Source organism: Cherax quadricarinatus, chromosome 85, assembly GCF_038502225.1.
Source record: "Cherax quadricarinatus isolate ZL_2023a chromosome 85, ASM3850222v1, whole genome shotgun sequence".
Lineage (NCBI taxonomy): Eukaryota > Metazoa > Arthropoda > Malacostraca > Decapoda > Parastacidae > Cherax > Cherax quadricarinatus.
The window spans coordinates 8,224,912-8,329,741 of record NC_091376.1 but is presented as its reverse complement, the minus strand read 5'-3'; the positions used below and the strand labels follow the sequence as shown (position 1 = coordinate 8,329,741).

At 42.8% G+C, this 104,830-nt stretch overlaps 2 protein-coding genes and 1 long non-coding RNA gene across 5 annotated transcripts in view; 2 read left to right on the top strand and 1 right to left on the bottom strand.

The window, feature by feature from the left end:
• The first annotated feature begins 12,422 nt into the window (after positions 1-12,422).
• On the top strand, positions 12,423-77,631 carry LOC128703158 (uncharacterized). Its single transcript, XM_070103326.1, has 5 exons — positions 12,423-12,618; positions 25,400-25,633; positions 29,353-29,448; positions 73,181-73,320; positions 75,897-77,631. Exons 1-5 carry the CDS (start codon positions 12,424-12,426, stop codon positions 76,738-76,740), a joined length of 1,509 nt encoding a protein of 502 aa, XP_069959427.1. The 5' UTR covers position 12,423; the 3' UTR covers positions 76,741-77,631.
• Positions 25,931-50,777, bottom strand: LOC138855211 (uncharacterized). The gene is made up of 2 exons (XR_011394401.1): positions 50,279-50,777; positions 25,931-27,978 (listed from the first exon to the last, which is right to left on the bottom strand). It is a non-coding gene; the product is annotated as an uncharacterized lncRNA (long non-coding RNA).
• An 18,655-nt stretch (positions 77,632-96,286) lies between the features above and the next one.
• LOC128703159 (neurotrophin 1) overlaps positions 96,287-104,830 on the top strand; it is a 43,404-nt gene continuing 34,860 nt past the window's right edge. For 2 of the 3 annotated variants that reach the window (XM_070103325.1, XM_070103323.1), the window contains exon 1: positions 96,287-96,438. In XM_070103325.1, coding sequence (XP_069959426.1) covers positions 96,436-96,438 — 3 coding nt within the window. In that variant the 5' untranslated portion in view covers positions 96,287-96,435. Of the gene's footprint in view, positions 96,439-103,064; positions 103,170-104,830 lie in introns of all 3 variants that reach the window. The other variant, XM_070103324.1, reaches the window with a different exon arrangement.

Sequence of the window (104,830 nt, the reverse complement as noted above, 5' to 3'; positions counted from 1 at the left end):
AAACACAGTTACATAAATGATCATACATAGCAGCATGTGTAGATTACTTAGGATAACCCAAAAAAAGTCAACCAACGTCAAAGACCTGGGAGTGATTATGTCGGAGGATCTCACCTTCAAGGACCATAACATTGTATCAATCGCATCTGCTAGAAAAATGACAGGATGGATAATGAGAACCTTCAAAACTAGGGAGGCCAAGCCCATGATGACACTCTTCATGTAACTTGTTCTATCTAGGCTGGAATATTGCTGCACTCTAACAGCACCTTTCAAGGCAGGTGAAATTGCCGACCTAGAAAATGTACAGAGAACTTTCACGGCGCGCATAACGGAGATAAAACACCTCAATTACTGGGAGCGCTTGAGGTTTCTAAACCTGTATTCCCTGGAACGCAGGAGGGAGAGATACATGATTATATACACCTGGAAAATCCTAGAGGGACTAGTACCGAACTTGCACACGAAAATCACTCACTACGAAAGCAAAAGACTTGGCAGACGATGCACCATCCCCCCAATGAAAAGCAGGGGTGTCACTAGCACGTTAAGAGACCATACAATAAGTGTCAGGGGCCCGAGACTGTTCAACTGCCTCCCAGCACACATAAGGGGGATTACCAACAGACCCCTGGCAGTCTTCAAGCTGGCACTGGACAAGCACCTAAAGTCAGTTCCTGATCAGCCGGGCTGTGGCTCGTACGTTAGTTTGCGTGCAGCCAGCAGCAACAGCCTGGTTGATCAGGCGCTGATCCACCAGGAGGCCTGGTCACAGACCGGGCCGCGGGGGGGTTGATCCCCGAAACTCTCTCCAGGTAAACTCCAGGTAAAGTGACTTATTTTCATTGGAGTCCTTGTGATAACTATTAATTATATTTAAAAGTTAAAACAGGCAAGTATCTTAACTATGTGAAAAGTACATACCAATCCTGTGGGTGGTAGTCAAAAGATTACAGAGGTATATAATGGGTACAGGGACTGGGCCCTAAAGGTTAGACAGCTGAACAAGTTACAGAGATACTTACATTAAATATAATACCAGACCACTGAACATGTACGTTAGATGTACAAGAAATCACTTTCCTCTCTTTCTGTAACCATAGTTATACCTAGGATAACCCCAAAAAGTCAAAATTACTTATTTCCATTGGGGTCCCAGATATTTCACTGTAGACACTGAAGTGATGGAATAAATAGTTGCTGATTGAATTCGTAGCCTCAATGAAAAATATAGTTTGATCAACGGATCTCAGCATGATATTATGAACCGGTATTCTTGGCTTGAAACATTGCTAACCTTCACCAAGGCAGAAGACAAATCAGTCATGATTATAACCTTAATAATAAAAACAAGCTAAGGTCTGAGTTGCAGGACTGAAAATGGTTCATGATAATTTATCAGCCATCTTAGATATGCATAGTACATCATTTTTTTTATAGTTGTATCATCTGTGCCATACTGCAGCTTTCCTTCAGTTAGTTTAATATATTATGCCTCAAAACCCTGTCAGTGTATGCCAAATTTCTGATAGAACCCTAACTCCACTAGACTTTGAAAAAGCCATTGATAACATGCCCATGTACTCAGTCCCAGGCCCAGACTCGTGTAACTGTGTTCATTAAGACAACCCAGGGTGATGGGGGCCACCTCTGATTAAATATTCGACCCCTTTATTAGTCGACCGATTACGCTCATTTTTCGTGCACTATTAGACGCTTATATCGACCATCTTGTGATGAAATTTCAGAAAGATCGGCCAAAAAGCAAATGAAATATGTAAAATTTACTAAAAATTACATTTGGCAGCGGACCTGTACGAAGTGGTACTTGGAAAAGTGGTTTAGGCTCTTGCTGCTGATACAGCGAGATTCCAGTCACTAAAAACAGTGGATATAGTCCCACTCCATAAAGACGACAGCAAATTAGTAGCTAAAAACTATGAATATCAAAATGGTATACAATACTGACTAGTTGATGTGTAAGACACATGGCAACATTTAGGCATCGTTATTCCGAAACGTTTCGCCTATATAGTAGGCTTCTTCAGTCGAGTACAGAAAGTAGGCAGGAGCAGTAAAGATGTGAAGACGATGCCATCACTCTATCACGCCTGAAGATGTAGATTTGGGGTTATCAGTCCCTCAGCCTGGAGAACAGTTTTGTTGCATAGTCTTACTAACAGCCTCCCACCAGCCATAAGAGGAATTACCAATAGACCTCTGTCTTCAAGGAGCTGGACACATACCTAAAGTAATAATAATAATAAAAATAATAATAATAATAATAATAATAAGAAGAAGAAGAAGAAGAAGAAGAAGAAGAAGAAGAAGAAGAAGAAGAAGAAGAAGAAGAAGAAGAAGAAGAAGAAGAAGAAGAAGAAGAAGAAGAAGAAGAACAACAACAACAACAACAACAACAACAACAACAACAACAACAACAACAACAACAACAACAACAACAACAACAACAACAACAACAACAACAACAACGAGCAGAAGTAGAATCATTTTATTTTTTAATTAACACATCGGCCGTCTCCCACCAAGGCAGGGTGGCCTGAAAAAGAAAAACTTTCATCATCATTCACTCCATCACTGTCTTGCCAGAGGGATGCTTTACACTACAGTTATAAAACTGCAACATTAACACCCGTCCTTCAGAGTGCAGGCACTGTACTTCCCATCTCCAGGATTCAAGTCCGTCCTGCCGGTTTCCCTGAACCCCTTCATAAATGTTACTTTGCTTACACTCCAACAGCACGTCAAGTATTAAAAATCATTTGTCTCCATTCACTCCTATCAAATACGCTCACACTTGCTTGCTGGAAGTCCAAGCCCCTCGCACACAAAACCTTCTTTACCCCCTCCCTCCAACCAGAGGCGTCGCTAGAGATGGTGTCACCCGGGGCGGCATCTCTGGTGTCACCCGGGGCGGCATCTCTGGTGTCACCCGGGGCGGCATCTCTGGTGTCACCCGGGGCGGCATCTCTGGTGTCACCCCCATGAAATTCAAAGGCGGGTGGATGGGGGGTAAACTCCAGTTACGTCACTACTACATGACCAGTTACGTCACTACTACATGACCAGTTACGTCACTACTACATGACCAGTTACGTCACTACTACATGACCAGTTACGTCACTACTACATGACCAGTTACGTCACTACTACATGACCAGTTACGTCACTACTACCTGGAGTTTACCTGGAGAGAGTTCCGGGGGTCAACGCCCCCGCGGCCCGGTCTGTGACCAGGCCTCCTGGTGGATCAGAGCCTGATCAACCAGGCTGTTACTGCTGGCTGCACGCAAACCAATGTACGAGCCACAGCCCGGCTGATCAGGAACCGACTTTAGGTGCTTGTCCAGTGCCAGCTTGAAGACTGCCAGGGGTCTGTTGGTAATCCCCTTTATGTATTCTGGGAGGCAGTTGAACAGTCTCGGGCCCCTGACACTTATTGTATGGTCTCTTAACGTGCTAGTGACACCCCTGCTTTTCATTGGGGGGATGTTGCATCGTCTGCCAAGTCTTTTGCTTTCGTAGTGAGTGATTTTCGTGTGCAAGTTCGGTACTAGTCCCTCTAGGATTTTCCAGGTGTATATAATCATGTATCTCTCCCGCCTGCGTTCCAGGGAATACAGTTTTAGGAACCTCAAGCACTCCCAGTAATTGAGGTGTTTTATCTCCGTTATGCGCGCCGTGAAGGTTCTCTGTACATTTTCTAGGTCGGCAATTTCACCTGCCTTGAAAGGTGCTGTTAGTGTGCAGCAATATTCCAGCCTAGATAGAACAAGTGACCTGAAGAGTGTCATCATGGGCTTGGCCTCCCTAGTTTTGAAGGTTCTCATTATCCATCCTGTCATTTTTCTAGCAGATGCGATCGATACAATGTTATGGTCCTTGAAGGTGAGATCCTCCGACATGATCACTCCCAGGTCTTTGACGTTGGCGTTTCGCTCTATTTTGTGGCCAGAATTTGTTTTGTACTCTGATGAAGATTTAATTTCCTCGTGTTTACCATATCTGAGTAATTGAAATTTCTCATCGTTGAACTTCATATTGTTTTCTGCAGCCCACTGAAAGATTTAGTTGATGTCCGCCTGGAGCCTTGCAGTGTCTGCAATGGAAGACACTGTCATGCAGATTCGGGTGTCATCTGCAAAGGAAGACACGGTGCTGTGGCTGACATCCTTGTCTATGTCAGATATGAGGATGAGGAACAAGATGGGAGCGAGTACTGTGCCTTGTGGAACAGAGCTTTTCACCGTGCCTGCCTCGGACTTTACTCTGTTGACTACTACTCTCTGTGTTCTGTTAGTGAGGAAATTATAGATCCATCGACTGACTTTTCCTGTTATTCCTTTAGCACGCATTTTGTGCGCTATTACGCCATGGTCACACTTGTCGAAGGCTTTTGCAAAGTCTGTATATATTACATCTGCATTCTTCTTGTCTTCTAGTGCATTTAGGACCTTGTCGTAGTGATCCAATAGTTGAGACAGACAGGAGCGACCTGTTTTAAACCCATGTTGCCCTGGGTTGTGTAACTGATGGGTTTCTAGATGGGTGGTGATCTTGCTTCTTAGGACCCTTTCAAAGATTTTTATGATATGGGATGTTAGTGCTATTGGAGTGGGGCTATGTCTGTTGTTTTTAGTAACTGTGGGACGACCCCCGTGTCCATGCTCCCTCTCCATAGGATGGTAAAGGCTCATGATAGGGGCTTCTTGCAGTTCTTGATGAACACAGAGTTCCATGAGTCTGGCCCTGGGGCAGAGTGCATGGGCATGTCATTTATCGCCTGTTCGAAGTCATTTGGCGTCAGGATAACATCAGATAGGCTTGTGTTAACCAAATTCTGTGGCTCTCTCATAAAAAATTCATTTTGATCTTCGACTCTCAGTCTGGTTAGTTACGTCACTACTACATGACCAGTTACGTCACTACTACATGACCAGTTACGTCACTACTACATGACCAGTTACGTCACTACTACATGACCAGTTACAATAAAGTTGGTAGAATTACCGACAATATGTAAAGTAAAAGGACACAAGTGCAACTAATGTGACATTTATTGTAGCAACGTTTCGCTCTCCAGGAGCTTTATCAAGCCATTACAAACAATACATGGACACAGAGGGTATATAAAGGCTCAGAGTGAGGTGAATACTAGTGAGGTACCATTTCGATGTTCACTAGTGGTAGTAGTAGTAGTAGTAGTGGTAGTGACAAAAGCAATTAATTCGTACATGAGTAAAAGGATATAAAAGCTATTACCCAAGTAATAGCTTTTACTTTACATGACCAGTTACGTCACTACTACATGACCAGTTACGTCACTACTACATGACCAGTTACGTCACTACTACATGACCAGTTACGTCACTACTACATGACCAGTTACGTCACTACTACATGACCAGCGACAAATGTTTAACAATGAAAACAATTAAGGACCATAAACTGAACAGGAGAATACTTCTCGACTTTATTAATGATAAAATAAATAAACGTAATAATATTGAGTAAACAAACTCAAATACCACTTTGAGTACAACCAACTGATCCCACATTTGTTCATCTTAAACAATGCCAAAACAAAAAAAAAAAAAAAAACTTGAAAAATAAAGAAAAACATTGCAATATCAGAGAAACAGTAGTTCCGATTTGACCTTACCTGGAGGTTACCTGGAGGTTATTCCGGGGATCAACGCCCCCGTGGCCCGGTCCATGACCAGGCCTCCAGATGGATCAGGGTCTGATCAACCAGGCTGTTACTGCTGGCCGCACTCAGTCCAACGTACGAGCCACAGCCCGGCTGATCCGGCACTGACTTTAGGTATCTGTCCAGCTCTCTCTTGAAGGCAGCCAGGGGTTTATTGGCAATTCCCCTAATGCTTGATGGGAGGCTGTTGAACAGTCTTGGGCTCCAGACACTTATGGTGTTTTCTCTTAGTGTACCAATGGTGCCCCTACTTTTTATTGGGGGCATTTTGCATCGCCTGCCCAGTCTTTTACTTTCGTAGGGAGTGATTTCTGTGTGCAGATTTGGAACCATTCCTTCCAAGATTTTCCAAGTGTAGATTATGATATATCTCTCCCTCCTGCGTTCCAACGAGTACAAGTCAAGTGCTTCCAAGCGTTCCCAGTAGTTAAGGTGCTTGACAGAACTTATACGTGCAGTAAAGGTTCTCTGTACACTCTCTAGATCTGCGATTTCACCTGCTTTGAATGGAGATGTTAATGTACAGCAGTATTCCAGCCTAGAGAGAACAAGTGATTTGAAAAGGATCATCATGGGCTTGGCATCTCTCGTTTTGAAAGTTCTCATTATCCATCCTATCATTTTCTTTGCACGTGTGATCGTGGCACTGTTGTGATCCTTGAAAGTGAGATCCTCAGACATTACTACTCCCAGGTCCCTTACATTATTTTTCCGCTCTATTGTATGGCCGGAGTCAGTAGTATACTCTGTTCTAGTTATTATCTCATCCAGTTTTCCATAACGGAATAGTTGGAATTTGTCCCCATTGAACATCATATTGTTTACCGTTGCCCACTGGAAAACTTTGTTTATATCTTCTTGGAGGTTAACCGCGTCCTCAGCAGATGACAGCCTCATGCAGATCCTAGTATCATCCGCAAAGGATGATACGGTGCTGTTTATGTCTGATATGAGGATAAGGAATAAGATGGGGGCGAGTACTGTGCCTTGTGGAACAGAGCTCTTCACTATGGCAGCCTCCGATTTAACTCTGTTGACCACTACTCTTTGTGTTCGATTTGTTAGGAAGTTGAAGATCCATCTCCCCACTTTCCCAGTTATTCCTTTAGCACGTATTTTATGGGCTATTACGCCATGATCGCATTTGTCAAATGTTTTTGCAAAGTCTGTGTATATTACATCAGCATTCTGATTTTCTTCCAGTGCATCCAAGGCCATGTCATAGTGATCCAGCAGTTGTGAGAGGCAGGAGCGACCTGCCCTGAACCCATGTTGCCCTGGATTGTGCAGATTTTGGGAATCCAGGTGATTTGCAATCCTGCTTCTTAGCACTCTTTCAAAGATTTTTATGATGTGGGACGTCAGAGCTATTGGTCTATAGTTCTTAGCTAATGCTTTGCTGCCACCTTTATGGAGTGGGGCTATATCCGTTGTTTTAAGTGACTGTGGCTAAAGCTCCCGCTTCACACACGGAGGGCCCGGGTTCGATTCCCGGCGGGTGGAAACATTCGACACGTTTCCTTACACCTGTTGTCCTGTTCATAGTAGGTACTTGTTAGTCGACTGCACATCGAGATTAAGGACCCCAATGGAAATAAGTTCAGTTCGATGACGCACTGACTTTCTTATCCTGGGTGGCTATGGGGTTAAAAATCCGAACGAGTGTACTTAGGGCACGCGAGTCTTGCAGGAAAACAGAGTTCCACGAGTCTGGGCGCATAGGCACCTTGTCAATGGCTTTTTCGAAATCTATCGGAGTTAGGGTAATGTCGGAAATCTGGCATACATTTATGGAGTTTTGAGGCTCATTCATGAAGAAATCATTTGGGTCGTCGATCCTCAGACCGATTAGTGGTTCACTAAACACAGAGTCGTACTGGGATTTCAATATTTCACTCATTTCCTTGTTGTCATCTGTGTAAGTCCCATCCTGTCTGAGTAAGGGCCCGATACTAGATGTTGTATTTGCCTTGTTTTTGGCATATGAAAAGAAATATTTTGAATTTCTTTCAATTTCACTAATAGCTTTAAGCTCCTCCTGCCTCTCCTGGTTCCTGTAAGAGTCATTTAGCTTAAGTTCGATAGTTTCCACTTCCCTGGTCAGCGCCTCCTTTCGTGTATCAGATATTCTAGCACTCATGAGGAGCTCAGTGACTCTTCGTCGTCTTCTGTAGAGGGAGCGTCTTTTTCTCTCCAGTTTACTCCTGCTCTTCTTCTTTCTTAGGGGAATATGCCTAGAACATGCTTCGGCTACCAGGAAGTTGATCCTTTCAAGGCACTGGTTTGGATCCATGTCATTTAAGACATCTTCCCAACATGTTTCGTTTAGGACATGGTTTACCTGGTCCCAGTTGATGTTCTTGTTGTTGAAGTTGTATTTTGTGAAGACATCTTCACAGGTACATGCATTCTGCTGTTCAGGACCCCTATGCATGTACGTCTGGACTTCGATTAGGTTGTGATCGAAATTAGTTGTTTTTTATATTCTTATGTCTCTTATCAGGTCCTCATTATTTGTGAAGATAAGGTCAAGTGTGTTTTCTAGTCGTGTTGGCTCCACTATCTGCTGGCTTAAGGTGTGTTTTTCGCAGAGACTTAGTAGCTCATGTGTGTGTGACCTTTCATCTGCGCTACCTCCGGGGATTGTTTCAGCTATAACATTATTTGCTACATTCTTCCATTTTGTATGCCTTAGGTTGAAATCACCAAGCAGTAAGATGCTTGGGGATGGAGCTGGAAGGTTTTCCAAACAGTAATCAATTTTCAGTAGCTGTTCCTTGAACTGTTGTGAGGTTGCATCTGACTAGGTTTTGGTTCTCGATCTTTATTGATAGAACTTCAACTACCTCATTTGTGGTGTTCAGCAACTCCGTGCAGGTAACATCTCAGTGAATCTGATCTTACATTTCCTTGCCTTCAGTTATGCAAAATCATCTATCACATCATCAGAATCAATGATTTTCCCTATATAGGCTTATTTGTACTTTGTTAATACATAATAGGTTATATAGAAATGAAGGATTCTTCTCTTATGTTAGGGCAGCACTGTGTTGGGCCTTAGTGTCACCTTCTTTATTTATTTATTTATTTATTTATTTATTTATTTATTTATTAATTTGAACATGATACAGAGTAGTACAAATGAGAGCAGTTAAGTGCAACATGCCAAAGTCACTTGTATGCAGAGCATTATGGGCAGGCTTAAAATTAACTTAAGATTAACTAAGCAATGATATATTCAGTGGTACAAACATTATTGTAAACAGATAACAATTAAGTACAAATGAGTATTACAGAGACAGGTCACATGGTCATTTACTGTGTTGCTGAACATTCAGTAGAATGGAATATTCTGTTAGGTAATGTAATTAAAAAATAACAAAGTTTGATTGGGTATCAGGTTAAACATTTATGAGATACAATAATGAGAAACATTTATGAGATACAATTTTTAAGCTACAGTTATTCAGTATTTATTTGGTTGTGGATGAGTAAGTGATTTTTGAGCAGAGACTTGAATTTATAAACAGAAAGTGTTTCTTTTATATTCACAGGTAATGAATTCCAGACTTTAGGGCCTTTTATGTGCATTGAGTTTTTGCATAGCGTGAGATGGACACGAGGAACATCAAAGAGTGATCTGTGCCTTGTGTTATGGTCATGTGTTCTGTTGAGGTTGGCAAGGAGATGTTTGAGGGGAGGGTTTATATCAGAGTTAAGTGTTCTATGTATGTAATAGGTGCAGTAATAAGTATGAATGTTTTGTATGGTGAATAGGTTTAGTGTATTGAATATTGGTGGAGTGTGCTGCCTGTAGTGAGAATTTGTTATCATTCTGACTGCAGCCTTTTGTTGGGTAATTAGTGGTCTGAGATGGTTAATTGTTGTTGAGTCCCATGCACAAATTCCATAGGTGAGATAGGGGTAAATAAGTGAGTGATATAGGGCCAGGAGGGCTGACTGTGGAACATAGTACCGTATCTTCGATAGTATGCCTACAGTCTTGGAAATTTTTTTAGAAATTTGTTGTATATGTGTATGAAATTTGAGTCTATTATCAAGGTGGATTCCTAAGAATTTTCCCTCTGTTAGCTTTGTGATAGGTGATCCGTTTATCATTATGTTAAGAGGTACATCTGTAGCTCTGTTACCAAACTGAATGAAGTAGGTTTTGTCAATGTTTAGTGTAAGTTTGTTAGTCCTCATCCAGGTAGATATTTTCTGTAATTCGGTATTTACAGTATTGGCTAGCGTGACTGGGCTCGGGTGAGAGTAGACGTATGTAGTGTCATCTGCAAATAGTGTGGATTTGAGTAGTTGAGTAGAGGCTCTATGGTGTCACCCCCCTAAATGATGTCACCCGGGGCGGCCCCCCCCCCTTACGACGCCTCTGCCTCCAACCTTTCCTAGGCCGACCCCTACCCCGCCTTCCCTCCACTACAGATTAATAATCCTTGTACAACTATGTATCATGTCCAAATAAACTATATAATTCATCCCTCTCCCTCTTGCTACCCAGTACCCTGCATCCTTCCCTGCCCGGCGGCGCTGTATGACCCTTGTAGGTTTAGCGCTTCTTTTTTATAATATACTGTACTCCAGGTATCTCTCTCTCTCTCTCTCTCTCTCTCTCTCTCTCTCTCTCTCTCTCTGTTTTTCACTTAATGATATCCCAGGATCAACGACCCAGACTTTTCTTCACCTATTGTTATTCCTTCGTATCATTATCGTCTTTCAGACATTTTTTAATGTATTCTTTTCTGAGTTTCTTTAGTCTCCCATTTTCTGTGTTCGGTGATCAAGATAGAATAATATCATTATTTACTACCAGTACAAGTACAAGGTATACAGACCATAGCTGACATCACTGACATACTATTATACAGAAAGCCCCTTGTTACGCTGAGCATTTCCCGAAGTGGAATAGTCTGGCAAGTGATGTATTGGAGGCAGGAACCATACATAGTTTTAAGACGAGGTATGATAAAGCTCATGGAGCAGGGTGAGAGAGGACCTAGTAGCGATCAGTGAAGAGGCGGGGCCAGGAGCTGAGTCTCGACCCCTGCAACCACAAATAGGTGAATACACATTCCCCTGAATTAATCTACCTGGACTTCCTACTCTTTTTTGGAACACTGCAAACTTCTGGTGATGTGTTGATTGTAAAACTAAAGACCTAGAGCTATCATTCAACTCCCTCTGTAGTTATTTTGCATCTTGCATCGCTTGTTCGCGATTACTGCAAAGTAACAAACGTGTAAATTTCCTAAAATAACCCAAAACAGTCAAAGTGACTTATTTCCACAGGGATCCCTGACACTTGTCACACTAATTTCATTCTTCATTTGCCCCTTTCAATCGTTTTATTTATTCATGGTTCTTTTTTATGAGGAAAATTGATAAATTAAATGTAGAGAGGAAGGGTGGGTGTCCACTGAGGTGAACGACATTCTTGGAGAGTCATCTATTGTGTCGTATATTTTTCACTTACTGTGATATTTTTCAAGGTTTTGCCGCCAATCCACATCCTCGTCTGCAAATCTAGCCGAAGTGTCTATAAATTCAGTTGCATCGCCTGTAAATTCAGCTGTCTCGTCTGTAAACCCAATTTCATCATCTATAAGTTTATCAGCGGCCTCGTTCGTCAAAAATATTACCCATGTGTGTGTGTGTGTATATATATATATACTCACCTAATTGTGGTTTCAGGGGTCGAGACTCAGCTCCTGGCCCCGCCTCTTCACTGATCGCTACTAGTGTGTGTGTTCTGGAGACAGTACTGATCTCAGGTCGCCTATTTTAAGTAACTTATTGATTTAATCAGGGGTGGAGGGATATGTTATAACCGAAGTGACACATGGTACATGTAACACGTGGAACAGGTGACACATGGTACATGTAACACGTGGAACAGGTGACACATGGTACATGTAACACGTGGAACAGGTGACACATGGTACATGTAACACGTGGAACAGGTGACACATGGTATAGAGACACATTGTTTAAGTAGCGTGGGTGATTCCCTAGGTAGGCGACAGGTGATCAATGTGTATACTGTAGTTAGTCCTGGTTTAGCGTGGTAGCCTCTTACTTCACCCTAGTTCCAGAACTAAACAGGTATGAATTTCACAGTGGAGGCTCGATCCTCCGTCCGGAAATCGCAGTGGAGGCAGCATATCATTCTATTATAAACTCTGGCATAGGACTGAAGCATCATCTCATCTCTGGCCACCCGCCAGAATACCTTCAGAAGAGGCGAGTATACTCAGTATACTCTCTGGCTCCTTCCTTATATCTCCCGCCTCTCGCAGGTATTTACAAGTGTTAGTATATTCGCAAGTCTGTAACTTTCGCCAACATACGTAAGAAATTATGTTTATCAGGTTGTGCTGAGTTGGTGGAATGTTCTTGGTAAATGTGAGAGCTAGAAGAATGTTGCTGTGATGCCTAAATATTTTCTTCCTTGATGTTGGAAAGGTCTCTCCAACCACGTAGTAGTAATAGTAGTAGTAGTAGTACAATAGTAGTAGTATAGTAGTGGTAGTACTGTAATAGTAGAAGTAATATGTTGGTGTTATCAATGGTATGGTTAGTTAGGTTTATGTGCACGTAAATGACTTAAATAAGACAATTGTAAAAAACTGTAAATATGTGTACTGAACCTGAATAAAAGCTAATGTAGTTATTTCAGGATGACGGAAGATGGGCGGCCGTTAGATGGGCGGCCGTTAGATGGGCGGCGATCGACAGGTGGGCGGCGGGTGTCAAGTGGGAGTCAGTGGCAGTGCCACCTGGCTACACCTGGGGAGCGTCTGGCATACCTGAGGCACTCTGGACACCTGTCTGACCTGACTATCACCTTCCCGGGCCACCATGACATCATACAGGTCAAAATTTTCTTGATGTTGGTGTATAGAGCCACTGAGCAGCGTACACCGTATTGAGCTCAGGTGGACATGACACAAAACTGAACTGTTTACCTTGTTGCTCTCAAACTTGTGGAAACCGCGACTAAAGACAGTTTAACTGTTTTTATTACTTGCTCTAAGTAGCCTGAGATCTGAATGTAGCAAGGAACCCAGTGGAAATGAGTCACTTTCACTTTATTTTGAGTTATCCTGGGTACCTGGAGTTTACCTGGAGAGAGTTCCGGGGGTCAACGCCCCCGCGGCCCGGTCTGAGACCAGGCCTCCTGGTGGATCAGAGCCTGATCAACCAGGCTGTTGCTGCTGGCTGCACGCAAACCAACATACGAGCCACAGCCCGGCTGATCCGGAACTGACTTTAGGTGCTTGTCCAGTGCCAGCTTGAAGACTGCCAGGGGTCTGTTGGTAATCCCCCTTATGTGTGCTGGGAGGCAGTTGAACAGTCTCGGGCCCCTGACACTTATTGTATGGTCTCTTAACGTGCTAGTGACACCCCTGCTTTTCATTGGGGGGATGGTGCATCGTCTGCCAAGTCTTTTGCTTTCGTAGTGGGTGATTTTCGTGTGCAAGTTCGGTACTAGTCCCTCTAGGATTTTCCAGGTGTATATAATCATGTATCTCTCCCTCCTGCGTTCCAGGGAATACAGGTTTAGGAACCTCAAGCGCTCCCAATAATTGAGGTGTTTTATCTCCGTTATCCGCGCCGTGAAAGTTCTCTGTACATTTTCTAGGTCGGCAATTTCACCTGCCTTGAAAGGTGCTGTTAGTGTGCAGCAATATTCCAGCCTAGATAGAACAAGTGACCTGAAGAGTGTCATCATGGGCTTGGCCTCCCTAGTTTTGAAGGTTCTCATTATCCATCCTGTCATTTTTCTAGCAGATGCGATTGATACAATGTTATGGTCCTTGAAGGTGAGATCCTCCGACATGATCACTCCCAGGTCTTTGACGTTGGTGTTTCGCTCTATTTTGTGGCCAGAATTTGTTTTGTACTCTGATGAAGATTTAATTTCCTCATGTTTACCATATCTGAGTAATTGAAATTTCTCATCGTTGAACTTCATATTGTTTTCTGCAGCCCACTGAAAGATTTGGTTGATGTCTGCCTGGAGCTTTGCAGTGTCTGCAATGGAAGACACTGTCATGCAGATTCGGGTGTCATCTGCAAAGGAAGACACGGTGCTGTGGCTGACATCCTTGTCTATGTCGGATATAAGGATGAGGAACAAGATGGGAGCGAGTACTGTGCCTTGTGGAACAGAGCTTTTCACCGTAGCTGCCTCGGACTTTACTCTGTTGACGACTACTCTCTGTGTTCTGTTAGTGAGGAAATTATAGATCCATCGACCGACTTTTCCTGTTATTCCTTTAGCACGCATTTTGTGCGCTATTACGCCATGGTCACACTTGTCGAAGGCTTTTGCAAAGTCTGTATATATTACATCTGCATTCTTTTTGTCTTCTAGTGCATTTAGGACCTTGTCGTAGTGGTCCAATAGTTGAGACAGACAGGAGCGACCTGTTCTAAACCCATGTTGCCCTGGGTTGTGTAACTGATGGGTTTCTAGATGGGTGGTGATCTTGCTTCTTAGGACCCTTTCAAAGATTTTTATGATATGGGATGTTAGTGCTATTGGTCTGTAGTTCTTTGCTGTTGCTTTACTGCCCCCTTTGTGGAGTGGGGCTATGTCTGTTGTTTTTAGTAACTGTGGGACGACCCCCGTGTCCATGCTCCCTCTCCATAGGATGGAAAAGGCTCGTGATAGGGGCTTCTTGCAGTTCTTGATGAACACAGAGTTCCATGAGTCTGGCCCTGGGGCAGAGTGCATGGGCATGTCATTTATCGCCTGTTCGAAGTCATTTGGCGTCAGGATAACATCGGATAGGCTTGTGTTAATCAAATTTTGTGGCTCTCTCATAAAAAATTCATTTTGATCTTCGACTCTCAGTCTGGTTAGCGGCTTGCTAAAAACTGAGTCATATTGGGACTTGAGTAGCTCACTCATTTCCTTGTTGTCATCTGTGTAGGACCCATCTTGTTTAAGTAGGGGCCCAATACTGGACGTTGTTCTCGATTTTGATTTGGCATAGGAGAAGAAATACTTTGGGTTTCTTTCGATTTCATTTATGGCTTTTAGTTCTTCCCGCGATTCCTGACTCCTAAAGGATTCTTTTAGCTTAAGTTCGATGCTTGCTATTTCTCTGACCAGTGTCTCCCTACGCATTTCAGATATATTGACCTCTTTTAGCCGCTCTGTTATTCTTTTCCGTCGCCTGTAAAGGGAGCGCCTGTCTCTTTCTGTTTTACATCTACTCCTCCTTTTTCTTAGAGGAATAAGCCTTGTGCATACATCGAGTGCTACCGAGTTAATCTGTTCTAGGCATAAGTTGGGGTCTGTGTTGCTTAGTATATCTTCCCAGCTTATATCGGTTAGGACTTGGTTTACTTGGTCCCACTTTATGTTTTTGTTATTGAAGTTGAATTTGGTGAATGCTCCCTCGTGACTAATCTCCTTATGTCGGTCTGGGGCTCCGCGCATACATGACTGAACCTCAATTATGTTGTGATCTGAGTATATTGTTTTTGATATGGTGATATTTCTTATCAGATCATCATTGTTAGTGAAGATGAGGTCTAGTGTATTCTCCAGTCTAGTAGGCTCTATTATTTGCTGGTTTAAATTGAATTTTGTGCAGAGATTTAAAAGCTCGCGTGAGTGTGAGTTTTCATCAGAGCTGCCTCCTGGTGTTATTACTGGAACAATATTATTTGCTATATTCCTCCATTTTAGGTGCCTTAAGTTGAAATCCCCCAGGAGCAAGATATTGGGTGCAGGAGCTGGGAGATTTTCCAGACAGTGGTCAATTTTTAACAGCTGTTCCTGGAATTGCTGGGATGTTGCATCCGGAGGCTTGTAGACTATCACAATGACTAGGTTTTGGTTCTCGACCTTTACTGCTAAAACTTCCACTACATCATTTGAGGCATTTAGCAGTTCTGTGCAAACAAGTGACTCTGCAATGTACAGGCCAACCCCCCCCTTTTGCCTGTTCACTCTGTCACATTTGTATAGGTTGTAACCTGGGATCCATATTTCGTTGTCCAAGTGATCCTTTATGTGGGTCTCAGTGAAAGCCGCGAACATTGCCTTTGCCTCTGCAAGCAGTCCACGGATGAAAGGTATTTTGTTGTTTGTTGCTGGCTTTAGACCCTGTATATTTGCAAAGAAGAATGTTATCGGACTGGTGGTATTGTTGGTACTGGGGGGGGATTTTTTTTCCGGCATTAGTATCTGTATCTGTTGGTTTGGAGTGGAGGCCATCGACTGTGGTTCCACTCCAGGAATGACTGGATTTGGTGTACGATTTCTGCCATTTCCTGCCAGTTTTTTTTCCTTCCTGGCACTAAAAAACCTCTCCCTCTTGAGTGGCTGTGGCTACCCAGGTTTTCCCATGGCCTGGATGTTTTGTATCTTTTTGTCCCCTTTAGATGGTATGCCTGGCAATTTAAGTTATAGCACAGTCTTTCCTGTACTGAAGAGGTACACAGTTCAGGGTGAAAAAGCTTACAGGAAGGGAGTTTGCATTTTCCTGTTGTCATATGGGCATGGCATTTCCTAGGGTGGTCATAGTTGCACGTCCCATCTGTTTTTCCAGATTTCCCATGCCAGCAGATACCGAGTGCATAGTATGTGCACAGGCTTGGTTTCCGTTTGCCTTGGGTTTCTGTGACTGTATTCCCTGTTGGTGCATGTTTCCCTGTCTTACTTCTATCCTCCCTAGCACCAACAATGGAGCTCCCACCATTTGTTTTTGGTAATATATCCTCACTATTGCTAGTGGAGTCCTCTTGTTTGCTATTTCCTGCGGTATTTCTAGTTTGCAATATTGGTTTTATCTTATCTTTGACTACACTTGTTTCCCTACTATGGCTCCTGTCCCCTATGAGGTCATTCATATGTATTCCTTCCTGCGTATAATTCCCGACTACCTGGACAAAATCTCCAGCTTCACCATTACTGTCTCCCAGGACAGCATCTCCAGCTTCCCCTTTACTGTCTCCCAGGACAGCATCTCCAGCTTCACCATTACTGTCTCCCAGGACAGCACCTCCAGCTTCACCATTACTGTCTCCCAGGACAGCACCTCCAGCTTCCCCATTACTGTCTCCCAGGACAGCACTATCAGCCCCCCATTTACTGACTACCAGGACATCATCTCCAGCCTTACAGTTTCTGACTACATGGCCAGTATCAAGGGCAGTACCATTCAGCCCGGACTTTTTATGTTCCCATCTGTTGTAGAAAGCTTCCAGGTTTTCTATGAAAGCAGCTTTGATGTTGACCTCTTTTAATACCCTTGTGATTTTAGTCCACAGATTTATCTCATTTGGGCATACCCAAAAACACTTCCCTGTTTTAATACTGCTTGTAGCTAGTTCTTGGATATCTGCACAAGGGGCGTGACACCAATTTCCACAGAAATGACAATTTATGCATGTGGAAGCCCGTTTGTTTGACTGACCACAGACTACACACAGCTTCATAATGATTTGAATGGTTGATTTACTGCAATTCTACTAGCAACCTCTTGAATATTCTATTAATAACCTGCTAGGTGCACAACGAAACCGTTTGAAACCAGTCCAGGGTTCGGACCAGTCAAGGGTTCGGACCATTCAAGGGTTCGGACCAGTCAAGGGTTCGGACCAGTCTATCTGATCTGATCAGTGGGTCACTTATTTAAACCATACTGGTCGGTGATTTGAGCTAACACATGAAGGATCTACTGGAAATTATCTACCCGAGTAATATGTGCATTTATGCATTTATGTAACTGTATTTATGTGTACCTGTGCCTGGATAAACTTAATTACTTAGCATGCTGGTGACTGAAGCTACGAACAGATATACACAAATTATTAAGGAATTAAATTTAAGTTATTGTGGATTTTCTCTGTAAGCTTTTTCACCCTGAACTGTGTACCTCTTCAGTACAGGAAAGACTGTGCTATAACTTAAATTGCCAGGCATACCATCTAAAGGGGACAAAAAGATACAAAACATCCAGGCCATGGGAAAACCTGGGTAGCCACAGCCACTCAAGAGGGAGAGGTTTTTTAGTGCCAGGAAGGAAAAAAAACTGGCAGGAAATGGCAGAAATCGTACACCAAATCCAGTCATTCCTGGAGTGGAACCACAGTCGATGGCCTCCACTCCAAACCAACAGATACAGATACTAATGCCGGAAAAAAAATCCCCCCCCAGTACCAACAATACCACCAGTCCGATAACATTCTTCTTTGCAAATATACAGGGTCTAAAGCCAGCAACAAACAACAAAATACCTTTCATCCGTGGACTGCTTGCAGAGGCAAAGGCAATGTTCGCGGCTTTCACTGAGACCCACATAAAGGATCACTTGGACAACGAAATATGGATCCCAGGTTACAACCTATACAGATGTGACAGAGTGAACAGGCAAAAGGGGGGGGTTGGCCTGTACATTGCAGAGTCACTTGTTTGCACAGAACTGCTAAATGCCTCAAATGATGTAGTGGAAGTTTTAGCAGTAAAGGTCGAGAACCAAAACCTAGTCATTGTGATAGTCTACAAGCCTCCGGATGCAACATCCCAGCAATTCCAGGAACAGCTGTTAAAAATTGACCACTGTCTGGAAAATCTCCCAGCTCCTGCACCCAATATCTTGCTCCTGGGGGATTTCAACTTAAGGCACCTAAAATGGAGGAATATAGCAAATAATATTGTTGCAGTAATAACACCAGGAGGCAGCTCTGATGAAAACTCACACTCACGCGAGCTTTTAAATCTCTGCACAAAATTCAATTTAAACCAGCAAATAATAGAGCCTACTAGACTGGAGAATACACTAGACCTCATCTTCACTAACAATGATGATCTGATAAGAAATATCACCATATCAAAAACAATATACTCAGATCACAACATAATTGAGGTTCAGTCATGTATGCGCGGAGCCCCAGACCGACATAAGGAGATTAGTCACGAGGGAGCATTCACCAAATTCAACTTCAATAACAAAAACATAAAGTGGGACCAAGTAAACCAAGTCCTAACCGATATAAGCTGGGAAGATATACTAAGCAACACAGACCCCAACTTATGCCTAGAACAGATTAACTCGGTAGCACTCGATGTATGCACAAGGCTTATTCCTCTAAGAAAAAGGAGGAGTAGATGTAAAACAGAAAGAGACAGGCGCTCCCTTTACAGGCGACGGAAAAGAATAACAGAGCGGCTAAAAGAGGTCAATATATCTGAAATGCGTAGGGAGACACTGGTCAGAGAAATAGCAAGCATCGAACTTAAGCTAAAAGAATCCTTTAGGAGTCAGGAATCGCGGGAAGAACTAAAAGCCATAAATGAAATCGAAAGAAACCCAAAGTATTTCTTCTCCTATGCCAAATCAAAATCGAGAACAACGTCCAGTATTGGGCCCCTACTTAAACAAGATGGGTCCTACACAGATGACAACAAGGAAATGAGTGAGCTACTCAAGTCCCAATATGACTCAGTTTTTAGCAAGCCGCTAACCAGACTGAGAGTCGAAGATCAAAATGAATTTTTTATGAGAGAGCCACAAAATTTGATTAACACAAGCCTATCCGATGTTATCCTGACGCCAAATGACTTCGAACAGGCGATAAATGACATGCCCATGCACTCTGCCCCAGGGCCAGACTCATGGAACTCTGTGTTCATCAAGAACTGCAAGAAGCCCCTATCACGAGCCTTTTCCATCCTATGGAGAGGGAGCATGGACACGGGGGGTCGTCCCACAGTTACTAAAAACAACAGACATAGCCCCACTCCACAAAGGGGGCAGTAAAGCAACAGCAAAGAACTACAGACCAATAGCACTAACATCCCATATCATAAAAATCTTTGAAAGGGTCCTAAGAAGCAAGATCACCACGCATCTAGAAACCCATCAGTTACACAACCCAGGGCAACATGGGTTTAGAACAGGTCGCTCCTGTCTGTCTCAACTATTGGACCACTACGACAAGGTCCTAAATGCACTAGAAGACAAAAAGAATGCAGATGTAATATATACAGACTTTGCAAAAGCCTTCGACAAGTGTGACCATGGCGTAATAGCGCACAAAATGCGTGCTAAAGGAATAACAGGAAAAGTCGGTCGATGGATCTATAATTTCCTCACTAACAGAACACAGAGAGTAGTCGTCAACAGAGTAAAGTCCGAGGCAGCTACGGTGAAAAGCTCTGTTCCACAAGGCACAGTACTCGCTCCCATCTTGTTCCTCATCCTTATATCCGACATAGACAAGGATGTCAGCCACAGCACCGTGTCTTCCTTTGCAGATGACACCCGAATCTGCATGACAGTGTCTTCCATTGCAGACACTGCAAAGCTCCAGGCAGACATCAACCAAATCTTTCAGTGGGCTGCAGAAAACAATATGAAGTTCAACGATGAGAAATTTCAATTACTCAGATATGGTAAACATGAGGAAATTAAATCTTCATCAGAATACAAAACAAATTCTGGCCACAAAATAGAGCGAAACACCAACGTCAAAGACCTGGGAGTGATCATGTCGGAGGATCTCACCTTCAAGGACCATAACATTGTATCAATCGCATCTGCTAGAAAAATGACAGGATGGATAATGAGAACCTTCAAAACTAGGGAGGCCAAGCCCATGATGACACTCTTCAGGTCACTTGTTCTATCTAGGCTGGAATATTGCTGCACACTAACAGCACCTTTCAAGGCAGGTGAAATTGCCGACCTAGAAAATGTACAGAGAACTTTCACGGCGCGGATAACGGAGATAAAACACCTCAATTATTGGGAGCGCTTGAGGTTCCTAAACCTGTATTCCCTGGAACGCAGGAGGGAGAGATACATGATTATATACACCTGGAAAATCCTAGAGGGACTAGTACCGAACTTGCACACGAAAATCACCCACTACGAAAGCAAAAGACTTGGCAGACGATGCACCATCCCCCCAATGAAAAGCAGGGGTGTCACTAGCACGTTAAGAGACCATACAATAAGTGTCAGGGGCCCGAGACTGTTCAACTGCCTCCCAGCACACATAAGGGGGATTACCAACAGACCCCTGGCAGTCTTCAAGCTGGCACTGGACAAGCACCTAAAGTCAGTTCCGGATCAGCCGGGCTGTGGCTCGTATGTTGGTTTGCGTGCAGCCAGCAGCAACAGCCTGTTTGATCAGGCTCTGATCCACCAGGAGGCCTGGTCTCAGACCGGGCCGCGGGGGCGTTGACCCCCGGAACTCTCTCCAGGTAAACTCCAGGAACCTGATAAGTTGATCATTTAGCTGAACTTGCATTAAATAAGAACAAAGGAGGAACAATGCAGTAGGCCTGTTGGCCCATATTGGGCGGGTCCTTTACAAATCCAACTCACTAACAGAATATTTGCCCAACCCACTTTCAGTGCTACCCTAACAATAAGCTCTGATAAATCCACTAACTCATATGTAAGTCCCACTCAAATCCAACCCTTCTCATTCATGTATTTATCCAACCTAAACTTGAAACTACCCAAGGTTTTAGCTTCAATAACCCAACAAGGTAGACTGTTCCACTCATCAACTACCCTATTTCCAAACCAATACTTTCCTATATCCTTTCTAAATCTAAATTTATCTAATTTAAATACATTATTGTGGGTTCTCTCTTACCTGGAGTTTACCTGGAGAGAGTTCCGGGGGTCAACGCCCCCGCGGCCCGGTCTGTGACCAGGCCTCCTGGTGGATCAGAGCCTGATCAACCAGGCTGTTACTGCTGGCTGCACGCAAACCAACGTACGAGCCTTAGAGGGAGATCCTTAAGACTTTATTTATATCCCCTTTATTAATACCTATCTTCCACTTATACACTTCGATCATGTCTCCCCTCATTCTTCGTCTAATAAGTGAATGTAACTTAAGAGTCTTCAATCTTTCTTCATAAGGAAGATTTCTAATGCTATGTATTAATTTTGTCATTATTCACTAAATGTTTTCTAATGAATTTATACCCATTCTATTATATGGAGACCAGAACTGAGTTGCGTAATCTAGCTGCATGTTTTCTCAAGTAGAAATTAAAAAAAAAACGTCAGGAAAAAGCCAGCAAATGGGTTTGAAGCAAGTAGAACACTCCAGATAAGAACTAGCAGATCCACTGTCCATTATAATGAAATGTGTCAGGTTAAACATATCTATAGAGAAAGTAACAAGGTCAGTAGATGGTAAGATGTTACTGCTAGACTAAGGCTAGAATATAAGTATCTCTGATAAATTAGACACATGTGCAACTCTTGGGTATCTTTGAGGAAACGTTTCGCCACACAGTGGCTTCATCAGTCCATACAAAGGAGAATCTTGAAGAACAGGAGGAGAATGAGGTAATCAGTCCCTCAACCTTGAGTCGATGTGGTCAGCCCATCAATCTTGAATAGAATACGGCATACGTGCGGAGAAGGAGCTTATAAACCGTAGACAGGAGAGGTGCAGCAGTCATAGGTGGTGTCACATTTGTTCAATGTGGAAGTAGGTCGTGCCCAAGAATTAGGCAAGCGAAGAATTCCCAAGCATTAAGACCTACTTCCACATTGAACAAATGTGACACCACCTATGACTGCTGCACCTCTCCTGCCTACGGTTTATAAGCTCCTTCTCCGCACGTATGCCGTATTCTATTCAAGATTGATGGACTGACCACATCGACTCAAGGTTGAGGGACTGATTACCTCATTCTCCTCCTGTTCTTCAAGATTCTCCTTTGTATGGACTGATGAAGCCACTGTGTGGCGAAACGTTTCCTCAATAAAGATACCCAAGAGTTGCACATGTGTCTAATTTATCAACATGTCGGTTCTCTGAACCATTCATCTACAATAAGTATCTGTGGCAGTACTGGTGTTACTGCTAAACTAAGGCTAGAATATAAGTATCTGTGGCAGTACTTGTGTTACTGCTAGAATATAAGTATCTGTGGCAGTACTGGTGTTACTGCTAAACTAAGGCTAGAATATAAGTATCTGTGGCAGTACTGGTGTTACTGCTAGAATATAAGTATCTGTGGCAGTACTGGTGTTACTGCTAGAATATAAGTATCTCTGGCAGTACTGGTGTTACTGCTAGAATATAAGTATCTCTGGCAGTACTGGTGTTACTGCTAGAATATAAGTATCTCTGGCAGTACTGGTGTTACTGCTAGAATATAAGTATCTGTGGCAGTACTGGTGTTACTGCTAGAATATAAGTATCTCTGGCAGTACTGGTGTTACTGCTAGAATATAAGTATCTCTGGCAGTACTGGTGTTACTGCTAGAATATAAGTATCTCTGGCAGTACTGGTGTTACTGCTAGAATATAAGTATCTCTGGCAGTACTGGTGTTACTGCTAGAATATAAGTATCTCTGGCAGTACTGGTGTTACTGCTAGAATATAAGTATCTCTGGCAGTACTGGTGTTACTGCTAGAATATAAGTATCTCTGGTGTTACAGTACTGGTGTTACTGCTAGAATATAAGTATCTGTGGCAGTACTGGTGTTACTGCTAGAATATAAGTATCTCTGGCAGTACTGGTGTTACTGCTAGAATATAAGTATCTCTGGCAGTACTGGTGTTACTGCTAGAATATAAGTATCTCTGGCAGTACTGGTGTTACTGCTAGAATATAAGTATCTCTGGCAGTACTGGTGTTACTGCTAGAATATAAGTATCTCTGGCAGTACTGGTGTTACTGCTAGAATATAAGTATCTCTGGCAGTACTGGTGTTACTGCTAGAATATAAGTATCTCTGGCAGTACTGGTGTTACTGCTAGAATATAAGTATCTCTGGCAATACTGGTGTTACTGCTAGAATATAAGTATCTCTGGCAGTACTGGTGTTACTGCTAGAATATAAGTATCTCTGGCAGTACTGGTGTTACTGCTAGAATATAAGTATCTCTGGCAGTACTGGTGTTACTGCTAGAATATAAGTATCTCTGGCAGTACTGGTGTTACTGCTAGAATATAAGTATCTCTGGCAATACTGGTGTTACTGCTAGAATATAAGTATCTCTGGCAGTACTGGTGTTACTGCTAGAATATAAGTATCTCTGGCAGTACTGGTGTTACTGCTAGAATATAAGTATCTCTGGCAGTACTGGTGTTACTGCTAGAATATAAGTATCTCTGGCAGTACTGGTGTTACTGCTAGAATATAAGTATCTCTGGCAATACTGGTGTTACTGCTAGAATATAAGTATCTCTGGCAGTACTGGTGTTACTGCTAGAATATAAGTATCTCTGGCAATACTGGTGTTACTGCTAGAATATAAGTATCTCTGGCAGTACGGTTTGTATGGAGATATCAGTGACATAAAATACAAAGTGTGTGGACAGAGACAGGGCCATACACTAGAGCATATATCTTAGTGACCAAATATCCAACCTTTGAGACATCTCCATAAAATTCTCACAGGATATGGCAAAACACTTCATTTTTAATTATAAGATATCTCAAATCATCAGACTGCAATTAAGTCTTGTATTAACATGATGAATGAATTGTGTTTTCAAGAGAATACAAATCCGGTGGCCCGGTGGCCTGGTGGCTAAAGCTCCCGCTTCACACACGGAGGGCCCGGGTTCGATTCCCGAGGGTGGAAACATTTCGACACGTTTCCTTACACCTGTTGTCCTGTTCACCTAGCAGCAAATAGGTACCTGGGTGTTAGTCGACTGGTGTGGGTCGCATCCTGGGGGACAAGATTAAGGACCCCAATGGAAATAAGTTAGACAGTCCTCGATGACGCACTGACTTTCTTGGGTTATCCTGGGTGGCTAACCCCCAGGGGTTCAAAATCCGAACGAAATCTTATCTTATCTTAATTATGTTGAATGTGTTAAGTGGTAACGAGCCACTTTTTCTTGAATTTGAATCAGCATATAGTATTGAGAAGTAATTATCGTATATGTAATAACTAAAATTTGTAATGATGTAGCCAGAAGTAAATTTATATAGGCATAGGCACACAAGTATAATTATCATACATACGGTAAATTACTAGAATAACCTAGAAAAGGCCTTTTTTTGTTATTAAAAGGCAGACAAAGTGACTTTTTTCCATTGTGTCTTGCCCGGTAGGGTTTGGTAAAGAGTTTAGTTTAGTATCAGTATTACGCACACTATACCCATGGTTTGGGAGATAGTCAAAAGATTAGAGGTACAAAATGGGTTCAGGAACAGCCGCTGAACAACTTACATGTTCATATCTGATCACAGTCGTAATCAACCATTGATTCAGATATGAATTAAGTCACACACACGCAATGCTTCACTTACAGTGAGCAAAGTCAGGGTATTTTTTCCAGAATGGTCTGTAATAAACCATTGTGGATAAAATAATTTGACATTTATTAAACTTTTCTTTGTGAATTGTCTCAGAATTCATTAATGTGATCGCATTCCAGTACATAATGACGCAGGTTGTGACAATAGTCCACCTGGCAAAGTTTACATTTAGTTTGGTTAGTTGGTTTTAGTTAGTCTCCCAAAGATACTGGTAACCCAGCCGGAGCCGGACGGTAGTGACATCCAAGAGTCTGCTTGGTAAAGACCCTTTGTAACCTCTGTAATCTAGCTTTTTTTTATTTCCGCTCACAGAATGAGCTAGCTGCTGAGGTAGCACAACTAATCCTGGTCTTGGTCTCCTGCTTGAGCAGGTCCATCGTTGGGTCCTGGCCATAAGTTCTCCAGTCTTCGAGGCCATGCTGTATGGTCCCCTGGCCGAGGGTGACCTGCTGCACCTTCCGGAAGACCCTCCTGAAGCCTTCAACTGGCTCCTAGATCATATATACCTCAACCACAGCCAGCTGCCGGGGGTTCAGCTGGCTCTCCAAGTATACCAGCTAGCTGCTAAGTACCAGATGGATCCTCTGTGCAAGCTGTGCTCCCAGGTGAGGTTCCCACATGCTTGAACCAACTCGTTCACATTGTCATGTAGGGGGGTAATGATTAGCGGAATATGGGGGTAAGTGGAGGGGGTCAGTAGTAGGTAGGTGACAGTCGTAGGCAGTAGGAGGGGTGAGTGCGGAGGTAGGTAAGTAATGACAGGTCAGTGGTGACCACCACGACACTCTCATTAACTCTACAATACTCACTAACATATGCCTCGCCCACTCTTCACTCATATATAAACATAATAAAATATAAGAAATAGGAATAGCAAATAACGGGGACAGTGAATATTACTATTTACTCAAACACAGTTTATTATTACGTCTTTGTACAATAATATATTTGGGAACAGAACATTATTGTGGTTTAGATAAATGGGATGGTACACATAAGCAGTGAGACAGGGAATACAATCAACTTGACGAAAATGAATATAACTTACAATATAGCACAGAGGACAGTTCACTACAGGAACTAAGCCACCGGTCCCAAGACCTACACAGCACGAGTACTGCGCCAAGCCAGTACTCTGCCCAATGCCTCCAACAGTCTCCTCCAGAGACTTCAGCAGCCTTCTCCCGAGCCCTGCACCCCAGCAGCAGCTCCGCTCGAATCTCATGATCATGCTCTTCCTTGGGCTTTTATGGTAGTCAAAGTACCCCCTCCCCAATGGTGTATGTACCACGTGTTGCGACCTGACGCCGAGCTCTGACGCTGTTAAGAACAAAAGACCTCAGACGTGGGCGTGGCTACAGACGTCTGCCAAGGCAAGGTGTGACCATATAATTGGTTAAATTAGGTCTCCCCAGAGACCTCACAAGCCCAGCTGGACTACATCACATCCCCCTTTCTCCCCTAATTTAAAATATCTGAGAACTAGGACAATTTGTCCTAGTTATTAGACTATTTTAATCCTAATCCCTTAAATCTATTACAATACAAAGACAAAATTATACATAATACAATTATATTTCCCTCAACCTCCTCAACTACCACAAGGTAGCATAATCAGTACACCTGGCAGTTGGTCAGCATAATAGTCGCTCTCTGGTGCAAAGCCTCTTTACCCGTCATTTCTCCTTAAACCTAAATATCGGGCTCCAGTGCCTTCCCTACTTCTACTAGAAATGCACTAGCCAATGCTAGTCACCCTCGCACGTTAACCATTGGGCCAAACCTCTCTAGGCTTCTATGGCGTGGAAAACTGCTCCAACGGGTTGCATTCTTTCAAGTAACTGCAACTGGACCACTTCACGACCACCAAGGTCGCATTTTCGGCACACTTCACATGCACACTACAACATCTGAAAATCGAGACAGGGCAGGCATCGCAGCTAAGACCCTCCATTATCCTATGCCACTACTAGGATTCACTGGCCTCATAAAACAAGGCGGCCATAATCACTGGACCGTTTTCAAGGTCACCTTATTCCACACAGGTAACACTAACACTTCTGGCAAGTCAAAGTAGGCTGGGGACATCTCACATTCTTAATTGTCTCTCATGGCTGGCAGGGCATCCCCGCATACCGGTCGTACAGGTCGACCAACAAGGCAGGATACACCTCCATTCCGCCCTTGAAAGCAGGCTGGTCCCAGCAGCTGGAGTCCATCTCCGCGGCTCACTTCCTTCCACATCTCGGAGAATGGCAGCTCCATCATAGTAGATTCTCCTGTCCTGGCACACCAGCCAGAATCCCTCACACACCACTGCAGCATCACCGCCATCTCCTCCTTTTGAGCTAGGCAGCATCGCAGCAAGGCCGTATCACAGCAGCACACAGCACGGCCACAGCATCTCAACATCACCGCACGACCGCAGCATCTCAACATCACAGCACGGCTGTATCACAGCAGCACACAGCACGGCCACAGCATCGCAGCATGGCTACAGCATCGCAGCACGGTCGTATCACAGCAGCACACAGCACGGCCACAGCATCGCAGCATGGCTACAGCATCGCAGCACGGGCACAGCATAGCAGCACGGCTACAGCATCTCAGCAGCCGACATCAGCAGTAGCAGGCTATGGTCAGTTTCTCGAGGTGAGGTGAGGTCACTTCAGGTCATCAACAGCAGGTGCGGTCACCCATCCCTGGCAACTGCGGGTAACTGGCGGTCCGTGGGTGATGGTCACAGAGGCTGGGTGACGCAGACAGACACCCACTACACTGGATGACAGACCAGGGCAGCAATACATCTACTGGGGCACATCAGCTGGGTGACTGGGCATATCAGCTGGGTGACTGGGCACATCAGGTGGACAGCAATTATAGGCAACTCTTCAATGGGTGACAGTTGTGGGTGAGTCTTCCAAGGTGGGCTGGGTGACTTCTCATTCCTCTGTAAATATTCAATTTCGGCCAGTAATTGCTTCCCCCAAAAGTCTCACCCAAATACTGATATTCTCCACCATTTATCTCTAACCAACAACCACTCCACCAAATATAATATTACAACCAAACAATTATTCAGACCCACCGTCTGAAAAAAAGGTCAGTTAAGGTCACTAGGATTATAATATCACACTGAAATTTACTTTAACTTTACACACACAAGAAAAAAAAATGGTAGCATAACATAAGTATAACCGAGCAGTCAAAAATAAGGCACATGGGACTGGTTCCTACTATAAAAATAAGAAGAACCACCACCGCTTAGACACCATGTCATGTAGGGGGGTAATGATTAGCGGAATATGGGGGTAAGTGGAGGGGGTCAGTAGTAGGTAGGTGACAGGCGTAGGCAGTAGGAGGGGTGAGTGCGGAGGTAGGTAAGTAATGACAGGTCAGTGGTGACCACCACGACACTCTCATTAACTCTACAATACTCACTAACATATGCCTCGCCCACTCTTCACTCATATATAAACATAATAAAATATAAGAAATAGGAATAGCAAATAACGGGGACAGTGAATATTACTATTCTACTCAAACACAGTTTATTATTACGTCTTTGTACAATAATATATTTGGGAACAGAACATTATTGTGGTTTAGATAAATGGGATGGTACACATAAGCAGTGAGACAGGGAATACAATCAACTTGACGAAAATGAATATAACTTACAATATAGCACAGAGGACAGTTCACTACAGGAACTAAGCCACCGGTCCCAAGACCTACACAGCACGAGTACTGCGCCAAGCCAGTACTCTGCCCAATGCCTCCAACAGTCTCCTCCAGAGACTTCAGCAGCCTTCTCCCGAGCCCTGCACCCCAGCAGCAGCTCCGCTCGAATCTCATGATCATGCTCTTCCTTGGGCTTTTATGGTAGTCAAAGTACCCCCTCCCCAATGGTGTATGTACCACGTGTTGCGACCTGACGCCGAGCTCTGACGCTGTTAAGAACAAAAGACCTCAGACGTGGGCGTGGCTACAGACGTCTGCCAAGGCAAGGTGTGACCATATAATTGGTTAAATTAGGTCTCCCCAGAGACCTCACAAGCCCAGCTGGACTACATCACAACATCAGTCATTTTCACTGCCCAAGTCATGATCATGTCACAATAGACACTCATGGAGTCAAGAGCATTAATGGGTAATATGGAAACTCACAATTAACATGTTAACTTTAAATACACGTATATTTGAGGACAAGGAGAAGGAGATACTGAAAACTGAACACCCACTAACTTTGCTTCTGTAGCTACAAACAGTTCTTGCTACGTCCATCCAGGGGACAGTCACTCATTTCTCTCCTGTCTTCCAGTATTTGGTTCAAGAAGTGACGGCGAGCACCTTCCCTGGTGTATATGAGACAGCACTGATGTTGGAAGATGATCAATTGCTGGCTAAGTGTGCACAGGTAAGTTGTTGCATTAGAGGGCCTATGACGGCTTGTGCCGTGTGAGGGTTTATAGAGCCACTGACAGCATGTGCCGTATGGAACCCAGGTCAGCATGACACACTACACACAAGGCTAGATTAAAGCTAGGCTATAAGTATCTTTGGCAGTACTGTTCGTATGGAGATGTCAATGATATAAAATGCAAAGCGTGTGGACAGAGATAGGGCCATATACTGGTGTGTGGACAGAGACAGAGTCATACACTGGTGTGTGGACAAAGACAGGGCCATATACTGGTTTGTCGACAGTGACAGGGCCATACACGTGTGTGGACAGAGACAAAGCAGTACAGTGGTGTGTCGACAGAGACAGGGTCATACACTGGTGTGCGGACAGAGACGGTCATACACTGGTGTGCGGACAGAGACGGTCATACACTGGTGTGTGGATAGAGACGGTCATACACTGGTGTGCGGACAGAGACGGTCATACACTGGTGTGTGGATAGAGACGGTCATACACTGGTGTGTGGATAGAGACGGTCATACACTGGTGTGTGGATAGAGACGGTCATACACTAGTGTGTGGATAGAGACGGTCATACACTGGTGTGTGGATAGAGACGGTCATACACTGGTGTGTGGATAGAGACGGTCATACACTGGTGTGTGGATACAGACGGTCATACACTGGTGTGTGGATAGAGACGGTCATACACTGGTGTGTGGATAGAGACGGTCATACACTGGTGTGTGGATACAGACGGTCATACACTGGTGCGTGGATAGAGACGGTCATACACTGGTGCGTGGATAGAGACGGTCATACACTGGTGTGTGGATAGAGACGGTCATACACTAGTGTGTGGATACAGACGGTCATACACTGAAAGCAGTACAGTGGTGTGTCGACAGAGACAGGGTCATACACTGGTGTGCGGACAGAGACGGTCATACACCGGTGTGTGGATAGAGACGGTCATACACTGGTGTGTGGATAGAGACGGCCATACACTAGTGTGTGGATACAGACGGTCATACACTGGTGTGTGGATAGAGACGGTCATATACTGGTGTGTGGATAGAGACGGTCATACACTGGTGTGTGGATAGAGACACGGTCATACACTGGTGTGTGGATAGGGACAGGGCCATACACTGGTGTGTGGATAGAGACGGTCATACACTGGTGTGTGGATAGAGAGACGGTCATACACTGGTGTGTGGATAGAGACACGGTCATACACTGGTGTGTGGACAGAGACACGGTCATACACTGGTGTGTGGACAGAGACACGGTCATACTCTGGTGTGTGGACAGAGACACGGTCATACTCTGGTGTGAGGACAGAGACACGGTCAGACACTGGTGTGTGGACAGAGACACGGTCATACGCTGGTGTGTGGATAGAGACACGGTCATACACTGGTGTGTGGACAGACACGGTCATACACTAGTGTGTGGACAGAGACACGGTCATACACTGGTGTGTGGACAGAGACACGGTCATACGCTGGTGTGTGGACAGAGACACGGTCATACACTGGTGTGTGGACAGAGACACGGTCATACACTAGTGTGTGGATAGAGACACGGTCATACACTGGTGTGTGGACAGAGACACGGTCATACACTGGTGTGTGGACAGAGACACGGTCATACGCTGGTGTGTGGACAGAGACACGGTCATACGCTGGTGTGTGGACAGAGACACGGTCATACGCTGGTGTGTGGACAGAGACACGGTCATACGCTGGTGTGTGGACAGAGACACGGTCATACGCTGGTGTGTGGACAGAGACACGGTCATACACTGGTGTGTGGACAGAGACACGGTCATACGCTGGTGTGTGGACAGAGACACGGTCATACGCTGGTGTGTGGACAGAGACACGGTCATACGCTGGTGTGTGGACAGAGACACGGTCATACGCTGGTGTGTGGACAGAGACACGGTCATACGCTGGTGTGTGGACAGAGACACGGTCATACGCTGGTGTGTGGACAGAGACACGGTCATACGCTGGTGTGTGGACAGAGACACGGTCATACACTGGTGTGTGGACAGAGACACGGTCATACGCTAGTGTGTGGATAGAGACACGGTCATACACTGGTGTGTGGACAGAGACACGGTCATACGCTGGTGTGTGGACAGAGACACGGTCATACACTGGAGCATTATATCTTAAAATGTCCAAACATCTACCTGGAGATCTAACAATATTCAGTAGGGTCGAACAACGACCCATTGTGATTTTTGTAATCATATTTTTTTTTTTTGCGCTACACGCACAGGATAAGTTGACGGTACACCATAAACTAGGTTCTCAGACGATACAACTAAACTCAGTTTACTTTATGTACGCCAGATCATCATCTGGAAAAGACCCGGGCAGGGACAAGACCGGCGAACCTACTCCCTGGAGTTTACCTGGAGAGGGTTTCGGGGGCCAACGCCCCCGCTGCTCGGTCTGAGACCAGGCCTCATGGCCTGGTACCCCATACCCATACTGGTTCTTAAAAGATTACAGAGGTATACATAATGGGTCCAGGGACTGGGCCGCAAAGTTTTGATAGCTGGACAAGTTACAATGGTATTAAATTGTTTACATGTTTATATCTGTTCACCGTTATAATAAGTTATACACACACAGGACTCTTCTGTTTGTGGTTGCATGGGTCGAGTCACAGCTCCTGCTGTTGCACTCTTATAATAATAATCTTTATATCTACAAGTACATGATACAACTTAACCAGTGAAACCAGGGAGTCCAGGTGTGCACAGGTGGTCTTGGTTTATATGACCTTATTGTGCACACCAGCCTGGTCATGGACCGGGCCGGGGGGGCGTTGACCCCCGAAATACCCTCCAGGTATGTAGATGAATGGATCAGAGAACAAGTTGATAAATTAGACACATGTGCAACACTTGGGTATCTTTAATGAGGAAATGTTTCGCCACACAGTGACTTCATCATCAGACCATGCAAAGGAGAATGATGACGAACAGGAGGAGTTTGAGGTAATCTGGGAATTCTTCACTTGCCTAACTCTTAGGCATGACCTATTTCCACATTCGTCAAATGTAATACCACCTCACCTGTCTACAGTATATAAGCCACTTCTTCTTTTCAAGATTGATGGACTAATTACATCGACCTAAGGCTGAGGGACTGATTACCTCAAACTCCTCTTGTTCTTAACCATTCTCCTTTGTATGGACTGATGAAACCACTGTGTGGCGAAACGTTTCCTCATTAAAGATACCCAAGTGAAACAAACCGTACCATGGGTGGGGTTTGAACCCGCGATCAGTCTCAAAACTCCAGACCGTCGTGTCATTACGATTTCGTGAGTCATGTGTCTAATTTATCACCCTCCAGGTATATCATAGCCATCCATGAGTGGCACTCAAAATATAACAGTGGCACATAATGGGTTGACTGATTACCTCATACTCCTCCTCTCCTTGCGCCTTCCTCTTTGTATTGGACTGATGAAGCCACTGTGTGGCGAAACGTTTCCTGAATAAAGATTCCCATATGCTGCATAAGTGTCTCAATCTTCAACTTGTCGGTTTTTCAAACCATTCATCACATAATGGGTTGTTGTTGTTGTTGGGGTTTACAGGGCCACTGACAACATACGCCGTACTGAACCCAACATAACGGGTCCGGGGACTCGGCCACAAAGTTTTGATAGCTAAACAAGTTACAGTGATAATAAACTATTTACATGTTTATATCTGGTTACAATCATAGTGAGTTATTTATGCAGACATGAATTAAAATGTACCTTATATGTGGTTTTGAATTACTATTTATATTTCCTTATATTTTAGAATGGTGTAGCGGAATTTACACAATTTTAAGTCTTTATAAGTTATTTACAAAGGCAAAGTCAGGGTATTTTTTCAGAATAGTTGGCAATATGCCACTGTAGATATACACAGGTGGTGTGCACAGGTGGTATGCAAAGGTGGTGTGCACAGGTGGTGTGCACAGGTGTTGTGCACAGATGGTGTGCACCGTAGTTGAATTGTAATTAGCAGATAATACAGTACTAAATTACTTTCAATTCCATAACCATAATTTTCAAAGAGGTGGAGGGATAAGCCAATGGAAGGCTTCTGTCAGATGACCAAAAGCTCCAACTAAGACCCGCGTCAGGAAACACTTGTCCTGTTTCCTGACAAACCTTACCTAACCTAACTAAAGTGCTATAGATGGCACAGTGGTTGTGCCTTTGACTCACAACGAAGAGAACTTGGGTTCGATTCTTGGACGAGTGGAGATGTTAAGCAAGTTTCCTTACACCTGTTGATCCTCTTCACCTAGGATACCACTCGACTGTTGTGGGTGGCATCCTGGGGAAGTGGACCTAAGGTGAAAATTTGTGTGGACTGCCTCCAAGTGAGTCGCCTACCCTGGCAAACTCTGTTGACACCGAGCTCTGAGGTGGGTACCTCAGCCTCACAAGTGGCTTATAGGACAGATTTTCACAAATGATTGATGTTGCAAGAAACTCGCCTGCATGCATGTATAAAGGACTAACTTACTTGGTGTTGCAGCATATATCCTGATCTTCAACTTCCCTAAGCTTAGCCTTAGCCCCTTTGGACTTCCCCTCAGAAACCACGTGCAACCGGGAGCCTTAATTCCTGCAATATTCAATCGTTATTAGTGTCCTGCCTGCACCTCAGAAATTCCTATATCCAAGAGGGTATGTATCCCCTAGTATAACTATGCAGACACGGACACTAGCTTCCAGACTGCCTTGAGACACTGGTACTTACTGGGCATACACTGCCTGTTGCGCACCGGGCCCACAGGTCAAACTCACTCACAATTCTCCCCAGACACTGGCCAGAAATCTACGAGATAAAGTGGAGGTCTTGTCTTACTGTATGGCCCTGACGGAGGTCATCTACAGTACATCGAGGTGCCTCTACAAGATTTCCCCAGGTCTCAAATGTGAAGACACGTGGGGGCGCCGTCTGCTGATCATGGCACATCTTGTCTAGTTGGTGTCTGTCTTAAGAAGAACGAGCTGGTCTCTCTTCCAGACCCTCGTCTCTTCGTTCAAACTAGGGCTGCCAGATTTCCCTAGCTAACTTATCCTAGTGTTTGCCTACATTATCGGCCTATTACTACCTATGTTAAGGTCTTAGGTCTACATTATTATTATCTACAGTTGCCTCAGTAAACCTAATATTAATATACTAACAGTAAAACTACCTACTCCTTCCCTGAAGGGTAAATCTATAAATAAATAAGTGCCTACCATCAATCGCCAACCCGGGGAGAGAAATGTGTTTATGTTCGGGGAGAACGCTTTTTGTTTGGGTGAGTTTAAGGGCCACCCAGCTCAGCAATTCCATTACGGCCATGCCGGATCTGTCCTGTGGAACTTTAGGGACCAAATAAATTTCCACATCCTCCCACCGGCGAAGGTAGGCGCTAAGTCTAAATCAAGTTCACCTTCCGTGAGCCCCCATGGTGGACCCTGGACACGAGTTCCGTATGGCCCCTCTCATCGAGCAGACTCCAGTCTAACTTCAACCGTCCAGTTTCCCCTGCGTGGACCTCTGGGGGTGTAAACTTGTTGGTTCCGGTTGTCTTAGCACCCTTAATTTTAACTTTAACGTCTTTCGTATGTCTAGCCATGAGTGAGCAGCTCCGTACTTTCCCACCCAGTGGCCCACATGCCTTGGCAGCCTTTCCTCCCACTGTTACGAGGTTCCCTAGATTTAATGGCAATCTATCTCCCTCTTTATGTACCCTGTAAAAGTGTTTTCCCAAGGTGGCCGAGTGTTCGTCACTACCTACCTGGTTCAGCTTCCCTGGCAGTTCATAGTGTATACTGGTATTCATTATCACTACTCCCCCAGCTATCATGGGGACAGCTTCTCCTCTATCTGGCGTGGCAGGGAATTCAGGTGGAATCCTGCCGCCTATGATGTATCCTACTGAGGATCTGTATAACCCGATTCCTTCCCTAAACGTCCGTCGTGTAGACAGGAAGTCATCTATACGATTGGCTCCCACCAGGATACCTACATTTCTGACTGTGTCAGTGGTAATTCCCTGGTCTGCCAGCTTCACGTCAAGGTCTTTCAATCGCTTAGCTGCTGCAGCAAGACCTCTCACTGTAATTGCCCTGGGTAATGTCTCTACCACCAAGGCTGTAATGTCTCTGCAATGTCCACCTAATTTGACTGTGACATCCACCACGTCATAAGATTTGGGTGGGGCCTGACTTATAGCCCCTCCCAACATCATACTAACTTTCCTTGTGGCCTTCAACTTTAATTTAGCCACCAACTTCTTTGTTATCAAGGATACTTGTGCTCCTGGGTCAAAGAATAATCAGGTTGTTTCTGACCTTTGCCCATTCACAACCTTTGCCATGACTGTAGGAAGGGCAGCACCTCCATGATTCTCACTCGGATTAGAGACTTCACTCCCACTAATCAGGCTGGCTACCATTTCAGGCTTGGACTCACTTTCTATCTCTACCTGAGAGATATCCCTACTAGCCTGGGGCTCCCTTAAATTATTGGGATATAGTGCAGTATGGTGCTTACCTTTGCAACAGACTCGACACTCACTGAGCTGGGTGCCACAGTCTCTCGCAAAGTGTTCCCCACAACACTTGAAGCAGAGTCTCAACTCCCTTAGTCTCTGTTGTCTACTGCTCAGTGTTATATACTCCGAGCAACTCGTGCTAGCATGTTTGCCTTCGCAGAACACGCATATTCTGGCATGAGTGCCTCTGAGGTTCTGCTTAGAGGTTCTTACCTTAGACACTTCTTTACCATAGTACAATCCAACGCTAGTCGTACGAGCTTTAGACTGATCTCTCGAGATCTTTGAGTGACTGTCTGGACTTTTATGTGGTGATGGTGGTGACTCTTCTCTCACACCTATACTCAAATGAGAAATGAGATCTCCCAACCCCTCAACAATTTGTTTTATCGTGAAGCTATTCGTCCGATATTTTAAGCGTAACTCATGCACTGTAGTGCTAGCCAGTTTCCTCTGAATCACCTGGCTAAGGACCCATTCTGAATCATCCTCATCATGCAAATCTCTGAAACTATTTGTCAAGCTCATAATTTCAATACGGAACTTCTCTAGGCTTTGACGGTCATGTCGGCAAGCCTCTAGATCCAACAACCGATAAAGTATGGCCACTTTTATCTCCTCAGTGTTGCCAAACATGTCTTCTAATTGGTCTTTGGCATGTTGGTAATTAGTGTCAGTGATCTGGTTGTGCCGGACCAGGTCTAAGGCTTTACCCTTGAGCTGCGACCGCAAATACTGCAACTTGACGGCATCTGACAAATCGTTCCTCTCATCTATCTGGGCTTTAAACTGATCCCAGAAAGCAATGTACTCTGTTAAGGTTCCATCGAACGTTGGTAAATTCAACTGGGGCAATCTGGGCAACACATTAACAGGCGTGCTGTTGTTCGTGTTCCTTGAAACATTTGCTCCCCCTGCTGTACCGGCCTTCAAAGTCTTTATTAACTGCCTGCAGAGTCTCATCTCTGCTTTACACTCTGCCCTTCGTTCGTCATAGTCTGTCCGTGCTACTTCGACTGCATATTCAGACTCACCTGTAGTATAGGCCTCTGTCTCATAAAGGATAAATGATCTCTCAAAGGCCTCCAGTCTTTGCTCCAAAGGTTTCAGGCAACTCTCTAGTTCCTCCCAGTCTACGTCCTGGTCTTGCCTGACCGTATGACATTCCTCACATGCTTTGCTCAGGCACCCCTTATAGGCTCCCATAGACCGCTTTAATTGACTTAGAGCTGGGACAGCTGGTACTACATCTTCACCTACCATAGTTGCGGTTTAGTTAAGATCACGGTACTAATTTGTACTTCAATTAAGCCCACCCCACAGCACGAACGGTATTACATGAGAATGATAATTTGTACTTCAATTAGCCCACCCCACAGCACGAACGGTATTAGGTGAGAATGAACGAGTCTCAAGGCTTCTCAACAAGCTTAACAATTCCCTTTATTATATTGACTCTACTATGAATAAAAAATGTACACTGTTAGCTCTCAAATCCCAATCGAAATGTGTATCAGTGTGAAAGCTTAACCTAGCAATTTCCTGTACAATGCCAGCAAATAATTACAGGACTTAACCTAGTCTCAGGTACAATTCACAAATCCCACATTAAGATGAATCAAAGACAATGAAAATCACACAATAAAAAGTGCAGTATACAAATTAAAATCACTTGGTTAGCACAAGTAAATTCAACAAATCAACTTGTGAAACAGTAAATGAATAATGTGTGTAAACAGCTTGACCTAGCTTACTCAGTCTAGCATGGATGGTTGGATAAGGTAAATCCTAACCTAACTAGTGTGCTAGCTTAATTTAACCTAGCTTTAGAACTCCCTGTAAATAATAACTAGGTTAAATCTGTCCTAGCTCCTATAACTGCTGTAAATATTGCACAAGCCTAGCCTAACTATGGCTACCTTGCAAATCCACTGTAATTAAATTCACAAGCTTCTCTAGCCTACCTGGCCTGCCTGTAAATTACTACAAATAACAACTTCTGCGAATAGTCAGCTTGGCCTAGCCTCTGTGTAACTCTGGGCCTAGGTGTGCTAACTTAACCTAACTCTGTTAAACTGGTTTCTAACTGTGGCCTAGCTATGATAGCTTAACCTAGCTATTCTACATCACGGTTTTGAAGGACCACTTTTTTGGGAAAATTTGTGTGGACTTGCCTAACCTGGCAAACTCTGTTGACACCGAGCTCTGAGGTGGGTTCCTGAGCCTCACAAGTGGCTTATAGGACAGATTTTCACAAATGATTGATGTTGCAAGAAACTCGCCTGCAGGCACGTATAAAGGACTAACTTACTTGGTGTTGCAGCATATATCCTGATCTTCAACTTCCCTAAGCTTAGCCTTAGCCCCTTTGGACTTCCCCTCAGAAACCACGTGCAACTGGGAGCCTTAATTCCTGCAATATTCAAACATTATTAGTGTCCTGCCTGCACCTCAGAAATTCCTATATCCAAGAGGGTATGTATCCCCTAGTATAACTATGCAGACACGGACACTAGCTTCCAGACTGCCTTGAGACACTGGTACTTACTGGGCATGCACTGCCTGTTGCACACTGGGCCCACAGATCAAACTCACTCACAATTCTCCCCAAACACTGGCCAGAAATCTACGAGATAAAGAGGAGGTCTTGTCTTACTGTATGGCCCTGACGGAGGTCATCTATGGTACATCGAGGTGCCTCTACCATATTTCTCCAGGTCTCAAATGTGAAGACACATGGGGGCGCCGTCTGCTGATCATGGCACGTCTTGTCCAGTTGGTGTCTGTCTTAAGAAGAACGAGCTGGTTTCTCTTCCAGACCCTCGTCTCTTCGTTCAAACTAGGGCTGCCAGATTTCCCTAGCTAACTTATCCTAGTGTTTGCCTACATTATCGCCCTATTACTACCTATGTTAAGGTCTTAGGTCTACATTATTATTATCTACAGTTGCCTTAGCAAACCTAATATTAATATACTAACAGTAAAACTACCTACTCCTTCCCTGAAGGGTAAATCTATAAATAAATAAGTGCCTACCATCAATCGCCAACCCGGGGAGAGAAATGTGTTTATGTTCGGGGAGAACGCTCTTTGTTTCGGTGAGTTTAAGGGCCACCCAGCTCAGCCATTCCATTACGGCCATGCCGGATCTGTCCTGTGGAACTTTAGGGACCAAATAAATTTCCACACAACTAGATCTCGGTTCTTGGGGAAAATACCAGGTTAGGATGTACAACCCAGAACCTCTGAGGTGCTTCAGGTACCACAGGTGCAACCATCTCAGCACCCAATGTCAGTTTAAGGAAAAATATGCGGCACTTGCAGCGGGTCTCACCCAACCAAGGACTGCTTGGATAAACTGCAGAAAGGTGAAGCTATGGAACCTAGATTTCCGAACTGTTTACCTGGAGTTTACCTGGAGAGAGTTTCGGGGGTCAACGCCCCCGCGGCCCGGTCTGTGACCAGGCCTCCTGGTGGATCAGCGCCTGATCAACCAGGCTGTTGCTGCTGGCTGCACGCAAACCAACGTACGAGCCACAGCCCGGCTGATCAGGAACTGACTTTAGGTGCTTGTCCAGTGCCAGCTTGAAGACTGCCAGGGGTCTGTTGGTAATCCCCCTTATGTGTGCTGGGAGGCAGTTGAACAGTCTTGGGCCCCTGACACTTATTGTATGGTCTCTTAACGTGCTAGTGACACCCCTGCTTTTCATTGGGGGGATGGTGCATCGTCTGCCAAGTCTTTTGCTTTCGTAGTGAGTGATTTTCGTGTGCAAGTTCGGTACTAGTCCCTCTAGGATTTTCCAGGTGTATATAATCATGTATCTCTCCCTCCTGCGTTCCAGGGAATACAGGTTTAGAAACCTCAAGCGCTCCCAGTAATTGAGGTGTTTTATCTCCATTATGCGCGCCGTGAAAGTTCTCTGTACATTTTCTAGGTCGGCAATTTCACCTGCCTTGAAAGGTGCTGTTAGAGTGCAGCAATATTCCAGCCTAGATAGAACAAGTGACCTGAAGAGTGTCATCATGGGCTTGGCCTCCCTAGTTTTGAAGGTTCTCATTATCCATCCTGTCATTTTTCTAGCAGATGCGATTGATACAATGTTATGGTCCTTGAAGGTGAGATCCTCCGACATAATCACTCCCAGGTCTTTGACGTTGGTGTTTCGCTCTATTTTGTGGCCAGAATTTGTTTTGTACTCTGATGAAGATTTAATTTCCCCATGTTTACCATATCTGAGTAATTGAAATTTCTCATCGTTGAACTTCATATTGTTTTCTGCAGCCCACTGAAAGATTTGGTTGATGTCCGTCTGGAGCCTTGCAGTGTCTGCAATGGAAGACACTGTCATGCAGATTCGGGTGTCATCTGCAAAGGAAGACACGGTGCTGTGGCTGACATCCTTGTCTATGTCGGATATGAGGATGAGGAACAAGATGGGAGCTAGTACTGTGCCTTGTGGAACAGAGCTTTTCACCGTAGCTGCCTCGGACTTTACTCTGTTGATGACTACTCTCTGTGTTCTGTTAGTGAGGAAATTATAGATCCATCGACCGACTTTTCCTGTTATTCCTTTAGCGCGCATTTTGTGCGCTATTACGCCATGGTCACACTTGTCGAAGGCTTTTGCAAAGTCTGTATATATTACATCTGCATTCTTTTTGTCTTCTAGTGCATTTAGGACCTTGTCGTAGTGATCCAGTAGCTGAGACAGACAGGAGCGACCTGTTCTAAACCCATGTTGCCCTGGGTTGTGTAACTGATGGGTTTCTAGATGGGTGGTGATCTTGCTTCTTAGGACCCTTTCAAAGATTTTTATGATATGGGATGTTAGTGCTATTGGTCTGTAGTTCTTTGCTGTTGCTTTACTGCCCCCTTTGTGGAGTGGGGCTATGTCTGTTGTTTTTAGTAACTGAGGGACGACCCCCGTGTCCATGCTCCCTCTCCATAGGATGGAAAAGGCTCGTGATAGGGGCTTCTTGCAGTTCTTGATGAACACAGAGTTCCATGAGTCTGGCCCTGGGGCAGAGTGCATGGGCATGTCATTTATCGCCTGTTCGAAGTCATTTGGCGTCAGGATAACATCGGATAGGCTTGTGTTAATCAAATTTTGTGGCTCTCTCATAAAAAATTCATTTTGATCTTCGACTCTCAGTCTGGTTAGCGGCTTGCTAAAAACTGAGTCATATTGGGACTTGAGTAGCTCACTCATTTCCTTGCTGTCATCTGTGTAGGACCCATCTTGTTTAAGTAGGGGCCCAATACTGGGCGTTGTTCTCGATTTTGATTTGGCATAGGAGAAGAAATACTTTGGGTTTCTTTCGATTTCATTTATAGCTTTTAGTTCTTCCCGCGATTCCTGACTCCTAAAGGATTCTTTTAGCTTAAGTTCGATGCTTGCTATTTCTCTGACCAGTGTCTCCCTGCGCATTTCAGATATATTGACCTCTTTTAGCCGCTCTGTTATTCTTTTCCGTCGCCTGTAAAGGGAGCGCCTGTCTCTTTCTATTTTACATCTACTCCTCCTTTTTCTTAGAGGAATAAGCCTTGTGCATACATCGAGTGCCACCGAGTTAATCTGTTCTAGGCATAAGTTGGGGTCTGTGTTGCTTAGTATATCTTCCCAGCTTATATCGGTTAGGACTTGGTTTACTTGGTCCCACTTTATGTTTTTGTTATTGAAGTTGAATTTGGTGAATGCTCCCTCGTGACTAGTCTCATTTTGTCGGTCTGGGGCTCCTCGCATACATGTCTGAACCTCAATTATGTTGTGATCTGAGTATATTGTTTTTGATATGGTGACATTTCTTATCAGATCATCATTGTTAGTGAATATGAGGTCTAGTGTATTCTCCAGTCTAGTAGGCTCTATTATTTGTGGCAAGAAGCATCATGTTGAAGATTGAGACATTTATGCAGCATATGGGAATCTTTATTCAGGAAACGTTTTGCCACACAGTGGCTTCATCAGTCCAATACAAAGAGGAAGGCGTAAGGAGAGGAGGAGTATGAGGTAATCAGTCCCTCAGCCTGGAGTCGATGTGTTCAGTCCATCAATCTTGTAGAATGTACAGCATAGGGCCGTAGACGTGGCTTATATACTGTAGTGAGGTGAGGTGAAGCAGGCGGAGGCGGGGTCATAGTGGTACCATCCACTAGTCGAAGTAGGTCTTCGTCCAAAGACTGCATAAATGTCTTAATCTTCAACTTGTCGGTTTTTCAAACCATTCATCACAAGAAGCATCATGCCTGGAATTTGCACTGCCCGGAGAGGCCCCGCCGTCTCAAGGCAGCAGGGAAAACTCTGGTTGTCCAGCCTCCAGCATTAAATAGAGCCCTCACCATTGAGCAACAGTCTCGTTCAGAGTAGCCTACAGTAACATGGAATTCAGTGCCACGTCCCCGGCCACAGCGACGAAAGAAGCCGAGGAAGCATCAACAACGGGGTCGTCCCCTTGCTCAGCCAGCTTACAATATTTCTGCTCAAGCTCCCACCCGACAACGGCAGCCAACGAGCCCCATGCTGCAAGAAAAAACTACAGACAATACATCAACCCTAGCACCATAACAGTCACCAGTGAGGAATACTGTAGTCAAAGAGAACAGACTAGGACATCCCATATTACCTCTTGAGCCGTCAAATGATGTCGACGATCAAGGGCTTTACCAGCATCAGATGCGACCTGATAGACATTACCTGGAGTTTACCTGGAGAGAGTTTCGGGGGTCAACGCCCCCGCGGCCCGGTCTGTGACCAGGCTTCCTGGTGGATCAGCGCCTGATCAACCAGGCTGTTGCTGCTGGCTGCACGCAAACCAACGTACGAGCCACAGCCCGGCTGATCAGGAACTGACTTTAGGTGCTTGTCCAGTGCCAGCTTGAAGACTGCCAGGGGTCTGTTGGTAATCCCCCTTATGTGTGCTGGGAGGCAGTTGAACAGTCTCGGGCCCCTGACACTTATTGTATGGTCTCTTAACGTGCTAGTGACACCCCTGCTTTTCATTGGGGGGATGGTGCATCGTCTGCCAAGTCTTTTGCTTTCGTAGTGAGTGATTTTCGTGTGCAAGTTCGGTACTAGTCCCTCTAGGATTTTCCAGGTGTATATAATCATGTATCTCTCCCTCCTGCGTTCCAGGGAATACAGGTTTAGAAACCTCAAGCGCTCCAAGTAATTGAGGTGTTTTATCTCCGTTATGCGCGCCGTGAAAGTTCTCTGTACATTTTCTAGGTCGGCAATTTCACCTGCCTTGAAAGGTGCTGTTAGAGTGCAGCAATATTCCAGCCTAGATAGAACAAGTGACCTGAAGAGTGTCATCATGGGCTTGGCCTCCCTAGTTTTGAAGGTTCTCATTATCCATCCTGTCATTTTTCTAGCAGATGCGATTGATACAATGTTATGGTCCTTGAAGGTGAGATCCTCCGACATAATCACTCCCAGGTCTTTGACGTTGGTGTTTCGCTCTATTTTGTGGCCAGAATTTGTTTTGTACTCTGATGAAGATTTAATTTCCTCATGTTTACCATATCTGAGTAATTGAAATTTCTCATCGTTGAACTTCATATTGTTTTCTGCAGCCCACTGAAAGATTTGGTTGATGTCCGCCTGGAGCCTTGCAGTGTCTGCAATGGAAGACACTGTCATGCAGATTCGGGTGTCATCCGCAAAGGAAGACACGGTGCTGTGGCTGACATCCTTGTCTATGTCGGATATGAGGATGAGGAACAAGATGGGAGCTAGTACTGTGCCTTGTGGAACAGAGCTTTTCACCGTAGCTGCCTCGGACTTTACTCTGTTGACGACTACTCTCTGTGTTCTGTTAGTGAGGAAATTATAGATCCATCGACCGACTTTTCCTGTTATTCCTTTAGCACGCATTTTGTGCGCTATTACGCCATGGTCACACTTGTCGAAGGCTTTTGCAAAGTCTGTATATATTACATCTGCATTCTTTTTGTCTTCTAGTGCATTTAGGACCTTGTCGTAGTGATCCAATAGTTGAGACAGACAAGAGCGACCTGTTCTAAACCCATGTTGCCCTGGGTTGTGTAACTGATGGGTTTCTAGATGGGTGGTGATCTTGCTTCTTAGGACCCTTTCAAAGATTTTTATGATATGGGATGTTAGTGCTATTGGTCTGTAGTTCTTTGCTGTTGCTTTACTGCCCCCTTTGTGGAGTGGGGCTATGTCTGTTGTTTTTAGTAACTGTGGGACGACCCCCGTGTCCATGCTCCCTCTCCATAGGATGGAAAAGGCTTCTTGCAGTTCTTGATGAACACAGAGTTCCATGAGTCTGGCCCTGGGGCAGAGTGCATGGGCATGTCATTTATCGCCTGTTCGAAGTCATTTGGCGTCAGGATAACATCGGATAGGCTTGTGTTCATCAAATTTTGTGGCTCTCTCATAAAAAATTCATTTTGATCTTCCACTCTCAGTCTGGTTAGCGGCTTGCTAAAAACTGAGTCATATTGGGACTTGAGTAGCTCACTCATTTCCTTGCTGTCATCTGTGTAGGACCCATCTTGTTTAAGTAGGGGCCCAATACTGGACGTTGTTCTCGATTTTGATTTGGCATAGGAGAAGAAATACTTTGGGTTTCTTTCGATTTCATTTATGGCTTTTAGTTCTTCCCGCGATTCCTGACTCCTAAAGGATTCTTTTAGCTTAAGTTCGATGCTTGCTATTTCTCTGACCAGTGTCTCCCTACGCATTTCAGATATATTGACCTCTTTTAGCCGCTCTGTTATTCTTTTCCGTCGCCTGTAGAGGGAGCGCCTGTCTCTTTCTGTTTTACATCTACTCCTCCTTTTTCTTAGAGGAATAAGCCTTGTGCATACATCGAGTGCCACCGAGTTAATCTGTTCTAGGCATAAGTTGGGGTCTGTGTTGCTTAGTATATCTTCCCAGCTTATATCGGTTAGGACTTGGTTTACTTGGTCCCACTTTATGTTTTTGTTATTGAAGTTGAATTTGGTGAATGCTCCCTCGTGACTAATCTCATTATGTCGGTCTGGGGCTCCGCGCATACATGACTGAACCTCAATTATGTTGTGATCTGAGTATATTGTTTTTGATATGGTAACATTTCTTATCAGATCATCATTGTTAGTGAAGATGAGGTCTAGTGTATTCTCCAGTCTAGTAGGCTCTATTATTTGCTGGTTTAAATTGAATTTTGTGCAGAGATTTAAAAGCTCGCGTGAGTGTGAGTTTTCATCAGAGCTGCCTCCTGGTGTTATTACTGCAACAATATTATTTGCTATATTCCTCCATTTTAGGTGCCTTAAGTTGAAATCCCCCAGGAGCAAGATGTTTGGTGCAGGAGCTGGAAGGTTTTCCAGACAGTGATCAATTTTAACAGCTGTTCCTGGAATTGCTGGGATGTTGCATCCGGAGGCTTGTAGACTACCACAATGACTAGGTTTTGGTTCTCGACCTTTACTGCTAAAACTTCCACTACATCATTTGAGGCATTTAGCAGTTCTGTGCAAACAAGTGACTCTGCAATGTACAGGCCAACCCCCCCCTTTTGCCTGTTCACTCTGTCACATCTGTATAGGTTGTAACCTGGGATCCATATTTCGTTGTCCAAGTGATCCTTTATGTGGGTCTCAGTGAAAGCCGCGAACATTGCCTTTGCCTCTGCAAGCAGTCCACGGATGAAAGGTATTTTGTTGTTTGTTGCTGGCTTTAGACCCTGTATATTTGCAAAGAAGAATGTTATCGGACTGGTGGTATTGTTGGTACTGGGGGGGGGGGATTTTTTTTCCGGCATTAGTATCTGTATCTGTTGGTTTGGAGTGGATGCCATCGACTGTGGTTCCACTCCAGGAATGACTGGATTTGGTGTACGATTTCTGCCATTTCCTGCCAGTTTTTTTTCCTTCCTGGCACTAAAAAACCTCTCCTTCTTGAGTGGCTGTGGCTACCCAGGTTTTCCCATGGCCTGGATGTTTTGTATCTTTTTGTCCCCTTTAGATGGTATGCCTGGCAATTTAAGTTATAGTACAGTCTTTCCTGTACTGAAGAGGTACACAGTTCAGGGTGAAAAAGCTTACAGGAAGGGAGTTTGCATTTTCCTGTTGTCATATGGGTTTTGCATTTTCTAGGGTGGTCATAGTTGCACGTCCCATCTGTTTTTCCAGATTTCCCATGCCAGCAGATACCAAGTGCATAGTATGTGCACAGGCTTGGTTTCCGTTTGCCTTGGGTTTCTGTGACTGTATTCCCTGTTGGTGCATGTTTCCCTGTCTTACTTCTATCCTCCCTAGCACCAACAATGGAGCTCCCACCAGTTGTTTTTGGTAATATATCCTCACTATTGCTAGTGGAGTCCTCTTGTTTGCTATTTCCTGCAGTATTTCTAGTTTTCAATATTGGTTTTATCTTATCTTTGACTACACTTGTTTCCCTACTATGGCTCCTGTCCCCTATGAGGTCATTTATATGTATTCCTTCCTGCATATAATTCCCGACTACCTGGACAAAATCTCCAGCTTCACCATTACTGTCTCCCAGGACAGCATCTCCAGCTTCTCCATTACTGTCTCCCAGGACAGCATCTCCAGCTTCACCATTACTGTCTCCCAGGACAGCACCTCCAGCTTCACCATTACTATCTCCCAGGACAGCACTATCAGCCCCCCATTTACTGACTACCAGGACATCATCTCCAGCCTTACAGTTTCTGACTACATGGCCAGTATCAAGGGCAGTACCATTCAGCCCAGACTTTTTATGTTCCCATCTGTTGTAGAAAGCTTCCAGGTTGTCTATGAAAGCAGCTTTGATGTTGACCTCTTTTAATACCCTTGTGATTTTAGTCCACAGATTTATCTCATTTGGGCATACCCAAAAACACTTCCCTGTTTTAATACTGCTTGTAGCTAGTTCTTGGATATCTGCACAAGGGGCGTGACACCAATTTCCACAAAAATGACAATTTATGCATGTGGAAGCCCGTTTGTTTGACTGACCACAGACTACACACAGCTTCATAATGATTTGAATGGTTGATTTACTGCAATTCTACTAGCAACCTCTTGAAAATTATATTAATAACCTGTTAGGTAGTGCACAACGACACCGTTTGAAACCAGTCCAGGGTTCGGGCCAGTCAAGGGTTCGGACCAGTCAAGGGTTCGGACCAGTCAAGGGTTCGGACCAGTCTATCTGATCTGATCAGTGGGTCACTTATTTAAAACATACTGGTCGGTGATTTGGGCTAACACATGAAGGATCTACTGGAAATTATCTACCCGAGTAATATGTGATATGATTGATACAAAAGTATAACTTGCGTGTTGAAGAGCCGGTGACTGCTGGCACTCCTACAATGACGAACGGTCGACCTCCACCCTTGTTTATCAATCGCTGTATCTAGCTTCTAGGGTTATTAAGCCAGGATTATTGACCCCGAAGGGTTAGTAAGCCAGGATTATTAATCCTGGAGGGTTAGTAAGCCAAGATTATTAATCCTGGAAGGTCAGTAAGCCAGGACTATTAACCCTGAAGGGTTAGTAAGCCAGGACTATTAACCCTGGAGGGTTAGTAAGCCAGGATTATTAACCCGGAGGGTTATTAAGCCAGGATTATTAACCCTGGAGGGTTAGTAAGCAAGGATTATTAACCCGGAGGGTTATTAAGCCAGGATTATTAACCCTGGAGGGTTAGCAAGCCAGGATTATTAACCCTGGAGGGTTAGTAAGCCAGGATTATTAACCCTGGAGGGTTAGTAAGCAAGGATTATTAACCCGGAGGGTTATTAAGCCAGGATTATTAACCCCGAAGGGTTAGTAAGCCAGGATTATTAATCCTGGAGGGTTAGTAAGCCAGGATTATTAACCCTGGAGAGTTAGTAAGCCAAGATTATTAATCCTGGAAGGTCAGTAAGCCAGGACTATTAACCCTGAAGGGTTAGTAAGCCAGGACTATTAACCCTGGAGGGTTAGTAAGCCAGGATTATTAACCCGGAGGGTTATTAAGCCAGGATTATTAACCCTGGAGGGTTAGTAAGCAAGGATTATTAACCCGGAGGGTTATTAAGCCAGGATTATTAACCCTGGAGGGTTAGCAAGCCAGGATTATTAACCCTGGAGGGTTAGTAAGCCAGGATTATTAACCCTGGAGGGTTAGTAAGCAAGGATTATTAACCCGGAGGGTTATTAAGCCAGGATTATTAACCCCGAAGGGTTAGTAAGCCAGGATTATTAATCCTGGAGGGTTAGTAAGCCAGGATTATTAACCCTGGAGAGTTAGTAAGCCAAGATTATTAATCCTGGAAGGTCAGTAAGCCAGGACTATTGACCCTGAAGGGTTAGTAAGCCAGGACTATTAACCCTGGAGGGTTAGTAAGCCAGGATTATTAACCTGGAGGGTTAGTAAGCAAGGATTATTAACCCGGAGGGTTAGTAAGCCAGGATAACCCAAGATTATTAACCCCTGCAGGCTAGTAACCCAAGACAACTAACCCTGAAAGTTAGTAAGCCAGGATGACCCAAGATTATCAACCCTGGAGGATTAATAAGCCAAGATAACCCAAGAAATTAACCTCAGAAGGTTAGTAATCCAGGCTAACGGAGGATAACTCAAAGTTATTAATCCAAGTGTGTTAGTAACCCAGGATAACCTAGGAAAGCCAGTGTAACTTGTCTTCTGTGGTCCTTAGGTGTTCTTCTCCAGGTTGCCATCCACACCGAATGACTAACACCCAGGTACCTACTTACTGCTAGGTGAACAGAAACAGCAGGTATAAGATGACTAACAACCAGGAACCTATTTACTGCTAGGTGACCAGGGACAGCAGGTGTAAGATGACTAACGCTCAAATACCTACTTACTGCTAGGTGAACAGGGACAGCAGGTGTAAGGTGACTAACACCCAGGTACCTGCTTGTTGCTAGGTGAACAGTGACAGAAGGTGAAAGGTGACTAACACTCAGGTACCTACTTACTGCTAGGTGAACAGGGACAGCAGGTGTAAGATGACTAACACCCAAGTACCTACTTACTGTTAGGTGAACAGGGATAGATGTAAGGTAACATGCCCAGCGTCTACACCATTCCCAGGATCGAACCTGGGACCTCCGGTTGTGTTGAAGGTTCAAATTGCAATTGAACCCAAGTAAAAATTTACTTCGATTAAAACGCTTTTTCGAAATTGCTAGGGACCCATCTTCAGTACCAAAATTAAAGAAAAAAAAACGGAAAAAATCCATGGAGTTTAGCCGAAGATTGTGATAGAATGTGTGGGGGGATGTGAAGTTTGATCCAAGGATAATGAGAGCAGATCAGATGACCTGGATGAAGAGTTGGAACTTAATTCTTATAGTCCTATCATCTAGGAAGTTACAGAGGGAGGTCGAAGTTGGAACATAGCTTAAACCTTAAGCCGTTGTGCCACACTGTGTCAAAGGCTTTCTCAACATCTTTGGCTACTAGGGCTGTCTTTTTCCCTTGGTATTTGTTTATGTGGATGTAGTTTAGAATTAAGTTGAGTGCATCTTGAGTGGAACGGTTTGATCTGAAGCCAAATTGGCCATTATATAAGAGAGAGTTTGTTTCAAGATGTCTACGTAGTCGTGAGTTTATGATTTTTTCATAGATCTTTCCCAGTACTTCGAGCAAGCTGATGGGGCGGTAGTTTTTTGGGTCAGAGTGGTCTTTGTTGGGTTTTGGGATGAGGATAGCAGTGGCTGCTTTGAAGAGAGTGGGGAAGTAGCCGGATGCAAGTGATGCATTGAGGAGGTTGGTGAAGGCTGAGATGATTGAGTCTGGGAGATGTTCTAGGATGATGTGGTTGATGCCGGAGGCTCCTGGGGCTTTTGGAGAAGGCGCTGAATGAGAGTTTTAATGTCATTGGCTGTGATGGGGTGTCCAGTTCCTGAGTGGCAGTGAGTCAAGTTGTATGTACCTGTCAGGTGCCGTTAGGTGTACGTGTTCAGTGTTCCATTGGTCTATTTGTTGTATATGTGGCAGAGTGTCTGATAGTGGAGGGTGTGGGTGGAAAATATTCTTCCATATATTCTTGAAGATGTTTGTTGCTGTTTGTGGGTCGGTGATGTTTCTGTTGTCGTGGGTGATGTGTTCGAATTTGTTGTTGTTGTTGTTACCTCGGATTCTATTAATGAAGTTCCAGAAAGTTTTGGGGTCTTTCATGCGTTGCTCATTTGCCTGGTGTATAAGCCCTGCCCCATGGGTGTTGTGGTCCTGCTCTAGGCTATGAAGTATGTTGTTCCTGAGGTATGTGAGGTCCTGTCTTACCTGGTTGAATCTGTGTGTGTTGAGGCGGAAGCGGTTCGAGTTCGAGTTCTAATGACCAGAGCTTTTTGGTAAGATGGGGAAGGAAGAAGGATGGGTAAGGATGGAAATATTGGAAAAGGGTTGGAAGGGGGGAGAGGTAGGATATAAAAGGTAAGTGGCCCAACCACTTTGGTGTAATTTAAAAAGTGTATTTGAATTGATAAGATATTCTTTAAGGGGTATAATACTAACCCATCAGAGTCACATAAATATAATAGGTATATAAGTACATGACTCTGAATTGGTTGTAGTTATACAAGTTGCAATTGCTTTTTTTTTTTTTTTTTTTTTTTTTTTTTTTTTTTTTTTTTTTTTTTTTTTTTTTTTTTCGCGATTGCACAACGGATATTTATACAACAAGAAAGGCAATATTTTCTGGCCAGTTTATGAGCCCGTGACAATAGCTTCTTAATGGTGGTGTCCAACAATAGTCAATAGCATAATTTTACATTAGAAAGTTATTTAAGATGTCTCCCTAATTGGGGGCGATGATTTTCACAGTATACATAGAAGGGTTCTGGTAGTATCCAATCTTCTTCATCAGGTAAGTCGCTCAATATCATGGGTCGAGGGTAATCATCTTTATGAATAAAACGACGAACCCTCTGTGGGAGAGTCATTCTTTGAGTCCTGTGAGGCGGAGTATTGATGGTGTAATCTGTGGTATTTATCACTTGTATAGGATGTTCTCTATCTGGCATGTATAGTTCTTGCATTGTATAAAGTTGTTTCTTTTTTAGGGTGTCAAGGCGTACATTTATGGCAGTGATATCTTGTTGTGTGTGTAAATCTGCCATTTTAACTCTGTCTCTCCTCCTGGTATCGGTAATAAAGCGAAGAGCTCTATTCTGGACCCGTTGTAACCGTAGCATGTTGGTCTTTGTTGTTAATGACATTGGGACACAAGGGTATTCAAGTATAGGTCTTATTATCATTTTATACAGATGTTTTTTGACATGTTGAGGGGCTTGATTGAATCGAAAGAGTCTGCTAAGACCGGCTTTGGCTGTGTTGATCTTTTTAGTTACATGAGATGTTGAGTGGAGCAGCCTGTCTATTTCATATCCCAAAATCTTGTTAGGGTTTCTAATGGCTACAGGTGTACCTCTGATGGAGATACCCCCTTTATCTTCGATGGTTGATGCAAAACATCCTATCGTGCTAACAAGGACCTTGTCAGGATTAGTCGTAATTCTCCATTTCTTCTCCCAATTAGATGTTCGACGAAGTTCAATATTCATTTTTTCTATGACTCTCTCATACTTGTATTTTCCTGTTACTGGAGTTGATGAGACGACATGAATAACATCATCTGCAAACTGTGTCACAATTGTGTCATTAAACTCTGGTTGAGGAAGGTCATTCACATAAATGTTAAACAGAAGTGGACTGAGACAAGAACCTTGTGGGACACCAGCCGTCGGTATAAAAGGTTCTGTCGACTTGCCATGAAAGGTGGGAATGATTTTTCTTTGAGTTAAGAAATTATAAATTACTCTGAGAAAAGTCCAGTTATGGTCTGGTAGGTCAATGAGTTTGTATATAAGGCCATCATGCCATAAGCTATCAAAAGCTTTATGAACATCTCTGGTGGCAATTAAGGCAAGATTGCCCTGCTGTTTTAGACTTGCTACAGTGTCAAAAATAACATTTATTGCATGATTGGTACCTCTATGTGTTCTAAAGCCAAATTGTTTTTCAGTAAACAAGTGATTAAACTCCATATAGTAATTCAATCTGTTGGAGATGACTTTCTCAAGAACTTTTCCAGTGACTTCAAGTAAAGATATAGGTCTATAGTTCCCAGGTTGGTGGATGTCTTTATTGGGCTTAGCAAGAAAGATCATTCTAGTAGTCTTAAAAACAACTGGAAAATGTCCTGAGGCCAAGATGGCATTAAAGATATTTACCAAGGACTGTTTGCAATTTCTAGGTAGGTACTTTATTTGTTTCATTGTTATTCCAGAGAGGCCAGGGGCTCTATTTCGCATTCTTCCAATAACCTGACTTATCTCTAGTAATGTAATAGGTCTAGTAAGCGGGTGGGTATCTTCAAGAGTTGAAGTATCGATGGTAGGTAGTGGTTGTAGATCATCCAAGTTCTCATCTCTCCATTCATTTACTAACTGATAATGATTATTGTTAAATTGACGACTGTTATTGTGGGAGAAAATTTTCTCCCATACATCACCCATCAAATTAGCCTGGTCCTGTGGATCGTCAAGTTTAATTTCAACATCTTCATCATCCTCATCAGTGAAGGTACGAACTAGGTAGTTAGGAGCCTTGTGCTTTGCCCCTAAAAGTTATCGGATCTTACTCCAAAATTTTGCTGGTTCACGTTTATATTGATTAGCTTGAAGAACTAGAAATTTCCATAAGTCCCGTTTGTGATGACTAATCATGTTAATTAATTCTTGCCTTAATCGGTGCAGTGTAGCTGCTGGTGGTTGTTGCGTTTGAAGATGCCTTCGACATTCTGCTTGATAATTTCTTAAATTGTCTCTAATTTCCCTAGTAGGTTTATATTGTTGGTATATCTTTGTGGAAGCTAATTGACAAGTTGCATTAGTAGCTTCAATTATTCGATTATGCAGGGACCTGATTGCATCATCAATTGCAGTGGAAGGTAGATTTTCCAGTGACAATTTCATCGTCACCCAGAAATGCCCTGAAGGGGTCAAATCCTAGGGTGTTAAGATTGGGTGTAGGAGGTACAGGTATTCTAAATGGAGAAGTTTGTAGTTGTATTATAACAGGGATATGGTCAGATCCTACGTTTCCACCAGGAGATATACGACAGTGAAAGATGTCACAGTCTCTGTTTGTCAGTACTATATCTGGTGTCCCTGGATGAGGTCCAATGTACGATTTAAAGAATGGGCCTTGAAATGACAAGTTTCTAGCTGTCATGATATTAAATAGTTGTTTACCTTTTAAGTCACCCAGTGGAATACCAGCTCCACAGTTGAAGAGGGCAGGGTGATGAGCATTAAAATCTCCCGCTAGAATTGTTGGAATATTTCTGCTTAATATCCTATGTAGAGGAATTGACTATATATATTGTTGTCTCGGGGGAAAATATCCAGTTACTATCACCAGTTGTCCATGAGACGTTGTTAGTTCTATTGCAAGAATGTTATCTTCATCAACATGAATATTTTTAAATGTATATCCTAATTTAACTAAGATGGCTACACCACTAAAGGGTCCTCTCGATTTCTCCACAGTAGAGTAACCACGTAATTTAATATGTTGATCAACTCTTGCAGCTGTCTCGTTCAAGAGTATAACATCGGGATTGTAATTATGTAGTTCAACCTCAAGGAGGTAACGGTTATTAAAGAAATGTTGAACATTAAGTTGGAAAATTGTAATCCCCATTATTTCTTTTTCTTCGCTCGTACACTGCGTTCTGAACGCCTGCAAGTAATGTCATGTGTTGTATCTACACTATCCCTGCTGGACTCGTCAAGGGGAGGAGGGAACTGCTGCGTAGTTGCTTGTGTATTAAAAATGCCATCATCTTCACTAGAGGCAGTAATATTAACAGACTCATTAGAATCGTTAGAGTCGTTAGAGTCATCATCATAAAACTGAGGAATGCTATTCTCAGTTTCAGGAAGCAGAGGCTCGTGAGAGTTAATGGGAGACTGTGTAGGCTCCAAGGGAATATTAGATAGGCAAGGTGAGTTACCTTGGGAAAGTTCCTGTTCAACAGGATCAGCTACAATAGCGGGAGAGTAGGCACCACTTTCTGGGGCATTGTTATGTTCAGGTGTTGACTTATTGGGTTGAGAGTTGACAACCTGGGTTTGCGAGGAGGACGATCCCTGGGCCAGGGATGACTTAGGCTTATTTTTAGATGTAGAGTATGGTACATACTTCTTGTTATGAGAAGGCTGGGTCATAATAGCCTTCACATTTTCAGGGATAGTGATGGGAGTGATCCCATTATCCATTAACAGATCATTTAAAACCTGAGAGCAGAGTTGCATGTCACCACCTGCTATGTCTTTGGCCAACAAGTACATTAGTTGTGCTCTCGTTATATCCCCGTCTGTGGATACCCGAGACATATGAGATGCGACTGAACCTTGTTGTTGTGTCTGTTGTAAGTGAGGGTTAGATTGGGGCGCTCCAAGAGGGGCAGAATTCCAAACATTGGAACCATTGGTAGAGACCTGAGGAGTCCCATTTGATCCAGGCAGAGCTGGGAAGGAAGCTTGGGACATGGTTGGCGGTGCCTGAGGAGTGGTCTTCTTAGAAGTGGATAGTTTCTTGGCGTCAAGAATTTTCTGCATTTCCTTTTTTCTTTCAGGACAAATAGCAGAAACAGCATGATGTTTTCCATTACAGAGGACACATTTAGGTGAATTTTTATTGGTACAATCACGATACGAATGTTGGCCAGAGCAAATGCTACAAATTTGCCCTTGTGTACTGCATTTGTTGTTGTTATGACCAAAGGCATAACACTTGAAACATTGTGTCACACTGACAAAGCGTTCCATAGAAATTTGGTCAGATGTACATCTGGTACTGAAACATTTGAAGCCATTTTGACACACAAGTTTGGCCTCCTCAGGTGTCTCGAGTATTAATTTTAAAGTTACCTTATTGTTGTTGGGATTCGAGAATTTATGTGCTTGTGGTAGCATATGAGGAGTCTTTTGTTTCTGACTGAGGGAGTAGGCAGTGGAGGTCGGTGATTAGTTGGTGGTGGAAGGTGGTGGTTTCTCACTGGCGGGAATTGGTGGAGGCTCGACAGCAGTGAGGCCTCTGATTGGTCCATGAAAGTGGTGGTGGCTTGAGGTGGAGGTGGTCACTCATTGGTGGATTCCGAAGTAGAGCAGGTGGCATCTGCAGGTAACATATCTTGCAAGTCATCTGGTGCCTCGAAGCTGACGATATTCGGAATTATATTCAAAATATCAGCTGAAGGAGGACTAGCTGGGAAGCTGAATGATGGCATATTGTTAAGGGCAAGAAGTTCATTTATAGATGTGTTGAAAGAACCCGGGTGTGCTGCATTTTGCATGTATGTATACATCATGCAGTAATAAAATTTTGTTGAGATATCGTCTGGTAGAGGAGAGGCGGTGGTTGGTGGAGGCTGCTGAGTGGCTTGTAAAATCTTGGTGGTTGTAGACTGAAGCTTGGCTATTGCAGCATAAGTAGGAAAGTTTCTTGTTGTCTTCTTTGAAAGGATCTCCTTACGAACAGGACATTTGGCTGCCAAAGTATGGTGGTCACTTACAATTGATGCAGGTGGGAGCAGAAGTAGTGGTGCAGGAACGAAGGTCGTGACCTTCAGACCCACAGGTGGAACAGATCTTGTTCTTCACATGACAGTCGGTAGTTGAATGATTGTAGGAGTAGCACGTCCAGCAAGGTGTTATATGGTTGAAGCGTTCTGGCTCAATTTGTCGAGGGTTGATGAAGTAGTAGATGGCCAGGCCATCAGACAGCGCTCTGGCTGCCATGTGGACATCAAGAAACGTGATCTTGAGCATCGAGGAAGCGTTGGGGATCTTCACAACAGAGTCAATCTTGGCCCAGGTGTTTAGGTCTTCAAGTGATGACTTAATGTCCTCGGTAGACATGGTTGTGATGAACTTATCAAAGCGTTTCATGAACACAGACCGTTTAGCCAGCATATAAGGTGAGGTGGAGATGGTAAAGCCACGGTCGTCTAAGGTCTTTATTGCAGGAGGTGTGAGTACCTTGTTAGCTTCCTCATCTTCAATAAAGGTGACAATGAAAGCTTCTCTCAGAGAAGTAATTCTCGAGAACTTGACTCGCAGACATGTGTTGAGAGAAGACGCAAGTTCTAGCATCGTGGCGTCGTTGATGACAGCAGTCTTGGGTTTAATCCTCACACGATGGGACATCGTGGAGATGGTAGAGGTTTCCCTCCCCAACGGGGATCGTTGGGAGACTGTTTGATGAGAGCAGGAGCGTCTGTGACCGGACAGTGATAACAAGGTGCACGGACGTAAATGATGCTTGAGAAAAATTCAAAACAATGTTCACTACCATCCTTGATAATATTGCACCAGTTAAAGAGGTTAGGACTAAACGGAGAACTGAACCCTGGATGACTACTGAGATATTAGATAATATGAATTCAGAGACTAGTTGCTAAAAAGATTTAAAGCAAACAGACAGGATATTGCAGCACTAAATGAATTCCGAAGGTGAAGAACAGAGTGCAGAGACTTATAAGAGGAGCAAAGGCAAGGCACTATTGCTCCAAAATTGAAGAGCATAAGCATAACCCCAGAAAGCTCTGGCAATAACTAAAACAGTTGGGGTATAGCCATAAGCCAGTAGATAGGTCTAACATAGTACTCACTATCGATAACGAGGTATGCCACGAAACATCTAAGGTGGCAAATTGTTTAAATTCCTACTTGACATATGTTGCATCAACACTAGTAAGTAAACTACCAGCTGCATCAAATACCTTTAACACAGACTCAGATAAGTTTCAAACATACTATACCAATAAAGTGGCAAACCCAAACAGTTGTCAACTAGTAAGTGTATCTCATGTCTTTATTCAAAAAGAACTAAGCAACAGGAGACAAATTGTTAAAATCAACAAAACGGAATCAGAACCCCTGCCGATAGCATGTGGAGTTCCCCAAGGTAGTATTCTGGGTCCCTTATCATTTCTATGCTATGTTAACGACATGCTTATCAGTGTCAAGTGCAAACACCTACTGTATGCAGATGACAGTGCTCTGTTAGTGTCAGGTAAAGACCCACAAGATATAGCTAATGTAATAACACTGAAACTGGAGTCCTGCAGCAAATGGTTAGTAGACAACAATCTATCATTACATCTCGGGAAAACTGAAGCCATTCTCTTTGGCACGAAACAAACTGAGAAACGTAAATAATTTTAATGCCCAGTGTAATGGGGAATCCATCACTTCAGTTTCCTCAGTAAAATATCTGGGAATCTCCTTTGACCCATGCATGTCAGGAGAACTGACAGGGAACAGTGTAGTAAAGAAAGCGAATGCCAGACTGAAGTTCCTGTATAGACAGGCACAGTGTCTACCTACTGAGGCTCGCAGGACACTATGTCTAGCCCTTATACAATGCCATATGGATTACGCTTGCTCTTCTTGGTACTCTGCCTTGACAAAAAAAACTGAAAGATAGACTGCAAATCACCCAGAACAAAATCGTAAGATTCATCCAAGAGAGCATGTAGGCCAGGATGAATTTTTTTTTTATATTTTATTTAAAACATTATAAATTACAAGGTGGTATAAAATATTAAATAACACCACAATACAGGATCTGAACAACATTACTAAGAATCATATCACACACACACACACACACACACACACACACACACACACACACAATAAAGACAGACGATATTAACAGGAAAAACTAAAACTTTGAAAACTGAAAAAGGAAGATTTTTGCAGAAGAAAAATTTTGAAAATCCAATACAAAATATGAATGTGTAACAAACACGCAAAATACACACACACCATACACTGACACACATTATACAAAATGATAAAATATCTGACACATACACACAAAACTGTTGGGGGGGAGCCGCCCCCCTCCATTAAAACCCATCTATAAATACATCCACATCATTCTCACACTTAATGATCACAGCAGTGATCAAACATTAATTTATGTAACTTTTAGATAGACATGCAACTGTGTATGAGATTTTACTTAAGAACAAACTCTGGTAATTATCCTAAAACATGACTCCATAACAAAAATAAACATTATACAAATTACATAATCATATAAATCATCAACTGCAAAATTTATACAGCATATGTATAATCTTGGAACCTTTTGATCATAGACGAATTACTCACAGCAGATTCCACAGAATGGTTAAGTCTATTAATATTAGGAGAAATTCAATTATTTTTAAAATAATGAATTTGTAACGTATCTCCTCAAAAACTTTATGCAGTAAAGAAGAAAAGTCACAACATACTCGTATTGAAATATTCATTATTACAAAATCACTGGACTCTTACTAAAGCTTGGCTAAATTGATACATTTCAGTGAATTTTGTTGGAAGTAATCTCTGAACATTCTCAAATGCTTAACTAATTATTATATCATTACAGCATTATATCATTATGTACCTCTGTAATCTTTTGACTACCGCCCACAGGATGGGTATTGGGTGCATAATAAACATATTAAACTAACTAAGCATTATATCTTATTAACCTTAACTAAGCAGTCTTCTGAAACTGGCCAAGCTTACTGAACTATCACACCGTACACCACACCTTTATTTATCAAAAGCATCACTCACGCCTCAAGAAGCCAGCTTCATTTTACCCCTTAAGCTTGCAATGCCCCCAAGTCCCTGACGCGGAAGCTACGATATCCCTCCGAAAAGGTTAAATGCCACCTGTTCCCAGTGATGTCCTTATTCCTCCGTTGTGTCCCATAAAATATCGCTGCCAGTGCCCTGATTCTCTTCCTTACTGACACATGTCTGTAAATCCATGACGTATACACAAAGTCTGTGATTAGATAACCCATTGCGTTCTGCACCGGCACCCCCACCCCCACTCCCCACATCTAAGCTTAACGCCCTTAAAACACTAATTCCACCTCCACCCACCATATGTAAAACTCTACTAAACCACTCCCTCACTGGTTCCAACCTCGCACAAAAAAATGCCAAATGAAAAACAGTGTCAATGTCCCCACACACACAACACTCCCCACCCTCCTGCACACGCCTATTTGCCAACACTTCTCCAGACGGCAATATATTGTGGAGAAATTTAAACATTACCTCCCTTACCACTGCCTTCAATCGTAACCCTTTTAAACGGCCCCATATATCACTCCACGCATACATCGGATATATACCTTCCACCTTAGCAACCACCTCCCTACCACCCACCTGAGCTAGTCGTCCTATCTTGACCCTGCGTGGGTCCCGCGCATAAATTAATAACCTCAACATTCCCTCACACATCTGGACATCTCTACACCTCATCCAACACTCCAAATCCCTTCGAACCCATGCCAAACCTGTGCCTGCAACCCTACCCTCCCTCAAATAACTGTGTTTAACATACATGCCCAACATCCTTTGACGCAACGCCATTAACCCCAGCCCTCCCCGGCATGCCGGAAGACACACAACATCTCTCGATAACCAGTCACATTCCGAACCCCAAATATATCGATATACACGCTTCAACAGACGCTTCTCATCGCACGTATTCAAGGGATATATACCTACCACATGCCACAGCTTACCATACAAAAGCACATTCACCACAATAGCACGCTGATGTAACGTCAGACCTCCTGTATGCAATCCCGCCAATCTACCCAGAACCCTATCCACAGCTTCTCTCGAATTCACCTCCCTCGCCTCCTGAAGATTTCCCATATGAACAACCCCACACACCTTAATTTGACACACCAGGGGCCAGCCTTCTTCCTGTCCTAGAGTCCCACCCACGCCATCCCCCACCCTCATAAGCCTAGACTTTTCCCTATTAACCGTCATCCCTGTTGCCCTTCCGAAATGCTCCACCAATTCACCCACCTTTCGTAAATCCTTTGACCTTCTAAATAGAACCGTGGTATCATCCACATAACCCACGATCCCTGGTTCCACAGCCACTTCATCTCTCTTCACTCCCTCCCTTACACTCCCTCGCACAGCCCTATAGAACGGATCCTGAATCAACGCAAAGAGAAGCTGTGACACAGGGCACCCTTGCCTCAAGCCCCTTTCCATCCTAACTAGTTTTCCTAGCCTACCATTTACCTGCACTCGTACCATGGCCTGTTCATACAACACCTTTGCCCAACTGACGATTTCCCTCCCAAACCCTTGCCACTGCATTAACTTCCACAGCGCCTCACGCTCCACACAGTCATATGCCGCATAACAATCCAATGCTAATACCCCACCTTTATTTCCCCCCACTTTCGTCTATAAACCTACGTATGATCCCTTGCCCAACACACATTGATCGCCCAGGCACACCATATTGACCCTCATCCAAAACTTTGTCAAGAACCCTTTTCATCCTATTCCCTAACATTTTAGCAAAGATCTTGTAATCACCACACATTAAAGATATCGATCGATAATCGTGTACGTAATCACAAGACTTCTTTTTCGGGACCATGACCACCACACCCGTACGTTGCTGTTCCCCCAATCTACCTTTGGTTTTCATAGCATTAAATAAAACCACTAAAAATTCACGCAAACATTCCCAGTTTTCCTTATAAAAGTCACAAGGAATACCATCAATCCCCGGCGATTTTCCCACACTCATACGCTCCACTGCCATTCTAATCTCCTCCTCGCTTATAGGTCAACTCAGATTCATCAGATCCTTATGCTCTAGATTACAACATACCCATTCGCCCATTTCCACTAGCACCTCATCATCAACCCCCACTCTTTTGCCATGCATCTCGTACCATGCATCCACGTAGCAACCCATACCCTCTGTTGACATGAGCACCTGCCCCTGACGATACCCCTCCATTTGCTCCTGGACACTCAAACTCATTATTTCCGTCAACCTGCGACGTTTTCCCTGCTCTCTCAAGACATATGCCGAAGGACAGTCACCCCATAAAACCTCATTGATTCCTTCAGCAATTCATGCCGCATCAAATTCACGATTTTGAATGTCCCTAATCAGTTGTTTTAAACCCTCAATCTCAACCACCAGATACTCACCCCCCCTCCCATATAGCATTCCTGCAGTTGACCTTCAAGGTAATGTAAAACACCATATTGATATCTCCGCTCTTCCTTTCCCCGCTTCTGATAAAAATCCCTCACCTTCCCCTTACCAACCGTATCCCACCACTCAAGGATGTCTACCCCCCCAACCATCTGCCCAGGACACAACCCTCATCACCCACCGACATCACCACAACACACGACAGACGACAACAAACATGGCCGCCGCTACAGTCCAAGATAACTCCTTCCCAGTATTTGATGTCAAGAAGATCACCGACCCAGAAATAGCTAAACTCCTTATGATTCAGAACCAAACGATCACCAAACTAACTCAGGAAATGCAGGAACTAAAGGCTAGCAATGCAGATTACCTCAACAAGATCACTGCTCTAGAACATAAACTAGACACTCTAGAACAACAAAGCAACACCCACACCCGGTCCCTAGACACCATCAACACTTTAAAAGACCAAGTCACCCTACTTACTACCAACATTACAGAGGAAAGATCAAGAGTGGACCAACAACTTGCCAATGTCATAACCAACTTCCAAGACCATAATGACCAACAGCAGCTATCTGACGCTGTTGTAGTTAACAGCAAACATCTCCCACCCACAGTCACCCAAGAGACCTGCATGGAGACCACCCTGCAGCTTATCAAGGACCACCTTCGCCTTAACATACGTAGTGATGAATTAAAGGATTGCAAACTGATGGGCTATCATGCAGGTAAAAAAACAGTGCTGTTAAAATTCCAAACTAGCTTACAAAGAAACAACCTACTAAAAACATCCATTTCTATGAAAACTGATGTTTACGTCAATGAGTGCCTTACCAAAACGAGACAAAACCTTCTTTATCGGCTAAGAAAACTGCGCTATGCCCAAAAAATCCACCAGTGCTTTGTGAGGGATGGAAAAATAGCAGTTAGGAAACAGCCCACTGGAAAGAGATACTTCATCTCCACAGAACATGACCTTAAAACATTCCTAAGTGAGGCTGGACTAACAGAATCAGAGTAAAGTGCAGATAATACCCATAGTCCACCGTTAGTGTTATATTGTCATAAATTTGTGCCCCCCTAAAATTCTAATACTCCAACTACTTTTAATTGTCATTGTTGTACTCAACGACCATTCTACCTCATAGTCTTAATTGTATTTAATATCTACAGAATCTATCTCCTTTTTTACAACTTACCACATCACTGTTCCATCTTATTTTTTTTATAAACTAACCATAACTTGTCTTCAATAATTCTACCTCACTTTAAAAAATACTCAATTGCCCAATTTTATTCTAAATCCCTATTATTGCCCAATTTTACTTTAAACTATATTGATCAAACTTATTGTAAACTTCTTTTATTGACCATTTTTATTCCATACTTTTTTAACCTAGTATTTTCAACTACAACTTTTATATTATTCTGTCTACCATCTTACTAGCATATTATAACCAAGTCATTGCCATTTTTATTTTTATCAATTCTTTTTTTTTATTATTATCTTGCTACCTTAATTTGTGTATTTTATCCTGTCAATTTAAATCTAATTATACTCTAATTCTTGTAAACATCTTATATAAGACCTTAGTGCAATTACAATTGAGAGTCTTGTTCCTTTATTATATTATTAGATTAATCACAGTTTTACTCTAGCTCATTCTAGCTCAATACATAGTCAATACCAAATTCACTACATTAGACCATAGTGCAATTACTAGTGAGAGACTGGTGCTATTTGTAATTTGTGTTTTTATATTATTAGACTAAACCTAGTTGTACTATAGCTCTTTCTAGCTCAATACATAGTCAATACCAAATTCACTATACTAGACCTTAGTGCAATTACTAGTGAGAGACTGGTGCTATTTGTAATTTGTATTTTTATATTATTAGACTAAAGTTGTTGTACTATAGCTCTTTCTAACTCAATACATAGTCAATACCAAATTCACTATATTAGACCATAGTGCAATTACTAGTGAGAGACTAGTGCTATTTTTAGTTTGTACTTTTATATTATTAGATTAAACCTATTGTACTTTAGCTCACTCTAGCTCAAAACATAGACTCCACAAAAGTCATTATTAGACCTTAGTGCAATTACAAGTGAGAGTCTTGTTCTATTTTTAATTTGTATTTTTATATTACTAGTTTATACCTAGTTGTACTTTAGTTCATTCCAGCACAACACACAGACAACATCAACTTCATTATGTGTAGTAGTGACTATACTCTACATGATCAAAATACTCTAGCTATATACTTGTCCAAACTTCCAACCACTACAGATATCAGTAGTAGAACTCAACACACAACTCAGGATATAAATAACCATAATTTTAAACCTAGAAGATGATTGATCACGTTGACCCTGATCTAAACCTCCATAATCTGACACCCAATCAAAACCTATTGGAAAGTAACTGCCTTTATTACACAGCAACACAAGCCAGCACTATCCTAAACAATGCTAAAAGTCTATCAGTACTTAACTACAACATCAGGTCCTTAAGCAAACACTATGATGACCTCCTAGCACTCCTTGAATCACTAAAGACACCCTTCTCCTGCATTATTCTTACTGAGACCTGGCTTAAGCAGGACACAATAGATATCTACCCTCTACCAGGATACACAGCAATTCACAACTGCAGAACAAACCAAGTTGGGGGTGGTATTGCAATCTATTACTCTAACCAATTATCTTGTCTTAGCACCACTTGCTTTAGTGATGAATATGGGGAATACATTTTTGCTAATTTTACTGTAAAAAACCTTAAGACGCCTATAACAATCGGTGCCATTTACCGGATACCTCACACAAACATCCCAAATTTCAGTGAGAAATTAAAGTCACTAATAACAAACAGACAAATGAATAAGCACCACCTTCTCTTAGCTGGAGACTTCAACATCAACCTTGGCTTACTAGATGATCAGCCTGTAACTGATTTCATCAACAATATGAACAACACACTTCTCATACCAACAATAACTAAACCAACCAGGCTCACTGAGACAAGTGCAACCATAATAGACCACATATGGACCAATATACTAGCCCCCCTTAAATCAGGGATAATCACAGATAGCACTACAGACCACTACCCTACCTTCCTCCTGACAAACATTAGTAAACCACCACTTGAATACAACAAAGTCTCATTTAGACTCCATGACGAGGCCTCAGTAAGGAAGTTCACAGCTGACCTAGAGACTGTTGATTGGCCTACAGAATTCTCCAAGGCCAATGGTATTGATGACTGGACAGACATCTTTCTTAACAAATTACTTAGACTATACAACATTGTCCTATAAAAACAAAACAGATCACAAACAAACGGCTTGGTTGCCCATGGCTAACCAGCACCATTCTGAAATCCATAGACAAGAAACACCAATATGAAAAGCAATATAGACAGGGCTTAATACACAAAGATACTCTTAAACACTATTCATCAGCTCTCACCAAAGTAATAAAAAAAGCCAAACAACTATACTACTCCAGTAGATTCACAGACACTAGAGGAGATATAAAAAAGACCTGGAAAACACTCTCTCAGATTCTAGGGACCCACAAACTGAGAAAAACCAAGAATATTGTCCTAACTAAACCTAATGAAACACCACTACATCCCACTGACACAGCTAACAAGATAAACGACTTCTTCTCAAACATAGGATCTAATCTCGCCAGTAAAATCCCACATACCAATGCCCATGCCGGGGACTACCTAGATGGTAATTTCCCTAATTCCTTCTATCTTGCACCAACTGAGCCCACGGAAGTCATTGGGATCATAAAGTCACTTAAAAATAACTCGGGGAATCTGTCTCATGTCCCACCATTACTGTACAAGCGAGCGGCCCATGTCCTTTCGCAGGCTATTTCATTACTTTTTAACAAGTCAATAGAGACTAGCACCTTCCCGAAACTACTCAAGATGGCAAGGGTTACACCAATACATAAAGGTGGTGACCCTACAGACTTAAACAACTATAGGCCAATATCTAACTTACCATTGCTATCCAAAATCTTTGAGAAACTCGTGTACAAGAGACTGTATTCATTTATAACGGCTCAAAACATACTCAACCCCTGCCAGTTTGGATTCAGGAAAAATAAAAGCACTAATGATGCAATCATAAAAATGATAGATCTGCTTTACACAGCATTGGAAAATAAGGAATATCCACTAGGAATTTTTATTGACCTAAGAAAAGCTTTTGACACAGTAAACCACCAAATCCTACTCCACAAACTTGACCACTACGGTATAAGAGGCCATGCGCTTGCTTATTTCAAATCTTACATTACTAATAGGTATCAGTACGTCACCATTAAAGACACAGCATCAGGAACACGGCCACTTGATACTGGAGTTCCGCAGGGAAGTGTCCTTGGTCCCCTGCTCTTCCTCATATACATCAATGACCTTCCAAACGTATCCCAACACCTGAAACCCATTCTCTTTGCTGATGACACGACTTATGTCATCTCTCACCCTAATCTTGCCACCCTCAACACCATTGTGAATGAGGAGCTGATTAAAATATCGACTTGGATGACAGCCAATAAACTTATACGCTTAACACTGACAAAACTTACTATATTATGTTTGGTAGCAGAGCAGGAGATGCACAAATTAACATTAAGATTGACAACACTCTAATTACCAGAAATAATGGGGGAAAATTCCTAGGCTTATACCTTGACAACAACCTGAATTTCAGCACCCATATCCAGCATATAGCCAAAAAAGTATCCAAAACGGTTGGGATCCTCTCCAAGATACGATACTACGTGCCGCAAAATGCCCTTCTCACACTATACCACTCACTTATTTATCCATACCTCACCTATGCTATTTGTGCTTGGGGATCAGCTGCAGCAACACACCTAAAGCCAATAATAACCCAACAAAAAGCTGCAGTAAGAATAATCACTAAATCCCATCCCTGGCAGCACACCCCCCCACTCTTCAAAGATCTAAACTTACTCCCAGTTCAGTACATCCACACTTACTACTGTGCAATCTATATCTACAGGGCCTTAAACTCTAATATCAACCTTGACCTAAAACGCTTTCTTGATAGTTGTGACAGAACCCACAGGCATAACACCAGACACAAACATCTCTACGACATTCCCCGTGTCCGACTAAACCTTTACAAAAATTCAATGTATGTCAAAGGCCCTAAAATCTGGAATACCCTACCTGAGAACTCTAGAACTGCAGACACATTCATCACCTTCAAAACTACCATTAGAAAACATCTTATCTCCCTGATACACCCCGTCAACTAACTACACGAATACCACCTGGTGGTTCACACTTACACTCGCTCACTCATTTGACCATAAACAGAAATATTAATCTCAGTCTTAAAATAATGAATCCTGTGATACTCCAATACAGAAACTATATACTGTGCCAAAACAAAAGCATTCACATTGCTAAACTCATAAACTAGTATTTAGTCACTTAGCCATAATACCAACTTACCTCATAATTTGTAATATTTTACAATTAAGAATAAAACTAAGTATGCCCGAAATGCCTAGCCATGCTAAGCGTTCTAGTGGTACACTCTGTAATTACAATTTTACTACATGTAAACCAAACAATAACCAAATTTCTGTAAACTCAGCATTGTAATCCTTGAACATTAAAATGGTATAAAATACCGACAGGTTGTTAGGTAAGACACATATGCAACAGTTAGGTATCTTTATTATGAAACGTTTCGCCTACACAGTAGGCTTCATCAGTCAAGTACAGAAAAGTTGATAGAAGCAGAAGATACTTGAAGACGATGTAATCAGTCCATCACCCTGATTACATCGTCTTCAAGTATCTTCTGCTTCTATCAACTTTTCTGTACTTGACTGAAGAAGCCTACTGTGTAGGCGAAACGTTTCATAATAAAGATACCTAACTGTTGCATATGTGTCTTACCTAACATTGTAATCCTTATAGAGAATAAACTTTGAAGTGCTCTCAAAAGATTCCCTCCCATCCCCTTTGTGCAATAACCCAACATTCAACTTCCAATAACCCCAGAAATGCTTTGGCAATCTCTCCCAATCCAAGTCTACCAGAACCCCTCTATGATCAGAGAAGCTCACATTCAATAAACAAAAGCTGCTTACCCTCACCCCCCAAGAAACCTAGATTCGATCCAGCCTCGCCGCATAATCACGCCTAATGAACGTATGCATGACCCCACCCACCTCCTCCCCTCCCACGTCCACTACATTCACACCTCGCAACAGATCCCCTAAATACACCGAGAAAAAAGCCCTTCCTCTAGGATCTACGTCCTTACGGGGAACAATACAGTTCCAATCACCTAGAATCGTTACGACTGGCAGCGATCTTAAATGGTAAACAAGGACATCCCTAAAGAACCTATTTTTGACACTCATGTCTCCTTCCGCAGGCCCGTACACCCCTATGAAACCCACTTGAACCCAACCCCATGCGCCATCCACCCAAACCACCCGCCCCTCCTCCCCCACCTCACATCTTTGCAGAGAAAACGGGCTAGCTTCTTTAATTAACAATGCCACACCACCTTTCAATCGTGCAGAACAACCCATGTACACATCGTATCCATCAATCATTAACTCTCCCAATGATTTATAATTGTGTTCTTGCAGGAACACGACGTCAGGTACATATCTCTTTAAAAATACCTTCAGACTCTTACATTTATCTACTGACTTCAACCCATTAATATTTAAAGTAATACACTTGAAGGATTTAATGGAGGCTTGCCTTTAGACACCTTAATACTCTTAGATCCTAGACGAGCACCCTCCTCTCCCCCACATGCTCAACACTCTTTGTTCCACCCGTACCCCTACGGGGCACATCGTACCATGCTTTTTTCCCAGACCTTTGCCCAGGAGTCAAAACGTCATCACTATCGGTTATCACAGCAGCTCTCTTGCGAGAGCTACGATCTGCAACCATATCCTCCTCTAGACTGGTATCCCTGTGGACGTCCACTACTACAACCTGCTCTGCTTCCACACCACACGCGACCTGCACATTGGGGCCTCCTGCCCTTGCCTCTACACCCTCGTTTTCCAGCCCAGCATGGGTCATCGCAGACGCTGAAACGTCCAGCAATTCATGCAGAGCCTCCTGAATGGATGCCTCCATCACATCCTGAGCAATTGCAGAATCCTCCTCACCCATCGCCGACACCAAGCCTACGTCCTCTCCAACTCCAGGTAGGGTCACAGATGTAGAAGACAACTCTGTCTCCCTCTCTACCTCCTCACTCCATGTCTCCCATGCCAGAGACTCACGCTGCGTTGCCATAGTGTATGCTTGCTGCTTCGTTGCATCATCAGTCCTTGCATCATCCGTTGATCTACCTCATCGCATAGGACATTGTGCTGCGATGTGGTCATATGTCCCACATAGTCGACACGTACGCCTCTGACCCGTGTACATAACGAAGACTTGAGTACGGAAGTCCTCCATCACCACGTACGATGGTATAGGGTTCTTTAGAGACATTTTAAGGGAAAAAGACCCTTCCGGCATACCAACAAGCGGTCCATCACGCCAACGTCCCAGTGTTGCCAAATGTATCGTACCATACTTGGTACGATACATTTGGCGACGTTCCTTAAATCACTCTCATCAGCTTCAAAAGAAACATTACGCACCTTGATCCAAGTGTAAAACCGTGATACATCATGGAGGTGGACAGTAAAACCAGGGTTAACCGGCTTAACCACATCCTGGTACCTGGCCACCATATTTTCATAGGTGCTGCTCTGCCGGAATTTGACGAAAAGCCTTGAACTACCGTTCAACGACACGCCATAGAGCTCCTCATTTGCGATCCCATACGTGTCCCTTAATATCGCCGTCAACAAAAGATGGGTGTTCTGACTATTGAGCGATCCCTTCACAAGTTCAAGACAAACAGTGTTGACACGTCTACGTCCACCTTCCGCCATTATGAAAGTACTGAGGAAAACTGCACAGAAAACCAGCGACTGCGACTGCGCAGCCTGTCCACACAGCCCGAGAGCGATGAGGACAATGTCAGGATGAATTACAACAGTTGGATATGCTGAATGTTGAAGACAGAGTAAAACAACTGAAGCTAAATCATGTTTATAAAATTGCTCACAAACAGTGTCCAGAATACAGCAACAAACAACAAAATACCTTTCATCCGTGGACTGCTTGCAGAGGCAAAGGCAATGTTCGCGGCTTTCACTGAGACCCACATAAAGGATCACTTGGACAACGAAATATGGATCCCAGGTTACAACCTATACAGATGTGACAGAGTGAACAGGCAAAAGGGGGGGGGGGGTTGGCCTGTACATTGCAGAGTCACTTGTTTGCACAGAACTGCTTAATGCCTCAAATGATGTAGTGGAAGTTTTAGCAGTAAAGGTCGAGAACCAAAACCTAGTCATTGTGGTAGTCTACAAGCCTCCGGATGCAACATCCCAGCAATTCCAGGAACAGCTGTTAAAAATTGACCACTGTCTGAAAAATCTTCCAGCTCCTGCACCCAACATCTTGCTCCTGGGGGATTTCAACTTAAGGCACCTAAAATGGAGGAATATAGCAAATAATATTGTTGCAGTAATAACACCAGGAGGCAGCTCTGATGAAAACTCACACTCACACGAGCTTTTAAATCTCTGCACAAAATTCAATTTAAACCAGCAAATAATAGAGCCTACTAGACTGGAGAATACACTAGACCTCATCTTCACTAACAATGATGATCTGATAAGAAATGTCACCATATCAAAAACAATATACTCAGATCACAACATAATTGAGGTTCAGACATGTATGCGTGGAGCCCCAGACCGACATAATGAGACTAGTCACGAGGGAGCATTCACCAAATTCAACTTCAATAACAAAAACAAAAGTGGGACCAAGTAAACCAAGTCCTAACCGATATAAGCTGGGAAGATATACTAAGCAACACAGACCCCAACTTATGCCTAGAACAGATTAACTCGGTGGCACTCGATGTATGCACAAGGCTTATTCCTCTAAGAAAAAGGAGGAGTAGATGTAAAATAGAAAGAGACAGGCGCTCCCTTTACAGGCGACGGAAAAGAATAACAGAGCGGCTAAAAGAGGTCAATATATCTGAAATGCGTAGGGAGACACTGGTCAGAGAAATAGCAAGCATCAAACTTAAGCTAAAAGAATCCTTTAGGAGTCAGGAATCGCGGGAAGAACTAAAAGCCATAAATGAAATCGAAAGAAACCCAAAGTATTTCTTCTCCTATGCCAAATCAAAATCGAGAACAACGTCCAGTATTGGGCCCCTACTTAAACAAGATGGGTCCTACACAGATGACAGCAAGGAAATGAGTGAGCTACTCAAGTCCCAATATGACTCAGTTTTTAGCAAGCCGCTAACCAGACTGAGAGTCGAAGATCAAAATGAATTTTTTTATGAGAGAGCCACAAAATTTGATTAACACAAGCCTATCCGATGTTATCCTGACGCCAAATGACTTCGAACAGGCGATAAATGACATGCCCATGCACTCTGCCCCAGGGCCAGACTCATGGAACTCTGTGTTCATCAAGAACTGCAAGAAGCCCCTATCACGAGCCTTTTCCATCCTATGGAGAGGGAGCATGGACACGGGGGTCGTCCCACAGTTACTAAAAACAACAGACATAGCCCCACTCCACAAAGGGGGCAGTAAAGCAACAGCAAAGAACTACAGACCAATAGCACTAACATCCCATATCATAAAAATCTTTGAAAGGGTCCTAAGAAGCAAGATCACCATCCATCTAGAAACCCATCAGTTACACAACCCAGGGCAACATGGGTTTAGAACAGGTCGCTCCTGTCTGTCTCAACTATTGGATCACTACGACAAGGTCCTAAATGCACTAGAAGACAAAAAGAATGCAGATGTAATATATACAGACTTTGCAAAAGCCTTCGACAAGTGTGACCATGGCGTAATAGCGCACAAAATGCGTGCTAAAGGAATAACAGGAAAAGTCGGTCGATGGATCTATAATTTCCTCACTAACAGAACACAGAGAGTAGTCGTCAACAGAGTAAAGTCCGAGGCAGCTACGGTGAAAAGCTCTGTTCCACAAGGCACAGTACTCGCTCCCATCTTGTTCCTCATCCTCATATCCGACATAGACAAGGATGTCAGCCACAGCACCGTGTCTTCCTTTGCAGATGACACCCGAATCTGCATGACAGTGTCTTCCATTGCAGACACTGCAAAGCTCCAGGCGGACATCAACCAAATCTTTCAGTGGGCTGCAGAAAACAATATGAAGTTCAACGATGAGAAATTTCAATTACTCAGATATGGTAAACATGAGGAAATCAAATCTTCATCAGAGTACAAAACAAATTCTGGCCACAAAATAGAGCGAAACGCCAACGTCAAAGACCTGGGAGTGATCATGTCGGAGGATCTCACCTTGAAGGACCATAACATTGTATCAATCGCATCTGCTAGAAAAATGACAGGATGGATAATGAGAACCTTCAAAACTAGGGAGGCCAAGCCCATGATGACACTCTTCAGGTCACTTGTTCTATCTAGGCTGGAATATTGCTGCACACTAACAGCACCTTGCAAGGCAGGTGAAATTGCCGACCTAGAAAATGTACAGAGAACTTTCACGGCGCGCATAACGGAGATAAAACACCTCAATTACTGGAAGCGCTTGAGGTTCCTAAACCTGTATTCCCTGGAACGCAGGAGGGAGAGATACATGATTATATACACCTGGAAAATCCTAGAGGGACTAGTACCGAACTTGCACACGAAAATCACTCACTACGAAAGCAAAAGACTTGGCAGACGATGCACCATCCCCCAATGAAAAGCAGGGGTGTCACTAGCACGTTAAGAGACCATACAATAAGTGTCAGGGGCCCGAGACTGTTCAACTGCCTCCCAGCATACATAAGGGGGATTACCAACAGACCCCTGGCAGTCTTCAAGCTGGCACTGGACAGGCACCTAAAGTCAGTTCCTGATCAGCCGGGCTGTGGCTCATACGCTGGTTTGCGTGCAGCCAGCAGCAACAGCCTGGTTGATCAGGCTCTGATCCACCAGGAGGCGTGGTCACAGACCGGGCCGCGGGGGCGTTGACCCCCGGAACTCTCTCCAGGTAAACTCCAGGTAAATTTTGTCAAGGTTGGGAACCAAAGCAATCATAGTACTAGGGGGAAAGAACACAACTTTGTAGTAGCCACAGTCAGTGGCCAGGCTTCAAACACCTTTTATTGTACAGCAATAAAGGAATGGAACAGACTGCCCGTACATGTCAAAGCCAGTCATAGCATGAACCAGTTCAAGAAGAGTGCCAAAAGGTGTCTGGTGAATGTAGCTACAGAAAGGGAGGGGAATTATTTTATTTTTTTAGCTAACACAAGTGTAATTTTACCTTATTCCTAGTAATGACCTTATTCTTTAATGACCCTCGTGTAGTAGATAGTCTTTTTAGTATGATAATAAGATGTTATCTCCATTATAGAATAATAATAAGATATCACCTTTATATTATAACAATAAGGTAAAAGGACCCCAATAGAAATAAGTCACTCTGTCTGACTTTTTTGGGTTATCCCAGGTTCTCTACACATATACTGCTATGTATGATAATCTATATAACTATTTGTGTATACCTGAATAAACTTACTTACTTAGGACGAAGTCTACAGAGCGAAATGTGTATGTGTGTATCTGTATCTGCGTATCACACCTGTCCATGTTCACCTAGCACTAAGTAGGTACTTGGGTGTTAGTGGACTGGTGTGGGTGGCATCCTGGGGACAAAACTAACCTAACTTACGGGAAATGCTCTGCATAACCAGGAACTTTCTGTATAGTACGTCATTGATGTCAGCTATGGTCTGTATAAGTTGTATCATGTACTTGTAGAAATAAATATTATTATTATTATTATTATTATTATTATTATTATTATTATTATTGTTATTATTATTTTTGTTATCCTTTTATTATTATTATTATTATTCATACGGGTTAGAGCTGTCATATAATTGTAATAAGAGTACTGATGGTGTGTGGCACAGATGGTGTGTGTGTCGTCTGATGCTGTGTTGTGCTGTGACAGTATACCAGGGATGGGACGTGCAGCATTCTCACAGCTGCTGCATCACCCTAACCTCTCTCCAGCCTCAGAGATCTCTCTCTTCCACGCTCTCACTGCCTGGTATGTACAGTAGTGGTAGTAGTTAGTGTAGTGGTATTAGTGGTGGTTGTAGTAACATTTTAGATCAAATATATTTAATTGGATTAGGCTAAATTAAATTGCCCTTGTTATAATAAGGTTAGGTAAGTTTTCTAAGGTTCTTTTGGTACAAAATTATTAATTTTTACATTAACATAAATGAAAAAAATATGTATCTTTAAACATATAAGAGAAAATTTAAGGACTTAATTTAAACGACTTCTTGCTAATTGACCAGTTTGACGTATTATATATATATATATATATATATATATATATATATATATATATATATATATATATATATATATATATATATATATATATATATATATATATATATATATATATATATATATATATATATATATATATATATATATATATATATATATATATATATATATATATATATATATATATATATATATATATATATATATATATATATATATATATATATATATATATATATATATATATATATATATATATATATATATATATATATATATATATATATATATATATATATATATATATATATATATATATATATATATATATATATATATATATATATATATGAGTTTGAAGAAAATAACTCATTGCCTTTTCTAGATGTTTTAATTATTAAGGGTAATAATGAATTCAAATTTAAAATTTACAGAAAACATACAAATAACTGTTCCTATGTCCACTATTATTCTTCCCATCAAGATAGAGTTAAACTGTCTGTTTTCTCATCAATGTTTTTGAGAGGTTTACGTATTTGTAGTCCTGAGTTCATAGATGAAGAAATATCCAAAATTTATGAAATAGGTAATGATCTGAAATACCCAAGAAATGTAATTGAAATACTTTTAACAATCCAAAAAGGGACAACCAGCCTTATTCAACTAAAAATATGTTGGTTCTCCCTTACCATGAAAACTTGGTTGATATGCCTTCTCTTCTTAAGACTTTTAATATTAAAGTTGTATTTAAAAATCTTGATACAGTAAAAAAACTTTTGATAAAGAATTTCCCCCAAAATGCTGATGGATGTGTCTATAAGATTCCTTGTAAAATTTGCGATAAAGTTTATTACGGTCAAACTGGTAAAAATCTCGAACTAAGATTAAAACAATAATAAATATAGCATTAGAACTGGACAAGATTTTAATGCTCTATTTATTCATGTAAGAGATTTTATCCATCCAATTGATTTTCAAAAAGTTGAGAAAGTAGTATCAAGCAAGTCCATGGTCGACAGGAATACAGTGGACCCCCGGTTAACGATATTTTTTCACTCCAGAAGTATGTTCAGGTGCCAGTACTGACCGAATTTTTTCCCATAAGGAATATTGTGAAGTAGATTAGTCAATTTCAGACCCCCAAACATACACGTACAAACGCACTTACATAAATACACTTACATAATTGGTCGCATTTGGAGGTGATCGTTAAGCGGGGGTCCACTTATAATTGAATCTTGTTTCATAAAAAGCAGTTTTGACAATAATATGAATATTTCCTTAGGTTTATGTAAATTAGATTCATTTATAATTAATCAAATTTGGGAATAATTTAATAATACACTGGACAAATAATAAATTTTAAAATTCTTAATTCTTGGGTAGAATAGTTTGTTTGTGGGTTGTGTGAAGGACCTGTCTAGTTGGGCCAGCAGGCCTGCTGCAATGTTCCCTTTCTTATGAGTCGCGTGTCAGGTGTTGCTTTGTTGTGGGATGTGATAGTGAGGTGTGGGATAGACCCTTTATATGCCTTCCTTTGATGCATTACTTTCATTGTTCCTTGATAATGTGAGTAGTCACGAAAACGCTAGGAATTTCCCTATTCTTTCACAGTGGTTGTTTTGCATATACATGTATATATATATATATATATATATATATATATATATATATATATATATATATATATATATATATATATATATATATAATGTCGTGCCGAATATGTAAAACTGGTCAATTAGCAAGAACTCATTCAAAATTAAGACCTTTCTAAAATTTTCTCTTGTACGTTTAAAGATATATTTTTTCATTAGTGATAATGTAAAAAAAATTTAATTTTGCACCAAAAGAAACTTAGAAAACTTACCTAACCTTATTATAACAAGAACAATTTATTTTAGCCTAACCCAACTAAATATATTTTAGATTTGTTTACAATAATTTAATACTAAACAAACACAGTGAAATATATTTTTTTCGTTAGGTTCAAAATGATTTTGGCGAAATTATTGCATACACAAATTTTCACTTGTCCTATATGGCAAGATGAGCGTTGCTATTTAAGCCAAGATCGCAAGTTCTGCCTATTCGGCACGACATATATATATATATATAAATATATATATATATATATATATATATATATATATATATATATATATATATATATATATATATATATATATATATATATATATATATATATCCTTATTCATATTTTCTACTACCAGTAAAAGTTTTTATTATTTTTACATGAAGTTGTGCCAATATATATTTCTTTTATTTATATGTAGTTGTCATTAACTTTTTTTTGAGCAGGGGTCGAGCGCAAGTATTGAAGCAGGGTAAAGCAGGAGGACTCCGAAGCCAGCATTTACTTGCAGCGTCACCCACTCCAGGGGAGCACCCTGCCACCTGTCTAAGTCATAAGGTGAAGCAGTTTCTTCCCCAGGTGAAGGTGGGAGAAGGAGAGTCACCAGGAAACCATTGCCATGGGAGTGAAGTACAAAACACAGGTTACCTGGAGTCATCTAACCCTCCCAGGACGCCACAACGTGGAATAGATGACTCCATTGTCAGGGTCCTTCGTAGAGTGGTGGATGAATTCCTACCTTGCGTCCGCTTCCTTACAATGACCACTGATGAGTATGTACAACACGTTCTTCCCTCTGCTATATTAACCAGCGAGGAGAGTGTAGCAATACTCATGAACATCAGAGATATACCAAATGTTCCCCTGCCAAGCTTTGTTACCTCTCTGAGTAAATACAAGAGGAAGAACAAATTAAATTCCGCTAGTTTGTTAATTTGCCAACACCACCACACCAGAAATGATCAAGAAATTCTCCGAGATTTCAAAGTTCCCAAAACAATACATCTGACCCAAGTTACAGCTCCTGGAGTTACTAGTTTAACAGAGACGTCAGTCAAAATCTTCTCTGGAAGCAAGACAGTTACAGTGGGACGCTGGCAAGGAATAGGTTGTAAATTTGATCCGGCGGTTGAGTTAGAAGTTGGTGTAAGTTATTCAGTAGTGGTAGAGGGAGCTTATGGCCCCTGTGTAGGGTGTGAGTGCCGTGTGCTGAGTGACGCTGATGATATGCACTGCAGTGGTAAAACATTGACTCTCACACCGGTCTTTCTAGAATACTGGGACACTTAGGTACCTATTTTGGTACTAGGTAAACAGGGACAGCAGGTGTCTTAAGGAAACACGTCCTAATATTTTTACCCGTACCGGGGATCGACCCCCGGACCTTAGTGTGTGAGCTAAGTGCTCTCCCAACCCAGCTACGGGACACCTTACAAAAGTAGCCTGATGATTCACGTTGGCTGTGAAGAAATGTCTTCTATGTTGCATGCTTGCAATTGATATAGGAAATATATAATCAGTATATTTATAATTTATTCCCTATATCCATATATGATTAAAAAAGGCGAAGGTGCTATAAAGAAACCGGAGTCGAGGGTTTTATGTGCCGACTCCACAGTCCTGTAATTAAAATATCGTGTAGCAGTTAGGTATCTTTATTGATGAAATGTTTCACATGCACAGTAGCGTTCTTCAGTCATATACAGAGGCAGCAGGTGTAGTAGTTAAACGAAGATGATGTAATTAGTCCCTCAGCCTGGAGAAGAGTTCAGCTTCATGGTCTGGAACGATATCGTTCCAGGCTGAGGGACTGACCACCTCAAATACTATTTCTCTAAGATTGATTGACTTTTTTGTGTTATCCCAGGTTCTCTACACATATGCTGCTATGTATGATAATTCTATGTAACTGTATTTGTGTATACCTGAATAAACTTACTTACTTACTTACTTACTTACTTACTTTATCTTCATTACTACACCTGTTGCTTCTGTATTTGACTGAAGAAGTCTACTGTGTAGGCGAAACGTTTCAACAATAAAGAGACCCAACTGTCTTAATCATTATATAGGCTAGCCGTTGCTGGATGCCAAGGTATAACAGCCTGGTTGATCAGGCCCTGATCCACCATGAGGCCTGGTCACAGACCGGGCCGTGGGGGTGTTGACTCCCGAAACCCTCTCCAGGTATACCCTCTCCAGGTATACCCTCTCCAGGTATACCCTCTCCAGGTATACCCTCTCCAGGTATACCCTCTCCAGGTATACCCTCTCCAGGTATACCCTCTCCAGGTATACCCTCTCCAGGTATACCCTCTCCAGGTATACCCTCTCCAGGTATACCCTCTCCAGGTATACCTTCTCCAGGTATACCCTCTCCAGGTATACCCTTTCCAGGTATACCCTCTCCAGGTATACCCTCTCCAGGTATACCCTCTCCAGGTATACCCTCTCCAGGTATACCCTTTCCAGGTATACCCTCTCCAGGTATACCCTCTCCAGGTATACCCTCTCCAGGTATACCCTTTCCAGGTATACCTTCTCCAGGTATACCCTCTCCAGGTATACCCTCTCCAGGTATACCCTCTCCAGGTATACCCTTTCCAGGTATACCTTCTCCAGGTATACCCTCTCCAGGTATACCCTCTCCAGGTATACCCTCTCCAGGTATACCCTCTCCAGGTATACCCTCTCCAGGTATACCTTCTCCAGGTATACCCTCTCCAGGTATACCCTTTCCAGGTATACCCTCTCCAGGTATACCCTCTCCAGGTATACCCTTTCCAGGTATACCCTCTGCAGGTATACCCTCTCCAGGTATACCCTCTCCAGGTATACCCTTTCCAGGTATACCTTCTCCAGGTATACCCTCTCCAGGTATACCCTCTCCAGGTATACCCTCTCCAGGTATACCCTTTCCAGGTATACCTTCTCCAGGTATACCCTCTCCAGGTATACCCTTTCCAGGTATACCCTCTCCAGGTATACCCTCTCCAGGTATACCCTCTCCAGGTATACCCTTTCCAGGTATACCCTCTCCAGGTATACCCTCTCCAGGTATACCCTCTCCAGGTATACCCTTTCCAGGTATACCCTCTCCAGGTATACCCTCTCCAGGTATACCCTCTCCAGGTATACCCTCTCCAGGTATACCCTCTCCAGGTATACCCTCTCCAGGTATGCCCTCTCCAGGTATACCCTCTCCAGGTATACCCTCTCCAGGTATACCCTCTCCAGGTATACCCTCTCCAGGTATACCCTCTCCAGGTATACCCTCTCCAGGTATACCCTCTCCAGGTATGCCCTCTCCAGGTATACCCTCTCCAGGTATACCCTCTCCAGGTATACCCTCTCCAGGTATACCCTCTCCAGGTATACCCTCTCCAGGTATGCCCTCTCCAGGTATGCCCTCTCCAGGTATGCCCTCTCCAGGTATGCCCTCTCCAGGTATACCCTCTCCAGGTATACCCTCTCCAGGTATACCCTCTCCAGGTATACCCTCTCCAGGTATACCCTCTCCAGGTATGCCCTCTCCAGGTATGCCCTCTCCAGGTATGCCCTCTCCAGGTATACCCTCTCCAGGTATACCCTCTCCAGGTATACCCTCTCCAGGTATACCCTCTCCAGGTATACCCTCTCCAGGTATGCCCTCTCCAGGTATGCCCTCTCCAGGTATGCCCTCTCCAGGTATACCCTCTCCAGGTATACCCTCTCCAGGTATACCCTCTCCAGGTATACCCTCTCCAGGTATACCCTCTCCAGGTATACCCTCTCCAGGTATACCCTCTCCAGGTATAACAGTCCGTTTCAGGGTCACAGAAGTGCAGGTCCGCCACTGCTGACACACACACTTTCTATCCTCAGATCACACTGAATTACTCCCTATTCCCCATTATATGACCCATATCCTTTGAGGATAAATATTGTACGTGCTAATACGAACGCTTTCCTCGTTGTAAGTATTTGTTGGTTCCAATAAATAGAGAGATGTTTATACATATGTATATTATGTACGTTGATCCACAGACTTGAAAACACTTAGTTGTCCCATCTTCTTCAGTGGAAGTTCCTAAATTGGCTCTTGATCCAAGGTACCTCGCGGCGCAGTGGTAGTACGTCGCCTAACACCTGCTGCCCATATTATCTAGCAGTAAATAAGTACCTGGGAGTTAGTCCCCTCTAAGTAGGATCCCTGACGCCGTTGATGTGCTCTTGATCCAAGAAATTGGATCTGAGATTCACTGTGGAACTTATTCCTTTCGTCCTCTTCCCCAGGATGCCACCCATAACATTCTGTTAGTATCTAGGTACCTACCTACTGCTAAATTAACTGGTACATCAATGGTAAGGAACACAACGTCTAGGGTTTAGCGATTTTCCTGAAATAGTTTACCTGGAAAGGGTTTCGGGGTCAACGCCCCCGAGGCTCGGTCTGTGACCAGGCCTCCTGGTGGATCAGAGCCTGATCAACCAGGCTGTTGCTGCTGGCTGCACGCAAACCAACGTACGAGCCACAGCCCGGCTGGTCAGGAACCGACTTTAGGTGCTTTTCCATTGCCAGCTTGAAGACTGCCAGGGGTCTGTTGGTAATCCCCCTTATGTGTGCTGGGAGGCAGTTGAACAGTCTCGGGCCCCTGACACTTATTGTATGGTCTCTTAACGTGCTAGTGACACCCCTGCTTTTCATTGGGGGGATGGTGCATCGTCTGCCAAGTCTTTTGCTTTCGTAGTGAGTGATTTTCGTGTGCAAGTTCGGTACTAGTCCCTCTAGGATTTTCCAGGTGTATATAATCATGTATCTCTCCCTCCTGCGTTCCAGGGAATACAGGTTTAGGAACCTCAAGCGCTCCCAGTAATTGAGGTGTTTTATCTCCGTTATGCGCGCCGTGAAGGTTCTCTGTACATTTTCTAGGTCAGCAATTTCACCTACCTTAAAAGGTGCTGTTAGTGTGCAGCAATATTCCAGCCTAGATAGAACAAGTGACCTGAAGAGTGTCATCATGGGCTTGGCCTCCCTAGTTTTGAAGGTTCTCATTATCCATCCTGTCATTTTTCTAGCAGCTGCGATTGATACAATGTTGTTAGAGTGTAGGTTGTTAGGAAGTTACTAGAGTGCAGGTTGTTAGGAAGTTACTAGAGTGCAGGTTGTTAGGAAGTTACTAGAGTGCAGGTTGTTAGGGAGTTACTAGAGTGCAGGTTGTTAGGAAGTTACTAGAGTGCAGGTTGTTAGGAAGTTACTAGAGTGCAGGGTGTTAGGAAGTTACTAGAGTGCAGGGTGTTAGGGAGTTACTAGAGTGCAGGTTGTTAGGGAGTTACTAGAGTGCAGGTTGTTAGGAAGTTACTAGAGTGCAGGTTGTTAGGAAGTTACTAGAGTGCAGGTTGTTAGGGAGTTACTAGAGTGCAGGTTGTTAGGGAGTTAGTAGAGTGCAGGGTGTTAGGGAGTTACTAGAGTGCAGGTTGTTAGGAAGTTACTAGAGTGCAGGTTGTTAGGGAGTTGCTAGAGTGCAGGTTGTTAGGGAGTTACTAGAGTGCAGGTTGTTAGGGAGTTACTAGAGTGCAGGGTGTTAAGGAGTTACTAGAGTGCAGAGTGTTAGGGAGTTACTAGAGTGCAGAGTGTTAGGGAGTTACTAGAGTGCAGGTTGTTAGGAAGTTACTAGAGTGCAGGTTGTTAGGAAGTTACTAGAGTGCTAGAGTGTAGTGTTAGGTTACTAGAGTGTACTAGAGTGTAGGGTGTTAGGGAGTTACAGGTTGTTAGGGAGTTACTAGAGTGCAGGGTGTTAAGGAGTTACTAGAGTGCAGGGTGTTAAGGAGTTACTAGAGTGCAGGGTGTTAAGGAGTTACTAGAGTGCAGGGTGTTAAGGAGTTACTAGAGTGCAGGGTGTTAAGGAGTTACTAGAGTGCAGGGTGTTAAGGAGTTACTAGAGTGCAGGGTGTTAGGGAGTTACTAGAGTGCAGGTTGTTAAGGAGTTACTAGAGTGCAGTGTGTTAGGGTGTTAGGGAGTTACTAGAGTGCAGGGTGTTAAGGAGTTACTAGAGTGCAGAGTGTTAGGGAGTTACTAGAGTGCAGGGTGTTAAGGAGTTACTAGAGTGCAGAGTGTTAGGGAGTTACTAGAGTGCAGAGTGTTAGGGAGTTACTAGAGTGTAGGGTGTTAGGGAGTTACTAGAGTGCAGGGTGTTAAGGAGTTACTAGAGTGCAGAGTGTTAGGGAGTTACTAGAGTGCAGGGTGTTAAGGAGTTACTAGAGTGCAGAGTGTTAGGGAGTTACTAGAGTGCAGAGTGTTAAGGAGTTACTAGAGTGCAGAGTGTTAGGGAGTTACTAGAGTGCAGAGTGTTAAGGAGTTACTAGAGTGCAGAGTGTTAGGGAGTTACTAGAGTGCAGAGTGTTAGGGAGTTACTAGAGTGCAGGGTGTTAAGGAGTTATTAGAGTGCAGGGTGTTAAGGAGTTACTAGAGTGCAGGATGTTAGGGAGTTACTAGAGTGCAGGGTGTTAAGGAGTTACTAGAGTGCAGGGTGTTAGGGAGTTACTAGAGTGCAGGGTGTTAAGGAGTTACTAGAGTGCAGGGTGTTAAGGAGGTAATTACTAGAGTGCAGAGTGTTAAGGAGTTACCTGGAGTACCTGGAGAGAGTTCCGGGGGTCAACGCCCCCGCGGCCCAGTCTGTGACCAGGCCTCCTGGTGGATCAGAGCCTGATCAACCAGGCTGTTACTGCTGGCTGCACGCAAACCAACGTACGAGCCACAGCGCGGCTGGTCAGGAACCGACTTTAGGTGCTTGTCTAGTGCCAGCTTGAAGACTGCCAGGGGTCTGTTGGTAATCCCCCTTATGTGTGCTGGGAGGCAGTTGAACAGTCTCGGGCCCCTGACACTTATTGTATGGTCTCTTAACGTGCTAGTGACACCCCTGCTTTTCATTGAGGGGATGGTGCATCGTCTGCCAAGTCTTTTGCTTTCGTAGTGAGTGATTTTCGTGTGCAAGTTCGGTACTAGTCCCTCTAGGATTTTCCAGGTGTATATAATCATGTATCTCTCCCGCCTGCATTCCAGGGAATACAGGTTTAGGAACTTCAAGCGCTTCCAGTAATTGAGGTGTTTTATCTCCGTTATGTGCGCCGTGAAGGTTCTCTGTACATTTTCTAGGTCAGCAATTTCACCTGCCTTGAAAGGTGCTGTTAGTGTGCAGCAATATTCCAGCCTAGATAGAACAAGTGACCTGAAGAGTGTCATCATGGGCTTGGCCTCCCTAGTTTTGAAGGTTCTCATTATCCATCCTGTCATTTTTCTAGCAGATGCGATTGATACAATGTTATGGTCCTTGAAGGTGAGATCCTCTGACATGATCACTCCCAGGTCTTTGACGTTGGTGTTTCGCTCTATTTTGTGGCCAGAATTTGTTTTGTACTCTGATGAAGATTTAATTTCCTCATGTTTACCATATCTGAGTAATTGAAATTTCTCATCGTTGAACTTCATATTGATTTCTGCAGCCCACTGAAAGATTTGGTTGATGTCCGCCTGGAGCCTTGCAGTGTCTGCAATGGAAGACACGCAGTTTCGGGTGTCATCTGCAAAGGAAGACACGGTGCTGTGGCTGACATCCTTGTCTATGTCAGACATGAGGATGAGGAACAAGATGGGAGCGAGTACTGTGCCTTGTGGAACAGAGCTTTTCACCGTAGCTGCCTCGGACTTTACTCTGTTGACTACTACTCTCTGTGTTCTGTTAGTGAGGAAATTATAGATCCATCGACCGACTTTTCCTGTTATTCCTTTAGCACGCATTTTGTGCACTATTACGCCATGGTCACACTTGTCGAAGGCTTTTGCTAAGTCTGTATATAGAGTGCAGCATTATGCTGCTTGTATAAGTTGTATCATGTAATTGTAGAAATAATAATTATTATTATATGATTATTATTATTATTAGGTTGGTGTAACTTAGGTTTAGCAGGTTAAACTAGAATATGATATATTACACTTGGTTATGTTTAGTTGACATTAATACCCTTTCCCGGACAGGACCGAGTGTACTCGGTCCTGAGAGCATGGTTTTTGTGCATGTCCTCCTACTCCCCTCCGTGCACCTGGGTTCCCATTCTCTATTTCTGACCAATCACAACCCTTCCCTGAGTTGCTCCAGCTAAGTGGTGATGGTGCCTCCTCTCTTCCCATTGGTCGAGAGAGCAGAATGTAAACACTTCTAGCTTGGCGTCGCCCAGACTCGTGTTTTTCGTCGAGTGCTCCTTATATACTCTAGCATTTCACCCTCTACAATGTCGGTAAGTACTGATTTGTGTGTCTAGTGCGTAAATGAATAGTTTAGCTATATTTTGATATATATATATAAAGACGTAGTGAAGCATAGTATGAGTGCACCATGCAAATGAAAAAAAGTGCAACAAAAGAGGATCGAACACACTCAGTCCTGCCCGTTTAAGCGATGTTTTCAAGTTTTGGTATATAAATATTTCCATAAAATTTGGTAGTGTATATATGAATTCAGTAATGATCTGGGTGTGTACAGAACGTTTGTATTGTCCTTCCAGATCAATCAGAAATTGTTCTATGGTGAGTCCTCCAAGGAAAAGTAAAAATTTGTCTGTGTTTGGGGCGATAGTGACTCAGATGAAGACCCAGGTGACCTGGAAGTGGTGGACTCTGATGATGAATACTTGCCACCAGATGCAGAGGTGTCAACAGATGAGGAGGAGGAAGCTGGGCCACCAGCCAAAAAGAAGAAACTGAGCAAGAAGAAGAAACGTATTACTGTGGAGGAGTACCCTGATGAAGAAGAGCTTCAAGATGATCTTGCTTCTCAAGGAGACACCCAATGGAAGGATGAGGACATACAGACTGACTCTTTGCCTGTATATCAACATGTAAAGCCTATTGAAGTTAGGTGTGCATATGATTATTTTACAGACTTTTTTACTCAAGACATGATACCTGGAGTTTACCTGGAGAGAGTTTCGGGGGTCAACGCCCCCGCGGCCCGGTCTGTGACCAGGCCTCCTGGTGGATCAGCGCCTGATCAACCAGGCTGTTGCTGCTGGCTGCACGCAAACCAACGTACGAGCCACAGCCCGGCTGATCAGGAACTGACTTTAGGTGCTTGTCCAGTGCCAGCTTGAAGACTGCCAGGGGTCTGTTGGTAATCCCCCTTATGTGTGCTGGGAGGCAGTTGAACAGTCTCGGGCCCCTGACACTTATTGTATGGTCTCTTAACGTGCTAGTGACACCCCTGCTTTTCATTGGGGGGATGGTGCATCGTCTGCCAAGTCTTTTGCTTTCGTAATGAGTGATTTTCGTGTGCAAGTTCGGTACTAGTCCCTCTAGGATTTTCCAGGTGTATATAATCATGTATCTCTCCCTCCTGCGTTCCAGGGAATACAGGTTTAGAAACCTCAAGCGCTCCCAGTAATTGAGGTGTTTTATCTCCGTTATGCGCGCCGTGAAAGTTCTCTGTACATTTTCTAGGTCGGCAATTTCACCTGCCTTGAAAGGTGCTGTTAGAGTGCAGCAATATTCCAGCCTAGATAGAACAAGTGACCTGAAGAGTGTCATCATGGGCTTGGCCTCCCTAGTTTTGAAGGTTCTCATTATCCATCCTGTCATTTTTCTAGCAGATGCGATTGATACAATGTTATGGTCCTTGAAGGTGAGATCCTCCGACATAATCACTCCCAGGTCTTTGACGTTGGTGTTTCGCTCTATTTCGTGGCCAGAATTTGTTTTGTACTCTGATGAAGATTTAATTTCCTCATGTTTACCATATCTGAGTAATTGAAATTTCTCATCGTTGAACTTCATATTGTTTTCTGCAGCCCACTGAAAGATTTGGTTGATGTCCGCCTGGAGCCTTGCAGTGTCTGCAATGGAAGACACTGTCATGCAGATTCGGGTGTCATCTGCAAAGGAAGACACGGTGCTGTGGCTGACATCCTTGTCTATGTCGGATATGAGGATGAGGAACAAGATGGGAGCTAGTACTGTGCCTTGTGGAACAGAGCTTTTCACCGTAGCTGCCTCGGACTTTACTCTGTTGACGACTACTCTCTGTGTTCTGTTAGTGAGGAAATTATAGATCCATCGACCGACTTTTCCTGTTATTCCTTTAGCGCGCATTTTGTGCGCTATTACGCCATGGTCACACTTGTCGAAGGCTTTTGCAAAGTCTGTATATATTACATCTGCATTCTTTTTGTCTTCTAGTGCATTTAGGACCTTGTCGTAGTGATCCAGTAGCTGAGACAGACAGGAGCGACCTGTTCTAAACCCATGTTGCCCTGGGTTGTGTAACTGATGGGTTTCTAGATGGGTGGTGATCTTGCTTCTTAGGACCCTTTCAAAGATTTTTATGATATGGGATGTTAGTGCTATTGGTCTGTAGTTCTTTGCTGTTGCTTTACTGCCCCCTTTGTGGAGTGGGGCTATGTCTGTTGTTTTTAGTAACTGAGGGACGACCCCCGTGTCCATGCTCCCTCTCCATAGGATGGAAAAGGCTCGTGATAGGGGCTTCTTGCAGTTCTTGATGAACACAGAGTTCCATGAGTCTGGCCCTGGGGCAGAGTGCATGGGCATGTCATTTATCGCCTGTTCGAAGTCATTTGGCGTCAGGATAACATCGGATAGGCTTGTGTTAATCAAATTTTGTGGCTCTCTCATAAAAAATTCATTTTGATCTTCGACTCTCAGTCTGGTTAGCGGCTTGCTAAAAACTGAGTCATATTGGGACTTGAGTAGCTCACTCATTTCCTTGCTGTCATCTGTGTAGGACCCATCTTGTTTAAGTAGGGGCCCAATACTGGGCGTTGTTCTCGATTTTGATTTGGCATAGGAGAAGAAATACTTTGGGTTTCTTTCGATTTCATTTATAGCTTTTAGTTCTTCCCGCGATTCCTGACTCCTAAAGGATTCTTTTAGCTTAAGTTCTATGCTTGCTATTTCTCTGACCAGTGTCTCCCTGCGCATTTCAGATATATTGACCTCTTTTAGCCGCTCTGTTATTCTTTTCCGTCGCCTGTAAAGGGAGCGCCTGTCTCTTTCTATTTTACATCTACTCCTCCTTTTTCTTAGAGGAATAAGCCTTGTGCATACATCGAGTGCCACCGAGTTAATCTGTTCTAGGCATAAGTTTGGGTCTGTGTTGCTTAGTATATCTTCCCAGCTTATATCGGTTAGGACTTGGTTTACTTGGTCCCACTTTATGTTTTTGTTATTGAAGTTGAATTTGGTGAATGCTCCCTCGTGACTAGTCTCATTTTGTCGGTCTGGGGCTCCTCGCATACATGTCTGAACCTCAATTATGTTGTGATCTGAGTATATTGTTTTTGATATGGTGACATTTCTTATCAGATCATCATTGTTAGTGAATATGAGGTCTAGTGTATTCTCCAGTCTAGTAGGCTCTATTATTTGCTGGTTTAAATTGAATTTTGTGCAGAGATTTAAAAGCTCGTGTGAGTGTGAGTTTTCATCAGAGCTGCCTCCTGGTGTTATTTCTGCAACAATATTATTTGCTATATTCCTCCATTTTAGGTGCCTTAAGTTGAAATCCCCCAGGAGCAAGATGTTGGGTGCAGGAGCTGGAAGATTTTCCAGACAGTGGTCAATTTTTAACAGCTGTTCCTGGAATTGCTGGGATGTTGCATCCGGAGGCTTATAGACTACCACAATGACTAGGTTTTGGTTCTCGACCTTTACTGCTAAAACTTCCACTACGTCATTTGAGGCATTAAGCAGTTCTGTGCAAACAAGTGACTCTGCAATGTACAGGCCAACCCCCCCCTTTTGCCTGTTCACTCTGTCACATCTGTATAGGTTGTAACCTGGGATCCATATTTCATTGTCCAAGTGATCCTTTATGTGGGTCTCAGTGAAAGCCGCGAACATTGCCTTTGCCTCTGCAAGCAGTCCACGGATGAAAGGTATTTTGTTGTTTGTTGCTGGCTTTAGACCCTGTATATTTGCAAAGAAGAATGTTATCGGACTGGTGGTATTGTTGGTACTGGGGGGGGATTTTTTTTCCGGCATTAGTATCTGTATCTGTTGGTTTGGAGTGGAGGCCATCGACTGTGGTTCCACTCCAGGAATGACTGGATTTGGTGTACGATTTCTGCCATTTCCTGCCAGTTTTTTTTCCTTCCTGGCACTAAAAAACCTCTCCCTCTTGAGTGGCTGTGGCTACCCAAGTTTTCCCATGGCCTGGATGTTTTGTATCTTTTTGTCCCCTTTAGATGGTATGCCTGGCAATTTAAGTTATAGCACAGTCTTTCCTGTACTGAAGAGGTACACATTTCAGGGTGAAAAAGCTTACAGGAAGGGAGTTTGCATTTTCCTGTTGTCATATGGGCATGGCATTTTCTAGGGTGGTCATAGTTGCACGTCCCATCTGTTTTTCCAGATTTCCCATGCCAGCAGATACCAAGTGCATAGTATGTGCACAGGCTTGGTTTCCGCTTGCCTTGGGTTTCTGTGACTGTATTCCCTGTTGGTGCATGTTTCCCTGTCTTTCTTCTATCCTCCCTAGCACCAACAATGGAGCTCCCACCAGTTGTTTTTGGTAATTTATCCTCACTATTGCTATTGGAGTCCTCTTGTTTGCTATTTCCTGCGGTATTTCTAGTTTGCAATATTGGTTTTATCTTATCTTTGACTACACTTGTTTCCCTACTATGGCTCCTATCTCCTATGTGGTCATTTATATGTATTCCTTCCTGCGTATAATTCCCGACTACCTGGACAAAATCTCCAGCTTCATCATTACTGTCTCCCAGGACAGTATCTCCAGCTTCACCATTTCTGTCTCCCAGGACAGCACCTCCAGCTTCACCATTACTGTCTCCCAGGACAGCACCTCCAGCCTTACTATTACTGTCTCCCAGGACATCACCTCCAGCCTTACAGTTTGTGACTACATGGCCAGTATCAAGGGCAGCACCATTCAGCCCAGACTTTTTAAGTTCCCATCTGTTGTAGAAAGCTTCCAGGTTTTCTATGAAAGCAGCTTTGATGTTGTCCTCTTTTAATACCCTTGTGATTTTAGTCCACAGATTTTCCTCATTTGGGCATACCCAGAAACACTTCTCTGTTTTAATACTGCTTGTAGCTAGTTCTGGGATATCTGCACAAGGGGCGTGACACCAATTTCCACAAAAATGACAATTTATCCATGTGGAGGCCCGTTTGTTTGACTGACCACAGACTACACACGGCTTCATAATGATTTGAATGGTTGATTTACTGCAATTCTACTAGCAACCTCTTGAATATTATATTAATAACCTTAAATGAAGCTCTAGCTATTTGTATTTCTGTTTCTAACTCTTTTTGTATATTGGACAGCTTACCGTCACGTTCCTGATTTTTAATGTTTGTGTTTATAAGGGCGCCTACAACCCCATCCGTTTACAGTCTGCTTTATTGTCCAACGAAACTGTTTGAAACCAGTCCCGGGTTCGGACCAGTCAAGGGTTCGGACCAGTCAAGGGTTCGGACCAGTCAAGGGTTCGGACCAGACAAGGGTTTGGACCAGTCGATCTGCTCTGATCAGTGGGTCACTTATTTAAAACATACTGGTCGGTGATTTGAGCTAACACATGAAGGATCTACTGGAAATTATCTACCCGAGTAATATGTGATTTGACTGATACAAAAGTATAACTTGCGTGTTGAAGAGCCGGTGATATCTGGCAGCTCCTACAATGACGAACGGTCACCTCCTTGTTTATCAATCGCTGTATCTGGCTTTTCTATTTTTTTTTTTTCTTTTTTTTTTTTTTTTTTTTTCTGTCTCCACCGCAATAAATGCTATATTATCACTATAGTTGACTGGTGCAAATTTTGGAGGAAGGACGCTTTTTCTGTAGTAATAATTGCTTCTCGTTGTGTATAATGCGACCGCTGGTAACTACAGGTTATATGAAATTCACAGTAACGTCTCGTATTTCAAGAAAAGAAACTAATGAAAGTCACTCCACTCCACTAAGTACCATTATAATACTGGTTAGTTGCTACTACAGCACTGTATTCTGCTATTCACTGGTATCACTAGATTATATGCGAGTACACTAGCAGGCCAGGAAGATTATTAAAAACAGCTGACCTGTGGTAAGTTTCTGGCGACTTCTGGCACCTTCCTCTATAGGCTTATCCCTTCATTTACAAATTCACCTGTTTTCAAATGACACTTTAGCCTTTATCATCAATATACTAGGGAGCCACTGTAGTATACACTATACACTATGTATACTCAATGATATCAGGGAGACTTTCTTTCCTCTGACATGAAAAGTTCAATTATTATTATTTTTTTCCACACGGGACAACATTACATTTCAAAATAATTTGTATGCCAGGCAAAAAAACATACATACTACTTTTCAAACAGATTCTGAGGAAATTACTAGGTTCATAGGTATTCTGTTGTATATGGGTTACACTGTACAGCCATCCATTGAGGACTATTGGAGAAGTGCAAGTAAGATAACTCAAGTTGCAGAAGTCATGGGATCAAAGAGGTTTAGGTTGCTGAGTCATACCATTCAGTTCAATGATAACACACAAAAGAAGGATAATGACAGATTCCACAAAATAAGGCCTCTTTACAATGCACTAATTAAGCTTGCTTGAAAGTTCCAGCTACACCCAAGCAGTCTGTTGATGAAGTTATGGGGGCTTTCAAGGGTAAAACAGCTGGAAACCTAAGGCAATACATCAAAAACAAACCAGACAAGTGGGGTTTCAAGCTCTTCTGTCGTGCAAGTGAAGATGGAATCATACATGATATACACATGTATCAAGGTAACCCAACTTTTGAGAACCATCACATAAAGCTGCCAAATGAAGAAAGTAAATTCCCAGTGAGTTCCAAGATTGTTCTTGTGCTTGCAGGATCTCTCGACCAAAGAAAAACATCAGCAGTCTATGCTGATAATTTCTTTTCAAGTCTACCTTTGGTCAAGGTACTGAGAGACAAGTATAACTGCAGGTACACTGGAACAATACGTGATAATAGATGTGGTAAGCCACAACTGATGCCTGCGAAACAAATGGAAAAGAGCAATGTGGCCAGGGGCACTTTTGAGTTCAAAAGCAATGATGATATCCTTCTTGTAAGATGGAAGGACAACAAAGTTGTGACTCTAGTGACAAATGATGTGGGAGTTTATCCTCTGAGTCTTATTGAAAGATATGACAAGGTAATAAAGAAGAAAGAGCACTTTGAGTGCCCAGGAATCATCAAGAACTACAATGTACACATGGGAGGTATTGACAAAAGTAACATGTTGGTGCATCTTTACAAAACACCAATGAAATCAAAACGTTGGTACATGCAGCTGTTTGCTTATGTTCTGGATCTTGCTGTTGTGAATGCATGGCTTCTTTACTGTCGTGATTGTCGGTCACTAAAAATACCATGCAAGCCACTGAAGGTATTCAGGCTTGACATCTCTGTCACTGCAAGATCCAAAGGACAAAAGTGCAACCACACCAGCATGAGACTAACTCCAAGAGGTTCACCCAGTACTTCTTTGGTTGACAGTAGTGATGAATTGTCAAACGTGGAATACCCATCTGCATTTCAGTACCAACGTGCAGCAAGGCCAGATGACAGTGTGAGGCTGGATAAACAGCTAGGTCACTGGCCAGTGCTAGGTAAGCTGCTTACATGCAAGTTTTGCAGCAAAAAGAATAATCATGTCACATCCTCTTTTTCCTGTGCCATATGTAAAGTAAATCTATGCATAAAGAAGGATAGAAATTGTTTCATAAAGTTTTATTTGAGAAATTAGTGATGTGAAATGATTGTTCTTTCTCAGGGAACTCAGGAATATTTCATTTGTAAGTTGTATCCCATTGCAATGTGTCATTGTTGATAAGTAGTTCCTATTTCTATTTTTTTATTGCTTACAAATTGTTCAGAAACAAGTTCCATTTATGTTTTTATATTGTCTACTTGTATAATAAATTTAAAATACATTTATTTGTTTTTTTTTAACAATTGCAACCTTGCAACATTTTAAATTGTTATACCCTTAACGGGCAGGACCGAGTTTAGTCGGCCTTCGCATATCTGCAATTGCACTATACGTAACTTTTACAACTCCATTTATATGGCCTCATTGACCTTACATCGAGCGGCTCTATCCCCTCATACGAAATCACTTTCAAATTCGCATTTTGGTCTACCTTGCCCCCTGAAGGGATAATTATTAACCAAATTATTCATGTAATTAACAAAGAATAAGGAAATATTAAAGAAAAACTGATGGTTTACGTGTGAGGGCAGAGTATATCACACTACCTTGGTACGTGTGTTTCCTCACGACTGGTAAAAAGATTGAAGGGTTGTGCTGCCACATGACACGAGCAACAGTGTCTGCTCAACACATACATGACAAGAAAAAACACTCAACGGTCAACATTAGGGATGTCCTGTAGGTCGATCGCTAGAGCACTCAGATCACACACTGAGGTCCGGGGTTCGAATCTCCTCCGGTACGGTTGGAAAACATTAGGGACGTGTTTCCAAGAGACACCTGCTGTCCCTGTTCCTGTTCACCCATCAGTTTAAAATGGGTACCTGGGTGTTAGTGGACTGGTGTGGGTCGCATCCTGGGACAAAATTGACCTAATTTGCGGGAAATGCTCAGCATAACAAGCGGCTTTCTATATAGTAGTATGTCATTGATGTCAGCTATGGTCTGTATACCTTGTACTTGTAGTAAATAAAGATATTATTATTATTATTATTATTATTATTGCTATGTGCATGCTAAGCCTGTGTGTGCGTGTGTGCGCTTGAAGTGCTCGTTATGTCTTAGTAAGACTCGACTTAGATTTAATGACTGACTAAACGTTCTCAAATAATCTATATTCTCTACCAACAAAGCAATCAAAATACCTTGCTTGAACAAAGTGACGAGCCAATCGCCAACAGCAATAATGTAACAAGCCGCAACACAGTGTCAGGAACAAGGAGACAACGACCCTAACTGAGAACCATCAGCAGATCCTCCACGAAAGTCATAAAACTCCCTTAATACTGAATTTAAGTTCAGCATAACCAAATCCCAGACTACGACAGTGTGCAGATCTCACACAAAATAGGTCAGATGCTTTAGCTTGGGATCTGGCTTGACTTGGAGTGTCAGTACGACACACAACCTCAGTAAAACGTCAAAAATCACTACGTCTGAACAACGCTCTGTGAACAGAGTTACAAGAACAGAGTTTCGATGACTTTAGTGATGAATATAAGAAATACATTTTTGCTAATTTTACTGTAAAAAACCTTAAGACACCTATAACAATCGGTGCCATTTACCGGATACCTCACACAAACATCCCAAATTTCAGTGAGAAATTAAAGTCTCTAATAACAAACAGACAAATGAATAAGCACCACCTTCTCTTAGCTGGAGACTTCAACATCAACCTTGGCCTACCAGATGATCAGCCTATAACTGATTTCATCAACAATATGAACAACACACTTCTCATACCAACAATAAACCAACCAGGCTCACTGAGACAAGTGCAACCATAATAGACCACATATGGACCAATATACTAGCCCCCCTTAAATCAGGGATAATCACAGATAGCACTACAGACCACTACCCTACCTTCCTCCTGACAAACATTAGTAAACCACCACTTGAATACAACAAAGTCTCATTTAGACTCCATGACAAGGCCTCAATAAGGAAGTTCACAGCTGACCTAGAGACTGTTGACTGGCCTACAGAATTCTCCAAGGCCAATGGTATTGATGACTGGACAGACATTTTTCTTAACAAATTACTTAGACTATACAACAAACATTGTCCTATAAAAACGAAACAGATCACAAACAAACGGCTTGGTTGCCCATGGCTAACCAGCACCATTCTGAAATCCATTGACAAGAAACACCAATATGAAAAGCAATATAGACAGGGCTTAATACACAAAGATATTCTTAAACACTATTCATCAGTTCTCACCAAAGTAATAAAGAAAGCCAAACAACTATACTACTCCAGTAGATTCACAGACACTAGAGGAGATATAAAAAAACACCTGGAAAACACTCTTTCAGATTCTAGGGACCCACAAACTGAAAAAAACCAAGAATATTGTCCTAACTAAACCTAATGAAACACCACTACATCCCACTGACACAGCTAACAAGATAAACGACTTCTTCTCAACCATAGGATCTAATCTCGCCAATAAAATCCCACATACCAATGCCCATGCCAGGGACTACCTAGATGGGAATTTCCCAAATTCCTTCTATCTTGCACCAACTGAGCCCACGGAAGTCACCGAGATTATAAAGTCACTTAAAAATAACTCAGGGAATCTGTTTCATGTCCCACCATTACTGTACAAGCGAGCGGCCCATGTCCTTTCACATGCTATTTCATTACTTTTTAACAAGTCACTAGAAACTAGCACCTTCCCGAAACTACTCAAAATGGCAAGGGTTACACCAATACATAAAGGTGGTGACCCTACAGACTTAAACAACTATAGGCCAATATCTAACTTACCATTGCTATCCAAAATCTTTGAGAAACTCGTGCACAGGAGACTGTATTCATTTATAACGGCACAAAACATACTCAACCCCTGCCAATTTGGATTCAGGAAAAATAAAAGCACTAATGATGCAATCATAAAAATGCTAGATCTGCTTTACACAGCATTGGAAAATAAGGAATATCCACTAGGGATTTTTATTGACCTAAGAAAAGCTTTCGACACAGTAGACCACGACATCCTACTCCACAAACTTGACCATTACGGTATAAGAGGCCATGCGCTTGCTTATTTCAAATCTTACCTTACTAATACGTATCAGTATATCACCATTAAAGACACAGCATCAACAACACAGCCACTTGATTCTGGTGTTCCGCAGGGAAGTGTCCTTGGTCCCCTGCTCTTTCTCATATACATCAATGATCTTCCAAACATATCCCAACACCTGAAACCCATTCTCTTTGCTGACGACACGACTTATGTCATCTCTCACCCTAATCTTGCTACCCTCAACACCATTGTTAACGAGGAGCTGATCAAAATATCGACTTGGATGACAGCCAATAAACTTACGCTTAACACCTACAAAACCTACTATATTATGTTTGGTAGCAGAGCAGGAGATGCACAAATTAACATTAAGATTGACAACACTCTAATTACCAGACATAATGAGGGCAAATTCCTAGGCCTATACCTTGACAGCAACTTGAATTTCAGCACCCATATCCAACATATAACCAAAAAAGTATCCAAAACGGTTGGGATCCTCTCCAAGATACGATACTACGTGCCGCAAAATGCCCTTCTCACACTATACCACTCACTTATTTATCCATACCTCACCTATGCTATTTGTGCTTGGGGATCAACTGCAGCAACACACCTAAAGCCAACAATAACCCACCAAAAAGCTGCAGTAAGAATAATCACTAAATCCCATCCCTGGCAACACACCCCCCCACTCTTCATAGATCTAAACTTACTCCCTGTTCAGTACATCCACACTTACTACTGTGCAATCTACATCTACAGGGCCTTAAACTCTAATATCAACCTTGACCTAAAACGCTTTCTTGATAGTTGTGACAGAACCCACAGGCATAACACCAGACACAAACATCTCTACGACATTCCCCGTGTCCGACTAAACCTTTACAAAAATTCAATGTATGTCAAAGGCCCTAAAATCTGGAACACCCTACCTGAGAACTCTAGAACTGCAGACACATTCATCACCTTCAAATCTACCATTAGAAAACATCTTATCTCCCTGATACACCCCGTCAACTAACTACACGAATACCACCTGGCGGTTAACACTTACACTCACTCACCCATTTGACCATAAACAGAAATATTAATCTCAGTCTTAAAATAATGAATCCTGTGATACTCCAATACTGAAACTATGTACTGTGCCAAAACAAAAGCATTCACATTGCTAAACTCACAAACTAGTATTTAGTCACTTAGCCATAATACCAACTTACCTCATAATTTGTAATATTTTAAAATTAAGAATTAAACTAAGTCTGCCCGAAATGCCTAGCCATGCTAAGCGTTCTAGTGGTACACTCTGTAATTATTATTTTACTACATGTAAACCACACAATAACCAAATTCTGTAAACTCAGCATTGTAATCCTTATAGAGAATAAACTTTGAATTGAATTGAATTGAACTGTGTTGTAGAGGTCTGAGCACAGACCTCTACAACAACAATTGTCCTCAAAGATTTGTTAAGTTATACCGTGAATTAAGGAAAGATCCTGGACTTCACCTTACGAAACAGACAAAGCAAATGTGATAATAATTATGGACAAGGTAGATTATAGTGGAAAAATGAACATGTTATTAGAAGACTGAGGAACTTACCTGCCTCTTAAGATTTTAACTTCAACTTTCGGGAAGCATCAACCAGGAAGTTTTACACTTAAAAAGACTTATTTTTTTGCCTTGTGCTTGACAAAAGCAGAGGATGCAAGTCCCCAGTGACATTTTCTCCATTATTCCTTCCCTCTTCCGCCTTGATGCCGGTAAAGGGCTCTTGATCCAAGGAACTGGACTTTTATTCCCCTACGAGTCTAACCTGAATGCCTCCTATCCTTCGTGGGCTACATGACTCCTCAGAGTTTAGCGCTTCCCCCTGATTAAAATATTAAAAATCCGAATTTGCTACCCACTTGATGTGAACAATAGTGGGCGGCGCCCGGCAAGATGGCGCCCAAGCGTGACTAAACAAAAGTCAATCTCTTAGTGAATATATTAACCAAAAAAAAGTGCATCCCGTCATCGGGGTTCTTATACACGCTGAGTAAGGGTTTAGGGAAACCTCTGAGGCTTCACCACGGCAGTAGTGGGCGAGCAACAGCAGAGAACACACGAACCACCACCACAGGAGATACCTGTCTTGTACAAGATCCGGACTAGTGCATACACAACACTCTTCATCATGGTCAGCAACCCTCCATAATTCATGCGGGTTCAGTGTTATATAGTAATCATGGTTAAAGCTGTTCGTGAATATTATTATCTGTTAAATGTTTTTTATATGTATTCAAAACTTCATGTACAAATATTAGACACAGGTAAATACATACATTAATATATAACAACGATACTCAGAGTAACTACAACATATATGATGACACAAACTAACCTAACACAACCTACACACTGCTTCTAAGTACAATGGTACATAAGTACAAAGGTTTTTATAAAATGGCACAAACACAGTTTGTTTACATTCGTCCCCCCCCCACACAAGTGAAAACTGTCCACTATCACGTAGTTGTAGACAATATCAAACACTCGTTCACTTACATATATAATGAACGTATCATGAAAACATCTGTAATATAATATATAAACAACAGTCCAGGTAATATATTATACAAGATGTAGGTAAAGGTTGTGCTACTTGAATATAGTTCAGAATATCACAGTATTGTGACGATGGTACATTGTTCATTTAAAATTATGTATAAAATACTTACATAGGTCGATATGTATGGTTACATGGAACAAAAATCTCTACTGGCACGACTCCAGTCCATTCATAATGGTGGTATTCCTTCCAAACAACACAATCCACAACCTACCTCTGAGTACCCTCTGCTTCAGAATGAACAATGTTTATATTACTGAAACTAACATTAAACAGTACACACTGGGACCCCCTCCCCCCCCACACAACGTATAAGTGTGTCTTCTGTCACCATCCTTAGCAACCAAACCAGTAATTAAACGTTAATCCAGTTACGTATCATAATACGTTTGTAACTTAAGTAATAAGCACTTACAAACATTGTAGTATATTAACACCTTAAAAACACTACATACATGAACATACCAATAAGAGAAGTTTATATATTGTCTCCCCAAACATATCCATCTCTGCAGGACAATTTACGTCTGCCAGAGATTAACTATATCCGTAATAACTTCACCACATATACATATTTACATATGTACATTCCTTATACTCTTCCCTATATCAACTCATGAATACACTCATCAGCACACCCAGGTGTACTAATACACAATACCACCCAGTTTAAACCTAACTTCATGGCGGTCACATGTTCTGCCAACCAACTTTCGATACTACAATGTGATACATCCCATACACATGTAGAACCCCCCCTAACTCCAGTGCCTCAGCACCCTGACCAAACCCCAATACCCCATTTCCCCAACCCAACAGGAGCCCAGTACCCACCAGGCCTGGGTTCCACCACAGTAATAACGCTAACAACCCCCCTTACACTAATACTCAAATAGCCCCTAGTAAAACTCTTCCCTAGCGTACTGCCATACAACAGTTTATTCCTACACATTGTTCTATAAACCTTGGCCGCCTGGATACGATATCGCACTTCCATATCCCCCTCCTTCCTCACAAAATTCCCATATGATATAAGTATAATCAACAACAACAGCTCTCGCTGCTGCATCAATAACACCACTCATGTCCCAAGTCAACGCCCTCAATACTGAAACATTCCTACTGTCACTAAAATTAACACACGAGTGAGACATCGCCACAATCCCTCATAAAACCCACGACTCCACCCTATGTGAAATGCATCTCGTCAACCCCATATACTCTACAGACTCCAATCCTCCACGACTCACGAAATCGGCTAACGCGACGGGCTGGAGTTTTGAGACTCTATGACCGCGGGTTCAATCCCGGCCGGGGTATGGTTTCCATCCTCCACCACCTTCCGATACGATTACACTCTAGCCGATAGAATTCCATGTAAAAACTCATACGTAACCCCCCGTTACGTCGGAGGGATGCGTAATTTCGCAAACATACTCCAAATTCTTCCCCCAATCATACATAGGATATAATGAAACTACAGCCCTTGTATCTCCCGTCAACATGTTATACAAAACCCTAATCTCAATTTGTCCCGGCTCCCTCACCGACATCATCCTCAACAGCCGCAATCTCGAAAATCTATCCCACTTAAAGTCGTAAGTAACACAGCATACACTCGCTCAAGACATCCCTCCTTGAACTGCCCTGCATGCAACACTGCCCTTTTAACATAAATGCACAATATACGTTTGTGAAGATCAAATAACCTCAACCTCCCTCTTCTCACTGGCAACGCGATGACTTCCCTCCTCGACCATTCACACTTTGAAGGCCACAAGAACCTAAAAATCCTACCCTGAATCCGTCGTATCACCACTGTAATTGAAGGCTACACGGTTGTTACATAACATGCCTTACTGTGCAGGAGGGCATTTACAGTAATGACCCTCTGCACGAGTGTTAAATGATAAGGTCGGAGTCCTTGTAATCGATTAACAATGCTATTCTCAACTCTCTACGAATTTGCCATCCTCACCTCTTATCTATCACCTACATACACAATCTCACAGATCTTTAATGATCTCTCCACATTCGTCATTAATGAGCATCCTCAATCCCTACGGCGTGTCCTCTCACCTAGACCCATTTCCATACCTGACGCCTTCCCAAACCTTCCAACGATCCCTTCCAGTGCTAGAAGTTCGTGTGCTCGTTCACTAATAACGTCGTGTCATCTACGTATCCCACAATTATCCCACCAACAAACCTCCCATATCTGTTTACCTCCCACCATGCTTCAAAACCCATAACAGCTTTCTCTTCCATTAAAAACCCTTATATTTAATTTCCAGTAACCCTTGTGTGCCTTATAGCCAAAGTATCCTACCCCACCCCCGTGAGAACTGCCTGATCAAAAAAGGCAGCTGTTAGGATATTACTCGAAAGTACCGTACTAGTGGATGTAACAAATTCCGTCTAGTCGTGCCCCATAATCCCTCCTGACAAACGTATGGGCCGGTACTGTCTCATTCACGCAACAAGCATCCCACAATTGCACATCAAGTAACAATTAATTCAACACCGGCGAATAATGCCCCATCCCACGTGGGATCACATCCTTTCTCCTAACCACACAATTCCAGTCCCCGCCACAAAAGATAGGGTGGGCAGTGACCTAAGGAAAAAAACTATATCGCACATCGCTATCCGCTGGCGCATACACACATGTAAAAAGAGACAGGAGAGGTCTGCTGTCACTGTTCACCTAGCAGTAAGTAGGTACTTGGGTATTAGTCGACTGGTGTGCGTCGCATGTTGGGGTAGAGGATTGGACTACCCTGGAAATTAGCCAGACTAGCTTTGTTGGGTTATCCTGAGTTACTAACCCTCTGGGTTAATAATCTTGCTTTAGTTTAATAGCATTATTATACATCCCGTACCCATCCTGTGGCTGGTCTAGGGACTGAGTAAGTCCAGGAACTGAGTCATCAATTGCTGTTAAGTTAGTGGTCACAAACTACATCTAGATTTCTAGACGCACCAATAGTCAGGTCAAGGCTAGTGCGTAACTAACACAACTACAGAACAGATATAAATGAAAACAGCATTCATTTCCAGGCTTCAGAAACTATACATAACATCAGTTCCACTGCTTTGGACATGACAGCGCAAGAACCTCTTCAAACACCATCAAAATTCGATACACAATTGAAATTAGTTTGAGAGGAGGGACCTTCCCACTACATATAAGGCAGAAAATAGTGAAAGATTTGACAGTGTTCTTATTGCAACCATTAAGTCGGAACAATATATAAACACGAACAATGTAAGTCTTTCCAAGATGTTGGTTGAAACAAGATTAAATTTTTCCACCGAAGTGGCTAGTTTGTGTACCTTATATCTATCCTGTGGATGGTAGTGGCTAGTTTGTGTACCTCATATCCATCCTGAGGATGGTAGTGGCTAGTTTGTGTACCTTATATCTATCCTGTGGATGGTAGTGGCTAGTTTGTGTACCTCATATCCATCCTGAGGATGGTAGTGGCTAGTTTATTGTGTACCTCATATCCATCCTGTGGATGGTAGTGGCTAGTTTATTGTGTACCTCATATCCATCCTGTGGATGGTAGTGGCTAGTTTATTGTGTACCTCATATCCATCCTGTGGATGGTAGTGGCTAGTTTATTGTGTACCTCATATCCATCCTGTGGATGGTAGTGGCTAGTTTATTGTGTACCTCATATCCATCCTGTGGATGGTAGTGGCTAGTTTATTGTGTACCTCATATCCATCCTGTGGATGGTAGTGGCTAGTTTATTGTGTACCTCATATCCATCCTGTGGATGGTAGTGGCTAGTTTATTGTGTACCTCATATCCATCCTGTGGATGGTTGTGGCTAGTTTATTGTGTACCTCATATCTATCCTGAGGATGGTAGTGGCTAGTTTATTGTGTATCTCATATCCATCCTGTGGATGGTAGTGGCTAGTTTATTGTGTACCTCATATCTATCCTGAGGATGGTAGTGGCTAGTTTATTGTGTATCTCATATCCATCCTGTGGATGGTAGTGGCTAGTTTATTGTGTACCTCATATCCATCCTGTGGATGGTAGTGGCTAGTTTATTGTGTACCTCATATCCATCCTGTGGATGGTAGTGGCTAGTTTATTGTGTACCTCATATCCATCCTGTGGATGGTAGTGGCTAGTTTATTGTGTACCTCATATCCATCCTGTGGATGGTAGTGGCTAGTTTATTGTGTACCTCATATCCATCCTGTGGATGGTAGTGGCTAGTTTATTGTGTACCTCATATCCATCCTGTGGATGGTAGTGGCTAGTTTATTGTGTACCTCATATCCATCCTGTGGATGGTAGTGGCTAGTTTATTGTGTACCTCATATCCATCCTGTGGATGGTAGTGGCTAGTTTATTGTGTACCTCATATCCATCCTGTGGATGGTAGTGGCTAGTTTATTGTGTACCTCATATCCATCCTGTGGATGGTAGTGGCTAGTTTATTGTGTACCTCATATCCATCCTGTGGATGGTAGTGGCTAGTTTATTGTGTACCTCATATCCATCCTGTGGATGGTTGTGGCTAGTTTATTGTGTACCTCATATCTATCCTGAGGATGGTAGTGGCTAGTTTATTGTGTATCTCATATCCATCCTGTGGATGGTAGTGGCTAGTTTATTGTGTACCTCATATCTATCCTGAGGATGGTAGTGGCTAGTTTATTGTGTATCTCATATCCATCCTGTGGATGGTAGTGGCTAGTTTGTGTACCTCATATCTATCCTGTGGATGGTAGTGGCTAGTTTGTGTACCTCATATCCATCCTGTGGATGATAGTGGCTAGTTTATTGTGTACCTCATATCTATCCTGAGGATGGTAGTGGCTAGTTTATTGTGTACCTCATATCTATCCTGAGGATGGTAGTGGCTAGTTTATTGTGTATCTCATATCCATCCTGTGGATGGTAGTGGCTAGTTTGTGTACCTCATATCCATCCTGTGGATGGTAGTGGCTAGTTTATTGTGTACCTCATATCCATCCTGTGGATGGTAGTGGCTAGTTTATTGTGTATCTCATATCCATCCTGTGGATGGTAGTGGCTAGTTTGTGTACCTCATATCCATCCTGTGGATGGTAGTGGCTAGTTTATTGTGTACCTCATATCTATCCTGAGGATGGTAGTGGCTAGTTTATTGTGTATCTCATATCCATCCTGTGGATGGTAGTGGCTAGTTTATTGTGTACCTCATATCTATCCTGTGGATGGTAGTGGCTAGTTTATTGTGTACCTCATATCCATCCTGTGGATGGTAGTGGCTAGTTTATTGTGTATCTCATATCCATCCTGTGGATGGTAGTGGCTAGTTTATTGTGTACCTCATATCTATCCTGTGGATGGTAGTGGCTAGTTTATTGTGTACCTCATATCCATCCTGTGGATGGTAGTGGCTAGTTTATTGTGTACCTCATATCTATCCTGAGGATGGTAGTGGCTAGTTTATTGTGTATCTCATATCCATCCTGTGGATGGTAGTGGCTAGTTTATTGTGTACCTCATATCTATCCTGTGGATGGTAGTGGCTAGTTTATTGTGTACATCATATCCATCCTGTGGATGGTAGTGGCTAGTTTATTGTGCACCTCATATCTATCCTGTGGATGATAGTGGCTAGTTTGTGTACCTCATATCCATCCAGTGGATGGTAGTGGCTAGTTTAATGTGTACCTCATATCCATCCTGTGGATGGTAGTGGCTAGTTTATTGTGTACCTCATATCCATCCTGTGGATGGTAGTGGCTAGTTTATTGTGTACCTCATATCCATCCTGTGGATGGTAGTGGCTAGTTTGTGTACCTCATATCCATCCTGTGGATGGTAGTGGTTAGTTTATTGTGTACCTCATATCCATCCTGTGGATGGTAGTGGCTAGTTTGTGTACCTCATATCCATCCTGTGGATGGCAGTGGCTAGTTTATTGTGTACCTCATATCCATCCTGTGGATGGTAGTTGCTAGTTTATTGTGTACATGCACATCATATCCATCCTGTGGATGATAGTGCAAGAACATATGGATACACAAAAAGCCTAGGAACTAGGTCCCAAAAGGGTTAACAGGAGTACATCTGGATTTATATCTACAGTTCACTTATCTATTACAAGGAAATTTAGGAGATTTACTTAATGTATCTTGTATGAAGCAAGTGACAGTCTTAGACGACGATTCTAACAGGCGTCCATCAGTGACATCACTTAAATCAACACAATAATGACAATACTGGACGATGGTGTCAAAGGAAAAGCGAAAGTGTGACATCAACTCGTGCCAAAAACTATGGTAAGAACTATACATATTATCTTTTATTCTCTTCTTACATTTTCCTCATTGTATCGTTCAACACTGAGCCAAACATCACAAGACATTCCGCACTCTGAGTGGATGACTGCAGGTTACCTGGAGTTTACCTGGAGAGGGTTTTTGGGGTCAACGCCCCCGCGGCCCGGTCTGAGACCAGGCCTCATGGTGGATCAGGGTCTGATCAACCAGGCTGTTACTGCAAAATAACTAAAAGCTGCTGGCATATATTGACTGTCTAGACAGTATATACACTGCCTAAGATCAAATATTTTTTACCATCAAATCAGAGAAATACTGTATACACAAAGGTAACTAATGTGAGCATTTTATTTGATAAAAATATTTATCATTACAGTCTAGTTATATCCACGAGGCTATTCCTTTGTATTTTTTAGCTTCATATATAATGGGAGGTTCCTATGTATGCTGTACTGGTGTTTTGGGATGGTAAGATCGTATTTCAAGTTGACTGTGGTGCTATTAAGTCAGAAACAATGGTAGGGAAAGTGTTTATATATTCATGTTGAGACGAGATAAGTGGGACTTAGTCACGGTAGGTCACCATACTGTCACTTCCTCGATGCCCACTCCCTACCACTCTCACAAAAAGTTAGACCTGCCATTAAATTAATAATTACAATACTGAAACCAGCTACTACCAGCTATTGCCTTTTTGCCCACATATTTGCTGGTCAAATTACACTCTTTCCTTTTCAAAGCTGTTAAGCTGTTGTAATAGAAGCAAAATGCTACATGATGTAGTTTATGTGGTAAGATAAGTGCAAAGTGTATCTGGGTGGTGTAGCAGATTCTAGCAGTGTCCCTTGTTAGGTTGCTACACTGTGGATATACACACACACAGGTGTATGTCTATATATATACACTCGAGAAATCGTAATGATACGATTGCAGACAAACCATACCACGGGTGGGGTTTGAACCCGCGGTCAGAGAGTCTGGAGTTTTGAGACTTTCTGACCGCGGGTTCAGACCCCACCCGTGGTATGGTTTCTCTGAGACTTTACTTAAATCGTTATTTTCAGTATTAAATCATCTTTGGTGGTGAATAGGTTATATGCAGCCTTAATGACCCCTCGTGTAGTAGATAGGATTTAAACCCCATTAACCAACTAGTTCAAGTATTTTTTCAAGTTTAATATTGCCACAATAAAATTTCACATTAGTTGCACTTGTGTCCTTTACCTAGCAACAACGCCCCCGCGGCCCGGTCCACGACCAGGCTTCCCGGTGGATCAGGACCTGATCAACCAGACCGTTACTGCTGGCCGCATGTAGCCCAACGTACGAACCACAGCCCGGCTGATCCGGCACTCCAGCATTCTCTTGAAGGCAGCCAGGGGTCTATTTGTAATTCCCCTTAAGCTTGGTGGGAGGCTGTTGAATAGTCTTGGGCCCCGGACACTTATGGTGTTTTCTCTTAGTGTACCAATGGTGCCCCTACTTTACACTGGGAATATTTTGCATCGCCTGCCCTGTCTTTTACTTTCGTAGGGAGTGATTTGTGTGTGCAGGTTCGGGACCATTCCTTCTAGAATTTCCCAAGTGTAGATTATGATATATCTCTCTCGCCTGAGTTCCAGCGAGTACAAGTCAAGTGCTTCCAGGTATTATCCTGTACA

Coding starts and splice junctions, on each gene's coding strand:
- LOC128703158 (XM_070103326.1), top strand. CDS start 12,424: ATGACGGAAGATGGGCGGCCGTTAGATGGGCGGCCGTTAGATGGGCGG. Junction 25,634..29,352: donor TGTGCAAGCTGTGCTCCCAG/GTGAGGTTCCCA, acceptor CCTGTCTTCCAG/TATTTGGTTCAAGAAGTGAC. Junction 73,321..75,896: donor TTCCACGCTCTCACTGCCTG/GTATGTACAGTA, acceptor TTTTTTGAGCAG/GGGTCGAGCGCAAGTATTGA.